The 144,179-nt window shown below is 41.7% G+C and overlaps 2 pseudogenes; both read right to left on the bottom strand.

The window, feature by feature from the left end:
• Positions 1-36,690: 36,690 nt before the first annotated feature.
• Positions 36,691-36,805, bottom strand: LOC132652649 (small nucleolar RNA SNORA17; annotated as a pseudogene).
• Positions 36,806-37,751: 946 nt separating this feature from the next.
• On the bottom strand, positions 37,752-140,122 carry LOC110542880 (large ribosomal subunit protein eL6-like; annotated as a pseudogene).
• Between the last annotated feature and the right edge of the window lie 4,057 nt (positions 140,123-144,179).

Genomic DNA, 144,179 nt, shown 5'->3' with positions numbered 1-144,179 from the left:
TGCCTGTGGGGAACTGACGGCTTGCCGATGGGTACGGGGGATCCAGGCTACCTAGGGTTGCATCACTTCTCTTCTCTTTTCTCCCTGCAGATCTTGCCATGTTCCTTCGCTGCCACCTTTCCCCTCCACCCTAACCGGAGTCTCAACTGATAGACAAGGTGAACCTTGTGGGTAAGAGAAGACTACTCTTATATTAAAAATGTAAATAGTAAAGTTGGCTGAGCCAAGGAGAGGGATCTGAAAACAGGCAGTGCTCCTCTGTGCTTCTGCTCCAGTCCCCTGCCTTGGCTTCTCTCACTGACGGACTGTAATCTGGGAGTAGAAGATGGAATAAACCATTTCCTCCCCAAGTTGCTTTTGGACGTGTTTATCCACAGTAACAGAAAGCAAACTAGAACGTGTGATAGCAAGCCAGATCACAGGTCTTTTTTTGCCCCCCCCCCCGCCCCCCAGTGACATTCCGCCTCCTAGACTTCTCCTAAGGCATCCACCGTCTTCTATGCAGCACTGAAGGCATGAGCCTAGGGAGCATTTCAGTTCCAAAGTATAAAGGTGACAGAAACAAGAAACTCTAGCCAGTCCACCCAGTCCCAGCTATGCTGCAACCTGTCTCTCTCTGTGTTAGGGAAAATGAGTTGCTTAATCGTTTCCCAGGACTGCACCCACAATAAACCATCCACCTTTCAAGGTGGCTACACTTCCGGAAGCACACTTCCGGAAGCTGCAACATCTCAGCCGGGGACGCTGCTCAGAACCTTGATGCACTTTTTTTTTTTTTACTTTTTAAATTTTATTAGTTACAGTTTATTCACTTTGTATCCCAGCTGCAGCTCCCTCCTCCGTCCCCTCCCAATTCCCTCTCCCTCCCTCTTCTTCTCTGATGCCCCTCCCCCAGTCCAATGATAGTCTATCAGGTCTCCTCTGGATTGGCTTCTTTGTCTTCCTCTGTGGCCTGGCAAGGTTGCTCCCCCTCAGGTGGAGGTGATTCAAGAGCTAGCTCATGAGTTCATGTTAGAGATGGTCCCTGGTCCTATTATTGGGGAACCCTCTTGGATACTAAGCTGCTTTGGGCTACTTCTGTACAGGGGTTTAGGTTATCTCCATGCATGGTCCTTGTTTGGAGCATCTTGTCTCAGAAAAGACCACTGTGCCCAGATTTTTACTCTTTTGACTATTGTTAGGTTCAGTAAACTTCTCTCATCAGGAATAGATCTCAGGAACTGTGCTGGAGAAGGAGAGCAATGGGTGTGACAGGACTGATGGGATGAGCGAAACTGCAAATAAATGTAATGAAATCAAGTGCTTTTATCATGTGTGCAGTTTTATGTGCAGTTCCAGAAAGCCAGTCTCCTAATTCTTAAACGTGTTCAGACAATAGTCTCCTTGCTGGGATAACTACTCTTTCTGGGACAAGTATTTTAAAGAGAACAGCTCCAGCAGTTCACTAAGGAGAGGGTGCTTGCTGTGTGGGAGAGGCCTGGAGCAGGCCAAGGAGAGGGTGCTTGCTGTGTGGGAGGGGCCTGGAGCAGGCCAAGGAGAGGGTGCTTGCTGTGTGGGAGGGGCCTGGAGCAGGCCTGCAGCCTTGAGGAGGACTATGCTAGGCCAAATGCAGCACAGTTTTGCAGGTGTTTTCTTTTCTGCCTCTCAACCATTAGTATAATGTTAATAGTTAATATAACTGTTAATATTATAAGTGCCTTGGGAAGGAACATTAGTTTTATATTCTGGTAGAAGCTTCATTCTTTGCTACGAAGTAAGTTTGAGGCCAGCCTGGGATACATGAAACCTGGTCTGAAAAACAAACAAACAAACAACATCGATTTCCCGAAGCCCTTCAGACCTGTTATTACTTTCATCACAATCAACAGGTGAATCAAGACCCAATCACACAATTACACTCAAATTAAAGCCGGGTCACCATGAAGAGAACTGAGACCCGGAGAGTGGGGCAGCTAGTTAAGGTGTTATAATGTCTGTGTCACTGGGATAAGGCATTAGGACTCTGTGGAGTCTCTGGGACTCCTGAGTTATGACTCTCAGTAAATGAATCTTGGCCTGACTGACTTCGAGTTCTGTCTCTGCAGCCCACAAGGTTTTAAAAGACTAAACATGAATTTATGATAAAGTTGGATCGGTGGATGCTCTTCCTAGATTAAAATAAATTAGGAACTGTGCACCTACAGGATAACTAAAAAGTTTATATTGTGTCGTGATTAAATGCAGATAAAGCAATTTATTTTCCTTTTGTTGTTTAGAATACAATTTGTTGTAAAAGACAATCTTACAATTTATAATCTGTACATTTTATCAAGTATTAGAATTTACCAGGCTTTTATCAAATGAATCAGATATTTAGTAATTCTCTTTTTTTCCTTTTAAGCTTCTTACTGCTTCATAATTCCTGCTCCAGAGTGACCTGTGCCGGGAAGTTGGCCATCTGCCAAGGAGGGACAGAATCATGTGTATTCTGAAGACTCCTACACATGCAGTCTCTTAAAAGTCTATTTCCCGATTGCCTTTGGGGTTGCAATTAAAAATTTATACTCTGTGCTTTGAGCAGATGGACTGACAATTGTCAGAGAAATTCAGAGTCTTCTTCCTGAGTTTTAAACATTTATTTATTGGGTGTGCATATGTGTGTGTCATAGCATACACATGTGTGCTAATGTGTGCAACAGCACGTGTGTGGAGAGTAAAGGACAGTTTGTAAGCATCACCTTTGTCCTTCGCTTTGTGGGTTACAGATTGAACTCAGGTCCTCAGGCTTGTCAGCAAGCACCTTCATTTGCTGAGCCATCCTCTGGCCCCTGAAAGCTGTTTGTAAACTCAGCACTGGAGGCTCTTTGACTGATGTTGAGATGGATAGACTGCATCCCTCTGTGCACAGATACCTTTCTGACTCAGATTCAAACCGCATCCTCATGTGTCTCGCTTCATCAACATTTGAGAAGTATGAACTGTAAATGAAGTGCATTTCTGCTAATGTGTTAATGCAGATTAGTTAGCATATAGACTATTGATTCCAGCTCATAAATTCTTTTGAATTTTTCAAGGATGAAAACAGAAGTTTGCAATGAAATCGTCTTGAATTCACAGAGTATATTTTGTTAGTTCACACTGTTTTTTTTATTTTTCTTTTTTTTACAAAGTGTATACTATATTTTTGAAGAAATTATTAGTTCTTAAAAATAACATTTTTTTTGTCATTCTAAGTATAGTGTATTATAAGTTGTGACTTAACCCATTTAGAGTTCAGTACCTAGAAAGACAGTGAAATTCGGGATAAGAGATACCAATCACTCAGAACATTTATTTCTTAGGGGAATAAGAAGAATTCTTCCACTAAATCATAAATTATCCAAGATGTAGGAAGTGGCAGGGAAGAGGGAGCCTGCCTAGAGCTGAAGAAACTAATTTTCATTCTTTCTAGTGCTGAGCCCCAAAGCCAGGGGGCACAGGTTTTCCTTCCCAGGACTGAGAGCAACAGAATTATTTCCTTAATTTCAGCAACTTTCACTTTTCATACAACTTTATCATATTGGTCTGAATTTTTCTTGTATAAAATAACAACCGTTTAGTCATCTTCCTGCATCAGATAGTGGGAACACAATAGGGAGACATGGGGATTTGGCCCGTGTGTTCATGGTGCTTGTAGCCTGGTGTGCTGGATCCCAGGCAGCCAGGAGTGGGACACACCTGCCTGGGGTGAAAGCACTGTGGTTAGTGATCACAGCTCATCCTGACTTCATGTAGAAAGATGTGGGGACCAAACTGACCCGAAGGAAAGGTAAGCCAGCAGAGAACGAGAGTAAGGGGATCTCCAGAAATGATAAAATTCGAACCCGGAAGCCTAGAATCAAGACTGGCCAGGACTTTCTATAAATTTATATTTATTTTTTAATTTATGTGTAGGTGTGTAAGTATGTGTGTGTGTGTGTGTGTGTGTGTCACATGCATGCAAGTGTCCACAGAGGGTCTTGGGTCCTCTGGAGCTGGAGTTGCTGGCTCTGAGAGAGCTCTAAAAGAGCTCAGATGTGCAGACCCATCTCCTCAGCTCCTGGTACTGGATTTTAAAAAAACCAGTGAATTCCTTCATGGCCAGTGCTGAAGATATTAGGGTAGAGGGGCTTTAAAAATATTCCTGGACAATGAAAAGAGTGGTCAGAAGAGAGGCAGTGGCAGGACCACACCTGCAGGGCTTCTCCAAGACAGAAGGAGAAGCTGTAAGCAGAAGCTGTTAGAGGGGAGGTTAGACAGTAGGAGAAGCTGTTAGAGGGGAGGGCACCTCCGAGGGACCATCAACGGGACACAAAAGTTTATTCATAAAGCCTTTCCTTTGCTGTCCATATAGAACCCTTCTACTGTTTGAGGAAAATTCACACACTCATTATTGTTATTTTAATTTTGTTAGTGGGAGTGTTTCTAAAACTATCATGAGCATAATCACCTTTCCCTGGAACAACCATGTTTGCTAGTTATGGACATTTCACCTGTGTTCCTCTCATAACACTTCAGTCAAATGCAACTTAGGGGAGGAAATAATTTACCCTCTTATACTACCCTGCCCCTGTCTGTCACTGAGGGCTGCCAGGGCAGGAACAAGCAGAACTTAAACATGGAGGAGTGCCCATTTGCTTACTTACTTTTTGCTTTCCTATCCAGGCCAGAACCTCCTGCCTAGGGATGCTGTCACCCCAAAAGGCTGGGTTCTCCAAGCCAGTCCTCCAAGTCATGCCGTCAGGACAATCTGATCTAGGAACTTCCTCAACTGAGGCTTCTCCTCCTAGAACATTTTCACCTGTGTCAGGATTACAGCTAAGACTAATTAGGATACTAATATTGTTCAGTAAAAAGGGAACCCAAAATAGAGCAGAATGACCCAGGGATGACCATGGGTGGCAGAGGCTATGTAGAATTTTGTTGCCTTTAATTCTTGCTGGGTATCATCCTTTAATTATAGAAAATTATTATAATTATTCTGGCATATCCCTTACTCATTTTGAGCTTGAACTGAGTAAAATTGACATTTTTTTCTAACTAAAATCAGCATGTACCTGAGTCTTTCTCACTGTATGTAAGTAAGACCTCACTTGCTCCTGTCATGCTTCTGTTTGAGACAATCACTCCTGTCCCTCAAGCTCGTTTTGCATATTGTCATTTTAGGCACTTGCCGTCTATCTCTGTTCATGTCACTTGAGAATTTAATAAGGTTGCTTACTATATCTTCATCCATCCAGCCACTTTTCTCTGGAGCTACCGAACAGGTTGATAAGAGTAAATTTTTCCTAGCTTTATTTGTTCAGTCAGACACAAATCTGCCCAAGTATATTCCAGACTATATTTTTCTGTGAATTATATAATACTATAAAGAACACAGACAAGCATGATGCTGGATTCAGTTGACATGATTTCTGTGATACTCTGTATATCATCTGGTGTTTCTAAGTCCCTCTAGACTGGTGTCTTGAAATCTCTGATTCTTTGTGTGTTTTGCCCTTTTAGCACTCCATCGAGAACATTCTTGTTAATCCTTTCCCAGCCTCAGCATCATCTCCCCAAGCTTTATGTTCTATACTGGGTGATCTCTCCCCACCGGGAGTGATCCATTCTCCAGGCTTTTCTTAACTCCTCTTGGAGGGCTTTGGAGGCTTACCAGAGTGATGTGTCCCCATCGTGGTACTTTTGTTTACTGAACTGTAATGTGCACAAACCAATTCTACCCATATCTTCCTCTTAACTCGATCTAAATGATAATCTCTTTGTTGAGCAGATGGGACCTCAGCCGTTTTCCCGTCGTTACCTGTGTGGTCAAGGAGGACACACGCCAGCAGTGTGAGGTGTGGGGCAAGCACTCGGCGATGGCCAGCTTTTGGGAGAGGTGGAAAGCTAATGTTCTCCCTTGGTTAACACTTGCCTGCATCTCTTCAGCCCACTCCTCAGGCTCGTCATATTGCGTCTTCAAAAATAAATGCTTAAATATGTGATATCCAGGTATAAGGTATATGAACATTTATTGTTTACCTCATAAAGATCAAATGTTGCACCAAAGACATCCATTTACAGAGATTTGCTTGGGCCACAAGCACACCATAGCCTTTGGATGGCAGAACCCAGAGCCAGACTCCATTGATTTTATGCACAGTGTAGCTTCAATGAAAATAATTCAGCAAACTTTACTTCAGAACAGAGAAAATAGGCACAGTTCTGTTTAACATGTTTTGTAGAATAAGTCCTAGTCATTTACCCACCATATCAGGTATTCTCATGGTGTATCATTGTTAAGAATGTTGTAAAATAGTATATAGACCTTGATTAAAATCACTGTATTTGCATTTCCACACAATTTTTTTCTTTTAGTTAGACACCTGGTTGTCATTAATACTCAATAGACGAAACCTCTGAGAAAAAGGTATCGGTCGGGTCCGATGCTCTTTGGGTGGATGACACCTAAATGAACATCTGTACAAAGTCCCAATTTATTTCTAATATCAGAGATCAGACCTCTACTCTTGCCTGATGCGTCTAAAACAAAAAGGGGGAACTGTAGAGAGCTGCAGAATGCTATGCCTTAAAGATGGAGCTGGTTTCTGCCTTCCACCTTCCCGATGGTGAGTGCTCTCTGTCAGGAACAACTCCACATTTGGCTAAGGCCGAGGATCTGGCTTGCTTCCATGTATGTGGACCTATCTGCATTGCCCCCGTGGCACGCCTGGGTTGGCTACCCAGAGGCTATTTAAGCTGTGGGCTGGCTTTCCCCGGGGTCCGAGGATTGTTCAATGTTCCTGAATAAACTGCATTGAAAAAAAAAAAAAAAAAAAAAAAAAAAAAAAGAGAAGAGAAAATAAAGCAGACCTGGAAAAAAAAAAAAAAAAAAAAAAAAAGAAAGTTCTATTTTAAAAGCATCTACCAAAAAATGATAATTTTGCCTTAAAATAAATTTTAAGCAAAAATCATTTTTTTCATTGTTTCTGTAAGAGTTGGTGCATTTAGTGATTCTTTGCAGTCTTTCCATTAGAGAAGATGGCCCCATGTGAAGGAGATGTTGTGAATGGGAAGACAGGCTGGTGGGTGGCTAAATGTAAGAATAGGGCTGTGTTTATTAAACAACAGATCTGTGATGATTCTCAGTACTACAGTGCATCATGCTGGTAGCATATGAAACCTGAGCATTTATCCAAATCTTCCTGTCTTTGTCATTGTTCTATGGCTGTGAAGAGACACCATGACCATGGCAACTCTTATAAAGGAAAGCCTTTATTTGGGGGCTTGCTTACAGTTTCAGAAGCTTGGTATGTTATCATCATAATGGGAAGCAAGACTGCAGTCCTGGCAGGCATACTGCTGGAGAAGCAATTGAGAGCTACATCCTGATTCATAGGCAGAGAAAAGAGAGAGAAAGGGAGACAGAGACAGAGACAGAGGGAGACAGAAAGACAGAGAGGTAGAGAGAGAAAGAGAGAGAGAGACAGAGAGTGAGTACAGGCCTGGACCTAGCATGAGCTTTTGAAACATCAACGCCCATCCAAAGTGACATATTTCTTTCAATAAGGCCCACCTAATCCTTCTAATCCTTCCAAGTCACCTCCATGGTGACTAACATTCAAACATATGTTCTTATGGGAGCCATTTTCATTCAAATCATCACATATCCTTTTTATCCCAACTAGTACAGGTATGCTGGTTCTAGCTTAGTGAAACTTGAAGCATTACAGCTGTTGCTTCTTTCTGGAAAGAGTTCTCCCTATTACACATCAAAGGGAGAGGCTGTTCCCCTATTAATAACCAAAGAGACAAAGGAGAGAAAACCAGACACCCTAACGGGTTAGCTTCTGCAGTGTTTTAACAAGATACTTGAAAATTACAAAGACTCTTCACAGCTCCTGATGTACTAGTTAGGATTATCATCGCTGTGATGAAACACCATTACCAAAAGCAACCCTTGGGAAAGCAAGGGTTCATTTCACTTACACTTCTAGGTAACAGTCCCTCAATGAGGGAGGTCAGAAGGAACTCAAAACGGCAGGAACCTAGAGGCAGGAGCTGATGCAGAGGCCATGGAGGAGTGCTGCTTACTGGGCTTGCTCCCTATGGCTTGATAATTTTGCTTTCTGATAGAACCAAGAACCACCAGTAGCCAAGGACTAGCACCACCTACAATGGGCTGGGCCCTCCCCTACCAATTACTAATTAAGAAAATGTCCTATAGCCTTGCCCTCCAGCTTGATCTTATGCAGGCATTTTCTCAATTGAAATTTCCTCTTCTCTGAGTACCCCAGCTATGTCAAGTTGACATTTGATTTTAAGGTCTAGGAGTTACAATCAGAGAATTCTGAGGAATTTGTGAAAAGCCAAGCTAACATGGTCTCTAGAGTTTCTTCCAAGATTCGCTGACATCCTGTAGTCACTGAAGTTTCAGAGATGGATTCATTTTAGGTTTAAAAATTTTTAGAAAGTCTTTAGTTTCCTAAACCAGGTCTCTATAGGCAGTTCTTCAATTTTAAGTCACTCCCCTTGTCTTACCTATTCTCTGTGCTGTTGTTGGGGCTCTACTGGGGTTCCATGCAGCTGTCTGGGGCCAATCAGCAGCATTCAAGCCACTGGGTTTGACCTCTGGATTCTTGGCCATTTTCCATCTGCTAAGCTGCTGCCGGTTGTGGAAGACATTGTGGGGCACAGAATTCTTTCTGTCCAATAAGTTACTTTTTGTTTAGAAATTAGCATTCTGGAAACAGAAAGTAGGTGGTGAATATACATATGTGTTGGGTGGGTTCACATAAAAAGATCACCACAGACAGATGAAGTGTCTATGGCCTAATCTCTGGAACCTGAAAACAGGTCACAAAGGAACTAGGGTTCTAGAAAAGATTAAGTCTGAAGACCAAGCAAGTGAAATTAATGTGAGAGCATGCCTCAAACTGCAGTCATTGGATCTCCAGGGGCCTCAGTGGAATGGAAGGCAGAAGTCTGAGCAGCATGGCGTGCGATGTGGACCTGCGTGACTGTCCCTCACATCAGATGAGAAGACCCTCACCAAGAACGCAGGTGGCCTCCAGGAGTTGAGTAAGGTGATGGCTGGGCGCTCTCTCAAAGCTCCCCAGATACCTTGCTTTTAGTCTCCCAACACTTTCAGACTTAAAAAGACGAGGCAGTAGGTTTGTACCCTTTGCAGCCAACAAGTGTGTGTTAACGTTTACACCAAATGCTCATCATCTGCATTCTCTTCCTCTGCCACACTCAGCACTGTGCTCCATTTTGTAATTCTCTGACCACTCAAGCCAGAACATGCTCTTTTGTCATTCCATATGAGGTCATGGGTCTCCAGAATAGGAGAAAGGGAATGAGAAAATCTCAGTTTGAGTGCTTTCTGCATTCAGCAATGGGCAGTAACGTTCTATTTCTGTTATTTTTTAATGTACAGCAGTAGGTCTCTGCCCTCTGAGCTGTAGCCCACTTCCCCTGTCACACGGAGGGCCTCTGTATTCGTCAACAGCAAACAACAGGGGAGGTCTGGGCACTGTTCTTAGCCTTGCCAGTGAATAATTAGAGACAGAAATCCAGTCCTGGTTAGAGGAGGGACAGGTGGACACTCTTAGACCACTGGAAAGAGGGAGAAAAGGGGCGTCACACCAGCCAGCAAACCCTAAATCTAAATAAGCTCCTCAGAGTGGTCTCCCCATATCTGAGGTCCTTTCTGGACCCAGAGGGCTGTAAGGCTTGCTGATACGGGGCTGTTTTCTGGTCGTTACATTCTTCACATGGTGGAGAAGAACTTTGCATCTACTGGTGCTTTCTCACCTGTGCTCTTTTCCTTCATGCATGCATTAAGTTTGAACATGAAATAACTTTTTTATGTACTGGGGTGGGTTGGTAGGAGGGGACTCCCCTTTTCTGAGGAGAAGGGGAAGTGTGAACACAGTGGGAGATTGGAACAGGGAGAAAAAAATTAAAATAATACTTTTTTTCATTTTATTATTTTTTCTTTTTATTAATTAGTTTATTCATTTTGTATCCCAGGTGTAGCTCCCTCCTCCATCCATTCCCAATCCCACCCTCTTTCTCTCTTCTTCTCCCATGCCCCTCCCCAGTCCAATGATAGTCTATCAGGTCTCATCAGGACTGGCTTCTTTGTCTTCCTCTGTGGACTGGTAAGGTGTAGGTGATCAAAGAGCCAGCCCATGAGTTCATGTCAGAGACAGTCCCTGTTCCTATTATTGGGGAATCCTCTTGGACACTGAACTGCCATGGTCTACATCTGTGCAGGGGTTCTAGGTTATCTCCATGCATGGTCTTTGTTTGGAGTATCAGTCTCAGAAAAAAGCCCTGTGCCCAGATTTTTTGGTTTTGCTGTTCTCCTTTTGGAGTTCCTGTTCCCTCTAGGTCTTTCTATTTCCACCTTCTTTCATAAGATCCCTGCACTCTGCAAAAAGTTTGGCTATGAGTCTCAGCATCTGCTTTGATACACTGCTGGGTAGAGTCTTTCAGAGGCCTCTGTGGTAGGCTCCTGTCCTGTTCCCTGTTTTCTCCCTCTTCTGATGTCTACCTTGTTTGCCTTTCTGAATAAAGATTGGGCTTCTTACTAGGGTCCACCTTCTTCCTTAGTTTCCTTAGGTGTACAGGTTTTAGTATGATTATCCTACATTATATGTCTAATATCCACCTATAAGTGAGTATATACCATGTGCGTCTTTCTGTTTCTGGGATACCTCACTCAGGATAATCATTTGTAGATCCCATCATTTGCCTGCAAATTTCATGATTTCCTTGTTTTTAATTGCTGAGTAGTTGTGCATTGTGTAAAAGTTCCACAGTTTCTATATCCATTCCTTAACTGAGGGACATCTGGGTTGTTTCCAGATTCTGGCAATTACAAATAAAGCTGCTATAAACATGGTTGAGCAAATGTCCTTGTATACTCGAGTACCTCAAGATCCAGCTATACCACTCCTACGCATATATCAAAAAATACTTTTAAAATTTTTTTTAAAAAAGGAAAATTTGTTTAAAATTTTTATCTAATTTCCACATGTGATTGCCTTGTTTCTATACTTGGGCACCATTTCTGTTGTTGCCTGATGTGTAATTTCAGCTTCACAGCATGGATCTCATAACCATGCACTAAGTATTTGCTAATTAAAATAAGATTGGCATATACTTACATTAACTCTTCTTCTGAGCTACTGATCTAGTAGCATGTAGTCATATTCATGACCTTGTGGTTGATTATTATAAGGGGAAAAATATTGACACAGGTAAAAAACATTCCTTAATTCTAATATTGAAATTATGTTTACTTATTTGACCTGTATAACAAAAAATAAGAAAAACTCAGTTATATTCTTCATAATTAATACTGAGGTTTCAAACGGTATGAAAATTAATATGTAAATAATTTGGGGAGGAAGTTTTGTCCTTTCTATAGGCTGTCTTCCTATTAAATTTCATAAAGTGCTTATTTTAGTAAAGCATTCTTTTACTCTCTCAGTAACATTTCATGTTTTAAAAATGCTTCACAATATAAGGTGCTTTAAAATGGTCTTTTATTTTGTAAGTTGCTTTGAAAATTAATTTCTTATAATTATATCTCCAGAGCATTTTTTGCTGATATATGACAGGAGTTTTGAGCTTTTCTTGGCTATATTTGCATAATTAAACTTTTTATGTTAGGAATTTATTTTCCATGTATGCTATAGAAATTTTAGAAGGACAATGATATACATACGAAATAGCACAATGTATTTCACTCATTGTAAATGGTCACTATTTACCATCTGTCTTTCCCTTTGCCTCCATTTCCTTCTTATTATTTCACATATAATTGTCTTTGTGAACAATAAATATTTTACCTCACTCTCTGTCATAATTGTAGCTCTTGTTCTGTTTCAGTTATTTGTACTTTGACTAGATTGTGATAAAGTTATTTATTTATTTATTTTTGGTGCTTTGATTGTGAGCCTAGCCTTTAACAGCCAAGCCAGCTCTCTACTCCGTATTTATTTGATTTTGTGAGACAGGTCACTCTAGTGTGAGTTCATTCGTAGTGTTGTTCATGTGTGTTAGAGCTGAGCACTTGGGACTGGGGAGCCTGTCAAGCGTTCATCCCTGGGGAAGGCTGACTTTATGGGGCAGCTTCCTCACCTTATGTAGAAGACATACAACAGCAGACATCCACTCCTCTGGGGTTTGGGATCCTTTCAGTCCCTCCTCCGGGACATTCCTTGAGCCTTAGGTGTGAGGTTGAGGCATTGGTTGGGGTTGGAATCAGGATCAGCTGCTCTCTGCATTTTGACCAGTTGTGAATCTATATGCTGGTCTGTGTCGGGAGCATAAAGAAACTTCTTAATGCACACAAGAGCTACACTTACTTTAGATACACTATCGTGTTTAGAGCATGATTAGAAGTTATACTGGTTTAGGGATGTGGTAGCAGTAGGTTTTCTCCTAGGGCGTGTGGCCTCACGGGCTAAGGGAGTTAGATGTACCGTACTAGACATGAGCTCCTCCTCTGGAGGAGGACTGAAGTCCAGTTTGATGCCTATTGGCTATCAGGATATAAATGCTTCTCTTGCCCCTTTGGGGATATCTTGCCATTCTGGTCCTTGATATTGCTCATAGGAATTACATCTTGGCATGTCTACTGTTTGTTTGTTTCCTTCACTAGCAGCTGGCATAGCTCCTTCTGGTACCGTGAGAGGTTGTCGCCAGTTTTGGACTAACTTAGCTTGACAAGTACTTTATCTAAAGCTTTGCATATGTCATAACAACAAAAGAGAACTAAAGTACAATTATATTTTCTGTCAATTTTATCCGTTCAAGCAATGTCAATAGAAAAACAATAAGTTGAAAATATTTTTGTGTTTTTCAGAATTCTAAGGTCTCTCCTATTCCTGCGCTTAGTGTAGCTCAGTAATTTATACATGTTTGTAGCCATTTCTTTGAGAACACTAAGGGGCATCTTATTTCACTGATTCTAATGCTCAATTTCTCTTGAACTTTATTACATATAGACAAACAGGAAAGAAGAGAACTGCCAACTGAAATATGAATAAAAATATCTTGCTGTTTGGGCCTTTCTGTTTTATGTGTTAAAATTTATTTAAAACTCCTAAGATAAATTTCTTTCTTTCTTTTTTTTTTTTTTTTTTTTTGGTATTTTGAGACAGGCTGGCCTTACATTCACTATGTAGCCACTGAAGACCTTCCATTTCTGATTCTTCTGCAGTCACCCTGTCAGTGCTGGGGCTATAGGTGTGCTCCACCATCCTGATGTGTGCAGTGCTAGGAGCTGGACCCAGAGATTTGTGCACGCTAAGTTAGAACTAGCTCAAGACAGGTTTTTAAAATATTGCTATTTATATATTATTTACATGCATAAAACATGCTTTTCCTAGACTTTCCCTAATGCAGAGCTCCATTTTTCTGAACTTCTGTAAGTCATGCTCTGCGCCCACCATGCCAATGACTGCATCAACCCAGGCAGTGAGTTCAGATGCTGTTGTGGCTGAAACAGCACCAGGCTTCTCTTTACTGCACCCTTCACACCTCAACTACAGGCGAGTGGCTTTGATTCCATCTGAAACTATTTCCACTGTCTGTTTATCTGTCTGCTTTCCTGTGGTTCATTCCCCCAGTCATTCTTTGCGTCTGTCACCCAAGACTTTCATGTGGATGACTACACATTCCTCAGAGTGGTGACTCCATGCCCCCTTTTGTCCCTTAGGACCCGGTTTTTACATCTTTTCTAAACATACACCTTTTGACCTTGAGCCTCCGCACAGTATATTACCTCCCAGGTGCCACCTGTCTTTGACTTTGCCACTTCCAAGCCTCGCAATCCTGACGTCAGCACAGCAGTCTCACCCTGGGCTGTCAGTATAAATGTCATTGTTCACAGACAGCTTCCCCACCACTCTCCTAACTTGTTCCCTGCTCTTGTTATTCTTCAGTTCCAAGTATATTCACTCCAAGAATAGATGGGAGTGAATTGGTGGCATTTCTCATCCTGTTCATGCCTTCAGCCAGCTTCTTACTGTCTTATGTCACCACGACTATTAACTGGACATTGCCATCATCCCTTCAGGGTCTCTCCAGCCTCACCAGGGTCTGCTTAGTGTGGTTTGTTCCAACTTAGGTGCTTGGCACTAAAATTTTCAGAATGACAGAACACACAAATTATCCTATGATCCCCCATACAGATTTGTTTCATTGTCCTTGGTCAATAAATATCCATGGAGTTTGAAAAATTGCAGTTTATGTCACTTGCCTTCTGAACCCAGTTTCTTCCCTCCCATACACTGGGGAGTGAGGAGCTGCATGTGGCTCCCAAGTGTCTGAGAAGGATACTCCAGGCTGTGACACTAACACGTCAGTTGAAAGCATATTTCCATCTCAAAGCGTATCTTTCTGAGCTGATTAGGTGAGAGCTGTGACATGACAGAGATTTCACAGGGCACAACAGATCTTGTCTTGAATCATCTTGTCTTGAATCAGGGGAGATCTTTAGAGTTGTCAGTGACAAGCTGGCCCAGGAATACTGAGGACTGTAAGTGTGGGGCTTACATGGGGTTTGAGGCTTTGCAACACACAGGAGCCTGTTATCTGCTCTGAGAAGCTGAATCATTTCCAGGGTGTCTTAAATCAGCCAGGTATTAGGGAAGATAGAATAGAGATTTATTAGCATAGCTTCAAGGGGTGAAAGGGTGTTGGATAGCAATATTCCTTTGAACTGATATATTCTATTTTGGAGGGAGGCTCCTTAAGAGTTAAGAAGTAAACAAAGCTTACGGGGCTCAGGAAATAAACAAAATTTATACTGATCAGGAAGTAAAAGCTCACAAATTCCTGAAATTTGCAAGTCTCAAAAGGCTCAATTTGAATAGGAAACTCTCTGACCTGTCAAGTTGTTGGCAAGTTCTTCAGGATGTTCCTGGGATGCAGCTCCTTAGATGCATCACCCATGCTGGGTGTTGGAATCGGTTTCATTCTGTGATTCATCATTACCAAAAGCAACCTGGAGAGGAAATGTTCTATTTGGCTTCTACTTCTACTTCACAGTTATTCATGGAGAGAAGTCAGGGCAGGAATGAGAGGTGTGGAGCAATGCAGAGGCCTTGGAGGAGCGCTGCTTGCTGACTTTCTCAGGCTGCTTTCCCACATCAATCATTAATCAATTCAATGTCCTGTGGACTTCCCTCCTGGACAATATGATGGATGATGCAGGAAATTTCTTAATTGATGTCCCTTCTTAGATTACTTTAACTTATGTCAAGATGACAATATCCCGGCCAGCACATAGGACTATGCTTTTTGGTGATACAGCTGTCTTTGGGTCATCCATAGCCATGTCAGTAGCCCCAATAAACTCACCAGCTCACTAAGCTAGGCTTCAATGGGCTTGTTCCTTCGGTCTGTCGTTAGTACCCTATCTGTGGTGAATAGATGTTTGTTCAGATCTCCCTACAGAAAGTCACACCACCATGGCAGCAGCTGTTAGAAAAAGGTCACCTGGAAACCATGACAGGAAATCCATGAAGCTGAGTAGGCCAGCCGTAAGTAAGAAGGCCTTTCTCCCCTCTATCCATTTCCCAGACTCTTCCGAACATCTTTCTGAGCACATATCCGTCAGTGTGTAATAAAAGCTGACAGGTGGTTAATACAGAGTGTGACATGCTTCTGGCAGGTCTCCTTAATGAAAAGACTTTCCACGGTGCAGCCTAGCTGCTGTGCCTGTACAAAGCAGTTGTTGCTTAACCTGGAGATCGCGAAGGCTGCGGGGTCTGTCATGTAGAGTGTGCACGGTAGATTGGCTCAGGATCAAGGTGAACTAAATTCATACAGGAGCAGTCACTCACAGTGCCCTGAGCTGGTTTCTTTCCTCCTCAGGAGGTAGGCCCTGGAGACCGAGACTGTCAGGTCCACACATTGAGATGTCTTTGCTATGTTACAGATGAGTCACTGTGGGGCCTTCTGTGTCTGGGAAGCAGGGCCTGATGGGAGACAAGAGGGAAGACTGATGTGGGAGTAACAGACCCCTGGGGCCATGGCTGTCAGAGGGAGGAATTAGGCTCCCATGGGTACTTTGCTAATACTGTCTCCTGTATTCTTCCTGGATCCACACTTGTATGCAAGTGAGGTCATGCACCTCCCATGCTCAGGGGCTATTTTCTTCCCTCACTGATGCTCCTATTAAAACTGTTTTCTTAAAAAAAAAACTAGAGTCCTTTACCAGGGTCTAACCTGGTGAGTCTGCCTGTGACAATCCTCTCCTCCCTCCATGAACCTCCCTTAAACCCCCAAATCGAGCCTGGAGTCCCGTCTGCCCAAGAATTAAGGCCAACAATTAACAAGTGGGATTTCATAAAGTAAAATACTTCACAGCTAAAGAAATAGTCAATTTGATGAAGAGGAGTATTACAAAATGGGGGAGACTCAATGCCAGCTATCATCTGACAGAGGATTAACATATAGAGCATACAACAAACAAAAAAACAAAGTTAAAAAAAATGACTGATTCAAAAAATTACCCTGAACAGAATGAGTCCTCAAATGAAAAAAAAAAAAAAAAAAAAAAAAAAAAAAAAAAAAAAAAAAAAGAAAGAAAGAAAAAACTGGCTAAGAAATACCTCAAAAATTATTCATCATCCCTAGAAATTACAGAAATGAAAAGCAAGATTTTTATTTTACTCCAGTCTGAATGGCAAAAAAATGACCAAACAACCAATCACAACTGCTGGAAGGGATGTGAGGAAGTCAGAACCTTTATTCACTGTTGGTGGAATTGCAATCTGCTTCAGCTACTCTGGAAATCAGTGTAGAGGATTCTCATACAACTCAGGTATATTCCTAAAGTACACTCTGTCCACCAGATGCTTGCTCAGATGTACTAAGTGACAAACTTTTCACAATAGCCAGTAAATGTAAACAACCTGAAAGGCCTTCAGCTGGTCAAATAATGACAATGTGGGACGAATACACTACAGAATACTATGGAACAAGAGGATGGAAGGATCACAGGTTCTTTCTCCTCTGAGGCTCCAAATCTTCAGATGTGAGTAAATATCTTGGAGTGTCAAGTAAAAAGCGACCACCATCTGTGTGGTTTTTTTGGGGGAGAGCAATAGAGCATGATGTAGATATGGGAAGATTGGAGTAACCAACTAGGGCGGAGAGAAAGGAAAATAAAAGGAGGGAGGAGGGTTAAATAACAGTGAGAATGTCTGAACAAGCCTCAAGAATTAGATACACACATAAACAAATACCCACAATGCATGTAAGTTGGCCTAGAAATATACATATATAGTTGAAATAAAAATTTCTCAGGTGAGGTCTTAGTGCTCTTTCCAAGAGCCGTTGATCTAACAAAAATTCTGACACCAGACAAGAGAATTCCTCTTTTGAGTTGTTGAGAATTATTTAAGTGACTCCCCAAATATTGTAGGCTATTATTACCCCATGTTGCTCCCGCAGAGGTCCAAGTCAAGTCCCTATTGATGAAAACACCATGCCCTTTCAGATATGAGGCTCAGAGGCTTCTGCCATGGAGCTGAGCTGAGGGACTTGTCCATGAGGACTAGCTTTTATGGTACCAGAGTTTCCATAAAAGCTTCCAAAGGAGGTAAATACTGAACAGTCCTACTCAGTGATGAGCCTACCTATGAACCACATGAATGAGCAGCATGGCATGATAACTCCAATAGTGACACACAAACCTTAGAAGTGACCGTCAGCCTTCTTATTGGACTTACGGTCCACTCAACAGGAGGGATGCCATGCCTGGTACTGGAAACCTAGGCAACCACTCGGTGCTTGTGAACTAATGCAGCCATTATCTTGCCTAATCTTTAACTGGTGTTCAAATATTGTCTTTATCCACAATAAGTATAGTCTTAACCCTTCATAACTTCTCTTCGCAATAGAAAGGTCATTACAGAAAACCACAACCAACAAAAATGAAGAGTTGAGAGCCTAGTCCCAAGGGTTACAGCTGCAAAACAGCTATGCACCTAAAGCCTAGAAGTCATTGCAGAAGAGGAGACTGAGAGGTTGTAAGAGCCAGAGGATTAGAAAGTTTGCTGTAAAGCCATGTTCCCTAGCGGCATCAAAAGTATTACCCATAATTTCCCTAACATGACTGCCTAAACATGAGCTGAACAAGGGTAGCAACTACAGACATGCTAATTTGGGTGAGGGAAAGCCCAGGAGGCCTCAACCCTGTGCATAAACCATGGGAGGCTAAGGGCTCCTGAGACAGGGTGGAAAGAGCACACCGGCTGGGTATGTAATGCCAAGCAGTCAGCTCTGAAGAGTCATAGAAATGACATCATATAAACTGAACGAGTCATGTTTGTATATTTAGGAATATATACACATACATGAATGTAACAATAATAACAAAGAAGTCTTGAATTTGAAAGAGAGAAAGAAGGGGTAAATGGAAGGATTTGGAGGGAGACAAAAGAAGGGCAAAATGATAAAATTATTCTCAAAAAGTAAAGTAAATAATTTGAGAAGAAAATAATCTAATGTTTTACGTATAACACTAGATTATTATACTATTATATTATTATAGCATTGTTATGTATTATTATATTATTATATCACTAGATTATGTTATTATATTATTATTATGGTATTTGATTAGATGCCAAATAAAGGTGCCAATGGAGTCGGTCATTTGCCATGCTACTCTCTAGGCTTATTTTTCTTTTATGAAATGACCCATTTTTTAAAATTCTTTATTAATTATACTTTATTCACTTTGTATCCCCCCTGTGGTTCCCTCCCTTCTCCCATCCCAATCCTTCCCTTCCTCCACCCTCTGCATTCATGCCTCTCCCCAAGTCCACTGGTAGGGGAGGTCTTCTTTTCCTTCCTTCTGATCCTAGTCTCATCAGGAGTGGCTGCATTGTCTTCTTCTGTGGCCTAGTAATGCTTCTTCCCCCTCAGGGGGAGGTAATTAAAGAGCAGGCCAATCAGTTCATGTCAGAGACAGTTTCTGTTCCTCTTACAATGGAACCCACTTGGATACTGAACTGCCATGGGCTACATCTGTGCAGGGGTCCTAGATTATCTCCATGCATAGTCCTTGGTTGGAGTATGAGTCTCAGGGAAGACCCATGTGCTCAGATTTTTTGGTTCTGTTGCTTTCCTTGTGGAGTTCCTGTCCTCTCCAGATCTTACTATTTCCCACTTCTTTCCTAAGATTCCCTGCACTCTGCTCAAAGGTTGCCCATAATTCTCAGCATCTGTATTGACAGTCTGCAGGGCAGAGCCTTTCAGAGGTCCTCTGTGTCAGGCTCCTGACTTGTTCCCTCCTTTCCCTCTCCTCAGATGTCCATCCCCTCTGCCCTTCTGGATAGGAGTTGAGCATTTTAGCAAGAGTCCTCCCTCTTGATTATTCTCTCTAGGTGTACAGACTTCAGCAGGTTCATCCCATATTATATGTCTATATGAGTGAGTATATACCATGTGTGTCTCTCTGCCTCTGGGATAGCCCACTCAGGATGAACCTCTCCAAATTCCACCATTTACCCACAAACTTCATGATTTCCTTGCTTTTTATTGCTGAGTAATATTCCATTGTGTAGATGTACCACAATTTCTGTACCCATTCCTCCACTGAGGTGCATCTGGGCTGTTTCCAGCTTCTGGCTATTACAAATAAGGCTGCTACAAACATCATTGAGCAAATGTCCTTATTGTGTACTTGAGCCTCTTTTGGGTATATGCTTAGGAGTGGTATAGCTTGATCTTGAGGAAGCGCTATTCATAGTTGTCTGAGAAAGCACCAGATTGATTTCCAGAGTGGTTGTACGAGTTTACATTCCCACCAGCAATGGAGGAGGGTTTCCCTTTCTCCACAGCCTCTCCAGCATGTGTTGTCTCTTGAGTTTTTGATCTTAGCCATTCTGATGGGTGTAAGGTGAAATCTTAGGGTCATTTTGATTTGCATTTCCCTGATGACTAAGGACGTTGAACATTTCTTTAAATGTTTCTCTGTCATTTGATATTCATCTATTAAAAATTCTCTGTTTAGGTCTGTACTCCATTTTTTAATTGGATTACTTGATTTTTTGCTGTTTAACTTCTTTAGTTCTTTATATATCCTGTATATTAGTCCTCTGTCAGATATAGGGTTGGTGAAGATCCTTTCCCAATCTGTAGGCTGTCATCTTGTTCTGAGGATAGTGTTCTTTGCTTTACAGAAGCTTTTCAGTTTCATTTATTGATTATTGTTCTTAGAGCCTGTGCTGTTGGTGTTCTGTTCAAGAAATTGTCTCCTGTGCCAATGAGTTCAAGGCTCTTCCCCACTTTTTCTTCTAAGCGGTTTAGTGTGTCTGGTTTTATATTGAGGTCCTTGATCCACTTGGACTTTAGTTTTGTGCAGGGTGATAAGTATGGATCTATTTTCATTTTTCTACATGTAGACATCCAGTTAGATCAGCACCATTTGCTGAAGATGCTGTCTTTTTTCCATTGAATGGTTTTGGTATCTTTGTCAAAAATCAGGTGTCCATAGTGTGTGGATTTGTGTTGGTGTTCCATTCAATTCCATTGATCCACCAGTCTGTTTCTATGCCAGTACCATGCAGTTTTTAGTACTGTTGCTCTATAGTACAGCTTGAGATCAGGGATGGAGACACCTCCTGAAAATCTTTTACTATAGAGGATCTTTTATTTTTTAATGCTTTATCTTTCTTTACTGTGAGGTTTTTAAGTGTGTCAGTTGCCTTGCCTCTGTTAATTACATGTGGTTGTTAACTGTGACTTTGTCTTTTCACTTCTGGTCTCTGTTGATGAAAAGTCATTCTGAGTTAAGATGGGTGAATTTATCACTTTTTTTAGGGTTGGTGCTTTTAGTGTGGTAAGGGGATCTGGGGCTACAATCATTCTCTTTCCTGTTTTCTTCTGACATTTTACCGTTTTTCTATTTCTAATGACGTCTTTAATCATCTGGCCTTGACTTTCATGTCTGGCATGGAGAGATTGGTTTTACGTTGCTTCCCAGAGAGATAACCAATGTCTTCTGTACCCATGGGTCAGGTGGCTCCTTCCCTACCCGAAGTCATGCACATCATTTATTTAAATTCACAAACATTATGACAGCGATTTCTTTTGTGCACGTGTATAGGTGGCACAGTGTGTGCACATCTGTGTGCGTGCATGTGTGTGAATTAGAGGACCACCTACAGGGGCTGGTCCTCGTCTGTACCATGTGGGTCCCAGGGCTCCCTCAGGAAGTCATGTCAGTGGCAAGTGGCTGTACCCTCTGAGCCATCCTGCTGTCTCCAAATTAGCTATTTAGTAACAGTTGGCAAGGCAGTCTGATCTCCCTCCAGTTTTACTTTTCAATGGAATATTGAGATGTTTGATTTATACTTTTGTATAAATCATAAGATTTTTTCTATTCAATATGTGGGTTTGTTTTTTCCACCAAATTTTGAGTTATAGAGTTGGGAAACTGTGTCTTCTTTTTATTTATATCCTTTAAAACACTGTGTGCTTATTAAGTAAACAGTAAATTGTGTTCAGCTGAATTTATAATACCCCTGATACTGAAGGGAACAATAATGCTGAAATACTTTTCCATGGGACCCCCTTCAGAGATAATAGTTCCACATTTCTGTTTTTCTGATATGGTATGTCTTTTGCTATTTATCTCATGTTATGCAGTGTTGTTCAGGAGGATTGCAGAGCTAAGATGTGATAAAGCACCCAAGAGTTTGTTCTTGTTTACTTTAGCCACAAATTAATTCCAAGTATAGTTTTACAGGTGTTGAGCTAATATTAAAAAGGTGCTAGTATGGAGAAGCCAGCTATAACCAGCCAAGTTTCAAGTGGCCTGATCTAGGGGAGTAGAATTGTGAGGGAGACATAAAAAGGCTGGTGGAAGCAAGACAGGACTGTTGGGTTTCTTCATCAGCTCAGGGACAAGCATGAGGGAGGAAGTGAGCCTTCCCACTCGAGCCTGGAGAAACTGAAAAGCCATTTTCCAAGGTGTGAAACCTTGGAAGAGAAAACATGGGGGAATGTTTGGGCTTTCATGTTCCAGCTAAAGGTAACGCTGAGTCTTCGGAGTGAAAGTCTGGGTAGTGTCTAGTGGACAGAACTGTGCTGAACTCCTGTTCTGACACCCCACTCTCAAGCCCCAGTCTTCAGCCTCCCACACTGGTTCCTGATTTGCCTCACACTGCACTCAGCTTTCTTTCTGTCTGAGCAGAATGTGTGCTTGCTGCTTCACATTACTCTGGGAGCACCCAGATTCTCTGGAAGTCTCCCCAGGGTGGCTCACTTCTCAGCTGTCTTTTCCTCAGAAGGCTCTCTCTGCTCCCTGGCCTGGAATCCAAGCCCTTTGCTCAGCTTAATCATATCAGTTGCCTGCTTCTCTACAGCTTTGTGAATATATGAATTGCCTTCCCTCGAGTGCTTGCTGCTTTGTTCCATGTCTTCTATGGTCAATGAAAGCAGTTGCCATGTGACTGGCTTGTGGCAGGGTCTCCAGCGTTTAGCAGAGAGCTTGACATACAGCTAGTCTTTCCTGAGCATTTGCTGAGTCAATAAAGGAACAATAAGTGAACAAGGCACCACAGGCACGGGGCTGCAGGTGTGTGTTTTCACTGTGTTCGTATCACCGTCCTCTGAAAAGCTTTTAGCAAGAATCTAGGAGTTTCAGGTGTTTATCTGTAATGTGGATTTGCACACACACACTGACCTAATATAATACTTGAGGAATGGGAAGCCTTTGGTGTATATTTACCACCGTGTTGGAGACTGGATGTTGAACTTAAGGCCTTATACGTTTTAGCCAATCACCCAGCTCCAAATTTGGTAGTTGTTAAGTTTTATTCCATCATTGCACCTGGCTCAGATGTTAGTTGGTTATTCTACACTGGGTAGATACACGATATGTGCATCCTGTGAGGTCAAGAGCGCAACACTGAGACACACAGCGAAGTCTGAGATTCCTCCTGATCAAGAGGGATTTTTCACTATGTGCTGCTGTGTGCTAAAGATTTTGGACTCCATTTCCGTTTCTTCACCTTCATATCCTAGAACTCATTCACTGATTCCTTAAGTTAAAAAACAGGACTAAACACCCTATCATTTTCCAGGGGTGACATTACAGAAGGAAATGCAGTGGAGAAACAAAATGTCTGTGAAGAATGCAACCTTCTCCAGACTTGGAGTTGTTACACCACAGAGCAGGGTGTCTTTATTTAAAACCTAAACATGCCTTTAGTAAGAACAGATAACTAGAGACCATTGTCTTCTTTTTAATACCAGACTGGTCACTCTCCAGCCTAGGGGTAGTGTTTAAATCCATGTGCAGCACCTTCAAAAATATGTGGCACTAAAAGTAGCTCCGCTCTTGCAGGATGAGTAATCCATGCTTCCTTTCTGAAGGCAGGCAGATCCGTCTTCACTGCAGGGATGCACATGATTTGATCAAATGCACTCCCCATCCCCTCCACTCTAGTCCTTATCCCCCAACTACTTTTTCCTCCATTTTCACATGCTCCGTCTTTTGAAATGCCCATATACTCCATTAACTTTGTACGGGTATTGGAGCATGGGTAGTCTCTCGGGGAATGCATTCTTGACGAAAACTGACTAACCCATGTCTGCTCATGAACTTCATGACATTCTCCTCCCAACCTCCGGACTAGGACTTTGGCTGGTTTGATCTTGTGAGGATCTCCTGCATGAAGACACAACCACTGTGAGTTCAGGATTCACGTGTGAAATGGCCCTGGCATGTGTGGTAAATGCTGTCTTACTACAGACACCCAGTATCTCTGGCTCCTGCAATCCTTCTGTGCTTTCTTCTGCAATGATTCCCCAAGCCTTGGGTGGCAGTGGTGGTGGGGACATGCAATATGGATGGATGTGCAATGTGAAGCTGAGTATTCCGCAGCCTCTCATTGTCTTCGTGTTGACCAGCTGTGAGTCTCTGTCTTAATCAGCATCTACTCTAAACGTTTGTCTGGTGAGGGCGGAAAGACACACTGGTCTGTGGATGTACAGAGAAACGTAGGGGCAGTTTATGCATATGACCTTTTCTCAGGGTAACAGGCTCTCTCAGCTTCTCAGCCCAGAATTTTCACCGCTTATTGATATCAGGCACGAGTTCTGTCTTTTTGTAGTGTGTCAGGGGCCTTGTAGGAGGACCAGCAAATGGCTCTAGAACTCATGGCCCACCACTTAGTAGAACCACAATGGGTGTGACTCAGTGTTGCAGAGCCCCAAGAACTACGTGTCCTGAAGACTTCACACAGTTGTGGAGCACAACTCTGATTGTTGTCCTTGAGGTCACAACATTCCTCATAATGTATGAGAACATACATTATGTTGTGTGAGAACTCTAAGGGGCTTCCAGCCCCTCACTGGGCAGTGTCACTGTCACAATAACAGTGCTTGGTCTCATTCAGGCATTGCTTCTGGAGCAGAGTAATGACTCAGCCACCACCCTTGACAAGAACCTACAGATGTAGATTGTCAGCAATTGCCACTACTCTTAGAAAGAATTTGGGAAAGTAGATTGTTTAGCAAGGTTAGGTAAGGATGTTTTTGCTAGTGGCTCTGATGCAGAAAATTTAAGGGAACAGTTTGAAGGTCAGGAAAGTACACTCTTACTAGTAAAGCCAGGGACTTTTTGAAGTTGGCAAGCAAAAACAATGGCCCAGATTAGCACTAGTTGACATGACTCTCTCACTGAAACTGGGCTTCAAGGTGATTAAATTCTGGTACCCATTTTTGCCTTCAGCTTCTTGATAAGATTTAATAAAAATTATTAATGAGTAGATGAATACCTTGAGGATTTAAAGTAGAAATGGCTGATTGTTTTCTATATAAAAGTTTAGATTAGAGAATCTTTTAAGATTTTTATAAGATTACCTTTTAAGATAATTGATCCTTTCTTTGTAACCACAAATTGCACCCTGCCAGAAAAGAAAAGTTGGCTGAGAAATTACATTGCTTGCTCACATTGTTAATCTATAACAAGTTGCTTAGTTACAAATGTCTGTGGGTTCTTAGTTACAAATGTATATGGAAATAGTTTTTTCATATTTTTACCCATAATACATAAAACATTTGATCATGTAAGGGTATTGGGGAACATGTTTTTCTTATATGTACTCATTGCAATCATTTACTTAAAGAAAAATAGAATGTAACCACATTGTGATTTCCGTGTTGCTTGAAAAATTTTGCAGGGATATACAAACTGTGGGAGAAATAATAAAGTTGTTGGACCTCTCTCTTCAGAGTTTGTTCCATCTAACAAATGTATACATGTATATGTGTATGTACTTAGAGTAGCAGGGTGTTCGAATATTTCCAACCACCAAGATGTGTGTGTGTGTGTGTGTTTAAGGTTGAGATGGAACACATTTCCATCCACCCAACGTGTGACTATGTGTATATGTATGTATGTGTGTAGGTATGTTTGTATATGTGTATGTGAAAAGTAAGAGAAGCTTGAAAGAAGCTTGTTCGATCACACCTGTTGGAGTCTGTCTGACTTCATCATCAAGTGTAAGTATGCATGTGTACGTGCATATGTATGTGTGGGTGCGTGTGTGTGTGTGCGTGTGTGTGTGTGTATGTGTGTGGTCTTTTTTTTTCTTCTCCTTCCTTTCTTTTGTAGAAGCTTTGCCACTAACAGTGGAAAGCCCAGTCAACAGCCCTAGCCTACACTTACCATAATAGATGTAAACCCACACCAGGAAGATATCAGCACTGGATGATGTCAGCAATTTACTCCTGGTTTCTCACAGTGGAATCCAGGGTTGGTTTCAGTTCCGGCCTGGAAAGTTGCCCTCAGAAAAAGTCTGTTGGGTGACCAATCAGCCTCAGTTTCTAAACCCCAACTCAGTTTCCTCTGTTGATGTCCAAGCTGGTCTTTGATGAGAGTGCACTTTAAAAGCAATCAGAAGGTGACTGGCAAATCACATAACAATCACATCATAATTTATATCAGGCCAGTTGTTATTGTAGCTCACAAATTTTACAGCTGCATAAAACTTTCTCCTCTTGTCTCATGGATAGAAACTTCTAGCACCATAGGCACCGACAAATGGGTGATAAAAACATGGAGCTTCCATACAATGGATTATTACACAGTTTTAAAGGAAAATGAAAGTCATGGGTGCAAGGATGGAGCTGGGAATAATCATCCGCAGGGAGGTGACCCAGACATGGAACGCCCAACACTAGAGCTGTCTCTCAGATGTCTGTGCAAGCTTTGACTCTTCACATGTGTGTGTTTAAACTGGAGTGCCTATAGCCACCAGGAAAGTAACCAGGGCTACGGAGTGGATCTCAAGGGATGTGGGTAGAGGGCAGGTGGTATGAAAGATGGAGAGGAGAATAATGGAACAGGCAAGGTTATATAGGGTGAGGGATGGGAGAGCAGTGTAGAGCGGTGAGGATAGGGAGCAAATAACTAGTGCAAAAGACCCTTGAAAACGCCACCTAGAACCTTGCTACTGTCTAAACAAAGCCACCAAGAAACCTACCATTATATATATTATACATGTATGTTATATATACATGCAGAAGGTGGTTAATTGGAGCTGCCCTGTGATAGGAGAAGCTCCTCCCACATACCTCAAGCTACTAACTAAAAAGGTCAACCCTTTTATAGCACACTCTTTTCCTGTTGTTGGTTGGTAAAGTTCTGTATATCTTCCCAAATGTTACAGGCTAGTGCCACTTATTGCCATTGCTCTCATTTACTTTCCAGAACTGGGTGGTAAAATCCCATTGCTGAAAACACTACATACTTGAGTCCTGGGACATGGAGAACTCACGCCAGTACTCACCTGGAAACTTCATCTCTATTTGGTTTTATTTACTCTTACTTTATAATGTATGTGATATATGTGTGTGTTTTGTATGTACATGTGCTACAGATACACAAGCATATGTGAAGGCCAGGGATTGACATTGAGTGTCCTACTTCATACCTCACTTGCCACCCTATTTTTGAGATGAGGTCTCTCACTTGACCCAATTGGATTAAATTAGAATGCCATTTGGTATTCAGCATCTCACTTGTCATTTCTGGCTGTCCTGATTGGCTGCACTGGCTGTCCAGTGTCCTGGGATCTGACTACTACCTGTACCACTATATGGTCTGGATCTATGGAACTGTGTGACAAGTCCTGGTATTGGGTGTTGGAACTCAGCTCCCAAGCACTTTACCACTGATCCTTCTCCCTAGCTCCCAGCAGTGATAATTTCTGAAGTGAGTTTGCACTTGTTACTATGAACTCAGATTTACATGGCTCATTTACAAGGAAATTGAAATAGCTTCCCCTCATGAATATGTTTTCCTCCTGGTGTTTTGCACACCTTGTGCATGAAAAAGATTCAGTCCTGATGACACAATACTAAACCATTTCATGGCAAAGGAACACTTACAAGAAGTCCCCATGGAAGGCTAGTGTGGTAAACATGTGCCTACTCTATTTTTAAAGGAGAACAGGCAGAATGACTAAGTGGGAGCTGCCTGGATCAAGACATATATTATACACCGAAGGGCTCCAAATGCTTCACATACTTTCCCAGTGTTTCTGTGTCCCTCGATATCAGGCACATTCTAGGCAGTTTTTACTAGCAAATTAAATGTCAACAGCAAGGCCTGGCGTGTTCTTGGGAAGAGAGTGGGGATGGTGCGTCATCTTCTTGGGAAACATTAAAAAGACAAAGACCGGCTTCCCGATAAAGGCTGTGTCCTAGTGTATATGCTGTGCCTAGGAACCAGTCCAGTCACCAGCGAGATCAGATTTAGTCATGAGTGTGCCAGACACTCCTTACATTGCTATGCTCTATGACAGAGCAGGACACAGTCCTGCTTTCTTTGGTGAAAATAAGCATGAAGGAATAAACCATGATGTGTTATGGAATACCTGGGACTTGGTGTGCATGCCAAACAGAAGAGAGGCTTTCTCCCCCCCCCCCCTCTCTATCTATCTATGTATCTATGTATGTATCTATCTATCTGTCTGTCTGTCTGTCTATCTATCTATCTATCTATTTTGAGGCTAAAATTTTGGCATGAATTTCTAGACATACACATATGTCAGGACTTAAAGATCACTTAAAATAAAGGAAATGGACTGAATACAGTTTTGTCATGCTTTTACAAGCATACCTCTTTTGAGGATAGGAGAGCTCATTAGACTGAAGAAGTAAATGAACTTACAGGTCGAGAATGTAGGAACTATGAAGGTCCACAGCCTCCCTCCCCAGGTTATAAACTAGCAATCAACCCATTTTGGATCTTCTGAGAATTGTCAGAGGGATCTCTAGGAACATGACTGTTATGAGTTGTCATCCATACGGAGGTGAATCTGTTAGTGTGTTGGAGTCACCCATGCTCCAGTGACAGGTCACCCATGCCCTTGTAAGTAACTGAAAGAAACTCACTGATTCACTAAGACAGACTTGAGTGGAATAATTTCTTTGGCCTGTGGTCAGTGGTGTATCTGGGGTGAAGAGGGATTTTTTCATGTCTCCCTAGGAAAAGTCACAACATCACAAATGCTAACTGGGGTCTACTTGGAGGATGTGAGGTGTGTCTAATGTGGTTCCTGCAATCTAGCCTATGGTTGAACTTCAGAGACACCCTCCTGAGCTGGACCATGGAACACAATGCTGCTGCGAGATGCTCGGGTCCTACCAAGAAAGTAGACCAAGTAGAGGCTCCCTGTTTCAACTAGGGCAATGGCAATGAAGTAAAACACTTTCTATGTCAAGATAACCATTTGGAAAAACCATTCTCCAATAAAATGTCACTCAGAGAAAGGATTCCTTTACTGATAAAGCCTCTGCTCTGGAAAGGCAGAACTTTGTCTGTGATGAGATCATCTTTAGCCCCTAATGCATAAGAAGAAAGAATGTCATAAACTACAACCTTATCCTGACAGGTATCATGAAAGTTTTATAATAGAGGTTCAGAACAGTTGGTCCAACTTTCTGCAATCTCAGGAGGCACCAGCCAGCTAAAGTTTGTTAGTCTGGCATGTGTGACATCAAAGCTGACACACAAATAATAAAAATTAAAGTACTAGCCATCTGTCACCATAACAAAATACCTTAGAGTGACCCTGGAAGGAAGGAGGCTTATTTGGAACACAGTTTTAAGAGTTTAAAGGCATGGAATTTGCATCAGTGTGGTACTGGTGAAGGCCCCAGAGAAGAGCAGCAGGAGCAGACTTCAGGATGAGTAGTCAGTCACAGCTCCACCCAGGGGACAGAAGGGTCAGCTATTCTCCTTTTACCACAATTCTCTTATGAAAAGCTCAAGGGGAACTCTCCCAGGCCCTAAGGAACTAAGAACCACAGTTCTCAGGAGGGATCCAACACTCCCTAGCACTTCACTCTTCAAACTCAGAGAGCCTTGAAATGCCAGGTGGTGACACACACCCTTTATCCCTGCGTTAAGGAGGCAGACACAGGCGGATCTCTGAGTTCATGACCAGCTTGGTCTACAGTGAGTTCCAAGACAGCCAGGACTGGTACAAAAAACAGGACTGTGTCTCAAACAAAACAAAACGAAACAAAAAAACCAGATAAACACAAAGCGAACAGAGAACCTTTTGGAGACACTAACTGCATGCCAACTATAGCAACCCTTTATACCACGCATGCTCGATTACGTTTTCAAAGATGATCTGAGGATGATATGGGTGGAGCAGCATTCCCTGCTTCTGAGAGGATGGCAAGCTGTGGGGCTCACTCTGGAATGTGAACCGATGTGACAAATAATGCATTTGGTAGGGATTTTGATTGTTCTTGTGCAGTTTGGTTGGGGCTTTGAGCTTCTGTGAAGAGTTTGGCTGAGTTACCCATCACTTCCTACTTCTGGAACTCAGCTCACCACACCCACAGAACGTATCTGAACCTGCCTTGTACCATGACTGTGACCTCAAGCCACAATGAGTGGCAAGTGAATATATGTGGTGGTAATCCATGAGATTTGAGAGCTGCTTGTTTTGGCAGGGAATGCTGGGCAACATGCTTGGATCATTTTTGCTGTGGAGCAGTTTCCTCTAAGATTAAAACCTTCCATTTTGGGGGGAAGCTGCTTCTTGCACAGGGTATTAAAAGGGAGGTGAAATAATAAGGTATTTTAAGATAAGATGCTCTCTGGGAAGGGTGTCCTAAGGAGGGAGCCTGTTAAGACACAGGATGCTTATAGGAAGGTAAAACATCAGGCTTTCCAAGGGCAAGTAAAACGTAAAATATCCCATTCTGCAGGGAAGCTTCTTACACACAGGAAATGAAAAACTCAGAATAGCTTCAGGAAGTGGCTGAAATGAGTTAGATTCACCAGGCCCCTCCTTCCCCAGGTATATGTAGTGTTAGGGATTGCTGGGAGACACTGACCACAAACGCTGCTGGGGAGGGCTAAGAATCCTCTGAGCTCCCAGAAGAGGCTCAGGTCAACTCCACCATCGACAAAGGACTTTCCCCAACATGCTGAGTGGCCCTCAAACTGTGGAGTATGCTCCATGTTTTCAGCTTTTGTGAACTGTTACCCATACTGGGGAGGACTTTTGGTGATGCAGCTGTTTTGAGTCACTTCTCTTCTGTAAGTAACTCTTCACCCACATCCCCGTAAGTAGCCACCATCAAGCTCATTGGCACACCAGGCGGAACTTTGGTGATGTCCCTAATTCGGTCTGTCTTTGATTCCCCATTGGGATGAGCAGATGTTTTGTTCACATCTTTCCGGGTACAGTATCATATAACAATCTTCTATAAAGATGCTTTGAAATGAATGAGTATAATTCTGGAAAAATTTACACTGGTCAATTTTGTGAAAAGTAAAGACAGCAAGAACATCTCAAGCTTAAAACCATACAGAAGGTGCTTTCTTTCATTTGTTGATGGAAAAAAGTCTTAATTTTCTTAGTATTATGCCACAAGACAGAGTACAATGACAATTCAGGAAGCTCAGAAAAACAGACCTTAAGCAAAATCAACTAGTTTTCTAATTATTATGGATTTTCTTTTCTGCTGATCAGTTATGTTAATTTTTAATATGGACAATGTGGTATCATTTAAAAATGAGAGTATAGAAAGCATAATTGGGAGGTAACCATGTAAAAGGTTTATATTCTCTTAGATGCTGGGTGAGTCATGTCCCACTGAAAATAAAATGGAATCCGAGGAGGCAGAAACACTCAACATTCCTGACATGTGGCTGGTTGAAAGCGCTTATCAAGCAGTCTGTGCCCAAATGCTGCTAGTCATTCTCTAACTCAAAGTGCACTAATGAGTGGAAACCAGCATGGCCGTGTTTGATCTGCCTTGAAGTTTGAGGATGGAAAGAGTTAAGATGAATTAGGAACAGTGGAAAAGCTTATCATGTATCACCCATTGTTAACTCTTCTCAAAAAAAGACATAAAACAATTTCTCAACAGAAACAATGATGTGTGTTGTAGACCTTTAGGTGTGCAAACTCAACAGCTTGTGCTATGACAATACTCTTTCTCTCGACATATTGCAATGACGCTGCTATAAAAACTCCAACATAAACTGATATATGTGTGCACGTGTGCATACACACATGCACTATATCATCTAAAGTCATCCACTAATTCACAGTTAGATAGCCTTCTTATTTCAATGTTCACTTGACAAAGATAGATATGTTTTACATGAGTGGGTACAAGTGACAGAAGAACAGAAGTCTCTCTAGCCTTTATAAGCTTATAGTCAGTGTACACATAGAATTTGCCTAACATAGAATTTGCAGAAACCTTAGCAATCTTAGAAGTCGGACACCTCTATATATTAAATAAAATCTCTTAGGCTCAAATAAGGATTTAATATCATATATGCAACTAAACACGGAACCCTGATTTTGTGTTCTCATTAACACTGTTTGTTGCTCCTCCTGCCAAAGGTCCAGCCCATGAATGAGGATAGGGGATCCAAGCCTAGTGGGTGAGAGGTGCCTGAGTCACTGCAAAGACACCAGAAATCAGGTGAATGTAATAGTGGTCTCTGGGCAGGTTCCCCACAGTCAGGCCATGAGCCCTCTGCCTGACTACTGCCATCTCACTGGCAGACATTGCCACAGGCCATGAGCCCCAATGCTCTGAAGGTCTAAGAGGGGGTCTAGGTACCTGTACAGCTTACAATAAGTTTGGGAAACCCTTGAATCAGTGTTTAGATGCATGGAGTTGGATATAGAGAAATCAACAGGCTGGCCTGTGCGACCTTTGAAGTTGCCTTAACTATTTAACTTGGCAGAACAGACCAGTTTTTGCTTGTACAGCTATTAAAGGTTTTCTTAAGGCTTTCCCCTTTAAAAATCCTTCCCACAACACACCCCATTCTCATGGCAAGTATCATCTCAGACTTAGCTAACAGCTAATCAATAAATCCTTTAATTATAATTAGATTAAATCCATGGTCTTTTCTCAGGGGTCACAAACTCTCTTTGAAAATGATGTACATGGGGTGTGTTTACTGCAGTAATGGAAAGCAGAGTAGCACACAGAGCTTGATAGAGTTGTGTCCTCACACAAACGAGATGAAGACACAGCCAACATGGCCAGGTTCCCCTTTGAAATTTTCTGTTGTTTTGTTTTATTTTGTTTTGGTTTTGGTTAGGAATATCCCTGGAAGACTCCATCTAATTTCTGCTACTGTTGCAGCACATTTTAAAATCATTTGTAGGTGGACAAAAATATATTTTAGCTGATGGAACAAAAATTAATTGAGTTCCACCTTCAATCAGATGGGCCTTTTGATGCTTTTTTTTTTTTTTATCCTTGTGCCTTCTTTGTGAATGTGACTTGACAGTGAATAGGAGACTTCCAAACTCCTCAAAACTTAGCCATTATTCTCTCCTACTGCAGGCATCTAAGGTGTGACCTTAGCCTCAGTCTTTACTGTAATCCATCATTAGCAATTGTATTTAGTTCTGGGCAACTGAGGTGCCATGGAAAACAAATTGTCACTGTTCCTTTGGCATCCTTTCCCTTTAGGCTGTGCACTGAGAGTGACCAGGCTTGTCCCTTTCTCTCTGCAGTATAGAGTGCTGTTATCAGAAGAGGGTAGTGATTATCAGAAGTACTAGTTGTTTGGTAATGTTTTCCCCAAACAATCTTCATCTTTCTTAATTTAATAGTCTCAATTTCCTTTATGTAGTCTTATTACTTATTATTGGTATGTTTCTAGCATTTGGGTTGGTAGAATATCTGCATGCCTCCTGAGGCTTTGTGGTTTCTCTTTTCAGATGTTTTTGCTTCTGTTTGAAACTAGCATCTTGTAAAGACGTAAACAAAGACACATTTTTCCCTTGTGAAGTTATGAGGAGAAACAACCCCCCTTTCCTCACAGTTTTTACTTTAAAAAAACATGCATGTAGAAGCTCTTTCTCTGATTCTCAGAAATAAAAAAATATTTTTAAAAAAGATTAAGGTCAAATAAACTTTAATAAAGAGATTCCTCCCTCCCTTGGTATTGGGAGCTTCTTTGAAAGTTCATCATTAAAAGAACAAGGACCCCATCACCCATTCTTTGAAGAGCTAAGGCAACTGTCATGCCAGAACGACTTCTCTCCATAAAGACAGAACACCATTTTTCCCGATGTAAAACAACAAATGCACATGCTCACTCTAGCTGCTAGCTGACTGGATGAATTCTCTTTCACCGGGGGATCCCTGGAGTCCTTTTCCTGAGACCTAGTAACTGTTTGTTTGGGGACAGATTTGGAATAGACTGAAATTTCCTTCTGTCTACATCGTTGCTCAGAAGATACAATGCACATCACTTTTATTTTAATGCTGATTTTGTAATAAAGTGCTTTCTTCCTTCCTATCTTCCTGTGATGGTTTTCTGGGTTGAAAAGGAGATTCTGATTTGGGTTGTATTCCATATATGTATATGCAGACCATAGCCTATTGCAACAGTGTGGCTGTCATCTACTTATTTCTTGCAGAGATACTGTTCTTACAACTAATTGAAGATTGAAAAAAAATTATACCACTATTATGCAACCGAGGAAACTGAGGCAAGAAGACATGGGGTAGTGACCGAAGCTGCTCAGCGCAGCTCTCTGTGCCAGGACTCTAAATCTCTACCTGCTCCCGCTGCCCTGCTCTGTTTCCCAGTACAGCATCTCTTTCTTGAGTCTTCGGTGTCCACCTCAAGGCTGATGGTGCAGGTGCTGGAAGGAAACTGGATCCCTAAGAGCCTAAGAGACACTGGCATTTGGGGAAGGTTGTCACTGAAGCTCCAGAGGTGTAAGTTGGGAGCTTCTTGAATAGTGATAATAGCTAGAGGTTGAGGGATGGGTGAGAGGATCATGGCTGGATACATACCCGGTCCTTAAACAAACAAATAGTAGTATTTCTCATGTACTGTTGAGTAAGACACTATTAGCTCCGATTTAAATAGGGAAGACTTGGCGTATCTGTGTGAAGTTTGCTCTAGAACAACATGTAGCAGCTAATGCACGTGCTTCTGACTCTGTTTTAAAAAGAGCAGTGACATTTCTCGCCTGTGTGAGAAAATTCTATTAGCATTAGTTTGCAAGGCTATACTCAAGCTATTTCCTTATGGGGCCTTGTTAAGTATTCTCAGCACTCACTCTGGGCGATGGAGGCTTCTGCAGCAGAGGTTCCCCGTGATGCAGCCAATACACGGTAGGTAGGGAGGCACACTGGGCGCTTCCCCTCCTGGTGCTGGCTTCCAGGGAGTTGTTTCTAGGAGGCTGGCCCTAGAGCAGTGCTCTGGAATCAGCAGCGCAGATGCACTGTGCCTCGGCTCACTCATCAGGGGATGGTCTTGGGGCGATTAAAAACTGTACTGCAGAAGTTCATGAGGAAGGCATTGCAGTTTTGGAGAGGGTTGGTGATTCAGATAAGCAGACTAGAGCAAGAGAGAAGGGATACATTTTGGCATGCCTTTTCTTAACTACTTTATTGGTTCTTTGTGAATTTCACACCATGCACACCAATCTCACCCATCTCCCGCTCCCCTTGTACCCGCCCTGCACTCTTGCAAGCTCCCTCCAAACATAGAAGAGAATCTTGTTGTGGAAGCCTCATAGTGTGTTCCGCAGTGCACCCTTTTGTCCACACTTCTTTGCTTGCAAATGTTCATTGTGGTGACTCATTGTCTGGTGTGAAGCCTTTGGCTTCTGCTACTCTATTGAGATTATTGGAACCTCACTGGGACTCCCCTTAGATATCCTCTTGTTTCTCTGTGTCATGGAGATCCTGTGGTTTTAGCACTGGCTTCTTCATGCACTCCAGAAGTTCATTTATGGTGTAGATGTTGGGGTGGGCCAATTCAAAGCCCTGGATCTGAGCCCGAGGGCTATCTGAGCTGGTCAGCCCACCATCTCTTCCACTCTCATGCCCTTGGGGCCAGCAAACAAGCAATCTCTATTACTTGGGCCAGGTTTACTCTGCAGGTGAGGTGCAGGGTCTGCTCTCTGTAGAAGGTGAGGGGCATGTAGGCTCTGCTCTAGCAGGTGAGGGGCGTGGCCAGCTCTCCTGCTTTGATGTCCTCAGGGCCAGCTCTTCTACCTGCTGCAAGTGACAAGGGGTGGGAGGAGTCATCTCTTTCCAACCCATGTCATCACACAAAGAATTGGTGGGGCCAACTCTCCCATGCTCATGCCCTTGGGGCCAGCTCAGCTGAGCTTCTGCCACTAGGGTCAGCTCTACTGTGCTGCCCAGATGAGGTGCAGGATTGGCTCTCCTGGATGTTGCAGCTGGCGAAGGACAGGCCCAGGTCTCCTGCTCTCATAATTCCAGGGTCAGGTCTTCTACCTGCTGCAGGTGGTGAAAGTGTGTGTGTGGGGGGATATCTCTCCCTAGTCTACATTACCACACTAGAAATTCGTGGTAAGGCCAGGTCTCCAACGCTCGTATCCTTAGGTGCTGACTCTACCCTGTATGTTCAGGGCCTGCTCTCCAGAGTACTGCAGCTGGCTAGGAGCAGAGCCAGCTCTCTTCTTCTCATTCCCCCAGGGATTACTTTCCCAGGATGCCCAGGTGAGGGGCAGGGCCAGTTCTTCACAGCCTTTCCACTCTAATATGTCCCTTGGTGGCAGCGTAGGCCAGGGACATCTGCCTGGATTTTGGTGGTAATCTACCCTGTTACTTCTGGACACAGACCCAGACATGGTCCCCACAGCAGCATAGGCCAGAACCTCAACATGGTCCCGGTAACATCACCAGCTACTCACATCAGGCTGTTCTCCACTAACTTCAAGTCTCCATTTCTGCCTCTCTTCATTGTGCCCACATCCTTCTGTTTCTCTTCAATTTCTCTACCACTTAATTACTCCTCTTAAGAGTATCTGGGGTTTTCTAAGGAGTGGTCTCAGGAGTGCTGTGCTCTGCTCATGAATTATGGCACTAGGCAGGAATCATCTTGGGCATGGTCTGCCTTTCCACAGGCTTTCTATCCAGGCCCCATGGAACCAGTCTGATGGTCATTTTGGGCTTGCTCCTTGCCCAGCCACCTGAGAGGCCCCACACAAGGGTTATTTGTCTCTGGCTCACTCCAGTCCAGAGCTCTAAGTCTCAGGCTGGGTTATTCTAGTCTCTGGCTTGCTCCTGGTCCTGCGAGCTGTTGGGGTCTGCGTGACCAGGGCTTGTGGTCATCTGAGGCTGCCTTCCTGCCTGAATCTCCTGGTGGTTGTCTCAGGGAATGTTAGGCTACTGATCATTCAGATGCTGATAGCTCAGAACACTGAGCTTAGGCATAGCCTCTCTCCCCTCTATGTGACACAGCAACCATGCCTGCAACACTTGCAAGGACAGGGACATTTTATTTGCCCTGTAGAATGGAAATATGAGGAAAGTGATGAAAACACACAGATGAGTAAGCCTGTGCTGGAGGTCATGACACTGGATGTTGAATTCAGGAAGAGAATTACCAGTACAAAGAGGAAGGACAGAGCAAGTAAACAACAATTGCAAATAATGGGTATGAGAGATGGGCATGAGAGAACCCCCAAAAAAAACAAACAAACAAGCAAACAAACAAACAAAAAAAGTCACCTGCAAGTTGTTGCTGCTGCCGCTGCTCCTGTTGCTGTTTTCTGCCTCCCCCAGTGCTTGCCTCTCTGGGGTAATAAATCCTCTTTGTGCTGAGAATTTAGTGTCTGGGTGTGTCCTCTACTGACTGAGAGGGCTGTTTCCTCTGACAAATTCAACGTGTTTCTTTGGTGCATGTACAGACTAAAACTTCAAACAACCACATCACACATACTTTTGAAAACAGTGTTTCCATGTTTGTTTTAGATTTTGGCCCCCCACATAAAATGTTATATAAATAGCTAAAGTATTTCACTGTCGAATGAAAACACTACATACAATATCCTCACTGAGTTCCAGCTACCCTTCCTCCCAGCTGTATTTAGCCTACTTAGTCTTCTTTCTATGAGAGGTCTATAATATTTCTACAGTCCCTCTTGTTCAAGATACTCTATTTGTGACCATGAGCTAATGTAATAACAAAAAAAAACCCCTTGGTATTTGCTGATTTAAGATTCTAGGGACAAGATTGTAAAGTCAAAATCCCCAGTGGAATATGAAACAAAATAAGACATTCAAATGTGAAGAGGACTGAGACACAGTGTTTGCAGCTTTGTACCCATGAAAGCAAAGCCCAGCAGCAGAGATGGGTTTATTTTCTCTTCTTTGAATCCATCTAATAAAATAGACTCACGATTTGCATGAGGAGGAAGAACAAACAGTAGCTGTCCTTAATGGTAGTTGCTCAGGATGTTGTGGAGATTGCCGATAATTCCACAGGCGCAGAGTGAAGGCAACGTCACATCCTTGGAGTGGAAAGGCACACTTCAGGATCAGCTGGGGTTCTACTTCTCTGTCAGATTTGACTGAGATTTTTTAACTACTTCATATCTTTCTTAAAACTCTGCTTAGGATGAGAGATTTTTAATTCCATGAGTGGATGATGTATGGATGTCCTCAGAAATTTTATTTAGGAGAGATACCAAGGTTCTCACTGATTAAGAGTTTTCTTCCTTAGATATTCACACTTTTATTCCTGGTGTTAGCTCCACAGTTGTTTACTGACCACTTGCAAGATTATGTTGACAAAAAGTAAAAGTTTAGCTTGACACTTCATCTAATTTGGGAATGTGTTATACTTACCCTGCATCTATATGTGTAATTTTGGTAGAGATTTGGGAATGATTCATTACTTGGGTATTGATTTAGTTCCATAAGTGAATAATACAATGGTCCCACTATCTCAGGATCACCCTAAAGACTAAGATTGTCTCTTGCTTTTGCTTTTGTGACTTCTAGGAAATTCCTCAGTTGGATTCTCTCACATTACAGAACCTTGGAAAAGCTCTAAGGGAACAAACTATCCTGTCAGTCTCTTCTTTTCTGAGAACATACATGCTTTACTGTTATGCCCAGTTCATGAAACCACCAAAGACCACCAGGAATCAACTCCACTGCAAATACATGAGGGTTTATTCTATACATGCTTGAGCCAGGGGTCACAAAAACTTCCTGTGGAAGCAGGGAAGAAATGCTGCCCTGCAGTTTAGGGGAACAAGGTTTTTAAAAGGAAAAAAAAAATCACAAGTGGGGGATTGCATGCCATGGTGTTACATGATTGGGTGATTGACTTTTGAAATAATTGGTTTACTTTAGGCACCAAGACCACAAACAGTTCTGACCTGGCCATCTGGGCCACTTTCCTAGCAACTGTATCTCTAATGGGCAGGGAAAGAATGCAGTAAGGCTGGTTCTTCCCCTGCAGGCAGCTGGACATGTCTCTACCTGGCTGGCCTTCGTTTAGGCTTGTGCTTTAAACTTTAATCCAATACCCCAAATTCTTTGTTCTCCTACTTTCAGTCTTTTCTTTCCTGAGAACACACATGCTTTATGTGATTGTAAGAATCCAGAAACATAATACCCCTTTCTATTACCTATTTATAAATTGATAAAGAAGTCCTTATTAAAAAGCACAGATTAAATGTCACAATAAATCATGAATAAGACCCAGAAGGTTAACTCAGGAAAAGCTTATTCATGGAGTGGGGCTGTGTATGCAGAAACTGGTGTTCTATGTTCTAAGAGACCTGGGCACCTATCACCCATGGATTTTCAACCCCCAGGCCATCTGCTGAACTGTCTAACTTTATTTAAGATGAAAACAGAGTGGATGGTTATTGTGGGAGTTTTGGGTCAACTATAGGAGAGTTGAGTCATTACATTATCTTACTCTCTTCTTCAAACACTTCCATTGCTAAATTCGTCTGCAAGGCTGAGGTGTGTAGATGATATAGGAGAAGGGGGATGACTTTATATATGCACACAAGTACCTGCTGTGGTCTACTTTCTCAGACACCAAACACAACCTTCTGTCTTATAACCTCCACAGAATGCACTCCTACTTCCCAGCAAATATTAGACTAGACTTCAAACAGTTACAGCAAGAATGTTGCAGGTTGCTTGGGTCTGCGCCAGCTGTTTCCAGGTGCTTGATAGTTTATTCAATGATTAAGTAAAAATTCTCACAAGTGGCAAAGATAGCAAGGAAATTTTCTTCAAAGAGTAATCATAGTGCAGTTTATAATGGAGTACATTGCTAGGAATGGCAGTGGGCCATATGTGTGAAAGGTCTCAGGGGTCCCCACTATTGCTTGAGATTTTCTTTTATGGAATTCAAGAGAAGGAGGAATTTTGCTATTAGAGGTATGGTGTATGTAGTTTTCTATTTTGCCTGACAGCTTGTTGAATGATTATTTATCTACTATGCATTTTCCATCCTGTTCTGTACCTGATCTTAGTCATGTGCCTGTTTGGTTATGTGTAGGTGTGACATGGCAAACAGTTTACTTGGAGACAGCATTTTGCATCACTGTGCATGACTGTCCAGATTGTCAGTCATGTACCTGAACTAAGTGAAATGTTACTGGGTAGGAATTTAGTTTGAGAGCTATTAGGGGGAGAACAAACTTACCTTATTGTCCAGGGCGAGGTGTACATGTAGGGTGATGGAGGCAGAAGTGCTGTTACTAATAGGTGGCTAGGTGCCCTGTTTGCAGAGAGGTATGTGTGCGTACAATGTGCACAGGTGAGGACCTCAGGTTGCCAAATGCATTATCACAAGAAGAACATGTGTACAGCCCAAGCCAACTGGAGTCTCAGGTTGCTCGGGTATCCTTTATGCTTGCCAGGATTACCACAGCTATCATTTTTTAGATGACAGAGCCTTCTCTTCCATCTCAGTCCTACAGTGGGAGGCAGGAGATGGCATAACTGAGACAAAAATCTTATTCAGAAGATGGAAATTCAGAAATCTCTACCAATAACGTGTCCAAGACCTTCTGCTCTCTATGTAGAAGAAGGCTGCCTTACCTCTTCATTCCTGTCCTTTGTCACTCCCCACAGACACACATTCTCCCTTAAGATCATACAAAATCTGCAGTCAGCTTCCTTCTCATTAATCTGGGGTCCCTTACCTTGTTTTAGTATAAAACATCCAGAAGCAAAGGCTTTGGATGTTTACACTGAGATAATTTGCTTTTCTGAAAAGCTTCACCTGACCCTTGTGGCAAACTAAACAAATAAATGTTTCAGGGAATAGATACTTTTAAATCATTTGGAACTTTACACAATGTATATGTATTTAAAATATCACATGGTACTCATGAATGCATAGAACTTTTACTAGATCTCAAAACTAACCATGAAGTCATGAATCTGAAAAAGGGAATGGTAGGGTTGAGGGGAAATTGGTAGGATTGTGGGGTTTGGAGAGACAGGGCTGGGGAGAAAGAATAATTAGAACTCATTATAGATGTGTGAAATTGCCAAATGGAAAATTGATGAAAAAGTAAATGTAATCATACTACAGAGTGACAATGTGTTTATTATTCCATTGTTAACAGTATTTGCTTAAAGTTGAGTAGTTTTCTTGCTTCTTTATTTCTTGTTAGAGAGGCATGAGTTGAGATCTGCAGACAGTTTGTTTACAGATGTCATCATGGAGTTTGGTGTTTGTGGTATATTCCTTGGTGACACAACTCGCCATGATTTGGCAGGTTGAGTTCGTTTAAAATGATAGGCTTTGGTGACACTCTATTTGACCTTTGCTACCAAGTCAGGATACTATTATCTGATATTGAGGCTGCATTCTGCACAGAGCTTGGAGGACTCCTTCTTTGATTTCTGAGGGAAATCTTTGCTGGTGTTTGTTTCATTGTTGAGTGTCCAGCTGATCTCAGGGGACACTGGTCATTTCAACACTGACCTCTTCCACACCTCCTGAGGGATCTTGGTCCTCGAGGACTAGGTCACACCATTGCAGCAAGTGGGCCTGGAGAAGCCATCAAGAGCTTTCTTAAAACCACCCAGGGCATCAGGAACCTTGTGATTGTCCCATCCCCAACGACCTCAGAATTCCTACTGTCTCTGTTTCCAGGATAAAGGATACTGAAGGAGGATTGTATGAGCTGGGTACAGAAATGGCCTCATAGGACCACAATATCATCAGGACAAAAATTGTATCTACATGTCCAGATGATGTGAATACACACTGATCTCTGTCACTGAGGCAAAAAAAAAAAAAAAAGTTCAGAATTGGCAGTATGTGATCTTATCCCCTGTTTGTAGCTTGTCTGTACACAGGAACAGGGAATTCAATTCACTTATGTTGAGGATTCAGAAACAGGAAGTAAACAGTTACTGGGCAACTTCCTTGAAGATTTTCTTTAGAAACACATAAAAACAAGCGTGAGTTGCCTCCCTCTGCTGATGGCCCCATGCCAACCCTTTTGTGAGTCTCAGAAAAGGAGATATGGAGTCTTAACAAGGAGGCCCAGAGCGGGTAGGCTGATCTTTCTCAAGAGTCTGCAAAACACACATTAACGCGTCCCGGGATTCTTCTCTCCTGCAGGGTGGTGGGCAAGTCTTCTCTCTTCATCCTGTTCATTATTCTTTAAAAATAGCTGCGGCATGGTGGAAAGGACAGGCTCTCACCTCCAGCGTAGCTGCAATCCCTGGTGGGGGCAGATGCAGGGCCTGATGGCCATGTGCTGCCTGTCGGTAGAGGTCTGGTTGCACAGGCAGGAAGCTTCTGCCACACTGGACAAAAACTCACAGCAGACTCTCATGATTCAGCGTTCTGGTGCAGTTTGCCAAGTCCTGAAACAGAAGGGAACAATCTTCATTTCCCCAGAGACACTGAGGGAAGGATGAGCCTCTTCATGGTCAGTTTCTAAGTACACTGATCAACTGTCCACGTAGTTTAGGTGAAGAAATAAAAAATATTTATTATGCATTTGTTTATTAATATAGAGACTGTATGTTACATGTGTTTACGTTGTACTACTTATACATGGCATAAGCGAAAAGGCATAAACACTTGATGTACACAGAACTTGGATGAACTTGAGATAAAGTATGCAGAGGTAGAAGAGCCAGTCTCAAAAGGACAGTCGCCTCACAGTGTCGGTCAGGCAACAGTCATGGGATAGTGCAGACACAGAGATGGAGGATAAAGTAGTAACTGCAAGGGAAAGAAAGGTAGCAGGAAGGTGGGCAGTGTGGCTTTCACTGTCTAACAGGGGGGCACATTGGAGACAAGCGGGCTTCTGGGAGGTGGTAGTATTCACACAATGCATGCACAAGTGCACACACACACAGCCATGTATGAATTGTAAACTCTACGTAATCTTTATTGATTGTAGCAGTGTCAGGGTTGCTGTGCCACATTCATGTGAGAATTCACAGCCTGGAGGCTGAGGGACTTCTCTGTATATTTATGCACAATTCCAATGAGCCTCTTTAGCCATCGGGGAGATGCAAATCAAAATTACCTTGTGATTTTATCTAACACCTGTCATAATAACTAAATCAACAACACAAGTGACAGCTCGTGCTCAGGAGGATGTGGATAAAGTAAGGGGAGCACTCCTTTAATTGCCAGTGGGACTATAAACTTGTACACCCCTGTGGAATTCAGTGCTGTGTTCCACAGGAAGAGAGAAATTGATCCTACCACAGAGACACTTGCTCAACCATGTTCATTGCTGCCCTATTCACAACAGTCAGAAATTGGAAGGAACCTAGATTTCCTTTCACAGAAGAATGGTTAAAAAATAATGTGGTAGATTTGAACAATTGAATATTATTTACCATTTAAAAAAATTGAAATGTTCAGGTAAATGCATAGAACCAGAAAAAAAAATCATCCTGAGTGAGGTAACTGAGACCCAGTAAGACAAATATGGTATGCATTTGCATATATGTGGAAACTAGCTCTTAAGCCAAGGATCGCCAAGCTACAATCCATAGAACCAGAGAGGTCAGGTATAGAGTGAGGGGCTATGGAGTGACAGAAAGGTCTCCCTAGGAGAGGGAAATAGAATATATATTTATAGATGGATTGAGGGGCTGGAATTAGAGGATCAAGTATAAAGAGACAAGGGATACAAAGGAGGAAGTATGGGCAAAAACAGATGAAAGTGGTGGCCATTTGAGGAGCAGCATGGAAACATAATATAGTAGAAGCTTCCTAAAATATATGCATATATACAGAAACCACAAAATAATGAGGCACACGGAGTCCCAGCTGGCCATCTCGTCACCAAATGATACTTCCAGTATAGGGACTGGGTTACATCTAATTAAGTTATAGGCCAAATGGGTCCCAAGGGACTCTCCAAATAACCCAGGTTGTTGCCAAGGCTGTTCTCCACAAACTGACAGCAAGGCCTCACTGCTGCAGACAGCACCTACACAACTCAGTGAGCATGAAGAAGTAGATCTCCCTATGTTCCAGTTCCACAGTTCCAGTGTCTTTGGTACAGGAAGGTACCCTGCAGGCTACCAAACTGAAATGCAAACACCAAGCCATCCACAAAACCTTTGATTTACAACAGTGTCTTGCATGCTGGTTCAATTGTGGCAGAAAGCCAGCAGCAACAAACAACCAACATCCAAGGCCCCGTCCATGAGAGGGGACCCATACCCAGCACTTTTTGGGTGACAGAGGCCTGAGGCTACATATTCCAGGGATTCAGACCAATTATTATTGGTCTGTTGGTATAGTTTTCTTGTGGAATTTATACAATTTACCCTTGTTCATTCGAATGTTGAGTTCTCTACCCCACTATCTGGTTTCAATTAGGACACTGCATTGTGATGTTTATCCTAAGCATCACCTATCTCAAGTTTGTGTAAACATGCCACCATTTGTTCTCTGTAAATTCAATAAAACAGGAGTCAAGGCTGCACAATAGAGACATCCTGGTCTGGAGGGGAGGAGAAAGAAGAGAGTGGGAGGAGTCAGGGAACAGAGATCAGAAGGGGAGGACTAGGAACCAGGAGGAGACATGAACCTGACCCAAGATATGACTAAAAGCAAGTATAATGGAGAAAAGCTGAAGGGGAGGAAACTATGCGGGCTTGGAGGTTTAGGATGGAGTAACTATTGCCCAGCATTGTGCTCCAGGTTAATCAAATAAATCCCAGTCTCTGTGTGGTGATTTGGGTATACAACTGGTTTAGGAATAACTACTGTTTAACTGAAAGATAAATTGTTGTAGGTGGCGATTAATATTTACTATTAATATATCTTTTAGTAAAGCTGCTGTTAATCCTAAGCAGCTGTATAACCAAATCACCACACAGAGACTATGATTTATTTAGTTAACCTAGAACACAATGCTGGGCAATAGTTACTCCATCCTAAACCTCCAAGCCTTCATAATTTCCTAACATTTAGATTCACCCATTATACTTGCTGTATCTTAAGTCCAGTCCATCTCTCCATGTGGTTCCAAGACCTCTCCTCCTGCCTGCTCTCTCCTCCCAGCTTTCTGCTTCCTCCTCAGCCTCCCATTCCTTCCTCTCCTCTGGCTCCTCCTCTCTCCTGCCTACTCCTTCCTCTCCATTGCTCAACATTGTGGCTGGTTGTTTTACTTTCTCATGTTTACACAAAGTTGAGACAGGTGATGCTTAGAAAAAGTATCACAATGCAATGTCCAGATTGAAACCAGAGAGTGGGGGAGAGAAATCAGCATTTGAATGAATAAGGGCAAGGTGTATACATTTCAAAAGAGCATTATACCAACAATAAATCAATATTAAACTTTAACCTCCAACAACACTGGTCTAAAAACAATGTATCAATAGAATGACTCCTAATGACATTCTGCCTTAGTCATAGAGCAGCCATATTCAGCAAACTTTTACCTTGACCCAGATGGAAACAAATACAGAGACCCATAACCAGACATTCTGCAGAGAATGAGGGTCCTGCAGTACTCAGTCCTAAATGGGATTCCCTCATTGAATCTCCACCGCCAGGGCTCAGGGAATGCTGCAAAACACGAAGCAGACAGAGTAAGAAAGCAGTAAGAGCCAGAAGGGATGGAGGAAAATCAATGTGATCACTGCACACATGAACTCACAGAGACTTGGGCAGTATGCACTGGGCCCGCCCGGGTGTGCTCCAGATGGGGTCCTAGAGCTGAAAGAATTGGGCAGATGCCTCCATCCCAAGGAGAAACACTCTCCTTTTCTGGAGATCGATTATTCACTTGGGAATGCAAATTTAGTGAGACTCTCTTCCCCAAGAGAGTCTCACTGTGTGCCCAGCAGTAGATGGTCTACAGAAAACAACCTCAAGGGCATTTTTGGAGGTAAACATCTCATAATGTGTCAGGGCTTTTCTTTTGATTTTTAAAATTACCTTTTCATTACATTTCTGTTTTAATTACATATTTCTCTCTCTCTTTTTTTTTTTACCCTCTTTTAAGGTCTTTGGGTATAAATTATGGCTTTCTATTTAGTGTTTTTATGGCTTCCTGAGAATGTAAACAAGTAGGTCTCTGTGTCTATATATTTTTCTTGTGTACTTTCTTATGTTTTTTTTTTTTCTTCTGTTTGTTTTGTTCTATTCTGATGTTTTAGTTTTGGTTTTATTATTATATCATATCATATTATGTCATAATATAATTTATCCCTTAAAAGCCTGTTTGCTTTCTATTGAGAGACAGAAAGGGAGTGGATCTGAGTTGGACAGGAAGAAGGGAGGAACTGAGAGAACTAGAGGGAGGAGAAACTGTAATCTGTATATATTATGTGAGGAAAAAATCTTTCTTCAATTAAATGAAAAAAAAAACATAAATAAAAACCTAATAAATAAAAAACCCCCAAATAATGGCTTCTTTTGTGACCATTGTGTACTTTAAAGAAGATACAAATGAATGGAAAAACATTTCACAAGTAAGTAAAATGAAGACCTGTGGGATATTTCCTTACTTTTGCTAATTTATCCAGCATTTGTGGCCACCATGATAATCATTAGAAACTTAGACTGAAAGCTGTCCACAGGAAAAGTGCACAGACGCTCTCCTACATCCTACTCTAGTTTTCAAACCCTATTCTCATTCTTTTTAGTCCAAAAATTTGGAATATGAAGTAAGCAGTAAGCTTTTAATTTCCTTGTTTAGAAATACCTTTCCCCCAGAATCTCCCAGGGCTCCCTGTGGGAGTAAGGCTACTGTTGTTCTGTTGTTGGTGTCTGACCTTCAGTGAGCTCTAAGTACTTGAACTCTGCATGGATTTTTCTCTTTCTGGACCTCTTGACTGCTGCTCTAAGAGGCTTGTGTGATGGTGGAGATGTTCAGTCACGGGAGGTTTGGTGCTGAAAGCTTTAAAATGTACTCCATGCACAAAAACACTTCGATGGCTTTCATAAAGCAAGCTTTCTCATACCTGAAATGACCTCCATCGCTGACTCATCTCACCTCCCTTCTTTCCAGCTATTAGGCTGCTGATGTCATATCTCAGAGTCCACATGTCTAGACAGAACCTAGCGTTTATTCTCCACCACTCTCTGCACTTTGTGTCAGAAAATGCCACTACTGCTAATGATATTTTTACAACTCAAAGTTTTATAATTTATTTTTTTATTAATTACAACTTATTCACTTTGTATCCCAGAGGTAGTGCCCCTTTCCCCTTCCAATCCCACCCCCTCCTCCTTTTCCTCCTATGCCCCTCTCCAAGTCCACTGATAGGGGAGGTCCTCCTCCCCTTCCATCTGACTCTAGCTTATCAGGTTCTCATCAGGACTGTCTGCATTGTCTTCCTCTGTGGCCTGGTAAGGCTGTTCCCTCCTCAGGGGGAGGTGATCAAAGAGCCAGCCACTGAGTTCATGTCAGAGACAGTCCTTGTTCCCCTTACTAGGGAGCCCACTTGGACACTGTGCTGTCATGGGCTACATCTGAGCAGGGGTTCTAGGTTATCTCTATGCATGGTTGTTGGTTGGAATATCAGTTTCAGAAAAGACTCCTGGGCCCAGAGTTTTTGGTTCTGTTGCTCTCCTTGTGGAGCTCCTGTCCCCTCCAGATTTAAACTTGTACAACCACTTTGGAAATCAATCTGGTGCTTTCTCAGATAATTAGGTATTGTGCTTCCTCAAGATCCAGCTATTCCACTCCTAGGCATATATCCAAAATATGCTCAAGTATACAACAACGACATTTGTTCAACCATGTTCACAGCAGCTATATTTGCAATAGCCAGAATCTGGAAACAACCCAGATTCCTCAAATGAGGAATGGATGCAGAAATTGTGGTATATTTAAACAATGGAATACTATTCAGTAATTAAAAACAAAGTAATCATGAAATTTGCAGGCAAATGGTGGGAACTAGAAAGGATCATCCTGGGTGAGGTATCCGAGAAGCAGAAAGACACACTTATGTACTCACTTATAAGTGGATACTAGATCTTTAAGATAGGATAAATATACTAAAATCTGTACTATTCAAATCTTAAAGTTTAAGTTTCTTTCATGCAACACATTCAAGCTCCAATAAATCCCGTTAGATTTACGTTCAAGACATTTCCTTCATCCCTCTTACCATACTATCTCTATAGCAAATAAGTCAGTTCAAGACATGGTCATCTATCAGAAGAAATTTACAGATTTTTCTGCTATGGGTGGAATGTATCGCCTGCCTCAAAGACCTAAACTGCCCATGTTGAAGTCTCAACATCCATTGCCTCAGAAAGTGGTAGGTAGTATTTAAAGGCAAGCACTATAAAAAGGGGACTGAAAGAAAGAGAAAAGTAAAGAAAGAAAAAGATATGAAAGGAAAGGAAACAGAAATGGAAGGAAAGGGAAGGGAATGGAAGGGAAGGAAAGGATAGGAAAGGAAAAGGAAGGGAAGGAAATGGAAGGGAAGGAAAGGATAGGAAAGGAAAAGAAAAGGAAGGGAAGGGAAAAGAAGGATGGAAAGGGAAGGGAAAGGAAGAAAGAGGAAGGGATGGGAAGAGAAAGAAGGAAAGGGAAGGAAAGGAGGAGAAGGGAAGGGAGGAAAAGGGAAGGGAAAGAAGGGGAAGGAAAAGAAAGGGAAGGGAAGAGAAGGAAGGGGAAGGGAAGAGAGAAAGGGGAAAGGAAGGGAGGAAGGGGAAGGGAAGGGAGGAAAAGGGAAGGGAAAGAAGGGGAAGAAAAAGAAAGGGAAGGGAAGGGACTGCTGTTAGGAATGGTGGAGGAGAAAGTTTTTTATCAACATGTGAGAGAGAGCATAGGTAGAGGCAAGGACATCTGGGAGAGTTCGGAATGGACAGGACCAGACTGCACTATGCCATGGGAAGAGAGAGAGGAGGTGAGGGAGAGGGAAGAGCATGGAACCAGGTACAGGAATCCCAAAGGTGCCAAGAGAGAAGGTAACCAAAATGCCTCGATTAAGTGGACAAGAACAGCCCAGTGCCCTGGGCTAGAGTTTAGGTGGGGTGAATTGTGCCAGCCAGGAGGATCCTATAACAGGTAGGGACTGAGTGTTGCTTGGAGAACCTGGTGACCAAGTCTGCATTGATATGTTAAATATGCCCCTCAGCCATTTGTTCCAGATTTGAAACATAACAGGGACAAATTTGACATGTGGTTGAGAGGGCACTAACCCAATATAACTGGTATCTTAGAAGAAGAGGAAGTTAATATGAAAACAACTGAAGATCCCAGTCAACGCAAGGGCAGAGGTGTCAGAAGAATCCAATCCACCAACATCTTGCCAGCACACAGAACTGACAATACGACTGTGTTGTTTAGGATGTCCAGTCTGTTACTGTGCTGAGGCATCTCTAGCAAACAGCTACACCTATAGCTACCACCTATAAGCCACACTGGTAGGAACTGGAAAGTGTTCTTTCTAGACCTCATGTGTTCATGCTTTTTTGGAGTTTGTCAAGCTGTGTTTCCATCATCCCATTCAGCAGCCAGACCTGCTAAGCAAGGTGTAAGTCGTCCAATCACATGCCGTACTCCTGCTTCCTTTTCTCACTCTTGTCCTCCACACTTTAGAAAACCAACCTTCATGAAAAGTTTGGTCTATTCTAAATATGCCTGTACAGAGGAACCTCTATTTCCCTTTATTACACTTGGAAAAAAAAATCCTAATTACTTTCCATGGGTTTCAGGAGACCGAGAACGCTCACGCTGGGATGGTTCTGTGACTCCCGGGAGAACCACTCGCTCCTCCACTCGGCATGCTGAGCTCCAGGCTCTGAGATGCTCCTGGAGCATCTGGAACCATGCCCAGCCTGGTCTGTGAATGAGGGACACCTCTAAACCTCATACTTGCTTGTCCTCCATGTTAAATTTTCTGCTCCAAGACTTTTACCCTTACCATGGCTGTCACTACTTATTCTTCCACTATTAAACAATTGGATGATTATCTTGCTATTTCTATTCCCAAGTCCAGTTTTTGAAGAAATATCTGATCCATAAAGGATCTTCTATGACATGTTCATTGTAGATTTCTGAATTCTTAAAACATGGAAAATGCATGAATTTAAAAGCTGTAGGCCTGTATTTCCCAGGGACTTTAGACATATGTCAGATTTTCTGAACATTTTTGGATGGAAGTAGCCTTGTTTTATGGAAGTTTGGTTAACTGGTTGGTGGCAAACTGTTCAGCAGCATCATGACATTCTTGTAAACAAGTAAGATTGGCTCCTATTTGTCTTATTTTAACATGTTCCATCACGAACTCGCAATGACACCTGTTCACTGACATATTCTGTTAATCACCCTGAGTGTGTGTAGGAATTTAAGCACAACCTGTCTTACAAGGACATCGAAATTAAAGGTAGGAAGATTGTCCACCCCACTGGCTAGGAGGAACAAGCACCCGCTGGACTACGGATTGGGAGGTGGCTGAGCTGAGGAACAGAAACTCGAAGCAAATACTGGCACCTTCAAATTTGTGTGCTCACGTTTTGGATCAATATAAATTTTCTCAAATTAGAGGGCACATTTCTTCAGAAAGAAAAGTGAAGAAAAGTGGGTGGGAGCCTCTCTCGTATGCATATTTGCTTGCCTTTTAAAGAAGTAAACATCACTTCATGTTGATGAAACACTATTTCCTTCTCATGACTGACTATGGAAACAATTCTCTAGCATGGAGGGGAACCTCAGGAATTACTGAAGCTCAAAACTGGTGTTACATAATCCTCCAAGACCTCCCCCTGCTGCAGAGTTCAGAAATAGCAGCACATGGGGGTGGGTGGTGAGGCTGTCTAATAGCTGCAGAGGAAACTGATTCACATTCATTTCTGTTTTACCGAGTTTTCTTGGGGGAGAAGTGTTAGCTGACAACATCACAATGTAAAGGCTTAATTTTATTCTGTACTTCAAGGCCCTGCTTGTGTACTGCAGACATGGAGCTTTGAGAGAACATGTGTGGTGAGCCCCCGGGAGCCTTCCTGCCTTTCCTCTGGCGGAGCCTTGTGGGCTGGACTTGGCTGTAGCCTTTGCAGGCACTTCACTTCCATTTCTCTTCCACTTTCTCTTCATTGTTTCAATGATTTGCTTGTGTATATGTAGAGTCATGTCTTGTGGGCTTGTTTATTTATACTGAATATCTACAAACCTGGGATGCTATGGACCAGAAAATTGCCAGGGAAGATTAACTCACCATCAGTACGATGATGGAGTCTGAACGTGTGTAGGAGAGAAATGCGCATGCGTATGGGTATTCACACTAGAATTTACATACAGGCCAGTGCCATCTTAGTGCAGGAACACACACATGTATGTACATTCATAGTAGAACTTCCTCACAGCCCAGTGATTACCCATACTAGATGTCTGTGTTCTGTAGCCCACACGGACCTGCAGGCTCCTGAAGGTTCCTTCTTTTTGTTACATAAGTAATTTTTATATTATTTTTGTTTTACTTTGTGTGTGTATGAATGCTATGTGTGTGGGAGGCTTACACAAATGAAGAGAGGGCATTGGTTTGAGCCCTAGAGATGAAATCTCAGGCACCTGTAAGCCATCTTGAGTGCTGAAACCAGATGAAGATAGTTTGCATGAGCACTGAGCACGTAACACTAAGCCATCCCTCTAGTGCCTGTGAAAAGTCTTAATAGTGAAAGGAACTTTCAAGGAAATAGCATTAAAAACCCTTAGTTTATGATGTGCAGCTGTTAACAATACTAGCAAAAGTTATAAATGAAGAAACTCTGAGAACCAAGAAATTATAGGCCCAAAGCAGCAAATCTGTTAATGCTCTTGTCTGCAGAAATAGTGATGTTTCATGTATGCTCTGGAGTCCTGAGCATTTGTCCACAAGAGCGTTGAGCTGTTGCAGTGATTTTCCCACAGACTGAAGCTTGTGCTCACAGGGCCAAGAGACACTAACTCAGTTCTTGATTTGTCTTCATATATGTCTTGCTTCCATGAGTCATTTTATTTTCTACAAGGTTGAAACTATGCCTCATGTTTGTTTTTTGTTTTTGTTTTTCCTTTTTTTAACCTTGAATTGTTTCCTGCTGTTTCTTAGATTATTTGAGGTGAGTTTTGTTCCCGATCGTCTTTGTAACAACTGAATATTTAGTTTTATGCAGAAATGAAAAAGTCAAAAGCGTGACTTGTAATCCTTTTCTTTCCCAATTGTTGTCCTGTGTGGAAGTTCCTTTCAGTTCATTTTTCTTTGCTCTGAAGCACCAGTCAGGTTGGTTTGTAACTTGATTTTATTCTTTAGACATCCTCTTTATTTTCTAGGGTTTAATTAATTTAAAAATGCATAACAAGTTCATTACTTTTTTGAGAATTTTATACATACAATGTACTTTGGTCAAATTCTCCCCGACTCTTCTCCCTAACCCCTCCCAGATTCCCCTCTGTTCCCACCTCTCACCAATTTCATATCCTTAGTTTTCTGTTTTTGAATAACCCATAGAGTCCAATTAGTGTTGGTAATATGTCTGTGGGATTGAGCCACTCACCCAGGCACAGACAATCGGATTTATATTGAACTTATTAAGAGTCCCCCATGATTACAAGGTAGAGTTTGCTCAAATCGATATGAAGCACTTAGAAAAGTTTTGGAAATGGGGTTCAAAAGGGAATTCATTTAGCAAACATTTCTGAGTGAATAATCCTCATGATTTCTGCAGTTTCCAACGTTTTTAGATCCTGGGTAATTTGGCTTCTTCAGCTGCCTCTGCATCCCTGCACCTGCTTCGGGGAACAGTAGAGACTTCACTTTTATTTCACCCCAATTTTCCCAATTTGTCATCATCCTTAGTCTCTAGAGTGTATTGGGCCATTACATGACATGTGACAAAAGAAACGTGAAAGGCTAGTCAAAGGCAGCAAAAAGTTATTTAATCATTGACTGGCTTTTCATTCTGACATCTGAGCAGAGCCAAAGAAAATCACTAACGGATTGCATGTAACCTGGAAGGATTAGGAGAATAATTGTCTTTTCCATCGAGTCTTTTGTTGCTTTTGTGCTTCTGGTCTTACTAGAATACATTTTTTCTATGTGCGATTTTCAGAAGTGGTGAGGGACAGGACAATGGTGGGAAACTCAGCTGATAATCATCCTTTGATAAAGGAGCGCTTTTGCTCGCTTGAGCTGGGAGAATGAACAGGTTTTATAAAGCCTGGATCATTTGATACCTTGAAATTTCTGTTTCACCTTAATATTCCTTTTTCAACTTCTGGAGAAAGTTTAAAGTTCTGCTAGTACCTACTTAAAGTGAGAATGAAATAAAACAAAGAGTCACCGAGTGTAATCATTAGGTTCATAGAAACTTTAGTGTTATCTTAAAATTCAGCTTCCATAATCAGTATGCAAAATCTGATACAGGGTAGAGAGTCTCTAAAAATGCAAATGGGAATTCTCGTATTTCATTTTAAAACATGGCTCCTAATGTTCACTCCTTAACCCTATTTTTATTGGGCATCTATATCATTTTAGGCAGGGTCTGGGCAGCAGGGACACAATGGAAAAGAAATGAAGCCTGGTTCCCACTCAATGTTACATAGCATTGAAGTGGACCAAGGGTAGACTGGAGCTTTGTGTATCCAGGCGGGAGACGCTATTAAAACCAGTCTCTCTCTGGGGACATATATTATGGGAGGGTTAGATGATGAGGGTCAAAGGAGGAACTGAAGAAGTAAGGATAGAATATGTCCTGTGGGAGGAGTGAGACTCTTAGAGGATGTGAGGGTCAAAGGAGAAGAGGCCCAGTAAGGAATGGGCAGAGCCATCCTCGCCCTGTGTCCAGGCTGTGTAGCCCGAGGCACTGGGGGACGTGAGCCTGAGCAAGGAGAAGCAGAGCTATGACGCGCATTGCCTGAAGGGAGCTGTTCAGTCTAAGTATAAATTGTGTCCCCTTGTTCCTCACTGGGGGTGTGGCTCCAGGAAGTGGTAGAATGTTCAGGAGGTAGAGCCTTGCTGGTGGCAGTGGGCACTAGAAGAGGTTTTACAGCCCAGCCTCACTTGCTGTCCACTTGCTGCTGTCTGACTGCAGATCCAGGGTCCATCAGCTCATTTCTCTGCCCTGCAGGACTCCCCTGCCACAACAGCTTTTATTCCTTTTTTTAAAGTATAAATCAGAATGATATGATTCCTACCACCCTTTAAGGTGGTTTCTTGTTGCACACTTGGTCATACAAATGAGGAAAGTGGTTAATATAAAAGCCAAAGTTAGGTTTTATATAAGGGATGGTATTGTCACATGAAAGACTGCTGAGTTGGGAAAATACCGTAGAGGTTAGGAACAGCTGAGGAGAGAGGTATGATGTGAAGGATAAGGAATGAGCAGTAGAGGGAGGTTAGCAAATTTAAAAAGGTGGGGCTGGCAAGACGGCTCAGTATTTTTTTTTTTTCAATGCAGTTTATTCAGGAACCTTGAACAATCATCTGACCCTGGGGAAAGCCAGCCCACAGCTTAAATAGCCTCTGGGTAGCCAACCCCAGCATGCCATGTGGGCAATGCAGATAGGTCCACATACACGGAAGCAAGCCAGATCCTCAGCCTTAGCCAAATGTGGAGTTTTGTGACAGAGAGCACTTACCATCGGGAAGGTGGAAGGCAGAAACCAGCTCCATCTTTAAGGCGCGGCATTCCGCAGCTCTCTACAGTTCCCCCTTTTTGTTTTAGACGCATCAGGCAAGAGTAGAGGTCTGATCTCTGATATTAGAAAGAAATTGGGACTTTGTACCAATGTTCATTTAGGTGTCATCCACCCAAAGAGCATCAGACCCGTCTGATACCTTTTTCTCAGAGGCAGGACCTGGGGCTTCAACCCGCATGTAATCAGACATGCTCTTCTCTGGGTCCAAAGTGGCTGACCCTGAGTGCAGTGCTTAGCCTCGCATCCTGAGCATAACATTTTAGCTTTTTATGGTATCCAACCATGCTTGGGGAGAAAGTCCTGCTTCAATGGCTGTAAAGGCCTGAATGATCATGGCTGCATTTTAAAGGTGCTTGATACTGAGGCTGCCGGCCTCAGTTCGAGCATGAGGACCGACATGGAGAAGGAAAGAGCCATGTCCTGCAAGTTGTCCTCTGACCTCCACAAGCACACAGCGTTACTCCTGGGCACACACACATGCATGCAGATACATAGACACACATTCACACAATAATAACATTATCACAAAAGTAGAAACAGAGAAGGCAGTTTCACTTGATTTTGTTCACAGAGTGGAGGAGTGGGAAGGCCACAACTTACTAGTGTGTTAGAGCTGTGGAGGATGGGCTGTGGCTGGCAAATGCCAAATGTTTAGGTATGTCAAGCTAGAGAGCTGGCTTTGGGTACACAGACAACAAATAGCTGCATGAGTGTGATGCCCAGGGAAAACTGGGCCAGATAAAAATTCAGCATTCACCAGCATTTATGGCTGTTCAGTAGCTCGTTGACACTTTATGGGACAAATCACACTTTTTCTATGATAATGCTCTTTCATCATCTTATTTAAAGGAAGTCCTTTCTGGAATAATTTTTATTATAGAAAAAGAAACGTAAAAGTAAATATTGGGATCTATAAATGCATATAAACGCACTTTCTCACTACACTTATGATTGGTCACAGACATCACTGTTTCCTCTCCAGGTACTACCAGTTATGAGAGATTCTATGTTGTGAGAGAGTTAACCAAAGGCCAACAACCTGGGAAGTCAGACAGAAGAATAAAAGATCTAAATCCCTTTCCTTGAAGTCGCCATCTACTGCCAACAACCCTGGGATGGCACTTCATTACAGCCACCTGCAGCTCAGCAGCTTTGCCTGTGAGGTTTCAGGTTTACAAGATGCTCTGCAACACAGCTAACTTTTATATTTATTACATTCCTTACATTTATTACAGCTCATTCACTTTGTATTTTGGCTGTGGCCCCCTCCCTCATGCCCTCCCAACCCCACCCTTCCTCCCTCTTTTCCTCCCATGCCCCTCCCCCAGTCCACTGATAGGAGAGGTCCTTCTCCCCTTCCATCTGATTCTAGTCTATCAGGTCTTATCAGCACTGGCTGCATTGTCCTCCTCTGTGGCCTGGTAAGGCTGTTCCCCATTCAGGGGGAGGTGATCAAAGAGCTAGCCACTGAGTTCATGTCAGAGACAGTCCCTGTTCCCCTTACTAGGGAACCCTCTTGGAGACTGAGCTGCCATGGGTTACATCTGTGCAGGGGTTCTAGGTTAGATTCACCTGAGCATGACAGCTGGAATCAGTGACTTAGTCCCTTTCCCCTGCCTACAAGCCAGCCAGCACAGAAAAATTGTCACACCCTCTGATGCTGGGTTTGTTTACACACTGGCTGATATCAGCCTGTGCCTTCCATTCCAGCTGAAGCTCCACACCTTCCTAGCCTTTTCCTGAGCCATGCTGTCTTTATTTATTAAAACTCCACTTACAGCATGAGTTTTGGTGGGGTGCCTATGCCTTTGCTCACACTTGCTTTCTTGTAAGACACCTTTTAAAGTCTTATCTGGGTAATGTCTGCTAAGGAATCAGTATTTGTATCACTCTAAAGCCCATATGCTGACATCTTAAACCTATATGGTATTATATCTGGAGGGGACTCACTTAGCTTTAGATGGGCTCAAAATTTGCACCCTCCTAATGCAACTACTTTCTTTATAAACCAGGAGAATCCAAGGCTACTCTGGTCTTCCCTCTGAAGACACAGCCAGCCAGGAGCAAGATCCTTCCCAAAACCATGCTTTCAGATTTGGAGCCTGTGGGAAGCAGATACCAAAACAAACAAACAAACAAACAAACAAAAAAAGAAAAGAAAACAAAGCAAAAAAACCCCACAAAACATAAGGAAAAACTCGAGATGTTCCAATTAATTTCTATTCCTATGTCCTCCTTTTTATCATTGAAGTTACATGTACACATACAGCAACGTTCTTTGATAGACTCGCCTTCTTTACTACCTCCTAAAGGTCCCCTATAACTTCCACAGCTTTTCTTCCCAACTTCATGCACACTTTTTATTTTTGTTTTTGATTTTGAAGACTCATTGAATCCCCTGAGTTCTGTCTGTGCTCATGCGTGAGGGGGCTATGTAATGGGGCACAGGGAGTGTTCTAGTCAGTGTTTTCTAAAGGTCCAGCTGATAGAATTCATTTTACTGGCCCAACAGCAGCTGTCCCGTGGCAGGAAGGCTGGGAATGCAAGAGTTGTCCAGCCCGCAAGGCCAGCTGTCTCAGCAGTCGGTAAAGCCTGGTAGCTCTGGGGTGCCCTGTAGAAGTACTGCTGTTCATTCTGCACTTGGACCTGAAGAAGTCTGATTCAATTCCAGAAGCAACAGGATGGAGTAACTCGCCAGAGAGGGTGAGGGCAAGTCGGCAAAAAGCTAAGTTTCCTCCTTCCATGTCCCTTCATGTGGACTGACACCAGTAAGTGGGCTCAGATTCAGGTCACACTTTCTGCTTCAAATACTTGGATTAATAAAATTCTTCACATGAGTGACCACATCTTAGGCTTTAATTGATTCCAGAGGTAATCAAGATGATACCCAAGATTAGCCATCTCGGGACCACCTCCCTGAAGAAACTGATTTTCTCTCCTCCAGCAGCCATCAATTGCAGATAAATTCTGGGCTCAGGGTGAGACGTCATGAGCCCCTCCCATAAGGTTGCGAGGAGTTCAGCTTGCTGGATCTTGGGCAGATGTTGTGCATACAGGCACAGCCATTGTGCACTTACACACGTGGCAGAGCTGGTGATTATTCGGCTGAAGGCGTCACCACCAGCTCTCAGTCTTTCCATCCCCTTTTCATTTGTGCAGAGAGGCTGTGATATAACTCCACCATAGAGAGGCGCCTACCCCACACAGCCTCTAACCTCCTGCGGGGTGACCAGTTGTAGCTCTCTGTTTTAATCACCATTTGCTGTAAAGGAAGCTTCTTCAATGAGCATAGAGAGATGCATTAGTGTAAAGATAAGGGCGTGCTGTCCCCTCTAAGGACAGGGTGCTGGAAAGCCTTCTTATGCTTCTCTTCCTCCAGGAAACCTCTCTCTCTGTCCTCTGTCTCTTGGTGTCTCTGTCTCTCTGTCTCTCTTTCTCCTCTTTTTCTCTCTCAAAGTTTCATGTGGCTGTGTATCCCAGGATGGCTTTGATTTTGCTACATAGTCTCAGATGACCTTGAACTTTTGATTCTCCTGCCTCAACCTTCCCTGTGCTAGAGTTGTAGGCATACACCACCACACCTACTTTTATGGGGTGCTGAGAATTGAACTCAGGACTTTATGATTGTCAGATAAGCACTTAACTACAGAACTACGTCTTCAGTTAGGAACACACACTTCCTAAATTGCAGCATTCTCCTTATAACTGCTCGTGCTGATAGTCCTGTGCTTCGGAGCCAATGTCTGACACTATACATTTCTAAAGGGCCAAGTGGCAAGAGCCCTCTCAATTCTCAGTCATATTTTCCTCTTAGAGAAAAATTCTCACAAGCAAAGAAATCCTTTACTACAGAAAATAATGATCTGCCCACGCACCACTGCACCATAATGGTCTCAGCTCTCCTCTGTGGCCCATGAAGATCGCTCTCATGGCTTTATGGTGTCATCCATCTGAGGCAAGCAGAGACCCTACTTAATTCTTCCTTTGTTCAGAAGACAAATCAGTGTGAGCCAGGTGGAAGTGGATTAAGGTAGAAATAATAATGATTTCAATATATGTTCATAAATATCAGAGGTTGGCCTTCAGGATAGAGCCTTCCAAATCAGAGAGTATTAGTGTAATGATTCTATAAAGCCCCACTGAACTTGCATTAGGAGTTATCAATTTCCCTTTCTCTCTGGGATAGAAAAATGTGCAGAGCTTTGGGGGCTTCTTCATAGCCTGATGGAAAAGCTACAGGTGAGACATAGCTGGTCTGAAACCAGCGGAGGCTGAAGTCTGCAGGCTAGAGTTCTTGTCTGAGAGCGTCCATACTGGGTGGAGATTTCATCACTCTCATGAAACTTTAACCTGTTTTTGATGAAGGTCATACATTTTCATTTTGCACGGAAATATACATATTATGTAGTCCTGAAATAAGCTTTTAATTTTTAACTTTATTTATTCTGTATGCTCGTGTGAGAGCTGGCGTCATGTGTACGCCACTGTGTGTGTGTGGAGTTTAGAGGTCAGTTGTGGGAATCAGTTACCACCTTCTACCACGCTGTTCCTGAACTGAACTGAAGCCAGCAGGCTTGGTAGCAAGTGCCCAATGCCGAGTGTCTCACCAGCTCTTCTGACCAGAGCTTTAATATCTTCCACATGCTATTTGTTGGCTATCAAAATATGAACTATAAATTATATTTAACAGATTTTATGGAGACCCAGATAATACATATAATAATGATAAGAGATTTTTCAAGTGGAAAGGTGTGTGTGTGTGTGTGTGTGTGTGTGTGTGTGTGTGGAGATTTAATGGGAACCCAGAAGGTAGAAGTCAAAGGTTTTGCTTTGCTAAGTACATCTAAAATGCATCACATAGTTCCCCCAGCAAAAACTATCTGACCCTGAATCGATAGTGTCATTTCCAAGAATCTTTCCCTCCAGTTTCCACCCACCACCTGTTTTCTGAACAATGAAGAGGTAAGGAATGACACGTGGCTCAGATGCTTAGGTGATGATGAAGCAAATAATTCCTTGATTGACATTTATTAAGGGAAAAAGTCAATGTAGCTTTCTGCATATGATACAGGTGTGTTAAAATTAAAATAGTATCTGTCAAGACAAACCTGGCTCTGAAAAGCCAGACTTCTGTTTTGGATGCACACCTGCTAACAATATGATGAGATTTCTAACACTCCTCAAAACGTTGTTGTCCTTCCTGTGTGTGCCGGGTATCTGTGTGTGTACTGGCACAGCACAAGATGAAATCTTGTGAGAGTGTACAGAGCATATGCAGTGTTCTACATGTCATTTTCCTCTCCCAAAATATGTATGAGATGTGTTGACACCCGATGAAGTGGAGAATCTTGTAGAACAAGGTCCATACGGTGAAGTCAGATTTGCATATGTGGTAGCTGGATTCAGCAAATGCTTATGGATCATCACTTAGAGAATGGGCATCAGTGTGGATATTTTATGAGATATGAGTGTGTTATTATTTCTTCCTCAGAAGGGAAAGATATGAGGCTAGAGGGAGAAGGGTATATTCCTACTCCAATCATGGCCTGGGGAAGTTGGGACTTTTTATGTTTTAGTCCTGGTTCAAAGAGAAGTGTCAGTAATAGACAGATCTCTGGGCCGTAGAGGGAACTGCAGAATCTTCTTGGCTCATCTCATTGCAGAGATGTGTTAGTAACCTCTAACCATCAGTCAGGTGATCTTCCAGGACTTCAACATCCTCTGAATGAGATTCCAAGGAATAAGAGAATGGGTGACTTAGCCATGTTTCCTAGTGTAGACAAATGCCCCCCTGTTGGGCGCTACCTGGTGCCAGTGGAGAATGCAGTGGGTGCGGTGTCTTTGGGCTTCTATGGCAGTGCTGATCCAGGAATGCTGCGCAGTTAGTGAGCACCTGGTGGTCCTTGGTACACAGTCAAGGCCTTTCCCATAGCTTTTTTCCTGGTCTACTCTTGCTTCCAGCACAGATGGCCCACTGAATTGTGGAGAATTTCCCCAGGATTAGTATCCATGTTCTTCCAAGAGGCCTTGTTCTGCATTTTTCTCCCAAGCTCAAGTTTCTTAAGTAGAGTTAAAGAAACATTTCCTTTTCCAGAATTGTTTTTTTTTTTCCTAGCCTTTCCACAGTCTGAACCTCAAACGTCATTCTGTAGCTCAGCACCATCCATCAGAAGCACAACGCAAACTGTAAGTATGTCATCAGAAAATTCTAGTGACACATCAAGGAAGTTAGGAAGAAATTAAATAAATGTAGTAAGTTATTTTGTTTAACCTAATGTCCCTCAAAGTACCATTTCAAATATTGTTTGAGTTTGGTTACAGTGGGTTTATATGAGAAGAGTTTGTTACAAAATTGAAACAAGAGAATGTGTAGTAAATGTCCCTCATGTTCTACTACATACTGGAAGCTATTGATCTAACTTCCTGGGCTTGGCTCCAGGCTTCTCCTTGGTTTTTGTACCTTTTGTCCCTGAGTTACACTAAATCTGCCAGCATTTTACCGTTCTGGGGTGGGAGAGGCAGGAAGACTCTGAAAATGAATGTACATACAATTTAAAAAATTATCTAACAGCTACCATAGCACTCTATGGATTCTTCCACAAAAGGAAAAGTGTGCAAATACTCTTACAAGTGATGAAAAACTACAACCAAAAATTAAACACACTTTTAAAAAATTATCATTTATTATAATTTATTCAATTTGTATCCCAGCTGTGGCCCCCTCCCTCATCTCCTCCCAATCCCACCTTCCCTCCTTCTTCTCCCCCCATGCCCTTCCCCTAGTCCACTGATAGGGGAGGTCCTCCTCTCTTTCTATTTAACCCTAATCTATCAGGTCTCATCAGGACTGGCTGCATCATCTTCCTCTGTGGCATGGCAAGGCTGCACTCCCTGGGGGTAGGTGATCAGAGAGTCAGCCACTGAGTTCATACCAGAGAAAGCCCCTGCTCCCCTTACTAGAGATCCCATTTAGAGACTGAGTCTATGAGCTACATCTGAGCCAGGGTTTTAGGTGTTCTCCATGCATGCTCTTTGGTTGAGGTATCAGTCTCTGCAAGGCTGCCAGGGCTCAGTTTTATTGGCTCTGTTGGTCTGCTTTTGGAGTTTCTGTCCCCTCTAGGTCTTTCTATCTCCCCCTTCTTTCATTAGATTCCCTGCACTCTGCCCAAAGTTTTCTATGCATCTCAGCCGCTGCTTTGATACCTCTATCAGTAGAGTCTTTCAGAGGCCCTCTGTAGTAGGTTCCTGTCCTGTTCCCCGTCTTCTCCTACTTCTGATGTCTATCCTGTTTGCCTTTCTGAATGAAGATTGAGTATCTTCCTAGGTTCTTCCTTGTTGTTTAACTCCTTTAGGACTATAGATTTTAGTGTGATTATCCTATATTATTTGATTAATATTCACTTATGAGTGAGTACATACCATGTGTGTCTTTCTGCTTCTGGGTCACCACCATCATTGCTGAGAGTGTTAAAGAACCTAAGTATTAGTGTGTAAGAGTGGAGAAAATGGGCTGTACCAAGACAAAGATCTGTTCAGGATCAGGCTGGGATCTCACGCAGAACAGTGTCAGGAGAGTCCACTTAGTCCTTCCAAGAAGGCCTTCCAGGACCAAAGCAGGATTAAGTAGGCACTCTAAGCAGAACATTAAAAGTTGAGAAAGACCTAAGCAGATACTATGAAAATTTGGTTCCTACCAGCAAGCATATTGCCTTAAGGAAGAATGGACTCTTTCAAGTACAGTATAGAGGAATTCAGCTTTCAGTTTCACAGCGCATAAATTTTAACTAAATCTAGGGTAGCGATGGGATTGGCATTCAGTTGCTAAAGGTGAACCACAAAAACAGGGAGCGCAGCACATGATGTTCTTTCTGTGGTCTGTGCAGAGCCTGTCCTCACCGTGGACTGTGCCGTCTTCCCACCTCTCTGCACACGCTGAGCGCAGCAACAGACTCACGCAAAAGGATTAATGTCTAAGTTGATGAAAAGAATTGTGGTGTGGGCTTTGAGTTAAAGTCAAGCAATACTGCTGCAATATTACTTCTTTACAGAATTATGCATCCCTGTCCATATAGTCATGAAGTGTCCATCTCCTTGAAATAAACTCCTTTTTTTCAAGTTAAAAAATCATCTAACCTTATTAAAGCTCTAGAATGTATAGAAATTGAAAGAAATAAGGGTCATACCAATAATATTTTAAGATAATGTACTGCACTTTATGCCTAGTTTGTATAAATCATTTTAGAATAAAATCTGAATGTTATGCTTTGAAAATAATATTTTTAAATGAGATGATTAAACTATGCATGAAGAGTTTATTGCATTGGTTGAATTAATCCTCTTAAATTGTTCTATTGTGGGCATTGGCCAACCGTGTTCAAAACCACAAGGTAAGAGGAAACGATTACAGAGAATGTTGTCATGACGCCATTTATACTTTGAAGTAAAAATTGTGTGTTTTGTGAATTTGTCTCTGGCTATGCGGAAGCAGGCAAGGAAAGGTTGATGATGCAGAATTGCTGGGTAACCTTGCTATTGATGTGGATATCATCCAAACAGCATCACGGAGAAAGGTCTTCCAGGCAGTCTGCAGCATGAAGACTCCAGAGTGAAGTCACACTGAGCACGGCAGTGCTGTGTAATGGAAAATTACCAGCAGTCCATATTATTGTGAATGAATTGTGAACTGAGGCAGAAGGAATGGCCACTGGGAGGGGTGAATCTGTCAGGGTTGTCCACCTTCTGAAGTGATACTGTCTTATATTATTCTGATATTTAAAGCATGTTTAATAATTCTCTTCATCTTCATATCTGAAGACCATATAAATATCTGTCACCTGCATGTAAGAATCAGTAAAACACTTTTACTCTAATGTGATGAAAATATAGAAGACTTATTTTCAAGAAAATGATGGTTTCACTGTGTACATATTTTATATGTCCTTATTAATAACATGATAATAAAACAATAAGAATCTTAAATTGGAAATCAGTGAATTGACAGGGTCAGCTCCATAAACAGTCAATCGAGATATGTTTTCTTAATGACTCATGCCAGGACAATATTGCTGTGGTCCAATTAAAAATTTCTGAAATAAACAACACTTTGTTTTTTTCCCCAGAAAATAAAAGTGTGATGTAAACACATCCTTGGAAACATCAGTATGCGTTAGGATTTTACAGAAGGTACTTTTTTTTTATCATGCGCAGAGCATGTATGATACTTGCCGTGACTCACTACTTGATATCTCTGGCCTTGCTGCTAATTGCATGGACTCACCTCATAACTATGGCAGGAAATCACACATGAAAGAGCATCCAGAACCTCTGGTGACAACCACTGATGTGGAGCATGAGTAAGATCGCCAGAGAAAGAGTCATCAGAGCTGAGCAGACAGCTAATTTCTGAGCACCACCGACTGGGTTCCGAGATCTGATTCACGGCTTCCACAATTGTCACTGGCAATACTGTAGAGCTCAAGTGAGGATGCTACAACAGGGGCAAGCAAAGCACTTGGACAACTTTGAGGAGGTAAAGCAGTAAGAAAGTGGTTGGATAGAGAGAGGAGAAGAGAGAGACACAGCCAGAGACCCGGATCCCTGCCCCCTGCTCTTGGAAACTGAGAAAGTGTCCAGAATATAAACACAGAGGGCAGGTGAGCACTCTAGCTCTGGGTCATTTCAAGTGCAGATACCCATCAATAAATGTGGGAGAGGGAGGTGGTAATTAGACATACTCATATGAGTCCATGTATGTCTATTTATTGTGTGCATAGATAACACACATGTTATATTTGCAACATGTTTATAAATGTATCATGTGTATGCATGTACATATTTACATGCGTGCAAATACATATTATGTATACATGCACATAAATGACTACATTTGCCAGTGTAAATCTGAAATTCAGCTGAAGATCAACACACATGAAGTCAGCAGCCCAAGATGAAATCAATGAGCATCTTCCTGTGAGAGCATGTTGCATTGGCTAATCAGAAGATGGGTGCAGATTTGGAGGATGAAGGTACCTAAGGGGAATTAAGGGAAGAAAGGCACTAAACAATGAAAACTATGTTGCCAGTGGACACAAAGCCAACAGTGTCAGACACAAGAGAAAGTCTATTTGATATAATGCACACATATTCACGTACACAAAAGCAAGACTTGTGAGGGACAGTTTTCCACAAAGAATACCCTTTACACAGATCTTTATGAAGGCAAGTAAGGAAAGATTTATAGATAGTTTATTAAAGAAATCATGGTATAAATATATCTATTTGTTTGCATTTCTATGTGCTCATAAATATGTTATCAGAAATGGGAGTTTATGTGAATGGTTAAGTTTGCACCTTCAAAGCATAGTACAGTTATACCGTACTGACTAATATTTATGAGTTTGAAAGCAACTTATTAGCATCTTTTCTCTATGCATTGTAATAATTTAATATTTATAAGAAATTCATTAATCTTTCATTGTTGTCGTTCAACTCATTTGGATAACCAGGAGAGGGAGTGAGAGCTCACACCTCGTTGCCATGCAAACCGCACTAGAAACTATTTTTCCTAATGAGTGCCGCTGATTCTTCTGCAAGCACATGCCTAGGGTGAAGGGCACAAAGTCAGTCTAGAGAATTTTACTTGGCCCTTTTATGGTTATAACTATGTAAAGGCTAATATCATCACCTCATTTTTCAGAAGGAGCATCAGATGACTGGGGAATTAAATGGTTTGTACAGTTCCCAGGAAAGGCAACACATTGCCAGCCCCTCATTGGTCCTCATGGTGCTGGACAGAGCCCGAATGAACTGGACTCAGGGCGTGTGTAAGCAGAATAGAAGAGACAAGGTGTTTGTATCCAGATCACACAAGCTTTTTCCTTGTCAACAGGGTTTCCTGCTATGGAGAAATGTCATGTTCACAGAAATCAGTTTGGAAATTTAGTGACATTTTATTAGCACTAAGACTCATATCTTTGTCTTAATTCATCATGATGCATATCATCTAGACTAGATCTTAAGTTCTTCCCTGAAGGGAAATAGATTCATCTGTGAAACCTGATAACTTGAAAAGCATTGAAGACTGTGTCAAGGCAATGTACTTGACACTCAAAGTGGTACCCATTCTGACAGGTCCTTTCTGGGACAAAACCTCAGACAGCTATTGAATCATGCGGACACTGAAGACTTACTTCAGCTGTGCCCCATTTTCAGAAGAAATTAATAAAAATATTAATAAAACAAGGGTTATTTTATCTTATAGTTAATATTTAAACCTCATAAAGTTTTCTGAAAGTTTTATGTTCTTGAATAAATCCATACTTGCAACTAAAACCTTAGCCTTCAGAGTTTAGTCTCTGAGTACAAACAAAAATCTCCAAACCATCATGTGAACAACAAAAGTGGGTTCCATCGTCTTGACCAGAACAAACTGGCCCTGCATTACGAGACCTGGCCACGAGGGGTCACGGGCAGAAGAGGCAGACAGATGCAGGATGACACAGAGTGGACTCCGTAGTTGCATTACGAGACCTGGCCACGAGGGGTCACGGGCAGAAGAGGCAGACAGATGCAGGATGACACAGAGTGGACTCCGTAGGACCACTGCGTGATGAAAGCGAGGCTCTGGTCAGCAACAAAACCAAACAGAACCCAATAAATGAAGGCAGAAGCGCATAAAGTCTGACGGACAGACTCTCTCTTTCCTCCAAAGCAGAAGGAACTGACTTTATCATAAGGCAGACTTCTGGAACCTGACTTTAGATGCAAGGCTCAGTCATCCAGGCATTGTCTTTACTCATGTTTGCTGAGGAACTGCGCAGACAACATCAGCCTGAGTTACTTGTAATAAGCTTTGCATTCATCATTATGCTATTTGACCCTAGTAACTGCTCAAATACAGGCTTATGCAGCAAAATGTCAGATGCACAAAACTAGCACAATATGAACTTTTTCTGAGCTCTTAGGATTTTGCTCTTTACTCCCCCTGTCTTGGAATGACCACTTGGAAAGTCCCTAGATTGAAGTTTCACATACAGCATAGTGCTTGTGAGATGATGTTTAAGATGTGATAGTATGTCACTTGTGCATATATTATTAAAAGGCCACAATTGTTACATCAATCATTTACGTATCATACAGCAAAATTTCCTACCTGCTCTGCTTAACCATGAAGTAAATTTTACTTGTGTATAACAGGTGGTTAGCAATGAAAATAAAACAACAGAGTTTAGGCAGTTATTTTACTGTCTTTAAAGCATGTTCCCTTCATGCAAATACCCAAGTACAACCTGCACTAGCAGCATAGCTCATAGGGAGCCGGTCTGCTGGGAATTCTAACAGCCAACACAATTATCCCACAGATCCCATGACAAGAGAAAAACCTGTGTGGAGCATTTTGAAGCTGAAAGTTCTCTTGTAGGATTGCTAGGAGTGGGGGAGGGGTGTCCTCCACCCACTTGCTCATTGGAGTCTGTCTACCTCAGCAAGATGGTGTTTAGATGTTGGGCTAATTAGTTAGATGAGGTCAAGTGGTTGTGGCTCTATCTCTCATTTCTTGCCGTTTTTTCTCTCTCCCATTTCTTCCCAAGCTCTCTCTCTCTTTGTTTCTCTTTTTGTTTTTTTTTTTTCCTTTTTATATTTTTAATATTAGGTACAGTTTGTTAACTTTGTATCCCTACTGTATTTTGCTCCCTCTTTCCCTCCCAATCTTACCCTCCCTCCCTCATCTCCTCCCTGCCATTTTCCAAGTCCACTGATAGGGGAGAACCTCCTCCCCTTTCATCTGATACTGGTTTATCAGGTATCTTCAGGACTGGCTGCAATGTCCGTCTGGAGGCATCTCCACCCCTGATCTCAAGCTATACTACAGAGCAATGGTAATAAAAACTACATGGTATTGGCGTAAAAATAGAATAGTGTATCAATGGAACCGAATAGAAGACCCAAAAATAAACCCACACACCTCTGGATACTTGATTTTTGACAAAGAAGCCAAAACCATTCAGTGGAAAAAAAGACAGCATCTTCAACAAATGGTGCTGGTCCAACTGGATGTCTACATGCAGAAAAATGAAAACAGATCTATACTTATCACCCTGCACAAAACTAAAGTCCAAGTGGATCAAAGATCTCAACATAAAACCAGATACACTAAATCGGTTAGAAGAAAAAGTGGGTAAGACTTTGGAACTCATTGGCACAGGAGACAACTTCCTGAACAGAATACCAAGAGCACAGGCTCTAAGAGCAACAATCGATAAATGGGGCCTCACGAAACTGAAAAGCTTCTGTAAAGCAAAGGACACTGTCATTAGAACAAAACGACAGCCTACAGACTGGGAAAGGATCTCTCTTTGTTTCTATTTCTTTTCCCTCACTCTTTGTCTCTCTCTCTCTCCATTTTGTCTCTACTCTTTCTGACCACCCTGCATCTCTTCATTATCTGTTTTCTATCATCTCACTCCTTTCCTCTATCCTCCCTCTCATCTCAGATTCATGGAAGAGAGGCCATGTGAGGACACAGGAAAGCCTTTACATTAATCCAGGAGAAGCTGCTTTAGAATCAAACCCTGAGGGCCTCCAGCCTTGGATTTGCAGCTTCAGGAGTGGTTACTGTCCTGCCCACTCTGTGCTCTTTTGTTATGGCAGCACAAGATGACAATTAAAACAGGTTAATTTCTAATCTTCCCATTTTTGAAACAATTTTCCAAAAATGTCATTCATCTTTAATAGAGTTTAAATATTTTTCTTTGAATAGGAGTCACATTGCCATACTGATGTGGATGGTCTAGAATGAAGCAATGCATGCCTTCCAACAAACAGGATGTTAAAAATAAGATCAAAGTGGCCTGAGAAACTTCATTTAAACTTGTCTTACAGGCAATGTTAAACAGGTCCAGGGCTGTGAAGGCCTAAGGAGAATGACAGATGCAACAGGGAATACAGAACTCCAGATGGCTATGAGGAAATAATGCAATTCCATCTTCCTGGTAAGTGTGATGTGTGCTAATGTCCAGTTCCCTGCCAGAGGCCTTAATTATGGTGAGAGTAAATCAAGGCAACTCTCTCATCACCTTCCAATGGAAATGCCGACATTTGAATAGACAAGGCTATAAAAGTCACGGCTTATTACGCAGTGATCATCAAGGTCAGGGCCCCTCCCTGCTCTGAGGATCTTTGCCCAGCAGCGAGGCTAGTGATGACCCTTGGTGGCCGGTGGCTGCTCTCATCATCCTTTCCTGGCATTTCAATGCTTCCCTCACAAACGACTCTCAGTCAATATGTGACTACCACAAGGCATCTGGACATTTGGAGTGTCCTGCTGCCTACATTTGTGACATCACACCAGTGTTTCGAATCAGGCATGTCCCTTATGACTCAAGAGGAAGAAGTGGAACAGTACAGCACGGCCCTGAATTGCTGTCCACTGTATCTGGCCTATTAAGCACACAGCATCCCACAGGCACTAACTCATTGACCTTGTCCAACTGCTGGCCTAGCTGCAAGCTGCTGAGTTCTCTAAAGCGTCTGCTTGCCCTTCACGTTCAGATGGTCAAGTTTAGTGGAGGCTGCAGAAGCAGATATCCATCCTCTGGGCTGTGTGCGTGTGCGTGCGTGTGCGTGTGCGTGCGCGTGTGTGTGCGTGTGTGCGCGTGTGTGTTCCTGTGTGTGCGTGTGTGCGCATGTGTGTTCCTGTGTGTGTGTGTGCGTGCGTGTGTGTGTGCGTGTGTGCGCGTGTGTGTTCCTGTGTGTGCGTGTGTGCGCATGTGTGTTCCTGTGTGTGTGTGTGCGTGCGTGTGTGTGTGTGTGTGTGTGCGTGTGTGTGTGTGTGCGTGTGTGCATGTGTGTGTTCCTGTGTGTGTGTGTGCGTGCGTGTGTGTGTGTGTGTGTGTGCGTGTGTGTGTGTGTGTGCGTGTGTGCATGTGTGTGTTCCTGTGTGTGTGTGTGCGTGCGTGCGTGCGTGCGTGCGTGCGTGTGTGTGTGTGTGCATTTGTGACACTGCACACATGTGAGGGTATAAGTTGGTTCTCTTCTCCCATCAGGTGAATCCTGGGAATTAAACCAAGGTTTTGAGAATTGGAAGGCCTTATCCACTGAACCACCTCATTAGCCCTGTTCTTAGTTTTGAGATAGTTTTCCTGCTTTGTAAAGAAAGCAAACAGACTAAGAGAAGACAATGTCAGGAGGTTCCTATTAAAGAACATTTCCCTCCAAGCCTCCCCTACAGCGCGGTTCAGAACTATATAGTTGGGAGAAACATATTCCAACGCACATCCCGGGTTACTCAGCCCTTGCACCCCATAAAGCTAACCTGGTGCAGCAGACACAATCATGGAACTGTCTTCTCTTACTTGTTACACTTGACTTTGGAATCTCTCAGTATCTGTGTGTTCTATGCTTCAGTCTGCGCAGAGTCCTTTTAGTTGTTCCTGAGTTTCTCATTAAATTTACACTAACAAGTCTGAGGCCATGGCATACAAAAGCTATTCATCTATAAGAGAGAAAAGGACAATGGAATGCGTCTCTCAGAGGGAAAAGGATGGTCTGTACTTCTGCTTTACCAGTAGGACTGATAAGCAGCCATCAGAATCCTGTTTGATAGGTCTGTCTATTAGGAAATTGTAGTCCGGTGAACAGATGGATCAGTGTGCAGAGATTTTACATGAACTCCATCTCAGGCTTCCTTGGAGTGCACCTGACATCCACGTGGCCAGTACTGGATATAACTATGTTTCCATGGATGGAAGTTGGGACCTGCCTAGAGGAAGAAGATCGGTATGTGCTGAAGTACATTCTTCCCAGACCCCTTCCTGTTACAGCTCTTCTTGGCTGCTGTGTGTTAAACAGTTCAGCAGCACACACCTGTCATGATGGCTCAACACAGCTGAGAACCACATGCTAGAAGGCTACTACGAACTATGTTCTGTGATTCATCAAGTTTAAGGTTGCAAGAATGGCTGTCTGAGAGCACAGAGGGATATGATACGGGAGGTGGCTTTGTAAGGTCCCTGGATGGCTTTCATTTGTGCATCCCGAGTTTCAACTAACGAAGTGATGCATACATAAAGTGAGACATGTGGAGGTTTATTGGGACATACAGAGGATTTTAGAAAAATACTAAGTTAGAAAAATAAAATTTTTGAAATGGTTTCATAAAAATAATAAAGTAGATTCCTAGTTAGGAGAAGCAAACCTTTTTTTTTTAAGTTTAGAATTGTGGTTAATCCTTCTAATTTGTCTGTTGAAATTTATGTTTTAAAACTTTTGTTTTATATACCACAGGCAAACCAAGGAGACCAACACCAGAAGGCCTGCTAACGCTCCCATGCCAGCCCATTCCTTCAGATGATTCATGGCTGCAGCAATCCATGATGATAATCCTGTGGCTAGTCCTGCGTCCACTCTGGTAGAATTTACCGTGACAATGGCCACTCTCAGCTGCTCCATCGTAGTATCGAATTCTACAGTCCAATTACCTAAAATATAGCTAGACAATTGTTTAGACAGATTTGCAACACGGGAAAAATTCTCATGTTGTATGCTAGTGACTCAAAGTCCAGCATACTTTCATTGACAGCCAAGTTGAGTGATTTGCCATAGGGTATCAATTTGCTCCTGCACAAGGTCAATCCTCTGATTGAACACCATCAAGCCTCCTTTTAGTTAAGCATTAATTTCTTTTTGTACATCTAAGGCATGAGCTACATTGGCTAAAAGATTATTCGGGGTCTGAGCAGTCTGCACAGTATGACTCCTAGCGAATGCCGTGGTGGTAGCTCCAACAGCCGCCAATGAGATGGTATATATGCAAGATTAGAGTCTCACAACAGCATAATGCAGCCATGACCATTCAGGCCTTTACAGCCATTGAAGCAGGACAGTCTCCCCAAGCATGGTTGGCTACCATAAAAAGCTAAAATGTTACGTTCAGGATGCGAGGCTAAGCACTGCACTCAGGGTCAGCCGCTTTCGACCCAGAGAAGAGCATGTCTGATTGCATGCGGGTTGATGCCCCAGGTCCCGCCTCTGAGAAAAAGGTATCGGTCGGGTCTGATGCTCTTTGGGTGGATGACACCTAAATGAACATCAGTACAAAGTCCCAATTTATTTGTAATATCAGAGATCAGACCTCTACTCTTGCCTGATGCATCTAAAACAAAAAGGGGGAACTGCAGAGAGCTGCTGTAATGCTGCGCCTTAAAGATGGAGCTGGTTTCCTCCTTCTACCTTCCCGATGGTGAGTGCTCTCTGTCACGAACAACTCCACATTTGGCTAAGGCCAAGGATCTGGTTTGCTTCCATGTATGTGGACCTATCTGCATTGCCCACATGGCATGCTGGGGTTGGCTACCCAGAGGCTATTTAAGCTGTGGGCTGGCTTTCCCCAGGGTCAGATGATTGTTCAAGGTTCCTGAATAAACTGCATTGAAAAAAATAAAAAAAATAAAATAAAATAAAGAATTAAGAAAAAAAAAAACTTTTGGTTTAATCACGCTGTACCAAAAGGTGTTCTTCCCTTTTAAAATTTATTTTGTTTTGAATAGTCACTTTTATCCTGTTTCTTTCTTTTCCCCAACCCAGATTTCTTCTGGGCCATCAGGAGCAGAAGCTGCAGTGGTAATGACAGAAGGTGATGGGTGAAATGCCAGCCCTAATTAGAGCCTTGATTGCTCTGTAATAAAAAGCCCTGCATTTGATTTGGATGGTTCTGAGTTGTCAGGTGGAATGAATCAACAGAGTCTGCACGCCCATTTCAAAATGTGAGGAATGTGAACGTGCATTATTTATATTGTATTTCATGGCTATAATTAATTATGTGTCTGTGGAAATGATGTCCCCAAAGACAGCTGACTTTATGTTCAATCTGTATGTGCATTTGTAAAACTAATTTGTTCTCATTAAAATTTTTAAGGATTTATTTGCGCTAAACTCATGAGGCTTTTCTTGGTTTGAAGCTCACAAAATACAAAGCAAAAGTCTAATTTGGGGTTTTTACTGGTAAATTCCTCAGTGCCTACAGCATTGTACTGGATATTATTGTACTGCACATGGTCGTGCTACAGAGATAGAGAAGAGATCTGGTTTGCCTCTGAAGAGCTTGGTAACTTGTTTGGCGCACATAGTCATGCTGTAGAGATAGAGAAGAGATCTGGTTTTCCTCAGAAGAGCTTGGTAACTTGTTTGGAAGCTGGGAGCACAATGCAGATGAGCACGGAGTATCTGAACTTATGCTACTTGTTAAAGAAAAGAAAAGAAAACAAAACAAAACAGCAAAGTCTGTTCCATGAAGTATCAAACTCTAGGATGTTGACAAAGTTTGCTTGTTAATCTAGGTAAAGTTTTAAGATATTTTACTTGGGTTCTTTTTCCAAGATGCTCACTATTGCTTCCTTTTTTTTTCTGTACAATATTTACCAAACACATAAGTATTACACTACAAAAATCATATGCATTCAGTGTCATTGTTTGTCAGTGCAGGCCATGGGCTATCTCCATATAAGCAAACAAATGAGCTGCAACAGTAAAAATAGTTTGTTGTCTCAAGTTCATTATAAATTCCTGCACTGTAGTTAGATAGAATTGTGATCTTCATAGTGATAACTACCAATTACAATTATATAATTATCATTTTCATCTTTTCATATGATAATAAAGTCCCAGGTTCTCATAGTTGTGCCATAATTCATAGAAAGTTCAACATCCTGTTTCCATAGATGTGTGAGCCATATATCCAGTATTAAAGCAGTGAATGTTTAGAGCATGTATACATTTGAAATAGAATTGCCTTTCAAAGAGAGTTATTTTCCTCTTTTGTTAGCATTCTTTTGTAGATACGCAACATGATGATGTTGGTAAGAGTAGCTAATTTGTTTTATTTTACCCAATTTCAGAGATCACTACCCTCAGCAAGATGAAGCAATTATTTCTCTCTTTATTTGGTGTTTTTAGAGACCATTAAGCTTATTTTGTCTGTGTTGTAAAACAAAGCAATTTTCTCTTCAAGGTGTTACTGAGCCTCAAGAACCGGATTTTCATTAGAATGGATCCGATTCTCTGAGGAGTCACGCACACTTCAGCAAGCCTGGCTCTACCTAGAGCCTGGTCAAGAACCTGGAGAGCAGGCCAGGAAGGATGTCTCAGAAGCTGAGGATTTTTACAGAGCCTCTGCTCATTGCCTTAATAATTGTACTAACTTACTTCTAGGTTTCAACATAGAGAAATGTAAATGAAGCAGAGAGAGGAAAGCAGGATGCCATGACAGATGGTCTCATTGTGTGTTTCCATTAGCAAACTGGCCACAACCATATTAAACTAGGTTGTCCATAGGGTACAGACAGATGGGGGGTTGGTTGTAGGATACTTGAGAAGCTACAGCAAAGGGAAAGAACTTTCATGTAATCTTCACAAAAGACATAAGGATTAGATATCTCCTAGAAAGAAAGAAGAAACCAGGAAGTAAGGGCATCATAGAAAGACCACAACATTGACTACAGTAGAGACACTTGTATTAGATTTGTAAAATGGACATCAGTGTTGATTCTTGCCAGTGGTACCAAAGGGGAGACATAGAGGTGAAGGAAGAAGCATTCCGGTGAGGCATATTTGCAGTCTAAACAATTGTGGTTGCCGAATCTGAGGTGAAAGGGTTAGAAGCCTGGGTTACAGAGGAAGTTTCTGGGCAGCTACGTAGCTAGACTGTTTTGAAGAAGCCAGCAGGAGGAAGAGAAGGGGAAGAGGAGGTGGGGACAGATGATGTCAGTGACATGGGAAGTGGGGGTTAGACACAGCAAATAATGACAATCTAATGTGGTCTTTCAGAAAATTGCTCCAACTGTGTTTATATTAAATGGTAATTGAGAATTGTCAGTGTCCTCCTCTGTGTTCTCTGGCTCAATGTGCAAGGTCCTGGTGGAATTTTGACTCCATCATTTGTTGTTGTTGTTGTTACTCGAACGCACAGTGTGATGTTAACAATCGTTGCTTCCCCCTCACTCTTTCTGAGACCTGTGAAGATTCCGTACTTCAGAACTGCTGGCCTGTCCTAGCTTACCTATCTCTATTTACTAAGCAATGTAGCTTTCTATTTATTTTTTATTTAAACTATTTTTAAAGATGTCTTTTATTTTTGTTTTATGTGTGAAGGTGTTTGGCAGCAGGTAGCTCTACATACCACATGTGTGCAGGAACCATGGTACCTAGAAGCAGGTGTCAGATCCTCTGGAAACTGAGTTACAGACAGTTGGGAACTGCCTTGTGGGGACTGGGGAAAGAACCCAGGTCCTCTGGAAGGAAGCCAGTACTCTGAACCACTGAGCCATCTCTCTATCCCACAACTACTTCTATACAAGGAATTGTTTCTCTAGTTCATATTTTCAGTAAGTCCATTTTTCTTTTGCGAAGTCAATGTTTGTGGGCTACAAATACAAAATATCCCATTGACAAAGCCCTTTAGAGAGGGGTAGTCTACGCCACATCCTTCTCTGCCGCCCCATCCGTGTCACGTGCCTGCTCAGCTGGATCACACTCTGTATTCACTTTGCGTTAACTCCAATCTCTCTTCCAACCCCTCTAAGGACTCCTATTCCAAGCCTTGGATAACAAGAATGATAGGAAGACTTAAGTGTAAGAGATTTTGTCTTACACAGTGGTGGCTTGAGTAACCACCTGCAGCATGTGAAGCACCACTTACACAAATCCCTTTCCAGTTCTGCGGTCAGTGAAGCCAAGCTTGGAATCTCCAAATCAAACACCCAAGGAGGGCTTGCGCTCTGGATGTTGGCACACTCCAGGTATCAGTCTTTGTGAACGCTGGCTCACCATACTCTGTAGCCCGTTAGCTGGCTACGGATCCCCATCTCATCCATCTCTGCTGTCCATGTCTTCATTCTTATAACTTTTCTCAGAATCTCCACTGTGTCTCACTCTAATGTATTCTATGGGCTCCGTTCTATAACATTACTTTCATAAAATTATACCTCAAGTATGTTTGGTTTTGAGAGAAGTTTTAGCTTCCTTGCAAAAGTGAGTATTGAGTCATTCTAATTACAAATGTATGCAATGTTCCCAGTAAAAGGAATGGGACAATTGTGCTGACCTAAGTAACTGTGTAAACGGATGGTGTCAATCATTCTTAAGGCAAAAGAAACTGCACAAAAATGCTGTCTGCTGATAACAGTGCCTCCCCAAGGCAGTGTGGGTTAAGCTTTCAGATGTCACTGTGCTTCTGTGACTGGAACTAAATAATTTAGTCAATTAAAGAAGGATGGTGAGAGTCAGACTTCTTACTGTTGTAGCCTACATCAGCAGAGTAACAGACTCGAGTGATTTGTGTGGTAATAAATTAAACCTGGAAGTACAAATATGAACATGTAGTTAGCCCATTGTAGGGTGTGTGCATGTCTATATGTGTGCAAATAAAACTGCATGTATCCTTTTGCTCTCTCGACTCAGAAGACCTAGCATCAGTGAGCCCATGTGTCCAACTGACTGTAAGTACTCACCTAATTCTGCATCCAGAACCACTGGATGCACTGTCAAAATGACTGCTTTCAGTATTGGACAAAGAATTTGTAAGGTAAGTTGGAACATCTTGTATTTAGTAAGACACTCGTTCTAAGAACAATGCTATGTGGGTAGGTCAGAGGGACACACACACAGCATCTGAGGATGATTACAATAGGAAGTCTGTACAGAAAACTCCATGGTGTTAGACTTCAAACCAGAGCGCAAAATAGGTGATGTTATAAATGATTGAATAAGGAGGACAAACAATGTCCCCTAAAGGAGATTTATAAATAGTTTAAACAGAAACTGCTCTCAAAAAGAAAGAGGATCGGTCTTCAGTCTCTGACTTGGGCATTGCACTTCCTGAAAAGTGCAGAATAGGATGGACAGGGGTCATTAATAGCTGTGCAGTGAACAGGGCACTGCCTAAATGAGAGACACAGTGAAAATCAGAATATAAGGTGGACGCTGTGTACAATTCAAAACATGTTAGGAAATTCAGCTATGAAGGAAGAAGAGGCAGGGTTCAGTTAGAGTGCTTGCTGGGCAGTTGTGAACACTGGAGCACATGTCCTCAGCACCCACTGTTTGGGAGACAGAAGCACAGGATCCCCACTGCTCAGTCAGTCCAGCAAACCACTGAACTCCACCTCCAGTGAGAGATCCTGTCTCAGCAAGACGTTAGCGAGAGACATACTGGCAGTGACACATGGTCCTCACATGCATGTACACACATGCATACATACCTCTCCCACATGCACATGAGGACACACAGGTCATATGCACGGGACCATGTGGAATGACCATGAGTATTGATAAAATCTAATACTCATGTTTCATAATGATTCAGGAATTGAGAAGTATTTCAATTTATAAGGAAGATTTAAAAAAACCCTACATCTAAAATTATGTTTAATAATGGAAATCAGAAAAAAATGAACTAAGATGCAAAAAGGACAAGGTGGCTAAAAGAGATTAATGTCTATTTATGTAGAACACTCCAAGGATTTTATAGAAAATAAAATCCTACAGCTAATGAAGGAATTCAGAAAGGCTGAAGGATACAAGGTCAAGAAACAAACATCAACCACATTTCTGTATCCCGGTAATGAATATACAAACAATAAAAAGCAAAGGCACAATTGTACTTGGCAACCACCAAAGAAAGTCAAACATGGAAGGATTTTCTAGCAATAAGTACAAGTACGTGTGATGGAAATTATAGGAATTGAAAGAATTTAAGCAACATCTTAATAAATTGAGAGATACATTGTTTTTACATATCGGATGACTCAACAGATTTGTACATTTTTTTCTTCAATGTGATCAACACTGACTGATGGAATAATGCCCAGAGAAACCTCACACAAAATGTGATCCAATAAGTTTCGAGAAAGTAAAATCGTAATTCTGTTCATCCAGGATGTGTGTTTTTCCGCATCTTAAGCTGAAGCAATTGATGTTCATAGGAAGAAATGAACCCAAACCAAAAGCCAACAGGAAAAAAAAAATTGAAGGGGATCATGAAAGTAAAATATGATACTGTGAAACTTTTAGATAAAGGCATACAAATCTAGAGGATCTAAGGTTAAACCAAAAACTTCTAGATTTGAAACCGAAGAAAAATTGGCAAAGCGATAGTTGACTAGCTGGATATCTTTTTTTTTTCTCCTTTTTTGTTATTTTCATTTATTACAATTTATTCACTTAGTATCCCAGCTGTGGCACCCACCCACATTCGTTCCCAACCCCCCTCCCTCCTTCATCTCCTCCTATGCCCCTCCCCTAGTCCACTGATAGGGGAGGTCCTCCTCCCCTTCCATCTGACCCTAGCCTATCAGGTCTCATCAGGACTGGCTGCATTGTCTTCCTCTGTGGACTGGTAAGGCTGCAACCCCCAGGTAAGGTGATCGATCAGAGAGCCAGCCACTGAGTTCATGCCAAAGAAAGCCCCTGTTCCCCTTACTAGAGATCCCACTTGGAGATTGAGTCTATGGGCTACACCTGAGCCAGGGTGTTAGGTCCTCTTCATTTGGGGCTCTGTTGGTCTCCTTTTGGAGCTTCTGTCCCCTCCAGGTCTTTACAATTTCCCCCTTCTTTCATAAGATTCCCTGCACTCTGCTCTTAAGTTTGGCTATGAGGCTCAGCTTCTGCTTGATCAGTAGAGTCTTTCAGAGGCCCTCTGTGGTAGGCTCCTGTCCTGTTTCCTGTTTTTACCTTCCAATGTCTATCACATTTGTCCTTCTGAATGAGGATTGAGCATCTTCCCTAGGGCCTTCTTTGTTGTTTAGCTTCTTTAGGAGTATAGAATTAAGTATGTTTATCCTATACTATTTCAACCCAAATTTTTAAATTTTATTTTATTTATATATTTATTTATGATAATTTATTCACTTTGTATCCTCCCCTTCTACCCAACCCTAGCCTATCAGGTCTCATCAAGTCTGGCTGCATCCTCCTTCTCTGTGTCCTGACAAGGCTGTTCTCACCAGGAGGATATCTCAAGTTAAAGTATTTTGATGCCTATTCATATAAATAGAAAAAAAGTGATTACAGATAAGAAAATATAGTACCTCACGCCTTTTAAAGCACTAATTTGCGTCTTCTCTCTCTCTCTCTCTCTCTCTCTCTCTCTCTCTCTCTCTCTGTTAATTTGGGTCTTAACATGTGGTCTGTTTTAGAGAGGAGTCCCTGATGTGCTTAGTGCAATGTGTGTTCTTGGGTGTTTAGATGGAATCTCGTGCAGATGTCTATTTACTATTTATTCTATGATTTTTTTAAATCTCAGTGTTTCTTTATTACCATTTTGTACATCTAATCTATGTAATAATGAATGTGTAATACAAATGTTACTCACTATTGCTTTGTTTGAAAATCCATTAGTAATTGATGTGTAAAATTGAGCCTGTATTTGGTGCAAATCTGTTTAGAAGTATGATTTCCTCTTGAAGGATTGTGCCCATGACTGGTATGAAGTGAACTTCTCTGTATCTTCTGATAAGAATTCACCTGAAGCTTATCTTTTTTGATGTTAGAATAACAACTCCATTTTCTTGGACTGATTTTTTTTTCCAATCCCTTCACCATAGGATAGTGTTTCTCTGGCAGTAAAGTGTGTTTTTTGGAGGAAGCAAAAAGAATTCCGTTTTCTATTGCAGTCTGATAGTCTGCGTCTTTTGATGAATGTTCTGAGACAATTGATATCTAGAGTTGTTATTAGAAAGTGTGTTGTTTTGTTAGTTTTGTAGTATTTGGTACTTTCATAGGCTTTTGTGTGTGTGTGTGTGTGTGTGTGTGTGTGTGTGTGTGTGTAAAGAATGCATGGCTTTTATTTTTCCCTCCTATGTCTGCTGAATACTTAATCATTCTCTTCAAACTTAAATATTTCTCTACACAACTTGTTGATCATGCTTTCTTTTCCTCCATTTTATCATGGAAAGTTATGTAACTTTCAATTATGATAGTTTTGCTGGGTACATTAGACTGGGTTGGTAACTGTGACTTTTCAGAGTTTGAAAGATATTATTCCAAGTCTTTCTTGTTTTCATGGTTTAGATTGAAAAGTAAGGATTTATTTTTTGGGGGCCTTATTTCTATGTTACTTGACTGTTCTATTTTGCAGCTTCTAATATACTTTGTTTGTTCTGTACAGTTAGTCCTTTAATTTTTTCTTCTGTGAGAATTGTCCATCTGAAAGTACTTCTCTTTCCCAACTTGAAGAATTCTATTCAATGATTTTCTTAAAGATATTTTCTTTGCTTCTTGCATGATTTTTTTCTTTTTAGTCCTTTCATGGTGATTGATAATTCTTGCATGTTACATTATTAATTGTTTTAAATTAATCATTGACCTTGGCTGAGGAATCCACCTCCCCTGTTTTGTCCTCATACTCTATATTGATCTTCTACATGACCCTGTCTATGGTTGAGGCTTTCCACTGAACTTTTCATTTGACCTACTTCATGTTTCATATATGTAAGAATTTCAGTTTGGGTTCTCATCATATTTCTAACTCTTTTTAATTAATTTATGTATTTATTCACTTTACATCCCAATCATAGCTCCCTGCCTCCTCTACTCCCAGTCTCAGTCCCCCCTTCCCTCCCCCTTCCCCCATTCCCTTAGAAAAAGGAAGCCCCTCCAACCTACCCATCCTAGCACATCAAGTCACATCAAGTTGCATCAAGATTGAGTGCATTCTCTTCCATGGTGGCCTGACAAGGCAACCCCACCAGGGGGAAATGATTGAAAAGCATGCAACAGAGTCCTAGTCAGGGACAGCCTCTTACAGCTCCCCTTATAGGGAACCCACATGAAGACCAAGGTGCCCATCAAATACTTGTGTGTAGGGGGCTTTTCCAATTATTTATTAAATTTTATTTTAATTTAATTTTGCAGATTATCTTTCTTATTTTATTCAACTATCTGTGTTCTCATGAAAAATGTTATGGTCCTCTGTGAGTTATTTTAACCATATTTATAATTATTATTTTGAATTCTTCATCTATAATTTATTCACAGAAACTTGGAAATATAAAATATTCTGGATATCTAAAACCATTCTGAAGAATGAGAACACTAATGGAGGCATCATCGTTTCTGATTTCATGTTAAAGTGCAGAGTAAGCTATTAGTAGTAAAAACAGCATGGTGCTAGGACATTGATAAACAAACTAGAGTTGAGGACTCCAGTATAACTCATCACACCTACAGTCATCTGAGTTTTAATAAATATGTCAAAATATGCGCTGGAGAAAACACAACATCTTTAACAAATGGCCTTGAAAAACCTAGATATCTCCAGGTAAAATAATGAGACTAGAACTTCTCTCTCATTCTGCACACAAGTCAATTACTTGCTGTCACTGTTTGACCTTGAACTGTAAGCTGCTAGAAGAGTCAGGAGTATAGTGCATGGTACAATACAGGCTTGACAGAGATTTGTATCTATTGGAGCAATAGTGTTAAGACTATTTATGGGGGTAACTAAATGCTTTCTTGATTAGAGTTTAGGACTTCCCTACAGGAAGGAATTTATGTGAGCCTGTTACTGTAATCGTGGTAAAACCCCATGGCTAGGGAAATCATATGGCTAGGCTTTATTGGATAACTTCTGAGATTTTCTAATTGGTAATGCTTTAAAACAATTTTCAAATATTTATGTTGACATGTATTGATTTGTACTGCTCCCTACCTGGTGTGTATATGAGTGCTTTGTTATGGGTAAGGCATCTGATCCTAGGGAACCCTGTGGCAGGGGTGATGGGAGGAGTGGAAGAGTTGTACAATGGAGAGGAGTGCTGTGATGTGCTGTCCTCTGGCTATGATATGGGTGTTGTACATACAAATTCACAGATGGTGAGGTTAGGTTTCCAGCACCTGCACGGGATTAAGATAGTCAAAAGGAGGAAGCTGATTCTGAGGCCTCATCCTTAACTATGGAGCCCATGGCAGCTGATGGCTGGTTAGGGACAGAGCCATGTTTTTAAGAGTATGGCCAATGATAGGTTCTGCATTCCCATTGTGTGACCACATACTAGTGCCTAGTGGGCAACACTAATTGGACTCACTGAATAAATATATAGACAAATATATTGTAAAAGAAGGACATGAAGTTGAGTGGGCGATGTAGTGAGAAGTACTGAAGGAAGTTGGGGAGTAGAGACTGGGATAGATGTTATCAAGATGCATTAACAAATATGTAAAATTTTCATAGAATGATTAAAAGTGAATGATTAAAAGGCTGGTTCCCTTCTACTCTTCTGGATATGTAGAGAGGCTATCCTGCTTTTTGTTCTTCAGCATGTGTTATTACTCATTCGGTGCTCTCAGGATACAGAAAGGGTCTCACCACACACAACAGCTTCTACATCATGCTAATTCTGCTGCTGCAAAATCCAATAATTTTAAATTATTTATAATTTTTTAAATGGACTCCCTTTTGCATCCAAATCAGCAGAATATCACTGTTCTGTCTGGAGCTGGTGTTTGAAATCACCAATCTAAGCCATGACCACAGCCATTGTACAAACAGCTGAACTGGGCTTGGCAAAGGAGGGTGTGAACGTCATTAATTTCCTCAGCACAATGCTGAGTCTGCTTTCTCTTCTCTCTGGAATAACTTGGCAGTTTGTCCTTGGAGATCTCTCCAGTCTTTGTAAAGCTTTTGTGACTCTCACACACCATTACTGAACATCATGAAAATTCTAGTAGGCTTATTTGCCCAAATTCTGGTTTTTGTGTCCAATTGTGTGGGTATGAAGTCAATAAAAATAAAGGCTTTCAATGTTTTTATTCCAATCCATCTCAATAACTTTATTATATTAGCAATACTTTGTGTTCCCAACGTATACACACACACACACACACACACACTAATTTCATAAGGATCTCAGGAAAATATGTCACTTATTCTTGGTACAATTGTCAGGTAGATATTTTTGTCCTCTGTTTATTAGTATGGGAGTGGAAATTCTGAGTAATTACCATGCTGGTGAGAAAGAGAGCATGACTTGAATTTCAGGTCCTCTGATGCCAACTGAAATGCCCTTCTTTTGACTTTGGCATTTGCCCGCCCGAGTGAACAAAGCCTTCTTCAGTGAAGAGGTTGCTGCAGCCCTCAGGACCTCCATTTAGGTGGGTGAAAGCCCTTATAGCCTTCATTAGGTGGACATCAGCCTCAGGGCTGCAGTTCATAGCCTCTGCTCCCACTCGAGCCTCAGTTTAAGCAGCCTGGGCCTGGGTGCTTGAGTGCTTCACTCATAGAGGCCACCGCCTCCTCACTCCTTACTTCTCTATAGGCCACTGCCTCTTCACTCCTTACTTCTCTATTGGAGTCTGGAGCTGGAAAGCACCGTTTTAATCTGCTGTCTAAGATAGTGACCACTCGGGTAAGGACTAAAAGATATAATTGGTCCCAAGCCCAGGAGAACCCTGCATAGAGCTAAACAACAAGGAAGACCCTAGGGAAGATGCTCAGTCCTCATTCAGAAGGGCAAAGGCTATGGACAGCAGAAGCAGGAGACAGGGAACAGGACAGGAGCCAGACACAGAGGCCTCTGAAAGACTATGCAGCGGGGTATGGAAGCACATGATGAGACTCAGAGCCAAACTTTGTGCAGAGTGCAGGGAATATTATGAAAGAAGGGGGAGACAGAAAGACCTGTAGGGAACAGGAGCCCCACAGGAGAGCAACAGACCAAAAATAAAAAATAAAAAAATTAAAATAAAAAAAATAAAAACAAAACAAAACAAAAAACCCTGAGCCCTGGTGCCCTGCAGAGACTGATATCCCAAACAAGGACCATGCATGGAGAAGACCTAAAACCCTGGCTCAGATGTTGCTCATAGACTCAGTCCCGAAGTGGGCTTCCTAGTAAGGGGAACAGGGAATGTCTCTGACATGAACTCAGTGTCTGGCTCCTTGATCACCTCCCTCTGGGAGGTGCAGCCTTGCCAGGCCACAGAGGAAGATAATGCAGCTAGTCCTGATGAGACCTGATAAGCTAGGGTCAGATAGAAGGGGAGGAGGACCTCCCCTATCAGTGGAACTAGGGAGGGGCATGGGAGGAGATGAAGGAGGGAGGGGGTTGGGAGGGAATGTGGGTGGGTGCCACATCCGGGATACTAAGTGAATAAATTGTAATAAATAATAAATTAATTTTTTAAAGTAAAAAAAATAAAAAATAAAAATTTAAATAGTTAAAAATAAAAATAAAAAAGACCCCTGCACAGGCTTGCTTAGTGAAAGGACAAGTGGTTCCACAGGGCCTGGAACCTTGAGAGGAGAATGAGGTATTTGTTTTGAAGCATCCTCAAAGGTACTCTCTTGCTTTCTAGCTAGACAACTTGCTTAGAATTCCCACTTCCAGACTAGTAAATGAAGGATAAAAATATCTGCCTAGCTAATTTATTAAAAATAAGTGACATTTGGTGGAAAAACACAAAGTACAACTGCTCTCAAAACTGCCTGTGAAATGGTGGTGCTTTTGCACTTGTTTACTTGTTTATATTCTGCCTCTTTGTTCTTGATATACTTAAACTTGTTCCTGGGAATCCGGTATGTATCTACTAACAATGCCATTCTCCAGAGGAAGGGCCAGTCATTCTCCTTTGCTTAGGAGCCACATCCATCTCATGAGCATGTTAGTAACAACTGAAATGGTAGTTTGTACTTATCTACAACCAGGTATGTGTTATGTGGATTCTGTTTAAGTGAGAAAAATCCAGAGAGTTCTAGGAAGTACAATATTGGAGTGTTTCTCCCTTACTGTGTTGTCAACAAGGGAATTGTGCTTTCACTCCCTAGGTGTCTGTCATGCAGCCCTTCTCTAAATGTGTACATTTATTCACTTTGCATCCCGGTTGTAGCTCCCTCCCCCATATCCTCCAGGTACCCCTTCCTGTCTCTTCCACCTCTTCCCTAGTCCACTGAAATAGGGGAGGTCCTCCTCCCCTGCCATCTGACCCCAGCCTATCAACTCTCATCAGGACTGCCTGGATCCTCTACCTCTAATCGGCCACCTCACCGTGGAGGAGTGATCAAAGAGCAGGCAACTGAATTCATGTCAGAGGCTGCCCCGCTCCCCTTACTAGGACATCCCCGTGGAGACTGCACGGAGATGGACCACATCTGAGCAGGGAGTTCAGGCTCTCTCCATGCGTGGTCCTTGGTTGGTGCATCATTCTCTGCAGGACCGCACGAGCCCAGATTTGTTTGTTTGTTTGTTTGTTTTATTGGTCTCCTTGTGGAGTTCCTATCTCCTCCAAGTTCTTCTCTCCCACTTCTTTCATAACATTCCCTGCACTCAGCCCAAAGTTTAGCTGGGAGTCTCAGCATCTGCTTCAATCCCCTGCTGGGTGGAGTCTATCAGAGGACATCTATGTTAGGCTCCAGTCCTGTTCCCTTTCTTCCACCACTTATGGTGTCTATTCTATTTGCCCTTCTCAATCAGATTTGTGCATTCTCCATAGGTTCCTCCTTGTGGTTTAGCTTCTTTAGGTCTGTAGATTGTAGTGTGGTTGTATTATATGGCTAATATCCACATATAACTCAGTACATATATCTTGCATGTCTTTCTGCTTCAGGAGGATCTTTTCTAGTTCAATCCATTTGCCTGCAAATATCATGATTTCCTTGTTTTTAATAGTTGAGTAGTTTATTGTGTAAATGCACCACAATATCTGTACCCATTCTTCAGTTGAGGGGCATCTAGGTTGTTTCCAGACTCTGGCTATTACAAAAAAAGCTGCTATGAACATAGTTGAGCAAATGTCCTTGTTGTATGCTGGAATATCTTTCAGGTATATGCCCAGGAGTGACATAGCTGGGTCTTGAGGTATGGCTATTCCCAGTTTTCTGAGAAAGCACCAGATTGATTTCCAAAGTGGTTTGTACAAGTTTGTGCTGCCACTAGCAGTGGAGGAGGGTTCCCATTTCTCCAATCCTCTCCAGCAAGTGTTGTCACCTGAGTTTTTGGTCTTAGCCATTCTGACTGGTATAGGATGGAATCTCAGAGTCATTTTGATTTGCATTTCCCTGATGACCGAGGACATTGATCATTTCTTTTTTTTTATTTTTATATTAATTACAGTTTATTCACTTTGTATCCCAGCTGTAGTCCCTTCCCTCATTCCCTCCCAATCCCACCCTCTATCCCTCATCTCCTCCTATGCCCCTCTCCAAGTCCACTGATAGGGGAGGTCCTCCTCCCCTTCCCTCTGACCCCAGCCTATCAGGTCTCATCAGGACTGTCTGCATTTTCTTCCTCTGTGGCCTGGTAAGGCTGCTCCCCTCCCCTCTCAGGGAGATGTGATCAAAGAGCCAGACACTGAGTTCATATCAGAGACAGTCCCTGTTCCCATTAATAGGGAACCCACTTGGACACTGAGCTGCCATGGGCTACATCTGTGCAGGGGTTCTAGGTTATCTCCATGCATGGTCCTTGGTTGGAATATCAGTCTCAGTAAAGAGCCCTTTGCCCAGATTTTTTTGGTTTTGTTGCTCTCCTTGTAGAGCTCCTGTCCCCTCCAGGTCTTTCTATCCCCCAGCCCTTCTTTCATAAGATTCCCTGTACTATGCCCAAAGTTCGGCTATGAACCGCAGCATATGCTTTGATACACTGCTGGGCAGAGTCTTCCAGAGGCCCTCTGTGGTAGGTTTATGTCCTGTTCCCTGTTTAGTCCTTCTTCTGATGTCTGTTCCGTTTGCCTTTCTGAGTGAGATTTAATTATTTTACCCAGGATCCTCCTTCTTGCTTAGCTTCTTTTGGTGTACAGTTTTCAGTATGTTTGTCTTATATGTGTAATATCCACTCATAAGTGAATATATACCATATGTGCCTTTCTGCTTCTGGAATACCTCACTCAAGATGATCTTCTCTAGTTCCCACCATTTGCCTGCAAAGTATATGATTTCCTTGTTTTTAATTGCTGAGTAGTATTCTATTGTGTAAATGTACCACAATTTCAAGAAGTTAAAAAGCAAAAAATCAAGTAATCCAATTTAAAAATGGGGTACAGAGCTAAACAGAGAATTCTCAATAGAGGAATATTGAAACACTTTAAAGAAATGCTCTATGTTCTTAGTCATCAGGGAAATGCAAATCAAAACGACCCTGAAATTTCAACTTAGACCTATCAGAATGGCTAAGATCAAAAACTGAAGTGAAAATACATGCTGGAGAGGATGTGGAGAAAGGGAAACCCTCCTCCATTGCTGGTGGGAATGTAAACTTTTACAACCGCTTTGGAAACCAATCTGGTGTTTTCTTCTACAATTAGGAATAGCGCTTCCTCAAGATCCAGCAATACCACTTCTAGGCATATATCCAAAATATGCTCAAGTACACAACAAGGACATTTGCTCAACCATGTTTGTAGCAGCTTTATTCGTAATGGTGTTGAACTTTTCTTTAAAAGTTTCTCTACCTTTTGATATTCCTCTGTTGAGAATTCTCTGTTTAGTTCTGTACCCCATTTTTAATTGGATTACTTGGTGTGTTGGTATTTAATTTCTTGAGTTATATATATATATATATATATACATATATATATATATATATATATATATATATATATATATATGTCTTAGATATTAGCCTTCTGACAGATGTTGATGAAGATCTTTTCCCAGTCTGTAGGCTGTCATTTTGTTCTGTTGACAGTGTGCTTTGCTTAATAGAAGCTTTTCAGTTTCATGAAATCTTATTTATTTATTAATTGTTGATCTTAGAGCCTGAGTTGTTGGTGTTATCTTCAGGTAGTATATCCAGTACCAATGAGTTCAAGGCTCTTCCTCACTTTTTCTTCTCACAGATTTAGTGTGTCTGGTTTTATGTTGAGGTCTTTGATCCACTTAGACTTTAGTTTAGTGCAGGGTACACATAGATCTATCTGCATTTTCTACATGTAGACATCGAATTAAACAAGCACCATTTCTTGAAGATGCTATATTTTTTTCATGGTATGCTTTTTTTTTTCTCCTTTGTCAAAAATAAAGTGCCTGTAGGGTTTTTATTTCTGGGTCTTCAACTTGATTCCATTGATTCACCAGTCTGCCTCTATGCCAGTACCATGTAGTTCTTATTACTGTTGTTCTATAGTACAGCTTGATATCAGGGATAGAGATACCTCCAGAAAATCTTTTATTGTACAGGATTGTTTTAGATATTCTGGATTTTTTTCTCCATATTGTTGTATTTAAGATTTACTATTAATTATCTTTTAGTAATGCTGCTGTTAGTCTTAAACAGCTGTACACCCAAATCACCACACACAGACTGGGATTTATTTAATTAATCTAGAACACAATGCTGGGCAATGGCTAGCCCATCCTAAACCTCCAAGCCCTCACAGTTTCCTAACATTTAGATTTCCCACATTATACTTGCTTTTAGTGAAATCTTAGGTCCAGTTCATTCTCCACGTCATTCAAAGACCTCTGCTCCTGCTTCTGCTCTTCCAGCCTCTTCTGCCCTTCTCTCCTCCTCTGCCTCCCACCTTCATCTCCTCTGGCTCTCTTCCTGCTTCCTTTCCCTTGCTCAACATTGTGGCTGTTTGCTTTATTTTGGCATGTTTACACAAAGTTGAGACAGGTGATGCTTAGAATAAATATCACAATGCAATGTCCAGACTGAAACCAGAGAGTGGGGGAGAGAAATCAGCATTTGAATGAACAAGGGTAAAGTGTATACATTCCAAAAGAACATTATACCAACACCATATGAATCTGAGACTTGTTCTTTCAAGGATTTTAAAGAATTGTGCAGGTATTTTAATGGGGATTGCATTGAGTCTAGATTGCTTTAGCTAAGATGGCCATTTATTCTATCTTTATTTTACTGATCCATGAGCATACTGCTAAATCCATGGAATAAATGTGTGAAAATAAACAGCAGACAAGCATACTGAACCTTTAGTATATGTTTACAGAGCATGAGGAAAGTCATGCTTAAGTGAAGGTCTAATGAGAGAGAGATGTCTGTGGAGTTCTGTTTGATGACGTTTGTTCTGATGTGGCATCAGGACACATTAACCCTTTTCTGCTGTGCTATCGTCCTCATACCTTTGGGGCTTGCTTTCTGAAATCATTTCTGGTTTTGTGTTCATGTTTGCGTTGGAGGCTCCTGACTTGCCTGTAGTTGAGCGTGGCTGTGTCAGCAGTATATGCTTATATTGGCTGTGTTAGTGCAATCTCATTTTTTATTGATGGGAATGTTTTGTGGAAGATGCATTTGAGCATTCAGTGTTACATAAGGTGTAAAGTATCTGGACAAGAGGAAACGCTTGTCCACATCTCAGCTTTCTTTCATTCTTGATAGTAAAACTTGTTAAGCAGTAACTACATTTTAAGACTTACTGCTCTAATTTTTATTTCCTTGCCTATTGCTATGCTGTCTTGACCTGTTAACTTTCATATCCTTGAATTTTTGATACATGTGAATTCATAATATTAATGATGAAATATTAATTTTTTCTGGTAGGCACTGCAGTAGATTTGAGGCGAGTATGAAGAAGCCCATGAGGAAAGCATGGAATAAAATTTCAGGTAGGATGGCTAATCAATAACAAGAGCTAAGCCCATGAAAGTAGGCTATGGGCTAAGGTGGTGACACTTCATATGCATTATTGCGTATATCAGAGGGGAATGAAAGAAACAGCTCCAAGTAGAATTTTAAATATAGCCCATTACCATGGCCACAAGTAACATATAGTCAATCAGGCTTAATGCAGTTATTTCAAAACATTTCATTATTCTTATGTTACAGTACATCTTTAAATGCATTTTCAGGCATGATTTCATTTCTTATCAGGCCAGTTTAATGATCCTAATATGATATGGAATAATATTAGGCTGTAGACACTCAAAGAAAATGCACTTCCTTGTAATTTGATTTCGTGTCCTATAACTTGGTTAGAGGCAGACATGAAGGAGGCAGTTATCGTGGGGAGCAAGCAGGAAGTCTGGAAGGGTTGGCCTCGGCTTCGCGTTTCATTGATCCTCAGGTCTCCTCTCTTGAGTAGTGACAAACTGATCTCTTCCCACAGTTTTGATCAGAACACAAACGATGCAAATGCCTGATTTTAAATTTAGTGTCAATTTACTCCCGTCTGTTGCTTGTTAGTGTGTAGTCATTTGACTGTAAATGAATTTATTAAATTAATAAATTAAGAAAATCAACTCCTCTACCAGCCATCTACACAGTCAGGCTGCACTTCAGCCCCTTTCCGTGCGAACCCCAACTCCTTCCCTTCCAGGGTGTTCTGGCACCGCCCATGCCAGCTCCAGCCACGTTGAACGCCTCTGGGCGCCACGTACCTCCTTATCCCAGCTCCACTTCATCCCCTGAGCTGTATTGTGGACTGGGTCTGAAAGGGCCTCCTAAGAGAACACTCTGTTACTGTGCTGTGTGGTGCTTTATAAGTGCCAGAAACTTCAGAGAGAGGCCTTGATGGAGGTAATAGTTCATCGGGACACGCAGGGGTGGGGGCGTGTCGTGTCTGCTGCCCCTCCCTGTCTCCTCCTTGAGTGCCTTGAGCTGAGTGATTCTGATTCCTCCTCTGCTCTTCCCGTGATGGTGCTCCTGCTCACAGCAACGGAGTAAGCTAACCTCGGAAACCGGTGCCGGTGCCGGAACAAATCTTTCTCCTGCTTAAGTCCTCCTCTGCGTTGAGCAGCATAACCTGGCTGCTTTGCTGTCCAATTCCTTTTCCTCCGTGGTTCCACTTAGACCCTGCCTGCTGAAACATTCCTCCAGCATCCTGTAGGTGAAGTCTGTCCCCACCCCATCCCCACGGTTGATCCACAGGTTTTAATTGCTTCCGCATCTGGGATTGTGGGGTCCAAAGCGTTGGTTATGCAGCCTGTCTTGGAGTTACTATTGCTGTAATTCAGCATCGTGACCGGAGCAGGGGGAGGAAAGGGCTGGTCTGGCTTATGCTTTCACATCACAGTCCGTCACTGGGGGAAGCCAGGGCAGGAACCTGGAGGCAGGAGCTGAAGGCCGTGGAGGGCGCTGCTTACCGCCTTCTTCTCCATGGCTTGTTCAGCCTGCTTCCTTAGAGAACCCATGATCACCAGGCCAGGGATGGCACCACCCCACCAATCAGTCAATGTGGAAATGCCCTAAAGACTTGTCTGTGGCCTGATATTATCGAGGCGTTTCCCTAACTGAGGTTTCTTACACTTTGACGACTCCAGCTTGTGTCAAGCTGACACAAATCTAGCTAGCTCACAAATAGTCTCTCCCTGACATGCACAGTCCTAAAGACTGAGAGTTTAGATCTTTCTGTCATGGCTGCTGACGAGTCTCCCATAGCACTTGGTTGGTGTGCCTCATGCACCGGCAAAGCACTCCGCATGTGCACAAAGTCTCACGTGCGTGGAAACTACCTGCCTGTGGTCATATATTGCGACTGCCAAAGCACTGTTCACACAATGGAAGTTTTACTATATTTTTTGTGTACATGTTCCTGAGCATGAGCGTACATGTGTATCCATGTGGAGGCCATGCTTTGGCACCGAGGGTCATTTTTTTTTAATTTTTTATTAATTACACTTTATTCATTCTGCATCCCCCCATAAGCCCCTCCCTCCTCCCCTCCCGATCCCACCTTCCTTCCCTTTCTGCATGCATGCCACTCCCCATGTCCACTGATAGGGGAGGTTCTCCTCTCCTTTCTGATCTTAGTCTATCAGTTCTCATCAAAAGTGGCTGCATTGTCCTCTACTGTGGCCTGGTGAGGCTGCTCCCCCCTCAGGGGGAGGTGATCAAAGAGCAGGCCAATCAGATTATGTCAGAGGCAGTCCCGAGGGTCATTCTTTGCTTTTGTTTTCTTCTTATGTTTTCAGTTATGGTCTCTTCTTGAACCTGGGGATTTTTCTGTTCAGCCAGACTGCTTGGTCAGCGACCCTTAGGGAAATGCCTGTCTCCCTCTCCTCCCCGCTTCCTGCTGCTCTGGGACCACAGTTATGTGCTGTCTGCCACATGTGAATTTTACATAGGTGACTGGGATCCAACTCAGGTCCTCATGCTTCGGAGGCAAGTGCTTCGCTTAGTGAGTCACCCCCAGCCCTAGACTATATTTTTAGTTTTACTTTACTAAGACTTTCAGAAAAGACAAATGACATCATAATTTAGATTCAAAGGTGGATGTTTCAAGTGGGAAAGAGCCTGCAATGTCTGAGAATAGCTCCACTGACAGCTTAGTTGCCTGTCACGGAGCTGCTTGAATATCAGCCCTAAGCATTGACAGACCAGCATTTCCATTTACTGATTTTAACATATTTTTGAAATAAACACAGCTTAACCTTCCCTGTCTTCACTGTTGCCATAGAATTCTGAATTCACAGTGTGTCCTAGAAACTGACAGTGAGACAATGTTTGAGTGACAGCAGACATACACATTTCAGCTCTGAAGCACAGGGCCATGTGACAAGTCAAGGGTGCCTATGAGAGATAACTTATTTTTGTAAGCATGTCAGTAGTGGATTTTGAAATAACACATCGAATTGTAGAGCATGTTCACAAATGTACACAAGCCCATTTAGACTCTCCCGGTGTACCTCATATGTAGTTATATGTCAGCTCACTGCTGACTCAAATCATAGAGAGCACTGGAGCATTTAGAGAACTCCCTCAACGTTTATGTCTTATGTTTTCTCATCAGTATAGTCAAGTCTGCGACAAACTTTGGCACAAATATGTCTGGTGCCCCTGAAGTCTAAGCAGCATGAAAGTATTTAGAGTGCTTCGGAGAATCAAATATGTTCAGTATTAGATCAGCACACTATCAGTCTCCTCCATGAATCTTGCAGTTTCAGCCCCAGGAACCTAGTTTTTCAGTGTTTTGTCCCACTCACTCATCGACAACCTAAGATCTGGATTATGAATTTGCTTCTTACATAGTTTTCCGTGCTCTATCACCTTTTGGCAAATTATGGTGACAAATTATCATTAGTAATATTCCGTACATTAAAGTTCTATTTTAAGACACGTAACCTATCAACAATTGCCTTAACTGTCTAAGTTGTCATCTGTGTGTAACATTTACTTAGAGGGAAACACAATGGAATAGCGAATGAGGGAAAGCCATCTGCTGTGCGGATAATGTAAACCAGCCCTCCTCTAGGCCCTGGCATCCCAGCCACACTGCTCCAGAAGGCTTTCCCACACCTCCTACGCCCTTTCACCTGCATGGACTCAACCCTTCTGGTATCAATGAAGATTCCAATGACCTGTAAAGTCATTTTTTTTTTTTTTTTTACAAATTATTCATCTCCAAATTTTTGGTATGTCTAGTTTCTTCCTAACTTTTCAAAACAGGAGATGACAAGAAAAATGGAAAGATAAAAGGATGCATGGGATATGAAAGCAGAAAGGCTACTGGGAGCAGCTGTGTCTAGTGCAAGAGGATTTAAACAAGGAGAGAAGAGCAAGGGGAAAGAATGTGAAGGAGGAGAGTTGAGAGGGCAAAGGAAGAGAGAGGAATGGGAAACAGAGGACGAGAAACAACTAAAGGAAACGTTGCTTGAAAGGTACAATAAAACCTAATTTTTAAAAATTCTAATACAACTTTTAATTTTTAAAAATACAGACCATTGTTTTTTAATTTATTTCTTCAGTGATTTAGTATATGTACATACTATATTCTTATTATTCTCTCCCTCTACCCTTTCTTCTCTCCCATTATCATCATCCCTTCTTCCTCCTCACTCATTCTGCTTTCTGGTTTTGTTTTGTGACAAAAATGTTATGCTTGAAAAATATTTTGGATATAGTTCAGTTAACTTGTTTTTACAGGGTATAAGGATCTACATTAAACTTGTTGCTTGGACTTTTTATTCTCGATAAATATGTCCAGAAGTACAGAGTTTTATAGCATGCGTTTTTCTGGAGTATTCTTTTTGGTGAATACACATCCACTGATCTCATATTGTTATAATTTTGAGAAGCGGTAACGCAGGAGTTAACAACATGTGACCTGGGTCCAGGTGGCCTATCATTGGCTGTATGATGTTGGCCAAGCTGTTGAACTCTTATGTTTGGCTCAGTTTGCAGAACTATGAGTGGAAATAATGTCACAGCAATAACTTCCATGCTAGAAGCATTGACAGACTCAATGGACTTAGGACATCACTTACACACAAAAATCAACGGTTTTCCAATAGTATTTTTGTGTAAACATTTCCAACATTTTTATAAAATTTAGCATATTTACATAAAAATCAAACTCAAAACAATATTATAAAGTATGCAACTAATACAAAATTTAAAAGCAAAGCTATTGTATAAGCACTAAGTGACATACAGCCTGGATTTTTTTATTCACTCCTGCCATAAGCAATTCACTTTCCACAGTTCAGTGATAAGCTGTTTCCTTTAGGTTGCAATAAACCATTTGGGTTCACTAGGTGTTGATGAATTATTGGTGCTCAGCAGATGCTTGAGGTTTAGGGAGCAGTTCTGATGGAACCTTGCATACCAAATGGATTTTTACACCCTGAAAAAGGTAGGGCAGGTCGTACTCAGCCCATTTGCTGAGAATTGCAGCCAGCATCCGCAGTATCTTTACTGAGTCCTGAGAAGTTCCTAGGATTCTACAGTTTTCTTGAAGGGTGGTGTCAATTTGGGGCTTTTGTGGTTGCGAACAGAACATTCCCTGAGTAGTTTAACCTGCGTATGCATTGCCTCCAACCTTGTCTATGTTCTGGGTATTGTGGATTCAGAGCAGGGCAGTCGTTCAACATAACTCTTTGGGAAACGTGGTAATTTCTTTCTAGCCCCTGCCACAGCCTCATGTCTATGAAGCTTTCATCTTAAAGAGACAGATAGCACACCAAGAAGAAGGAGGACATCTTTTATTCCTTTTGTGGATGGTTTATAAACAAGGGCAAATGTTCTTTTCATCCATCATAAGACCTTTTGGGTGGGATTGGCCAACTGCCCTTGCTAGAGGCCATGAGGGAGAGTGACTGTTGTCCTTCTTCTTGTTGATGTTTGCTGCTGGGGGTTGAAGCATAAGTAACAAAGGGGATCTACTTCATGGGTGATTAACACTATGCATCCTTTAGTACTAGACAGAAGAACAAACTTTAACACACATAAAGTCAGAAATAATAAAACAAATGGACAACAGCTTTTCTGTAATCAGCACCTCACAAATGGTTTCACAAGTAGTATTTCATTTGTATTGCTTAACTGAAATGCAAATGTCTGATTTCAGTAAACTTTATAAAATTTACATTTCAGGGTAGAAAGTTGCTATATCATTGTGAACTAGATAAACCAGAAGTTGAACTATTTTTAGGCTGTTCATAGCCACCTCAAGGTGTTCTACAAAACTTTTGACTTGGATCACTGAACACACTGCGTCCTTCTCAATGAAGTCTTATCCTCTGGCCTCAAAGTGTAAAATTCCCAGTTGTTTCCAACATCTCTGCACATTCTGTTGCCTGTATTTAACTCCGTAACTGTGCTTCATTAGAGTATATGGATAATGTTCAGTGCTGTCACATCTTATTAAGAGCTACGATGTTCCTCCAGACTTAAAGTTTGGATTTGGTGGCTAGCTACATCTCCTTGAATCAGCACTCATTTCTGTCATTACCATCCCTGGCAGTTTCTCTTTTTCACAACAGCAAGTGTACTGACTGTTGCCATCAGCGGCCCCAGTGAGCTCCTCAGCAAACATCACCACTCAAGCTCCTGCCTACATCAGGCTCCTCAGGTTCAAATCTCATCCTGCCTGATCAGGAGCGCATGCCGGGCAAAGTGGAGGTGCTACCAGGAAGTCACTCACTCTTTGACTTTGTTCTTTGTTGTTTCTCCATTTTCTTTTTAAGAGTGTTTAGTGGAGAAGTCTGGTGTGGTTCTGATTGGTCTACCTTTATATGTTACTTGGCCTTTTTCTCTTGCTGCCTTTAATAGCTTGTTGTTGTTGTTATTATTATTCTATAGGTTTAGTGTTTTGACTATGATGTGATGTGAAGAGTTTCTTTTCTGTTCTAGTCTATTTGGTGTTCTGTGGGCCTCTTCTATGATTATAAACATCTCTTTCTTTAAGTTGGGAAAATTTTCTTCCATGATTTTCTTGAAAATATTTTCTGGACCTTGGAGCCTGGAATCTTCTTTTTCATCAATTCCTATTATTCTCAGATTTCATCTTTTCATGATGTCCTTGATTTTTTGGATGTTTTGTGTTTGGGACTTTTCTGATTTTACTTTTCCTTTGAGAGAAGTCTCAATTTCAGCAAGTGTATCTTCAGCACCTGAGATTCTCTCTTCCATCTCTTGTATTTTATTGGTGATGCTTACCTTTGTGGTTCCTGATGTTTTCTAAGTTCTCCAGCTCCAGGGTTTTCTCTGTTTGTGTTTGTGATTCTAATTCTGTTTTCATTCTTTGCACCATTTCCTTCATCTGTTTGAATGTGGATTCCTGTCTTTCTACAATGGCTTCTATTTTTTTGTTCGTTTCCTCTCTGTATGCCTCTAATTGTGCCTCTATTTGTTTGGCTATATTTGTCTGTATTTCTCTGAGACATTTATTCATTTCCTTTTTATTTGTATCCAATAACTGGAGAAGCATAGCTTTAAAGCCATTTTCTTGTATTTCCAATGAATTGGAGTATCCATTTATTTTGGGGTTTGCTGGTGGAGCCATGATATCCTGATTTTTGTTGGGTGTGTCCTTTTGCCAACCTCTGGTCATCTTCTTATCTATAACCTTCACTGTTTGTTCCTAGAGTCTGTACTTCAGATTGGGTCCATCTTTCTCTGGTGTCTGAAGAATTCTTCAGGAAAATGGGAGAGGTCCACTGGTTTGAGAGTGTGCGTTGGTGTTTCAGCTGTACCTACAGGAGGAAGAGCTGCTGGAACAGAATCACAATCGCAGGGAAGCAAGCATGCATGTGTGTATGGAAGTGTGTCTTGAAGGGGAGAGTGCTAAAGAGTGTAGATGCTTGGAATGTGGGGGTGCAGGCATAGAGGTGGTGCAGATGCTAGTGCTTGTCATGGGCATAGTTTGCGGGTAAAATGTATCTGTGCCAATTTCCTGAATACTTCAGTGGGTTACAGTCCTGTTGCACCGATGTTCTGGTATTCAGATCTGTCTGGACTCCAGGAGTTGTTTGCCTTGACCTCACTGGTAGACCTGCAGAGCAGGTACTTTAATGGGCAAAATGACAATAGACTGGGGAAGGATCTTCACCAACCCTTTATCTGACAGAGGACTAATATCCAGAATATGTAAAGAACTAAAGGAGTTAAAAAGCAACAAATCAAGTAATCCAATTAAAAAAATAGGATACAGAGCTAAACAGAGAATTCTCTGCAGAGGAATATCGAATGGCAGAGAAACACTCCAAGAAATGCTCAATGTCCTTAGTCATCAGGGAGATGCAAATCAAAACAACCCTGAGATTTTACCTTACACCTATCAGAATGCTTAAGGTCAAAAACTCATACATCCTGGAGAGGAAGTAGAGAAAGGGGAACCCTCCTCCATTGCTGGTGGGAATGTAAACTTGTACAACCACTTTGGAAATCAATCTAGTGCTTTCTCAGAAAATTAGGAGTAGCGCTTCCTCAAGACCTAGTTATCCTAGGCATATAGGCGTATAGGACCTACCACTCCCAGGCATATATCCAAAATATGCTCAAGTACACAACAAGGACATTTGTTCAACCATGTCTGTAGCATCTTTATCCATAATAGCTAGAATCTAGAAACAACCCAGATGTTCCTCAGCAGAGGAATTGATACAGAAATTATGGTACATTTACACAATGGAATACTACTCAGCAATTAAAAACAAGGAAATCATGAAATTTGCAGACAAATGGTGGTATCTAGAAAAGGTCATCCAGAGTGAGGTATCCCAGGAAGAGAAAGACACACACAGTATATACTCACTTATAAGTAGATACAAGACATATAATATAGGATAAACCTACAAAAATCTGTACACTTAAAGAAGCTGAGCTAGAAGGCTAAGATGATCAGTCCTCACTCAGAAAGGCAAACAGGACAGACATTTGAAGATTGAGAAAAGAGGAAACAGGACAGTAGCCTACCAGGTAGGGCCTCTGAAAGACTCTACCCAGCATTGTATCAAAGCAGATACTAAGACAACTAAACAAACTTTGGGCAGAGGGCAGGGAATCCTATTAAAGAAGGGAGAGGTAGTAAGACCTGGAAAGGACAGGTGCTCTCCAAGGAGAGTAACAGATTCAAAATATCAGGGCACAGGGATCTTTTCTGAGACTGATACTCCAACCAAGGACCATTCATGGAGATAACCTAGAACCCCTGCACAGATGTAGCCATAGCAGCTCAATATCTAAGTGGGTTCCCTAGTAAGGGAATAGGGACTGTCTCTGATATGAACTCAGTGGCTGGCTCTTTGTTTACCTCCCCTGATGGGGGAGCAGCCTTGCCAGGCCACAGAGGAGGACAATGCAGCCAGTGCTGATGAGACCGAATAAGCTAGGGTCAGATGGGAGGGAGGAGGATCTCCCTTATCAGTGGACTTGGAGAAGGGCAAGGGAGGAGAAGAGGGAGTCAGGGCAGGATTGTGAAGGAATGAGGGAGGGGGCTACAGCTGGGATACAAAGCGAATAAACTAATTAATTAAAAAATGAAAATTTAATTAAATAAATAGTGTTCAGGTTTTAAGATTTCTGTCCTGCATTGATTTGCCTCCTGATAATAGGAAGTAAGGGTGATAATGGTAGTAGTGGTAACACTTACAACAGTGTTCACAGGAGGCAGAGTTGTTAGGGCAGATGGACTGTCCTCTTGCTAAAGGTCTGTGAGTATTAACAAAGTGTTTCACCTTTCTTTTATTTTCCTATAGGTGGAGTGTGTGTGTGTGTGTGTGTGTGTGTGTGTCTGAGTGTGTGTGTATGCGTGATGTCCTGCATAGGCGTATATGTCTGAATACTTGTTATCTAGCAGTGTGGGACAGTTGTGGAACCCCTGGGAGGCTGGACTTTGCTGGGAGCAGCTTCTCACTAGTGAGATGCATGCTAGGGTTTGGTTCCTTGCTCTGTTTTCTCATGTGTGAATGACATGTGAGCAGCCAGTTCTGTGCTCTGGCCACCACACCTTCCCTGCACCTTGCTGTGTCTTATCCTCTCTAGTGAACTCTACCTCTCTGGAACTGTAAACCAAAATGAATCCTGACTGATACAGTGTGTGTGTGTGTGTGTGTGTGTGTGTGTGTGTGTGTGGTGTTTCACTCTGTGTATCAAGTCTAGGGCCTTATATATAACTAGTCAAACATTTCATCATTGAGTTTTACTGCCAGTGTAGATGCTAACTCTTAAAAATTGTGTAATTTACTTCAAAAAGCACCACTCTGCTCTTGAAAAGAGAGCAGTGATGGCTCCTGTATAAAATAGAGGGGCCATGGAGGGACCTAAGGGGGTGAGAAGAATTGCAAGGAGATCTGAGAGGTTCTAAAGAGAGGAATGGGAAGGGGAGTAATGTAATTCTATTTTAATTTCAAATGTCTTAAAATATCCTAAATCTTTCTATAAACTCCCCTTTCCTCTTACCTTTGACTATCAAGCTGTAGGAGAAGCTGGCTGCTCATTGACATATTTAAAAGTGCATGTTGGAAAATGCCATCCAGAAGCGTTATGTGCTTTGTGCCCATAAACTGCAAATCAATTAAGACATTTAAAGCAAGGGAAAAGAAAGGCTGAGAAAGTGCTGACAGAGTGAGTCACAGACTTGTTCACCTGCTGCATTTACATCACAGAGGAACAAGTGGTGTCAGTGTTAGTTCACATTCAGGATTTTAATAAACCCAGAAGTGAACAATCAGTCTTTACATGCGCACCACTAATACAGTTCCTATATTTCTATGGCTTAAAATTTCTATTAATTTCCTCATGACCAAAATTTCTTAAATTTATTGTAACTCCATCCTTACCAGCATGTATTTGTTACCAGTGTTAGAGGAATGCTCTTAAGAAACTTTAAATTCTATAAGAAAGAAATCTCAGAAGAAATTAAAAATATACTCACAGATCTTAATACATCAAGTAGAAAGGGCTTATTCTAAGAAGCTGGCATGAGTCCTCACCAGATGCTGAAACACCAGCCTCCTTCTCTATCAGTCAGCTCACCATGGTGAAAGGAAGAAATTTGATGTTCCCTGCCCGAGTACTGTTATTTGTGAATAAGTAGCCTCAATATTCAGTTTTTTAGAGAGCTCTGTGCTTACGTGCCATGACAAACTGATTGGATGCTGGTGGACTGAAAATGCCCTTCAGAGAATCATGGGGAGTGGTACTGTTAGGAGGGGTGTCCTTGTTGGAGAAGGTGAGATCTTAGAGAAAGTGTATCCCTGGGAGGGTTCATGTGCTCAAGCCAGAGTAGTGTCACTCTCTCTCTTCCTGCTCCCGCTGTTCCAGATGTAGAACCTTGGGCTCCTTCTGAAGCACCAGGTCTGCCTGCATGCCACAATGCTTCCTGCCTTAATGATAATGGACTACACTTCTGAACTGTAAGCCAGCCCCAATTAAATGTTTTCCTTTGTAACTGTTGATGGTCATGGCGATTTTTCACAGCAATAGAAATCCTAACAGACAGATGTAGAGGATCATTAAACATTCCAGATGTTTCTTCACATTCATGAGGCTTAGTGACAAGTCTTCTACTGCTACAAGTGTCCTTCTGGCCCCTTGGATCCAAATAAAGGTGTGACTGCTGCTAAGTTGACAGGGTCATGTTAACAGTTGCATCTAAATGCAAAGATGAGTCTGAGTACTTGTGAATCCAAGGAACAACAGAGAAATACTTACACAATCGTCTCAGTGCCTGGACACTTCAACACAAGAGGGTGAAACTTTGAGCGTTATTTCTATGAGGAGCATTGTGAAAAGCTGCAATAAAGCTAAAGGACAGCTAAAGATACCCTTTATTGAAAACAACAATAAAAATCAATCCAAGTACATCAATACAAGCTGTGGACCTGGAAAGACTTCACCAATCATGGGCTTTAGTAATGTCACCTACAACCATGATGACTACAAATGGTGGTGCAAACATAGAATGAGTACCACAGTTAGGGTTTTTCCCTTGCTGCTATAAGATGCAATGATTAAAAGCGAAGGCAAACTGGGAAAGAAACAGGGTTTATTATTTCAGCTTACCGTTTGTGGTCTATCAACCAGGGATAGACCTCACGTCAGGAACCTGTATGTGGAAACTGATGAGGAGGATGCAGAGAAGAGTTGCTTGCTGGCTCCTTAAGGTTAGCTTAGCCTGTTTTCTTAGATATCCCAGGACCATCTGCCCGGAAGGGGCACCCTCCACACTGGGCTTGGTCCTCCCACATCAATTGCTAATTAAGAAAAGGTATCACAGGTTTGCTCATAGGCAATCTTGTAGGCATTTTCTCACCTGAGGTTTCTTCTTCCCGAAAGAATTTAGCTTGTGTCAGGTTGACATAAAACTAGCCAGCACAGTATCTCACTGTATGCTCTCTATGCAAGGAAACCCTGTTGGCTGTACATAAACCCTTGGGGTCACATCCCTCTCCCTTATCCACGCTGTCTAAACAATTCCCTCCTGAGGAATGGGATGTGGTGGGAAGACATGTTGACTTCTGGGTGGGGTCAGAAAGGACCTACGACTTTGACCTAGTTCACTTGAAACACCAGGAAGACTTTGCTAGAGTAATTCACTTTGTTGTTAGTGTGCCTAGCTAGGATGAGCAGACATTTGTTCACATCTCCCCTGGGAAAGTCATACAACAGCCCTTTATCCTGCAGCTCAGCAAGAGCCTGTGGAAGACAAATCATCTTTAAAGGAGAGATTACTAATTTATTGCACAAATCAACATGTGGAACTAAATATTGACTTGAATGCTTTCTTCAGCAATGAAAAATTAATTTATTGAGGTTTTAGGGCTCCAAAGAGTAAATTAAATGTGTGAATGAAAATTGAAATTTCCATTAAATTGGGAACTTTATTTTTTCGGGGACTTGTACTGACAGTGAATAATTTGGGATAAATGATCTAAAGCTGTGCTCCTTTCTGAATTACCTTAACATAATCTGTGTTTTAATCGAGTGTCATCCTGTGAATTTATGGGGCTTATGGATACCTCCTGAGGCTGCTGTGTACCAACCAAGTTCCTGCCATACAGCTACTTTGTGTTCATTATTTCTGTGTTTATGACTTTTCATCTGTACAGTCAGCATTATGTCAGAAAAGAGGAAACTAAACTTGAATCAGCAAAGAAGTTCTCATTCGAGAGAAGACAGGGTGCAGCAGGCTGGAGTGTTTGCTCAGCAGCTGAGAACCCTCGTTCCTTTAAAGGCTGGGCTCTATACCTAGCACCTATGTGTTGGCTCACACTATCTGTAACTCCATCCCTGGGTGTTCTCTCACCCTCTTTTCAACTCCACAGATATTAGGTGCACATTGTTATACTTAGTTGAAACATTATACACATAAAATAATACTTTTAAAGGAGGTTATGTAAAAGAAGAGAGAATAAGGTCTTGACATCTGGGCCACGGGGGAGGAAAGTGAATAAATTATAATCCCATAAGCAGATTGCAAATGCATATAGTTATCTTTAAAAAAGGGTTTATTTACATGTTCAGTTTTGAATGGTGAAAGTCTCAGAAAATATGTATATATTTTTTTGAGTTTTCTCCAGTCAATGCCTCATTGAGCCCAGATGTAAAATTACTCAAAAGTTAGTCAGCAGTGAACCCAACGGGCAGGAGTGGTCGGACTTTGCTGCTGCCAAGGCGTGTACAAGCTCCCTGCAATGTACTTACTCCATGAGAGGCGAAATGTTCACGTCACTTTATCCATGTAACCGGAAGATACTGTGTGAACTTACCACGGGAGCTTCTGAGTGTCTGTGAACCAGCATGATCTTGGGAGGAGCCAATATATTTGATCTTTCACCAAGCCTCCCTTTAGATCAAAAAGGTTGAATTAACAAAGGATGACCACAACACTACAATTTTTTTTTCTAAAATGGATAGATTCTTCTGAAAAATATACAGTATATATTTTTGAAAAATATTTAACATATTTATTTTTGAATGTTTAGAGGAATAAATCCTTGTTATTTTCGGCTCCTTATCATCACAACTCCTCAAGATAAGGAAGGGAACTTCCTTCCTTCTGTACATAAATGTTTTATTTCACACCAGTGGCAAGAGTGACAATGCTCACAGTCACACTGGGGTTTCATATTTGCACACTTAGTCTCTTGGTTTTTCTATACAAAATGTTATGGTACAGACAACACAACCCCAAGTGAATCAACGGACTGTCATAAGAAGGTAGAAGGGAATCGGTCTTAATTGCTTGCCTAGAGCACTCCTGTGGAACTATGAATCCTCTGCCGGGTGACCCAAGTTCTAACTTCAATATTGCTTAAGAAAATCTCTTTTATTTTCCTTTTTTCCACCTTGGTAGGTTATCCAATTCCAAGCTATAAGCTTTGAACACATATACTTACAATCAAAACTAAATGTACTGAGCAGGCTATATTCACACACACACACACACACACACACACACACACACACACACTAATAATGATTGAAGAAGAAATCATGATATTGAGAGGGAGGGAGGCTAACAAAAAAAAAAAAGAAAGAAATTGAGAGGGAGGGAGGCATGGAAGAAGTTGGCGGAAAAGAGAGAGTGAGAATATGTAAAAACAATACTTGTGGATACAATTCTCAAAAAATTATAAAAGGAATGGATCTTTTGATTTGATTGTCATTTTTTACCATATATTTATGAGAATTGTAGATGTTATTCTTGTCATTGGTTTCAGTCATTTGAGAGCAATTTTGTTTGTTGATAAAATGAAGCTATTTACTTTCCTATGACTAATATTTCCACTGGTAGTTTCAGTGTTGCATGTGAACTCTTTATTGCTCTGATATGTGGAATTTTAGTTTTGTGGTCTGTTACTTAATAGTTTGACATTTTCAAAGATGTAACAATTGTGTAATTTGAAGGGGAGTCATTTTAGGGGCTTTATTTTTTTTATTAATTACAATTTATTCACTTTGTATCCCTCCTGTAGTTCCCTCCCTCCTCCCCTGCCAATCCCACCCTCCCTTCTCCTTCTCCACCCATGTTCCTCCCCAAGTCCACTGATAGGGGAGGTCCTCCTCTCCTTTCTTCTGACCCTAGCCTATCAGGTCACATCAGGAGTGGCTGCATTGTCTTCCTCTGTGGCCTGGTAAGGCTGCTCCCCCTTCAGGGGGAGGTGATCAAAGAGCAGGCCAGTCAGTTCATGTCAGAGGCAGTTAAAAAAGGAAACATAGACAAAATAGTCACAAAAAATGAGCCAAACTCCATGCTGTGTCTTAAACTCCTCAAACGCCTTTACTGGTGGGTGAGTACTAGCGCCTATTATTTACGTCTTAACCTGACTTGAAGACGACGCAGTTTGTCTGACCCTTCAGTCTACCAGTTTGATTAAATAGCATGTCCTTAATGTTTGTTAGACAATTTCTACATGCAGGCATATTTTGTATTCTATGCCACAATATCATTGAATTTCGACAAACAATGCAATGATAGCTATAACATGGAAGGAAAGGGGCCTGTAGAGGTTAGAGGGAGCTCTGATAGTTAATCTTAGCCGTCAAGATAATAGAGCTTGAATGAACTGAGAGAGACCTCTCTGTGGATATGTATGGGTATTTCCTAGAAGGAAATCCCGAGTCATCATATTTGGTACTTTCTGTGATGATGCAGACATAAGGTTGTTTGAGGAAAAGTTGTGTCTTTTTGAGTGTTCACCTTCTTGTATTGCTCTTAATTGTATCTACCATGTTATTATAACTGCTGGTACCTCATTTCTGGCGGAACACATGAAATTTGGCCAGTGTTGACTGTGGGCTTTTTATTGCACTTAATTTGACCACAAGCTAAAAATCCGTACACAACTGATGCATGCTGTACTGGACAGGGTTTGAGTCGTGGCTGGCAGGTAAAGTGGTTGTAAAAGTCATAATGAGGCAGTAACAGGAAACAACCAAATTGGTGAAGACCTGACTTAGCCATGGGAAATAGGAATGCACTTGGGAGGATTTCCTAACAGGATCATTACAGAAAAGAAAAGGGACAGTAAACATTTTGTGTGATCAGGTATGAAGTTTCACCAAGACTGAAGAAAGTCCTAAGTTGGACACATGGATGACTATGGATCTTTGAGGGGAAAACCTAAGGAAAATCTTCAGAGAATAGATTACTAACGTGTCACATAGTTAAAATCAGAGCATTGTCATCACCAAGGCTAAATGACTAAGAATGGATGATGTGTTATGAATGACATGAACCAAGGATAAGTGAGATTGGCCATTTTTATATCAGAGGCAACTGGATACCTAGTTTCATTTTTAAGTATTAAACTCTGTGGGTTGTACTGGACAGGAAACATACTATTAATGAAGGCAGAGATCAAACTCAAACTTCAATCCTAGAATCTACTGAGAATCAATCAGTCTGTCATCTAAACAGCTCTCAAAGCAACATGTACATTACATCACTGTCAGAAATATACTAAATATTCATCATAAGGGCCCAAGGTCTTTTTTCCTCCATCATAAAGGAGAATTGGATTCTTTGTTCTTTCAACAGATAACACCATTTGAACCTATATACTTGGTTTCTGATGTTTGTCTGAAAACCTTCAGAGGAAACTTGCCTTTTCCTCAGGATCATGAAGTCTTTGGAGATGTGAGGAAATGGCACTCAGGCTAGAATCAGTTAGATTCTCTCGACAAATTCTCTACTGTGACTGCAAGTCAAATCCTCTTTTTATTTTAATTATTTTTATTTTTATTAATTACAGTTTATTCACTTTGTAGCCCCCCTTTACCTCCCTCTTCTGACCCTAGTCTATCAGGTCTCATCAGGAGTAGCTGCATTATCTTCTTCTATGGCCTGGTAAGGCTGCTCCCCCTTCAGGGGGAGGTGATCAAAGAGCCAGCCATTGAGTTCATATCAGAGACAGTTCCTGTCCCTATTACGATGGAGGCCACTTGGATACCGAACTGCCATAGGCTACCTCTGTGCAGGCCTTTCAGAGGCCCTCTGTTGTAGGCTACTGTCCTGTTCCCTGTTTTTCCCTCCTCCATTGTCCATCCTCTTTGCCTTTTTGAATGAGGATTGAGCATCTTAGCCAGAGTCCTCCTTCCTGATTAGCTTCCTTAGGATAGCATCTTTAACAAATAGTGCTGGTCTAACTGGATGTCTACATGTAGAAAAATGCAAATAGATCCATGCTTATTGCCCTGCACAAAACTAAAGTCCAAGTGGATCAAAGACCTCAATATAAAACCAGACACACTAAACCACTTAGAAGAAAAGGTGGGGAAGAGCCTTGAACTCACTGGCACAGGAGACAACTTCCTGAACAGAACACCAACAGCACAGGCTCTAAGAGCAACAATCAATAAGTGGGACCTCATGAAACTGAAAAGCTTCTGTAAAGCAAGGACACTGTCATCAAAACAAACCCTCTTAAGACATGTTAACATTCTGTAGTAATGGATGGTGGATTCTCCTTAACATCCTTGAACTCAGTGGATTCAGGTCTCCTGTAGGATCTGGGAATAGATTTCTCATTTGAGGACATTTACATGCCTTCCTCCTAGCCCTCTGAGGGCGTTTATAAAGAACTGGTAATTAATGAACAGATGAATGAACAGGCACATGTAGAATATCTGTAACTAGATACCAAGATGGAATTCCTAACTCTCCTCCCAAAGGAAGAACTGAGCCCCTGCTTAGAGACAGAGATGGAGACTTACTCTAAGAGTTAACTCCCTGGATTGGTGCCATTGGATAAGTTTCCCTTAAAGTCCTACAAGGTGTCCTTGTGACTGTATTGCTTAAAGAAAAAAACTTATCCTTTTGGATGTGTTGTTTGTGCTGTCATTGTGATTGACAGAAGGAAAGAAAAGAATCAAATATGGTGGGAAAGGTTAATAATCATTAGTCAAATTGGAACAATAATTGAAGAATTACCAATCCTTAGCATTCAGATTGTCATCTTTAAGTATCACTTCCCAGTTAAGGGAGGTGAATTCTTAGAAAAATGACTCATTTCCAATCTAGAGTTGAAAGGAACAAAGTGAGCCTGGGACAGAAGAGTGAGTCATTCCGTGTCTCAAGAGGAAAGGAATGAAGTGAGTCCGGAATTGGCTATTATTCCAGAAAATCGGGCATATTCCAAAACCATGCTGAGAGCTGGTCTGTTCAGAGTGCTGCAGAGGAGTGAAGGATACCAGCCATGCCCTCACCTTTGTAGCTGCCCCTCAACACAACCACAGAGCTGCTTAATGAGCTTTGGTTTTTCCTTGTGGTATGATTCCCTGAGACAAATGAGGAAGAATGACAGAGGAGAATGTCGTTTTCTGCAATCCCTGAGCCTACCTAAAGCCTTTCAGTGCTAGCTTTTAAAAAAGCAAAACAAATCTCCTGGGTATCCTGGGTCATCGACTTGACACAGCCAAAAGTCATCTGAAAGAAGAAACCACGACTGAGTAATTATCTAGATCATGGTGGTTTGTGGGCATGTCAGTGGGAGATCATCTTCATTATTAATTGATGTAGGCTGTGTTATTCCACAGTCAGGTGGTCCTGACCCATATAAAAAAAGCTAAAGAGATTGAGCCTTTGAGCAATCCAAAAAGCAAGCCGACCAACAATGTCCCTCTATAGGTTCTATTTTGAGCTCTTGCTTATGTTCCTCCCTTGATTCCCTCAGTGATGAATTGTGACCTGGAAGTGTAAGGCAAAGAGACACTTCCTTTCCCAAGAAGGATTTGGTCACAGTATTTCTTTACAGCAACAAGGTAAAACAAGAACAACCAAATGTGCTGTGTTCTCAAGTAATATTAAAAAATAAAAATAAAAAGATTTACAGCATCTACGAAGCACTTTCCCTCAAAGAATCAAACCTGTGTGTTCTAGCCAGGGTTTCTATTGCTGCAAGGAAACACCATGAGCAAAAGCATTTTGAGGAGGAAAGGGTTTATCTGTCTCATACTTCCTTATTGTAGTCCATTATGGAAGCTTCCAGAATAGGAAGTTAAACAGTCTGGGAACTAGTCAGGAACTGATGCAGAGGCCTGGAGGGGTGCTGCTTACTTCTGATGGCTTGCTCAGTCTGCTTTGTTATAGAACTCGGGACCATCAGCCCAGGGGTGGCAGCACCCAAATGTCCTGGGCTTTCCCCTATCAATCTTAATTAAGAAAATACACCACAGCTGAATCTTATGGAGGCATTTTCTCAATTGAGGTTCCTTCCTTTCAGGTAACTCTAGCTGTGTCAAGTTGTCATAAAGCTATCTAGCAAAATGAGTTTATCACTTGACTATACTAATTTGTGAATTTACAGGAAATAAAAAAAGAGAATATGTTAGATAACAGAATCCAGGCTAGAGGAGCACCTATTAAACAACAGCAACAAATTTGGTTTATCCAGTAAACAAACTATAAGCAATAACAGAAGAAAATAAAACACTATAAAGAGAATGGTAAAATAAACATCTCAATAATGAACTTGGGAGCCCTGAAGCAATGGCTTAGCAGTTAAGAGAAATGATTGCTCTTCAGGAGGACCAGGATTTTATTCCCAGCAACTATGATGGCTAATAGTGACCTGTAACTCCAGCTCAGGGTGTCTGATGCCCTTTTCTGATCTCCATGGGCACCAGGCATGGACGCAAAGGACAGAAATACATACAGGTAACAACACCTTGTCCTGCTTACAAGATATGCTGGGGCAAAGGTGGTGCAGACATGTGAGAGTGGCCTGCCAGTGATGGTCTAGCCTGAGGCCCTTGCCATGAGAGGGAGTCCAGGCCTGACACTGCCTGGAGGGGCAGGAACCAGAGGCTGGATAGCCCAGAGACCAAAGATAGAACCAAACACAGCAGGAAAAAAAAGACAATGAAATGATACTCTACTATGTTCATAGATTGGTGCCTACACAGTCATCATCAGGGAAGCTTCATCAGCAGCTCAGCTGCAGAGACACACAGGCAAACATTAGGAAGCCAGCAGAAGAGGGGGAGGAAAGATTGCACTGGCCTGAGGGCTCAAAGACTCCACAAGAAAACAGCCCACAGAATCAACTAACCGAGGCTCATGTTGGCTCACAGAGACTGAAGCAACAATCATGGGTCTGACTGCATATATGTTGGATTATGTAGCTTGGTGTTCTTGGGGGACCCCTAACAGTTCAAGTGGGGATATTTCTGACTTCTTTGTCCATTCTTGGGACCCTTTTCCTCCTACTGGATTGCCTTGTCCAGCCTTGATATTAGGGTTTGTGCCCAGTCTTATTATATCATTTTATGCTATTTTCCGTTAATATATCTGGAAGGCCTGATCTTCTCTAAAGAGAAAGAGAAGAATGGATCTGAGGGAAATAGGAGATGAGGAGGGGCTGGAAGAAGTGAAGGAAGGGGAAACTGGTCAGAAGGTAATGCAAAGGAGAAGAATAAATTAAAAAAAATAAATGTGGTTTTATTATCATATTCCTATAGCAGCATTGTTCATATGATTTGTAAATTAGGTATAGAGCCCCCCTGTCCTGCCCAATCAGTCTGTTTCTCCAGATAAATTATAAGGTGGCTGTCTAGCTGCATTCTTATCACTCAGGAGTGCCCTCTTGGCCCTTTCCCAGACAGCACTGGCATACTTCTGTCCTCCTGAAATGTACAATCTCCAGACTGTAGTGGTTATCAGTTCCTCACTTTTGTTTATACTTTCATCTCTACATACTGATGATAACATTTGATTGTTTCGACAACAACAACAAAAAAATTAAAATGAACCTTGTAAAAATATCCATCAGCAGGAGAAATCACTAACCAAATCCAGGTACATCCACCAAATGAAAACCCACCCAGTACCAGAATTATAAAGTACAGCCACTTAAAAAGTATGTGTTGCATGGTCTTGTTCAATTCTTTCTTGAGCCCTCTCTGAGCTACAGTGGCTACACAACTGATAAAAAGACACGATGAATAAACTGAATCTCAAGGGGGAACACATGGAAGGCTGGAGGGAAGCAGGAGAAGGGGCTAAGGATACAATTTTAACCTCAAAATATTGTAGTAGGACAGTTCTTGATGGGAAAAGCAGAACAGATTGGGTGTGCTTCGTTAACAGAATTATACTCATCAACACTCCGTTCTGCTCAGCCGCCCAAAGGTCTAGAAGGCCATACTGTCTAGAGCAATCAGTCCATCATGTGGTTGAAGAAGGAGCTCAGGTTAGCTGTCAATTGACTGTATAAATCTTTACTTATGTCTGTTGAACAAAAGTTATTTTTCAGAATTATTTTATTTTGTTTCCTACTATCTATGCAGTATATAAAACTACCCTCTTATGTTTTGTTAAGGTATGTGATGGTGAGGATGAGACCCTGGGCCCCACAAATTCTAGGCAAGCACTCTGCCACTGAATTGGAATTCCAGCTCCTTTTTTTTCCTTTAGCTGCATTTTCTTGCCACTTCAGCACTAATATTGATTTTTGTTCATGTCCTTTTGCCAATAATGCAAAAATGATTTAACTTAAAACCTCTTTTAATTTTCATATGTTTGATTTGCTTTTTGTTTATTTTCACTTGGCCAACTTTGTCTAATTCCAAAAATCCTTGGATGGGAGATCATGAACTCTTGCTATCTTCTCTATCCCTTAGTAATCACAAACATTTTCACAGAGAACATTGGTTTTATATTTTCACCGCCTTGAAAATTGATACCTCCATAATTCACGCTTAATAAACAGTGCTGATTTCCTCAGAATTGCCTGGCTTTCCTTCTGTCTTCTCTGGTTGGCCTGCCCTATTCTTCCCTGAAAAAGTCATTTCAACTATTGTAAACATTATTCCAAATGCCAACTCTCCCTGTTCTGCCCCACGTCTGAGGCAGCATTGGCACTCACTACTTAATGATGAAAATGGGAACTCTTAGGTAGGCACCCCAGCACCTGTCTTGCATCTATGTTTCGTACAGCGTTTGCCACCCTCATACCATTTCCTCTCCCCTGTCCCCTTCTGCTTATGCTCCCTGTAAACCAGTACATCTAAGGACTGCTCCCCATGCTTTCTCAGTCAATTTCCTACTGTGAATTTCTTCTACTGTTTAACTTTTCTCTCTGCTTAGTCCTCCCATGGATATTTAAATATATTTTATTCCCTCCCAGTTAAAAAATAGAAAGGAGGTTTTTCCTATATTATATGTCTATATGAGTGAGTATATATCGTGTGCATCTTTCTGCTTCTGGGATAACTCACTCGGGATGATCTTTTCCAGATCCCACCACTTACCTACAAATTTCATGATTTCCTTGTTTTTTTTATTGTTGAGTAATATTCCATTGTGTAGATATACCACAATTTGTGCATCCATTCCTCCACTGAGGAGCATCTGGGCTGTTTCCAGCTTCTGGCTATTACAAATAAGGCTGCTACAAACATGGTTGAACAAATGTCCTTACTGTGTACTAGAGATTCTTTTGGGTATATGCCTAGGAGTGGTATGGCTGGATCTTGAGGAAGCACTATTCCTAGTTGTCTGAGAAAGCGCCAGAGTGCTTTCCAGAGTGGTTGTACAAGTTTACATTCCCACCAGCAGTGGAGGAAGGTTCCCCTTTCTCCACAACCTCTCCAGCATGTGTTGTCTCTTGAGTTTTTGATCTTAGCCATTTTGATGGGTGTAAGGTGAAATCTTAGAGTTGTTTTGATTTACATTTCCCTGATGGCTAATGAGGTTGAGCATTTCTTAAAGTGTTTCTCTGCCATTTGATATTCCTCTATTGAGAATTCTCTTTTTAGCTCTGTACTCCATTTTTAAAACTGGATTACTTGATTTTTTGCTGCTTAACTTCTTTAGTTCTTTATATATCCTGTATATTAGTCCTCTGTCAGATATAGGGTTGTTGAATATCCTTTATAGGATAAACCTACTAAAAATCTGTACACCTAAAGAAATTAATCAAGAGGGAGGACTCTTGCTAAAATCCTCAATTCCTATCCAGAAAGGCAAAGAGGATGGACATCAGAAGAAGGAGAAAAGAGGGAACAAGTCAGGAGCCTGACACAGAGGACCTCTGAAAGGCTCTGCCCTGCAGACTATCAATGCAGATGCTGAGACTTATGGGCAACCGTTGGGCAGAGTGCAGGGAATCTTATGAAAGAAGTGGGAAACAGTAAGATCTGGAGAGGACAGAAACTCCACAAGGAGAGCAACAGAACCAAAAATTCTGAGCACAGGGGTCTTTCCTGAGACTGATACTCCAACCAAGGACTATGCATGGAGATAACCTAAGACCCCTGCACAGATGTAGCCCATAGCAGTTCAGTATCCAAGTGGGTTCCATTGTAATAGGAACAGGGACTGTCTCTGACATGAACTGATTGGCCTGCTCTTTAATTACCTCTCCCTGAGGGAGAAGCCGCATTACCAGGCCACAGAAGAAGACAATGCAGCCACTCCTGATGAGACTTAATTGACCAGGATCAGAAGGAAGGAAAAGACCTCCCCTAATCAGTGGACTTGGGGAGGGGCATGCATGCAGAGGGTGGAGGAAGGGAGGGATTGGGATGGGAGGAGGGAGGGAACCACAGAGGGAATACAAAGTGAATAAAGTGTAATTAATAAAGAATAAAAAAATAGAAAAGAACAAGAATAACTTTCAAGGCTTTATTAGACCCTGTTGTCTCTCCACATCTCATAGTAGCCAAGACTTGTGTAAAGGCTAGCTGTGTGTCTTAGCTCATTGTCCTCCCTTTTAATGCATTCCTCAGAGCCAATTAACACGGCAAAACCCACTTTAAATGTGGCCAATGCCATTCCATGTCTGTGGTCAGAATGAGATATAAAGGAGCACAGCCAAGGGCATTCATTGCTCTCTCCTTTCTGACTGTGGTACAATGTGAGCAATTAGCTTCTGCTCCTGTTGCCATGACTTTCCCATCACGATACCTCAAACTTGTGAACCAAAATAAAGCCTTCCTCTCTTTTGTTGCATATTTTGTCACATCAGCTAGAAAACTAATAAAAACAGAATGAACATCTCCTGTGGAGATTCTTCCCTTGAGCTCAGAGGGTGGCGGTGGTATTTCTGATGTATAACATGTAACTCCCGGAAACATTTGGAAGCTTTTCTAGCCCAATGTTCTGAGAGTACACATATCTTTCTTCAGAAGCTGAAATAAGTGCAAGAATTTCTCTGTACACTTTCACAACTTCCTTTTTTTATCATCTCACCAGGTTAATGAGTTCAAAATCACTTGTCTTAGATTCAATACTTAATTATAGTGAACAGAGAATGCCTACAAAAGTAGAAATTGCCTTTTTTTCTGTTAAATCAGAAATACCTTAATTTCTCTTTACTTCATGGAGAAACTGGCTGAGTTGATTCCATTTCAGTTTACTCAAACACGTTTTACAATACTCAGAACGGTACATTATAGCTAGCAAATAACAGTCAGTAAAGACTGCATTTTTAGCATCTATTAATGTGGCAAATATTTCAATATTTGATTCCTTCCTTTAGACACCTACTGCTGTCAGCAGGTACATCAACTTCACCTTTTCTAGCAGAAAAAATGGTTGGAAAAAATCAGCTTTGGGACATTTACATAGACATCTTGAGAAATTACTAAAAGTAAAAGCCGTTCCTTTGCTTTGAAAGAATAGCTAGGATGCAAAAGCAAAACAGGTTAAGTGGTCTGAAAACTGAACCAGTAAACACTTGAGTGTGAATGGAAGGAAAGATGGGAAGGAAAACCCATAAAACAAAACTTGATTACACAATTCAGTGTGAGCATGAGCTTACCAAGATGTATGAAAATAAAATGACATTAGTTGAACTGAAACATATACTTGAGCATTAGCCATCATTAAAATCATGTATCCAATACCCTGTATCTCAATTTCTCTAATTAAAAAAAAATTGTTGATCATGTGTCTGCTTGAAGATGTTTTGTAACTGCAGTACTTTGAACTTGCAGTCTATCATTGTTAAAAGTCTGCAGTCTTTTCAATCAAATAGTCAGACTTGGCTCCCCTGGAGTTTGGTGCCTTTACATGTTTATAGCATTCTGGTACGAGCCAGCTTTCCCATGGAGTCTTTCTGAACACTCCGTGCAGCTGATAGCAACAGTGTAGGCATAAATAACAAATGACAAAGCAAAGGCTTGATGGTGTAGTTGAAGGCTTTCCTTAGCCATTTGTCCTGTGAGATATAGCTCGTGACAATGACATGTTGGTCATTCTGTTCTGGGTTCTGCTTTCCACATTATAGTTTGTGTTACATTTTTAACCCATTCTACAATTTTGCAAATCCTTAATTTTTTATTGACTCTGAAAGATGATATTTAGAATGTTCGGTTTCTATGGCAGACACAGAGAAATCAAAAGGCTGATATGGGAGCATCCATTGCCCAAGATTTCTAGCTTGTCCCAAGGATACCTAGGAATCTTTAGGAATAGGGGATATGGAACATGAAACAAACGGTCACCTTCTATAAGCAGGCAAGACTTGCAATGGAAGGATGGGGAAACCAACCCAGCCACAAGACTTTTTACCCACAAATTTCTGTGATTATAAGAGGTGCAGGGATAAAGAGGGATCAGAAAGTGAGAGAATGGCCAACCAATGACTGGCTCAACTTGAGTCTCATGCCATGAGAAAGAGCCCATCCCTGACACTAGTAATATTCTGCTATGCTTGCAGACAGGGGGCTAGCATAACTGTCCTCTGAGTAGTTTTACCCAGAAACTGATGAAAACAGATGCAGGAACCCATAGTCAGACATTAGGTGACGCTCAGGTGAAGTTCCTTCAATCCTTCTCCTCCCCCACCCCCGAAAGAGGAGGAAGAAGGATTGAAGGAGCCAGACAGATCAAGGATACCATAAGAAAACCTATAGAATCAACAAACGTGGTCCTATAGGGGTTCACAGAGACTGAATCATTAAGTAGAGAGCATGCACCAGAGGGTCTAGGCCCCCGACACATATGTAACATGTGCAGCTTGGTCCTCATGTGGGCCGCCTAACAGCAGGAGCAGGGGCTGTCTCTGACGCTGTTGCCCGCCTTTGGGTCCCTTTGTCCAGCCTCAATGGAATAAGATGTGTCTAGTCCTGCTACAGCGTCACATGCCAAGGCGGCTGACATCCACCATGGTTGGCCTCTGCTTTTCTGAGGGAAAAGGAGGAGTCACAGGGGAGGGAAGCAGAGAGGGAGGTACTGAGAGGACAGGAGGGATGGGAGGCTCTGATCCAGATGTAAAGTGAATAAATTATTAATTAATGAAAAAAAGAGAGGCTGAAATGGTCCTATCTTTCAGCTTAGCTTTTTCATGGGTCCCTGCTCATAGGTCAGTATTTTACAAATTTTCAGTTTAAAAATCTATTTAATAAAAAAGTTATATTTTGCTGATTGGATCTTCTTAGAAACCAAATACATTAAGCTTTTACATGCGTATAAGGTTCACCTGCGTTTTTCTTGCTCAATGAATGTTTAGCATCTGTTTGTTTCCTAACAAAATAGTAGTCATTTTATACTTTCTTAGTCTTTGGTGGAGTCTGGGTCTGAAGTATTTCATGGGCATTTTGCCTATTAGAGAACAGTCATCTAAATGTATGTGCCAGGATACTTTTAAAGAGAAATGCTTTCAAAAGCTGTACATTTTTTCAAGTTTCCTTTTAAAATTGAAAGTTAAGTGTACAAGATACTTTTTTTTTTTTTGCACATGAAATTGCACAAACTAAACACAGCAGTAGCAGTCATTTCAGTAAGGATGAGAGAGGATGGGAAACCTTCATGCTTCTAGTAGGTGTGTGAGTCCCTGCAAACTTTCTGAGAGCAATTAATCAGCAGTCTTTTACCCTTGACTCAGCTTTTCCACATTTTGGAACTGTCCTGGGGCCTCAATTCATTCAAATGCAATAAAAGTAGTTATAATGACATGGCAGGGTTTTCTACTGCAACATCAGAAATGATGTAGGTGTTCACAGCCGTGAAGCCATAGCACCATTATCCAGCAAGCCTGGGCTAACGTGAGACAGAACGCAGTTCCTGCCTTGGTGTGATGTTTCCAGAATCCAGGTGGGCAGGAAGGGAAGCGGAGGAACAGCAAAGCCTGCTGCTGTTCATGCTTTGCCAGCAGATGAGTACTCAGCCTGAGCGGATGCTGGGAACTGCTTCCTTGACCTGCCATTATTTCCTTTATGTGACTATATTTTAAATTTTCCTGCAAGTATGCATTGTCTGTTGAACATAAACTTACATACATCTGTATTTTCTTGCCATTTCTCTTAGCTCCTTTGTCTCTTTTATAGTTTTATTTCTACTTTTTGTTGTATATACATAAATGATATTATGTGTTAAATCTAGGAACCACAAATACATAATGTTCATCTTTCTGAAAATTCTTTAATTCACTCAGTGTATTTCCAGTTGTATCAATTTTTGTTCAAATGACATGATTTTATTCTTTATAGCTGAAAAATCCACAATAAATACATGTTTTTGAAGAAAAAAAATGTTAGCTAAATAACTAATTTCAAGTAATACTATCATAATAGCATGTTTATGAGGTAAAAGATGGAAATCCTGTCTACTTCTCTTGGCTCTTCCCAATTCCCCTCTTGGTAAATGACATTCTGCCAGCCAATCTGGATAATGAGAGCATTCACAATACCTTACTTTCTCTCTTACTATGATTATCACAGAGGAAACAGCTCATTGACTACTTTTGCTCTTATATCTGCAGAAGGTGTGAAAGAGGAGAGCAGCGAAAACAGACTCTAATACTAGAAGAAAACAGGAACCTGCTAGCAAATTAGCTTTTCTTTATATTTGTTAGTAAAAGACTAATACTAAATTAAATACTTTGTGCAATTCATTTGGGATAAGAAGGACAGGAACATATCCCATGTTTGTCTTTCTCCTTCTGGGATATTTCACTCAGAATGATCTTTTCTAGATCCCACCATTTGCCTGCAAATTTCATGATTTCCTCCTTTTTGATTGCTGAGTAGTATTCCATTGTATAAAAATACCACAATTTCTGTACCCATTCCAGCGTTGATGGACATCTGGGTTGTTTCCAGGTTCTGGCTATTACAAATAGAGCTGCTATGAACATGATTGAGCAAGTGTCCTTTTTGTGTACTTGAACAAACTTTGGGTATATACCTAGCAGTGGTATAGCTGGGTCTGGAGGAAGCACTATTCCTATTTGTCTTAGAAAGCGCCAGATAGCTTTCCAGAGTGGTTGTACCAGTTTACATTCCCACCAGCAGTGGAGGAGGGTTCCCCTTTCTCCACATCCTCTCCAGCATGTGTTATCACTTGAGTTTTTCATCTTGGCCATTCTGATGGGTGTAAGGTGATATCTCAGGGTCGTTTTGATTTGCATTTCCCTGATGGCTAATGAGGATGAGCATTTCTTTAAGTGTTTTTCTGCCATTCGATATTCCTCTGTCGAGAATTCTCTGTTTAGCTCTGTTCCCCATTTTTTAATTGGATTACTTGGTTTGCTGCTTTTCAGCTTCTTTAGTTCTTTGTATATACTGGATATTAGTCCTCTGTCAGATAAAGGGTTAGTGAAGATTCTTTCCCAATATACTCACTTATATAGATCTATAAGATATGATAAACATAATGAAATCTATACACCTAAAAAAGATAATCAATTGAGTGGACATGGGGTAAGATGATCAATCCTCATTTAGAAAGACAGATGGGATGTGCATTGAACGTATGACAGGAGTCTACTGAGCGCATCTGAAAGACTCTAACTAGCAGTGTTTTCAAAGCAAAGACTCATGACCAAACCTTTGGCAGAGTACAGGGAATCATAAGAAAGAAGGGGAGTTAGTCTGATGGGGAAAGGATAGGAGCTCCACAAGGACCAAATATATCTTGGCACAGGGTCTTTTCTGAGACTGACATTCAACCAAGGACCATGTATGGATATAACCTAGAACCTCCACTCAGATGTAGCCTGTGGCAGCTCAGTAACCAATTGGTTTCCCAAAGTGAGGGGAACAGGGACTATTTCTAACAGGAACTCAATGACTGGCTCTTTGGTCTCCCCACCCCCGAAGGGAGGAGCAGTCCTGTTAGGCCACAGAGGAGGGCTTTGCAGCCAGTCCTGAAGATACCTGATAAAACAGGATCAGATGAATGGGGAGGAGGTCCCCCCTATCAGTGGACTTGGAAAGGGGCACGATGGAGATGAGGGAGGGAGGGAGGGACTGGGAGGGAATGAGGGATCGGGACATGGCTGGGATACAGAGTTAATAAAATGTAACTGATAAAAATAAATAAAAAAAAAAAAAAAGAAGGACAGGAACAACAGCCCACAATTGCTAAAACTTCAGGAAGAAAAACATCTCAGCAAGGTCATGGCTGATAAAGGCTTTTTCTCATCTAGTGGCTGCAAATGCTGAAAGAGCTATTTGAGTAACAAATCTTTACCCTTTCACTGTGTTTAAATTTCATTAAATTATGGAAAATCATTTTTAGTCCTGGCATCAAACTTGCTGATTCATGTTTTGGCTTATTTTGAACAGTATGTGAGGTTTTTCTTTAACTAGACTGTCTCAGTAACATTGGAAGGATATTTCTTTTAGGTAATTTACTTTAACATTTCATCCAGGTTTTCTATTCCCAAACATCGTAAGTACAAAAAGCATTCGCTCTGACTGATTCTTAGTTCTGAGGCCAGAAGAGGCCTGTTTCCACTCCATTCTTTGAGATATTTCTAGAATGTCGAACAGTCTATGTTCTTCATTGTCCATGGCATCCACTGAATTAATTTCCAACAATAGTTGAACCATTCTTTAAATGCCTTTTAGAGCACTTCAGCAAAGTTAAGCTTTCTATATTTAGGGAAACTATTTGCACAGCTAATTGCAGATGGGGGGTGGCTGCTGCTCTTGCAAAACAAAAGCTAGATTCAGCATGTCTTCTCCCAGGCACGCACTTAAGAACGTCAGTGCCCTGATACAGAGATCACCGTGAAGGAAACATCATTGATTCCTCATTGCGGTAACGTCTGTGCAGTCGGAGTCCCGGGAAGACCAGTCAGTGCGCTGTCCCCAGAGAGCACTCACTGCCATGCGTCCCAACTCCAGCTGTCTACAGCCTCTACACTGTGGCTCCAATCTTCAGGTTCACAGCTCTCTAGCTGAGCATAAATTCTTATTGACCTTAACTAAAATAACTTACCTGTTCAGAAAGCTGTTCAGACATTTGCCCATCTGCGTCCTAACTTGCTGCTTGAGTTTGGCAGCATCTTTCAGCTGGGAAACTCAGATGAAACTCAGTCGTGCTGACAGTAGACTGAGCTGAAAACCTGTGTAAAGAATCCAGTCAGAAACTACCAATGAATTATGTATTTCTAAACTAAGCACATATTTTATTTTGCTTGGATAATTTAAATTATTATAATATCAAATGTATTTTTTACAAATTATTCTAGTTATACATTAATGAAAAAATAATTATGTTCTCATTAGACTTAGCCATACTGCTTGCTTTTCTGAAAAGGTGAACCCAAAGATCCCAATGTTCAAAAAGAGCAATAAGAAAATAAATGACTCAGAAGCCTGCTCACAGCCTTGTTGTGAAACTCAGACAGTATAAGCTTCCGTAACATAATTCTACACCTTAATTATAATGGCAGCTTAATCAGTTCTGCTCATCATTTATTGATTTGTTCTCTCCCTTGACAGAATATTAGCTAATCAGTTGGAAACATTATTTCTTCAGTTATGGTTTCCTTATTCTTATAGCATCTATTCCTTTCTTTGTTCCCCTTCAATCTTATGCATTTAAATATCATGTTATTAGGTACCTACTTGGTTCTTTTTGGCAACTGTTTCACTGTGTTTGTAAAAGTGGGTCTGATCTTACTGAAAAAAGCCATTGCAAATTTTCATCATTCATATAAAAAAAATGTGACATTGTAGTCCCTGAGAATTGTCCTTATGCAGAAAGGGAAAAAGAAACCAGGAAAAATAAATTATATTTCAAATAAATTCAGCAGCACAATATTTGAGATGGCATGTCTATAGTTTCTTTAGTAGAGCAGAGGCACAAACGATTGAATGATAAGCAAGAGTGAAGGTGCCGGAGAACAGGATCTGGCTATGAGCAAGGCTCTGAGCCTGCTTGCCTTTGCTCCTTAGAAACTTTCCAACGTCTTCTAAGCTCAGGATAATCGAGTTTGACTTGCAAAAGGCATCTATTGCTCCTCCATAGTCTCAAGGAGGGAATGATAGTGGTATGAATCAAACACTCAAAAGTCACAATAGAAACATGAATCTTAATTTTGTGTTCCATGACTCCCACTGGGCTCCAGGGGTATCCGCTCTTTACTGTAACTGTGTTAAGATTAATCCTGAATGTTTTAATACTTTTTTTTAATGAAAAAGTATCAGAAACATGAACCAATAAGCCATTGAATGTGTAGAAATATATACAAATGTATAAAAGCATAAATCACAGTAATTTGCTGATAAAATTGAACACAAGATGTTGTTTTCTGACCTCTTTGTGTTAGAAAACAATACCACCACTGTTAATAGGACAGAGCAGCAGCCCACAGATTGGGAAAAGATCTTCACCAACCCTACATCTAACAAAGGGTTAATAAAAAATATATAAAGAACTCAAGAAATGAAACACCAACAAACCAAATAACCCAATTAAAAATTAGGTACAAATCTAAAGAGAAAATTCTCAGCAGAGGACTCTTTAATGGCCAAAAGCACATAAAGAAATGTTCAATGTCCTTAGTCACCAGGGAAATGCAAATCAAAACAACTCTGAGATTCCATCTTACACCAGTCAAAATGACTAAGATAAAAATTTCAAGTGACAGATCATGCTGGCGAGGATGTGGAGAAAAGGGAACACTCCTCCATTGCTGGTGGGAGTGCAAACTTGTACAGCCACTTTGGGAATCAATCTGGCGCTTTCTCAGAAAACTGGGAATAGCCCTACCTCAAGATCCAGCTATACCACTCCTGGGCATAAACCCAAAAGATGCTCCACTATGCCACAAGAACACTGGCCCAACCATGTTCATAGTAGCTTTATTCATAATAATAGATGCCCCTCAACCAAAGAATGGATAAAGAAACTGTGGTATATTTACACAATGGAATGCTACTCAGCTATTAAAAACAAAGATATCATGCAATTTGTAGGCAAATGAATTGAATTAGAAAAGATCATCCTGTTTGAGATAATCCAGACCCAAAAAGACAGGCATGGTATGTACTCACTTATAAGTGGACATTAGCCATAAAGTATAGGATAGACATAACTTAATACACAGATCCAAAGAAACTAAGTAACAAGGAGAGCCCAAGGAAAGGTGCTTGAATCTCACTCAGAGGATGAAATGAAATACATGTCAGGAGAGAATGGGGGGAGGGAAGTTGGGCAGATAGGGGCCTGAGGGAAAACAGTAATAGGGAATGAGGTGTGGGGAGATCATCAGGGGTGTAGTGTAGTGGTGGGGAGGATTTGGAGAGAGAACACAAATTGATGTGGGAGGGGGCATCGCTGGGACAGTGAAGGCTCCTGGGAGTCTGTGGGGATGACCATACCTGAAACTCCTAGCAGTGGAGAAGTCTGCTAGGAGTCTCAGATAGGGTGATATGTAGCCTGAAGTCACCACCTCCTATTGCCAGGAGGAACTCCCATTGAATAGACGGAGACACCCACCCACCCATAAAACCTTTGACCCACAATTTGTCTTGCCTACAAGAATGTAGAGATAAAGATGGAGCAGAGATTGAGAGAATGGCAAATCAATGACTGGCCCAAATTGATACCTACCCCATGGGAGAGAGCCAATTCCTGACACTACTGGTAATATTCTACTATGCTTGCAGACAGGAGTCTAGCATAACTGTCTTCTGAGAGGCTTCATCCAACAGCTTCAGATTCAGAGACCCACAGCCAAGCAATGGTTCGAGTTTGGGAAATTATGTAAAAGAATAGGGGGAAGGATTGAGGGAGCTGGAGGGGTCAGGGACTCCGCAGGCAGTCCGACAGAATCAATTAACTTGGACCCCATGGTGGTTCACAGAGACTGAACCACCAGGCAAAGAGCATGCATGGGCTAGATCTAGGTCCCCTACACAACTGTAGCAGATGTGCAGCTTGTTCAACATGTGGGTCACCTAACAACAGGAATAGAGGCTGTCTCTGGTGCTTTTAAACTCTGGGCCCCTTTCACCTAGCTGGGCTGCCCTGTCAGGCCTAAATGGGAAAAGATGTGCTTAGTCCTGCTGGGACTTGATGCATCAAGGTGGGCTGTTGGCCCTTGAGGACCTTCCCTTCTCTGAGAAGAAAGAGGGAAGAATAGGGAAGGGAGGTGAGGCTGGAACTGATAGGAGAGGAGGGTGTGGGCTGGTATCAGGCTCTAATTCATTTAAATAATAAATAAATAAATAAATAAATAAATAAGTCGGATCCAAGATGGCAGCAACCAGAGTGCACCGTATGTATCTGAGAGACAGAGGATCTAAAACTCCAAAATTCCTGAGTGGAGGGGAAGCTGAAGCCAGAACATCGACACTGAAGCTTCCTTGGCCAGAGGGGACAACACATGAACTGAGACCATTTAGATCCAGGTCACCCACGGACTTCTCTGGGGACCGAGTGGTAAACATTCAGCCCCCTGCACTTGCTCTTGTCAGGCCTCCCTCCTCCTCCACTCATAACACAGAAGCCCCTGCTTGGGGACTGAGACAGCAGAGGTGGGCCTCCTAGTTCCTCAGTGGCAGCTGCCAGCTGTACCAGCATTCCAGATCCCGGATCTAGCACCAGCCTTGTGGGTTCCAGGTCCGCTAGCAGGTGTATGGCCTCACAGGGCCTCCCAGCCAGTGGCCACCCAGTCCCTCAGTGGCGCACACCCAGGTCTTTGGGCTCCCTAGGACTTCCCATCAGGCATCTGTACCGGCTTCTCAGTTCTGCTAGTATGACTGGACTCCCAGTGAACTACTTTAACAGCCTAAGTTCTGTGGCTGCAGTACCACTAAGATGACTACACCCGCATTTGCCCCAGCAGGCCCAATTCTGAGAGTAGAGAACAGGGGAAACCCCTGTGCTTTCTGATTAGACCTGCTAGAGAGTGGGTGTGCCCTCAAGTGAGTACCTGCAGAGGCCTAGATCCAGGGTCCCTATATGCTAACAGCCAGACATCAGATCTCTCTCCCAGCCATACACCCACTGAGGGCAACATAGGGATTCTTGGGACAGTGTCCTCAACATTGAAGCCCCTGTTCTGCGGGTCTACCAGTCAAGTCCAGGCAAACAACTCCTGGAGCCCAGATAGAGCTGAATACCAATGGCTGGGCTCACTTAGGTATTCAGAGAATCTGCACATGCTCATTACCCACTAGAAGAGAGCTAGCGCCTGCAACCCCTCCTATGCCTACACCAACTCCTATCCCACATTCCAGGCATCTACACTCTCTAGCACCCTGCCCTCTAAGGCACACTTCCATGCACACGCACACACAAGCTCACCCACATTTGTATTTCTGTGCCAGCTGACCTGCCTCCCTTAGGTACAGCTGAAACACCAACACACACTCTCAGACCTGAGTACCACTGAGCTGAAGAATACTCATTGCCCTGAAGAATACTCCAGACACCAGAGAAAGATGGACCCAGTCTGGAGTACAGACTCCAGGAACAAAGAGTCATGGTTACAGATAAGCAGATGGCCAGAGGTCAGCGAAAGAACACATTCAAGAAAAATCAGGACATTATGGCTTCACCAGCAACCCCCCAAATCAATGGATACACCAACTCATTGGAAACACAGGAAAATGACTTTAAAGTTATGCTTCTCCAGCTATTAGAGACACATAAAGAGGAAACAAACAACTATCTCAGAGAAATAGCCACACAAATGGAGGCACAGATAGGGGTAAAATTAGTGTCAAGTAGAAAGGAAAAACAAAAAATTGAGACCATCATAGAAAGACAGGAATCCACATTCAATCAGATGAAGGAAATGGTGCAAGGCATAAAAACAGTATTAGAATCAATAAAGAAAACATGAACAGAGTAAACCCTGGAGCTGGAGAACTTAGAGAAAAGATCAGGAACCACAAAGGTAAGCATCACCAATAGAATACAAGAGATGGAAGAGAGAATCTCTGGTGCTGAAGATACACTTGTAGAAATTGATACAAGAAAATAAAGAAAAAGTAAAATCAGAAAAGTCCCAAACACAAAACATCCAAGAAATCAAGGAAACCGTGAAAAGACAAAAATCTAAGAATAATAGGAATTGATGAAAAAAGGAAGATTCCAGGCTTCAAGTTCTGGAAAATATTTTCGAGAAAATCATAGAAGAAAATTTTCCCAACTTAAAGAATGAGATGTCCATAAACATACAAGAGGCCTACAGAACACCAAATAGACTAGACCAGAAAAGAAACTCATATCACATCATAGTCAAAACACTAAATCTACAGAACAAAGAAAACATGTTAAAAGCAGCAAGGGAAGAGGCCAAGTAACTTATAAAGGAACTATGAACTATCAGAATCACACCAGACTTCTCAACATGAAAGCCAGAAGGGCCTGGGCAGATGTCATGCAGACTTTAAGGGACCACAGATGTCAACCCAGACAACTATACCCAGCAAAGCTTTCAATCAACATTGATAAACAAAATACTCCATGACAAAACTAAATTTATACAATATCTACACCACAATGGAGACCTACAGAAAATACTTGAAACAAAATTCCAATCCAATGAAAAAAACTACATCCAAGAAAACATAGGAAACAGATAAACTTCACAACAAAAAAATTAAAGGAAAACAAGCAGTGAATCACAGTAATACCACCAACTCCATAATGAAAGGAAATAATGTTCACTGGTCACTATTATCTATCAACATCAATGGAGTCAACTCTCCAATAAAAAGACACAGACTAACAGAATTGTTGCGAAGCAGGATCCAACATTCGGCTGCATCTAAAAAACAAACCTCTGCAAAAAATATAAACACTACCTCAGAGTAAAGAGCTGGAAAAAAGTTTTTCAAGCAAATGGACCCAGAAAACAAGCTGGGGTAGCTATCCTAATATCTAATAAGATAGACTTTCAACCAAAATTAATCAAAAATGATGAGGAGGGACACTTCATTCTCATCAAAGGAAAAATCCACCAGGAAGATGTCAAAATTCAAAACATCTATAGCCCAAATACAAGAGCACCTACATTTGTAAACAAAACATTATTAAAGCTGAAATCACACATCATTCCCAACACCTAAATAGTGAGAGACTTCAACGCTCCACTCTCACCAAGGTTACAGATCATTCAGACAGAAGCTAAACAGAGAAATAAGGGCACTTACAGAGGTCCTAAATCAAATGGACCTAATAGATGTCTACAGAACTTTTCACCTAAATTCAAAAGAGTATACCTTTTTTTGAGCACCTCATGGAACCTTCTCCAAAGTAGACCATATAGTTGGTCACAAAGAAAGCCTCAACAGATACAAGAAGATTGAAATAATCCCTTGTATCCTATCTGACCACCATGGACTAAAGCTGGACCTCAACAACAGAAATAGCAAAAAGCCTATACACACATGGAAAATGAAACACTCGCTACTCAATGACAGCTGGATTAGGGAAGAAATAAAGAAAAACATAAAGACTTCCTAGAATTCAATGAAAATGAAGGCATAACATACCCAAACTTATGGGACATGATGAAAGTAGTGCTAGGAGAAAAATTCATAGCACTAAGTGCCTTCATACAAACATCTTATACAAACAACATAATGGCTCACCTGAAAGCCTTAGAAAAAAAGAAGCAGTCAACCAAAGAGGAGTAGACGGCTGGAAATATTCAAGCTCAGGGCAGAAATTAATAAATTAGAAACAAATAAAACAATTCAAAGAATCAATGAAACCAAGAGCTGGTTCTTTGAGAAAATCAACAAGACAGATAAACTAACTAAAAGGCAGAGAGAAACTATCCAAATCAGCCAAATCAGAAACAAAAAGGGGACATAACAACAGACACTGAGGAAATCCAAAAAAATTATTAGGTCTTACTACAAAAGCCTATATACTAAAATATGAAAATATAAATTTAAATGGACAATTTTCTTGATAGATTCCATTTACCAAAATTAAATCAAGACCAGGTAAATAGATTGAATAATCCTATATGCCCCAAGGAAATAGAAGCAGGCATCAAAAGTCTCCCTTTCAAAAAAAGCCCAGGGCCAAGATGGTTTCAGCACAGAATTCTACCAGACCTTCAAAGAAGTGCTAATTCCAATTATCTTCAAACTTTTCCACAAAATAGAAATAGAAGGAACTTTACCAAACTCATTCTATGAAGCCACAGTCACCCCGATACCTAAACTACACAAAGACCCAACAACAAAAAAAAGAACTTCAGACCTATCTCTGTTTATAAATATGGATGCAAAATTGCTCAGAAAAATACTTGAAAACTGAATGAAAGAACAAACAAATGATATCTTCCACCATGACCACGTAGGCTTCATCACAGGCATGCAGCGGTGGTTCAATATATGGAAATCCATCAATGTAATCCACCATATAAACAAACTGAAGGAGAAAAACCACATGATCATCTTAGATCCCAAGAAAGCATTTGACAAAATCCAATACCCATTCATGTTTAGTCTTAGAGAGATCAGGGATACAAGGCACATATCTAAACATAGTAAAGGCGATAAACAACAAGCCTATAGCCAACATCAAACTTAATGGAGAGAAACTTAAATCAATCCCACTGAAATCAGGGATAAGGCAAGGCTGCCCACTGTCTCTATATCTCTTCAACATAGTACTTGAAGTCCTAGCTATAGCAATAAGACAACTAAAGAAGATCAAGGGGATACAAATCGGAAAGAAAGAAGTCAAAGTATCACTATTTGCAGATGCTATGATAGCTTACCTGAACAACCTCAAAAATTCAACCAGAGAACCCCTTCAGCTTATAAACACTTTCAGCAAATTGGCTAGAATCACAATTAACTAAAAAAAAAAAAATCAGAAGCCCTCCTGTATACCAAAGACAAAAGGGCTGAGAAAGAAATAATGGAAACAACACCCTTCACAATAGCCACTAATAACATAAAGTACCTTGGTGAGACTCTAACCAAGCAAGTGAAAGACCTGCTCAAAAAAAAACTTCAAGTCTCTGAAAAAAGAAATTGAAGAAGATATCAGAAGATGGAAAGATCTCCTGTGCTCATGGATTGGTAGGATTAACATAGTGAAAATGGCCATCCTGCCAAAAGCAATCTACATATTCAATGCCATTCTCATCAAAATACCAACACAATTCTTTACAGACCTTTAAAGAACAATTGTCAACTTCATATGGAAAAACAAAAAACCCAGATTTGCCAAAATGATCCTGTACAACAACAGATTGTCTGGAGGTATCTCCATCCTTGATCTCAAGGTGTACTACAGAGCAATAGTAATAAAAACTGCATGGTGCTGGCATAGAAACAAAATGGTGGATCAATGAAATCAAACAGAAGACCCAGAAAAAAACCGACACAGCTATGGATACTTGATCTTTGACAAAGAAGCCAAAACCATACAATGGAAAAAAGATAGCATCTTCAACAAATGGTGCTGGTCTAACTGGATGTCTACATGCAGAAAAATACAAATCGACCTATATTTATCACCCTGCACAAAACTAAAGTTCAAGTGGATCAAAGACTTCAACATAAAACCAGAGAGACTAAATCTCTTAGAAAAATTGGAAATCAATCTGGTGTTTTCTCAGACAATTAGGAATAGTGGTTCCTCAAGACCCAGCTATACCACTCATAGGCACATATCCAAAATATGCTCAAGTACACAAAAAGAACATTTGTCCAACCATCTTTGGAGTAGCTTTATTCGTAATAGCCAGAACCTGGAAACAACCGAGATGTCCCTCAACAGAGGAATGGATACAGAAATTGTGGTACATTTGCACAATGTACTACTCAGCAATTAAAAACAAGGAAATCATGAAATTTGCAGGCAAATGCTGGGATCTAGAAAAGATCATCCTGAATGAAATATCCCAGAAGCAGAAAGACACACACGGTATATACTCACTTATAAGTGGATACTAGACCTATAATGTAGGAGAAACATACTAAAATCTGTACACTTAAAGAAGCTCAGACAGAAGTAGGACCCTGGGTAAGATGATCAATCCTCACTCAGAAAGACAAATAGGATGAACATTGGAAGGAGGGGAAAACAGGAAACAGGACAGTAGCCTAAAACAGAGGGCCTTTGAAAGACTCTATCCAACACTGTATCAAAGCAGATGCTGAGACTCATAACCAGGCTTTGGGCAGAGTGCAGGGAATCTTATGAAAGAAGGGGGAGATAATGGGAGAGGACAGGAACTCCATAAGCAAAAAATCTGGGCCCAGGGGTCTTTTTTGAGACTGATACTCCAACCAAGAACCATTTATGGATATAACCTAGAACTCCTGCTCAGATATAGACCATGGCAGCTCAGTCTCCAAGTGTTTCCCTAGTAAGGGGAACAGGGACTTTCTCTCACAGGAACTCATTAGCCAGCTCTTTTGCTACCCACCCCATCCCCCGAGGAGGGAGCAACCTTGCCAGGCCACAGAAGAGAACAATGCAGCCAGTCCTGATGAGACGGAATAAGCTAGAGTCAGATGGAAGGGGAGGAGGACCTCCCCTATCAGTGGACTTGGAGAGGGGCATAGGAGGAGATGAGAGAGGGAGGGTGGGATTGGGAGGAAATGAGGAAGGGAGTTAGAGCCAACTTGGCATTTACATTATGATAGAGAGTAGAGACTTCAGAATACTTGCACATTACTATCTCTTATCCTGTGTTTAAAAAGTGTGTTAGCGTGTGCATGAGTGTGTGTGTGAGTGAATGTTATATATGCAGGCCATATCATACTTGTGGAGCTCCAAGAACAACCTTGAATGTCAATCATCACCTTCCATATTGTCTGAAACAAGGGCTCTTGTTTCGCTGGTTCATTGACCAGGCAGGCTGGCCAGAAGCGCTGGGATCACAAGCATGTGCTCTATCCATATCTGGCTTTAAATGAGGTCTTGATATTTGATCTTGGATTTTTCACACCAAAAGGGGAAGTGCTCTAACCATGGAGCAACCTGTCCAGCTCCAAGTTATTTTCTTGGAGTGCTCTGCATTTTCTTGATCGAAATTCTATGCCTTCGGTGCACCTTTTTCAGCATGGCATTCTTAGGTGGGTTTTTATGGCAATATTTACTGGGAGATTATAGGTAAGAATCCAGGAGAAGGTATAGGTGTAAGTATTGCCCTGGGATGTGGCCTGAAAGTTTTTTTAGTTCTACAAACTAGGACAAGTAAAAGAATAAATGACTGCCAGAAAGGAATAAAAGCAGTTTCTAAACATGTTTATCAAATCAGATAAATTCACATAAAAACGTGACCTTTTCCTATTAACAGATGGGCAAGAGTAAAATGACTGATGTAGCCTACTGTTTAGTGAGGCTGTGAGGAAACAAACCAACGCTCTCGAAACCAATGGGAATTTCCTGGAGGGTAGTTACACATTACCGTATAAACAGGTTTTAAAAAAGGCAAAAACCAACGAAGGAGAGTGGGAAGAGCTGATCTACTCAGTCCTTGCCAAGGCAAGGTTGCCGGCACCATCACATTGTGTTCTCCAGAAACGGAAGCCAGAATCTGTGGTGCAAAGGCAGGGCTCCCAGCTGCCCGGGTTGGAGGCTCTTGGCTGGGGAAGCTATAGATGAGCTAGCTACATATGCAAAATCCTTTGTGATTGAATCACTTATGTTGCATATTTTACTTTTTCTCATCAAAGTTCCCTACACTGTAAGCAAGGACAAAAATAGGAAACCTATCACTAATTAGACTCTGGGCATTATGGATGATGGGTGGATATTATTTCTCTTCTTGGAGATGCTGCTTGTATAATGTGACTTATAGATGGTGGCCTAGCTTCCTGGTGGACAAAAACTTGTGCGTGTGAGGGAGATGCCATAGGTATCGGGGTGGATTTTAGCTGTAGTAGCATGTAGTCTGGCTAGTGTCTATATATCTGGATATCGTTTAAACCTTCTGAGGGGGATATTTAAGTGCTTATTATCTGAGAAAACATGAAAGGTGAAAATATAATTACTTTCAATCCGCGTGCAAAATCCTGCAAATTGGTAGCAGACACACGAGGCAGTGGGCCCAGTTTTTACAGAAACACAGGCGTACCTCTGAAAGCAGTGTGACAGATGGAGAGGCCTTTCCGTGAACAAAGCACAAAGATGCTGCTTATGCAAACTGCCATACTGTGTGAGGTTTCAGAACCCATCCTGGCCATCCCCAGGGTGTCTCTCCACCAGGAGACCACCTTCGGGTAAGGGTATCAGCTGCTGTGGCAGAGAAGCCTGCAGCTCCATCCCAGGGGAATCTGAAATAGCACACTCCTACTTACCTTCCTCACTGTGATTAGGGGTCTAGGAAGCTTGGGAATCACATTTCACAGAAGAGACAATGGAGAACACAGCTAACAGGGAGCAGAACCAGCCCTCTGCAAACGCAAACACTTCTCTCTTCTTCAAGAGATCCTTTGTTCAAACAAATGTGCACATTTATATTTAATAACATGTTTAGTATGAGATTTTCAAAGACCTTTTATTAGTGTACTATGATTGAGATGGTCACTTCAGCAAGCCCTTTTTCCCTTTGTTTGAAGGTGAGTTTTACCACACCTTAGTTTAAAAAATATGTCCACATCATACACACACACAACTATCTTCATTGCATGTGAAAAAAAAATTGGTGTGTTTTCTTTCCATTCTATTTCTCTACCTTTCCTCTATTATTTTATTTTATGTTAAAAGAAGAAAAAGAAAAAAAGCCTCGGATTTCTATTACTAGGTTCAAATTATTGCTTACTTTTTAGAAACATAACATATATTAAGATAAGATTCATCATGGAAAGTGAGTTTGCTTTAAAGCTCTGAGGAACACTCAGACGAAAAGTGAAAGCTGCTTCATTCCGCAATGCTAAAGACCCTGAGACGGCAGCTTCCTGGTAGCCAAGGTGCTGCCTCAGCTGAAGATGGCTAATTCTGGGAGCAAGCCTTTTCTTAAAGAAAAAAAATATCCCTGATGTTTTAGAAGGAAAAACACCCTCCATTTGTTCACATCAAGAAAATTCCAATCACCTTGAAAATGACACTTTCCATATCATGGTCAATTCCACTTTAATTCTAAAATTGAAATGAAATTCTCTATAAAGTGTGCTGTTGCTTAGTTATTTGATCTGCAGTAATGTGGCTTTTACCTCCATTTATTAGAGATTACAGCTTCTTGGTTAATGGCTACTATACCTATCATCTTTGCAATTTAAGCATTTACAGGGACAGTAAGTGCTAAGTGCTGATAGCAGATTAAAGTGTTTGCATGTAAGTCATCAGCAGAGATGAAGTGCCTTAGAGTAAGGGACAAAGACTGAATGGAAGCAGGAAATGCTAGAGACACTCACCTGAAGCCTTTGCACAGTTACAGAGCCCTTCCTGGCAGCAGGTGTCTAGAACAGGGCGAATTTCTCCCATGAGCTACAAGCTCTTACACCTGTTACTATGGAAAATGAAGAGCATTTCTATATGGGGAAATACAATGCATGATTTCATGATTTATTCAGTTTACATCCCAATCCTACCCCTTCCCTCCCTCCCTCTTCCCCCATCCTTCCCTATTCCTCAGATAAGAGGAGCCTCTCCCCCGCAACCCCACCCCCAGCTCATTAAGACCCATCAGGACTGAGCAAGTTCTCTTCCCTTGTGGTCTGGTGAAACAGCCTGGCCAGTGTGGAGTGATCAGAAAGCAGGCAACAAAGTCCATGTCATAGATAGCCCCCTCTCCCCTTACTAGGAAACCCAGATGAAGCCTGAGCTGTCCATCAGCTACACCTGTGTAGAGGCCCTAGGTTCAATCAATGCATGGTCGTTGGTTGGTGCTTCAATCTCTGCAAGCCCCCATGGGCCCTGGTTAGTTGGCTCTGTTAGTCTTCTTGTGGAGCTCCTGTCACCTCCAGGTCTTAACACTGAATAATCCTCTTATTTCTGAGACAAATACTAGTTGCATTAATCTCCTATTGTATTATGCTAATTTGTGAATATTTAATTAGAGTAATTTGTGCATATAATTAAAAACAGTTACATATGAGTTCTAAGTTGATGCCTCACTGAATGAGTTTGTAAATATGCTTTTCCTTTATAAGTCCTATGGGTTGAGTGTTTGTGTTTCTTTCAGAATCATATGTTGAAGGCCTACCCTCCAGAGTGGCTGAAGTAAGGAAGGGGCCATGAAATCGGGCCATAGGCTAGTGTTCATGAAAAGTAAGAGAGTGAACAAGGACAACAAAATACACACGCTAAAGTGGGCTGGGGGGGGCACCAGAGTGCTTCAGCCCTACACAAGGAGCTATAGGCAACTAAGGAACACTGGTAGAAATAGCTGTTCTCAATGTTCAGCCCTAGAAACACACAAGTAACACTGTACAGACTGAGCATGCTGTAATTTTGTATTTGAGAAAATATATACATATACATATATGCAAGCAAGAACAATTAAAGAAAAAAGAAGCAATGAATTTAAAAGGGAACAATGAGGGGTTTACAGAAGGGTTTGGAGGGAAGAAAGCAAATGGAAAAATTTTATAATTGTAATCTTTAAAACATAAGAGAAATAGTTAATCATTAAAAATAATAAAGCATTAAACTCCCATCTTCCCCTTTCGTCCTTCCCTCTTCCTCACCTATTTCTTCTCTCCCTCCTTTCTCTTCTTTGCTCTCTCCCCATCTCTTCCCCTTTCTATCTCCCTCTCCTCCCTCTCTCCCACTTTACCTCTGTCTCCCATCTTCCTTCCTCTACTCTCTCTTTTTAGTCTCTCAATCTTGGTCTCCTCTGTCCTTTCTCTACCAAACACTGACACTCGAGGAAAGGCCACGTGAAGACCTAGTGAGCAGGAAGCCTACTTTACCACAGAGGGAAAGCACAGCAGAAGCTAAACTACCCAGAACTTGGCTCCTCTTCCTTCTGACTGAGAACTCGGCTTCTTCGGCCTCCACTGCCCATAGTGCATGTATGTTGTAATGGCAGCTGAAGACAAGGTAATGTGTTCCAAACAATTTCAATAGCTGAGGTTTTCGTTGCTGTTTTCCTTTAAAGTCTGGGTAGAACTTCTGGGAAAATCATTAAGTTTGTAAGGGTAATTTGTAAATTGAAAATTATGTTCTCTATTTTATGATAATTGGTCTAACCGAGTTTTCTAACTTGAGGAAATTTTTTAAAACATGTATTCTAGAGAATCATCAATTTATTTTTTCTATTTTGTAAGAAACTACTAAAAAAACTTTAAAAAATAGTCGTTTTTCATCTTGCTTCTGACTTTTCACATAATCACAAACATTCACTTTTTATTCGCTCTTTCTAATATGAGTTAATAATTTTAAACAGTCTCCCAGCTGTATAATTCTACTACTTTAGCATGTAGTCTTCACTCTATTTTAATGTAACAGAATTTAATGAATATTCATGACATGTTCTGTATTCTCGCTACAGGCAATAGAGGCTTTGGGTGCCCCAATAATTCCAGGCAAGGGCAGATGGGGGTCTGCAGGGCATCCACAGAGCCAGACTTTCTTGTCTTGGGACAAGGGACTGGAGCAGGGACATGAGTTTGTGAGATCAACAGCTCCTCTGGCCCATGTTAGGTCGTTTACAGGACACCTGCCTTTTCCAGCGTGCGCATAGGCCAGGCCGTCCTTGCACATGTGCTGTTCCTTACATTTGGCCGTGGGCGAGTCTTTTCCTTAGCCCTTGGTGTCCTTCCCCGATGCCCTTCCGTTTACTCCTCAGAGGACTCGGCATTCTCTGAACTGCAGGACTACGCAGCATTAACTGCACTGCCCATTACTCTAAACTCTGCCTCCCATCCGGACATTTAAAATCCAATAATTATTTTACAGTGTTTTCAAATGTGACCATCGATTCTACAGGGATGATAACACATCAGCCATGAGTATCCATGAGTGTGGATTATTTGCTTTCTGCCATCTAGAATGAGATGTGGCTTCCAGGCCTGCTACATGTCAAATGATGCACAGACTTCTCGACCGGTATAAAACGCTGCACACTTAGAAAAAATTAGCCAGGACACTCAAACAGTTCATGTTTCTCGTTATCTTCTTGTGCTATGCTTATTTTTGAGGTGTTTGGTTCAAAAACTGCTTTCCAATGACAAATAAAAGTGAGTCCAACCTTGTGTGCATATGTTTGCAGGGAAACTAGGAGAAGTGGCAAGCGGCACCTCCCTCCTCGGCACGTGCACCTGGGGCAAATCACGTCTGCCTGCTGTACACTGTAGAGACAGGGAACCACTCCTGCTCCTGCAGGACTGCTTTTCGAGGGGTCCAGACGGTGAGAGGAGGATGGGTGATTGTCCTGATCCTCTGCCTCCGGTGGCAATGCAGTAAGAGTTCCATGTCTCCAACAGCCCCATGTCCCAGAGCAGGGCGCCTTCTGGCTTGTTAGGTCCAGTAGACTTTGTTGCGCTGCAGCGCGGTTGTCTCTCACGCTTGTCTGCCTGGCATCAGCGTGCTTTCCCTAGCACACTCATTTGTTGATGTGGAGAAAATGAATTCAGTGTTTCTCCAGGGCCCTGACAAATGCAGAGCCCTGATCTTCAAGTGAGGCCTTAGAGACCTGACCCGTGTCAGGCCCAGGCGGGACGCGGGGTGGGTGCTGCTCTCAGCTCTGCCCCCGTCTTCCCTTCCTCTGGTTTATTTTGTTTAGTGTGTGTGTGTGTGTGTGTGTGTGTGTGCATGCGTGCATGTGTGTGCGTGTTGGCATGTGTGGGAGTGCCTTCAGAGGCCAGAAGAAGGTGTTGGATCCCCTGGAACGGGAGTTACAAGTTGCTATGTGCTGCCTGACGTGGGTGCTGGGAACGGAACTCCAGTCTCCTAGAAGAGCAGCCAGTGAGGCTGAGCTCCTACCTGCTCAGCCGTATCTCCAGCCGAGGTGTACCTGAGGTGGTGATGGTGGTTGAGACAGGGTCTCACTGCATAGCCCTGGTTGACCTGGAACTCACAATGTAGACCACACTGGCCTCAGGTTCATAGGTGAAACTGGGTGTTGATATCCAGGAATCCAGATAATGGGATTCAAAGGTAGATCTACTGCAAACACATAGCATGATGTCCAAAGTGAACTGTTAGTTTGCAGTTTGTGCAATTCCCTCACTGCTGTGTGCCCATTAAATGTCTACAGCCAGTAGCTGTAATTAGGAAGTCAAAAGGCAAGAGCTTCTATCTTCCCTGGGGAACTACTCTCAGAATGAAGGAAGGATGGAAAACCCAGCATTGGGGGCGTGTAGCCACTCTACAGAGTCAGATTCCCGTCACTAAGGAGAGAGAGGAGCAAAGGCATGCCTGCCTCCCAGGGTTTGTTAGTGGGTGTGACATGACGTGCAATCACTGGAAGAGCTTTCACTCTCTGATGGAGAACTGCTGAGCCATTCACTGTGCCCTCCTGCCCTCACCATGTCAGGGTTTACTCCTGAGCCTGTGTGTCTCCCCTTCTTCCTCACACGGCTTCCTAACCTTATTAACCCTTTTCCCATCTGGGATTTCTTCCTTTGTTTCTTAGTTTTAAACCTTAGCTTTTAGCACAAAGCTTAATTACAGGTCTCCGGTCTGCAGGGTAGAGAGCCAAGCCGGAGCTCACAGAGCTGCAAGCATGACTAGGCTCTCAGTGAACTGCTCTCCAGTTTACTTTTGGATTGCGTTTCTTCAGGCTTTGGGTATTTGCTGTTCTGTTCCACCTTATTTGTCTTCCAGCACCAAGAAGGCCTGCTCAGAAGGCTTTGGCTCTTCCTTATGGCTGATTAAAATGTGGCTGCTGCACACCCATGCCCACTCCCATATCTACATTCCAGGTGGGGAAAGGCACCTCTCCACTTAGGCATTTCTTTAGCCAAAGAGACAAGAGTTTTCTCATAACTAACTTGAAGCACACATTTGCTTACATCTCCATCATTACCTCACACTGCAAGAGAGAACTGGAAAACAGATATCTTGCCTAGAGGTGGATGCATCATCCCCCAAACAAGCAGCAATGATGAGTGAGGAAAAAGAAGAAGCATGTCTTGGGTAGACAGACAGCCTACAGTGCCGTACCTTAGAGCCCCTGACAGGAAGTGACCGCGGAGTCTTTGATCAAAGTCAGCGGCTAGAGCTTACCAGCACTGCGCTGTCTACATTTCTCTGTCTTCCCCTATGACATCAGGATAAAGAAGGGAGAGTACTTTTGTTTTAAATTGGAACTCTCTTTCAGGTCTACATTCTCTCTGACACCTCTATTCGCTCTTTACAGTTTCAATTTCAATTTCTTTTGACTTTATTTTCAATAAGGAATCTGACCAAACTATTCCCTGATCTCCAAGGTTGAGTCCTGACTTCCAGCACAGCATGGGATAGAGATTCCTAATCCTTCTTGCCCTCTCCCCTTCTTGCTGCTGCATCTGAAGTGTGACTTTCTGAGCACCTTCCCAGTGCCAGCTTCCCCATGCAGAGTCCATTCCTCTTGTCTGCCTAGGATCTTCAACGCAACACTCAATAGACAATGTGAGGTCTTTTTCCTAAGAACTCTTTCTCAGTTCTGCAAATGCCTCTTAGGAAACCATGTCACCTCCCCTTGATCTCACCATAGCTCTTCTTTGTTTTCTAGTAGCACTGAAAAAAATCAGAGGAGCTTAGCCTTCATTTTACAATAGAAACCAAAAGAAACTAAGCAAGAAGGAGAACTCTGGGTAAGATGCTCAATCCTCACTCAGAAAGGCAAATGGGATAGATGTAGGAAAAGGGAGAAAACAGGGAACAGGCCAGGAGCCTACCACAGAGGGCCTCTGAAAGACTCTGCCCAGCAGGGTGTCAAAGCAGATGCTGAGACTCATAGCCAAACTTTGGGCAGAGTGCAGGGAATCTTATGAAAGAAGAGGGAGAGGAAAGTCCCAGAGGGAACAGCAGCTCTACAAGGAGAGCAACAGAACCAAAAAATCTAGGCACAGGGGTCTTGTCTGAGACTGATACTCCAACCAAGGACCATGCATGGAGATAACCTAGAACCCCTGCACAGGGGTAGGCCATGGCAGCTCAGTCTCCAAGTAGGTTCCCTAATAAGGGGAACAGGGACTGTCTCTGACATGAACTCAGTGGCTGGCTCTTTGATCACCTCCCCCTGAGAGGGGAGCAGCCTTACCAGGCCACAGAGGAAGACAATGCAGCCACTCCTAATGAGACTTGATAGACTAAGATGAGAAGAAAGGAGAGGAGGATCTCCCTTTTCAGTGGACTGGGAGAGGGGCAAGGAAGAAGAAAAGGAGAGGGCAGGGTTGGGAGGGGATGAGGGAGGGGGCTAAAGTTGGGACACAAAGTGAATGAATTGAATTAAGTAAATAATAATAATAATAATAATAATAATAAGAAGAAGAAGAAGAAGAAATAAGTTAGCAATGCGCTTGCACCATGGCAAGAATTCAAGCATGGAATTAAAGTGAGTAATCTCTGGCTATGTGTAGGGTGGGTGATTGTGAGAGTCACATTATATGTATGCTTCTCTCTTTCTTTTTGTCTGTTTCTTTCTCTCTTCTACTCTCTCATTTCTTGCCCCTCTCCCCTTTCACACACACACACCACAGACTGACCCTGGCAACACAGCACAGAGGTCATCTCATTCTTCTATTTGTGAATTTCAAGTTTCCATTCTCATGACAGTTTTATTTCATTTATGAGTTTTAAAACTGAACTTTTATTTTTACCCAGCATAGATGAAAGAAATGATCTTCCCTCTATTTGCCACTTTGATAAGGTTTGGCTTCTTAGATATGTTCAGGAAGGCAAACATGCAGAAGCATGTGGGCAGTCGCATGGCAGTGGGTGGCTACTGCCATGGGGTGCCAGGAAGTTTCAGGCTTATTAAAAAGCCTGGAGATATGCTCGGTTCCAAAAGCCAAAGCCTTCATTTTCTTTGCTGCTTAAATTTTCGGAGTTGAAGATATTTTCTATTTAAAATGACAGGAGCCTTCTGCTCCAATATGCCCAAGTTAGGGGAGAAAATAAGAAAATTAAAAAAAATATTGCAAAAGTTCACCTTAATGCTTCCTTCGTGTAGAGAAAAGTGGTTCTAACTAAATCGATCAGTCGCTTTGATTCTGAAAAAACACTTGTTTTTGCTTTTCTCATTTTGGTAACACATCAAAATATCAGACTCTGTTCAATAGGTGGGGGAAAAGTATGTTGTTGGCACAAAAAAAAATTGACAGAGCTACAGAAGTGGAGAGGAATGGCACCTTCTTTCCAAGGGTCTCTAAGAACTAGTCGCCCATGGCGAGTTCAGTGAAGAAGAAAATCTAGTTCAAGCACTGTCTGCAGAGGTGAGTTCAGCAAGACTGTGAGAAAGCCTGCACTGTATCTTTGGGGAATGTCAGTAGAGGTTCTGGTAATTTCTTCTCCCTTGTCCTCCAGACATCCCAACATTACCTAACAGTCGGTCTTGCCAGCATTTCACGGTTTCTTTTAATACTTGCCCAAGCCGCACTGAAGGCACTCTGTTCTCAAATCTCCTGGTTAAATCCCATTAACTGCTCCTCAAAGTTCCATCCACAAATTTCTTTCTCTAGTCCAATGAATTCTTGAGGATTTGATATGCATATTTCTAATTCTTTCCTGTAAGCCATGCTGTTTTTGAGTTCTGAGCTACCTGGCCTCCATCTTCACAATGCCTTACCCTCTGCCATCTCTCACTATTAAACCAGAAACTCCTGAAGACACCACAGCAATATTTTTTCATTTTCACATGCTTGCTACCTGTGTTATGGAGGGGTACCTGTAGAGAAATTTTAATCCAGTAACATGGCTGCTCTGGCACAAGAATCACATCCAAAGACCTAGGTCTGTGTGAGCTAATTGGAATACAGACCTTACTATACATCTTCAGTTCCTCTAGATGGAATACACACTCTCAATCCCTCTATTTGAAACAAGACATCAGACACACCTTTAATCCCTCTGGCTGGAAGGTTTGCGCACGAGTTTTTGTTTGTTTTTTTAAACAAGGGAAACTGTTTGCTTAGGCTGTTAGCAATTGAGAACACCAGTTTGTGAGGACACATCCCGTTTGTCAGTGAGAACTAAGACAGAAGCGGCCATGCAGCTGAGGAACAGCTTTGGTCTTCGGCAGAATCTTCAAGTCCACAGTTTTCTGATCAGCCTTGCGCTGATCTGTATTATTGTATTTCCTGCCCTCTGAAAGGCTCTACCCAGCAGTGTATCAAAGCAGATGCTGAGACTCATAACCAAACTTAGGGCAGAGTGCAGGGAAACTTATGGAAGAAGGGGAAAATAGTAAGACCTGGAGGGAACAGGAGCTTCACAAGGAGAGCAACAGAACCAAAAATTCTGGGCACAGGTGTCTTGTCTGAGACCAATACTCCAACTAAGGACCATTCATGGATATAACCTGGAACCCCTGCACAGATGTAGTCCATGGCAGCTCAGGCTCCAAGTGAGTTCCCTGGTAAGGGGAGTAGGGACTATCTCTGACATGAACTCAGTGGCTGGCTCTCTGATCACTCCCTGAAGTGGGAGTAGCCTTACCAGGCCACAAAGGAAGACAATGCGGTCAGTTCTGATGAGACCTGATAGGCTAGGGTCAGAAGGAAGGAGAGGAGGTTCTCCCCTATCAGTGGACTTGGAGAGGGGCATGGGAAAAGATGAGAGAGGGAGGGTGATATTGAAAGGGAATGAGGGAGGGGGCTACAGCTGGGATACAAAGTGAATAAACTGTAATTATTATAAAAATAAAAAATATAAAAGATCTCACACCCCTGGTGCCTGGATTCACCCAGCAGCTGCTTCTTGAAGTAAGCGTCACTCAGGTGTTTGGGGAGTTTAACCTTGTTATCAACTTTTATAGAGGAGCCAAAAACAAACTTCTGGTGTGCTCTGTGCAGAGGAACTGTGTGAGGGCAAGAGGTCCAGTGACAAGTAGTAGCCACTGCCCAGCTGCTTCAGGAAAACCTCTCTCTTGCCCTGTGGCAGCAGGTGAGGATGGGCAGGACAGTCCCAGGAGTCACTGATGGACTTGTCGAGGCTCAGCAGCTTCCAAGGAGGCATGTCTTCAGTAGGCTAACACCTCAGCAGTTTTCGCAGCTTCTCTACCCAGGTACCAGTGACTGTTTTTGTGACAGTAGCAAGGACCTTCTCTTTTTTCTTCTTTTCAACTTTGAACTTTGAAACTGAGTATTTCCCTTTGTGCAAGGCCTTTCTGGAATATACAGCAGATTGGAAGTACCTGCCAATTTCTCTAACCAGGACAGGATTTCGGCTGCAATGGGGGCTTCCCTGTCTAGGGCTTTTTAACCTTAGGGTCACCCCTTTTTGGCCGTTCCAGGAGCCGGGGCACCAGTGGCAGCACCAGCAGCACTACCAGCCTTCTTCTCCTTTGCCTCAGGCCTCTCAGCTTTTTCACCAGCCATCTTGCAAGATTGGAGAGAGCTTGTATATACGTTTAATCCCAAACAATGACGTCTAATTGACGAGTCAGAAAAAGATTTGACAGAATGAGTCAGGAATAGGGTATGCCAAACTCTCACAAGAACAGATAAGAAACAGAACCTATCTAAGAGAGTCATAGAGAGCAGGGAGTTCATGAAGACAGTGCAGTAGAGTTCAGGAGCACAATACAATTTGGTGAAATCACTTGAGTGTAGCTGAGTTCATACAGTTCAGTTTGTAGAGTTCAGAAGTTATTCCAAACAGAGTAATTCACGGAGGAGCAGAGGGCAGCCAGTTTGAGTCAGTCAGCTTGGAGAGAAGTTTGAGCCAGAGCAGCTAAGTTGAACCAGCCAGCCAGAGTTCAGAAAAGAACTTGACGGGGTGAGCTTATTCAGCAGTTTAAATACTGAGGCTGAAAACATTCTATGCCTACATCAGCAGATGGAGGCTGGAAGCTGAAGCTTTCAGAGTCTGGGCTTGCAGAAGATTAGATTGTATGGAAGCTACAAGTTCCCAGGCCTAGGAATACTTAGATAAGAATGCTCTGGACTCAGCCCAACCCATGTATCTGTACAGCTTGGGTATGGCTCTCATCTCATACCATCATGTGAGGAAATAAAATTTACAGTGCTCAAAAATTATTAAAGAATTAACAATCATGTGTGAGAGAATTATTATAACTTGGAAAAAATCATTTTAACATAAAATATTTACTTCAGTAAAGACTTAGCTATTGTTGCTGCCCAAGTTAAAATAATTTGTGCTAGTGAATGTAATGATCTTGGGTGGTACAGGCCAAATTTCCAAAATTCTTCACAGAAAACATGTATATAACCTGTCTTCCAAATTATGCCAATATATTAAAAGTGCCAGAGGCCTTTTTTGACCTCAAAATGTCACATGAGCTACCACACAGATATTATTAAGGTCCAGAATGTTCTTAAGGAATTGCTCAAATTAACTTTTCCTAATAAAGAAGAATCACTATTTAAAAGAAATTGCAGGAACCTGGAATTATTTTCTATAATTATAGAACTCTACAGGAGATTTCTGTAAAGTCAGGCCAAATATGTCATGCATTTTGTATTTGCAAAGATTTTCTTTTGACCTTAAATCTGCATGTTCAGAGTTGCCACTTGCTAGCTGATTTTTGGAAGACAACTGAATTCTCTAGAAAGTGAAGTCCACCCTTGCATGCTATCGATGTGGAGTATTGAAAAGGGTTAATTTCATTATTTTTTGTGGGTGAATAAAATTCCATTGTGTATATATACCACATTTTTATTTTTGGAAAGAGAAAGAGAAAATTATATTTTAAATGTAATGTTGTCAATTGTATTTCTGATGATAACCATCATGGCTAGGGTGTGATGGAATTTCAAGTCATTTTAATTTTATTTTCCTAATGGGCAAGAATATGTGTTACTCACTTATTTATATTCTCCTAAGGGTTGTGTGATCAGATACTTTTGTGAGGGTGTCATGCATGAGTACTCTACAGTCATTTATGTCATTCTCCACAGAGCTTTTTCGATGCCCCCCACTTCCTCTCAAATTGATGACCTTTTCTTTTATTATTGTTGATTTACATAAAATCAGCTCTGTCCGTGTAGAATGTAGTTTTGTTCCTATGCACATGTGTTTAGAGCTGACATGTGGAATTATATAACCTGTCAGGGACTTGTCTCTGGAGAAGGCTAATGCTCCCATGAGCTGCTTAGACCTCCTCCTTTAGGTGTGCGGCCTTGTGAGAGTTCCTCATTCTGTGTTGTCTTGTCAAATCAAGTAGTCTTGATGCTTTATTAGCCTGTTTTTTTTTAAAGTATATTTTGGGGTTCTTTATATATTCTAGATATTAAATCCCTGCCTGAAACTGGCGAAGACTTTCTTACATTCTGTGAGCTTTCTGTTGTTCCCTCTGCTGACAGTTTTCCTTCCTATACAGGAGATTCTGTTTGTCAGGTAATCCCATTAGTCAACTTTTGAGCTATTTTCAATGGCATCAGAGTCCATTTCAGAAGGTTCTTGCCAAAGTGTATATCTTAATTTGCCCCGACTATGTTTTTCTCTAACACTTTCAGCGTTTAAATGAAGACTTTGATTTTTTTTTTTCAACATGAAGTGATAGCAATGAATTTACTGTCCTTTCTCTTCAATCACACTTGGACATACAGCTCTATCAGCACTATCTGATGAAGCCCTTACCATTTTACATTTGGAATAGTTGGTCACTGTAGCTATGTGGGCTGGTACCTGGACCCTCTACTCAGTTCTTGTCCCTTTTGTGATCTATCTGCGGTGTCAGTAACATGATGACTTAGCTGGATCTTTAGTATAATTTAAGGACATATGTTTAGAGTCTTTGAGCAGTATTCTTTCTGTTTGTGTTTCAGGTGTTTGTTTTTTCCGATTGTATGAATTTTGGGACTTTGGTTTTAGAAAGAATATAACTGGAATTTTGTAGGAATTACAATTATTATGTAGATTAGTCATAGTAATATATCTGTTGTCACAAAGTTAATTCTGCCAATATAGAAGCATAGATGATAGATATTTCAATTGTCTGTTATCATATTCAATTTTATTTTTAGTATCTTAAAATTTTCATTGTAGAAGCCATCCGCATTCTTGGGTAAGTTTACTCCTACGGGCTTTTAAAAGAATTTTGATAGGACATTTTCTCCGATTCCTTTCCTGACAAGTTAATGATTGATATACAGAAAAGCTGTTGATTTTTTTGTGTCCTCCAACTTCTCTGCAGTATCCTTCAGATCTAAAAGTGTTCTGGTGCCATATATAGTATGTTTCAAATATAACATCATGTCATCTGGAAATGGGAATAATCTCACTTCTTTCTTTCTGAATCATATCCCTTTATTTCTTTCTCTTTTCTTGTTTCTCTAGATAAGAATTTGAGCACTAAATTGAGTAAACAAGAGAGGTCAGGTGCTTTGGTCTTTTTCCAGATTTTACAGGAAATGTTTTCAGAGTTTTACCATTTAGTATAACCTTGGCTCTGTGTTTGTAAAACACAGCCTTTGTTACACTGAATGAGAGTGCTTCTATTCCTAAAGTCTTTATGCTTTTACCATGAAGGTACACAGAACTTTCCCAAATCCTTTTCTCTGTCTATTGAGATCCTCAAGTGCTTTCTGTCAGCTTCTATACTTATGTGGATCCCTGGCCTGAGAGCAAATAGGTTGCAATATACGATTTTCTTAATATGTTTTTATTCAGTTTGCAAACATTTTGTTGAGAACTTTTACACAACTGTTCATCAGAAAACTTGGTCTATAATTTTTTCTTTCTGTTGTGTCCTTATGCAGAATTGGAACCAGTGTAGTTCTGGTTTTATACAGTGAATTTGGTATCACCACTTGCCTTTACGTTTGGTGGAATGGTTTGAGAAGTGTTGGTGTTACATTTTTTTAAAGTATAGTAGTGAGTCCTGGGCTCTTCTTTTTGGGGAGACTTACTCATTGTTTCATTCTTTTTGCATATTTTGAGCCTAGTTAAGTTACTGGATTTGATTTTTCTAGATCATGTGATCTCAATCATTTGTCTATTTCTTTTGGATTTTCAGCTTTGGGGAGTAGAGATTTTCAAATATTCCTGACGACCTTCTCATTTTCACTGGCGTGTCCTTGGAACCTGTAAGTTTGAGTAATTTCCATTACCTTGCACTTTCCTTTCTTAATTAAAGTTTTTATATTAATACAGTTTATTCATTTTTGTATCCCAGCTGTAGCTTCCTCTCTCATTCTTTCCCAATCCCGCCCCCTGTATCTCATCTCCTCCCATGCCCCTCTCCAAGTCCACTGATAGGGGAGGTCCTCCTCCCCCTCCCTCTGACCCTGGCCTATCAGGTCTCATCAGGACTGGCTGCACTGTCTTCCTCTGTGACCTAGTAAGGCTGTTTCCCCCTCAGTGGGAGGTGATCAAAGAGCCAGCCACTGGGTTCATGTCAGAGACAGTCCCTGTTCCCCTTAATAGGGAATCCCACTTGGATACTGAGCTGCCATGGGCTACTTCTGTGCA

Source organism: Meriones unguiculatus, chromosome 2, assembly GCF_030254825.1.
Source record: "Meriones unguiculatus strain TT.TT164.6M chromosome 2, Bangor_MerUng_6.1, whole genome shotgun sequence".
In the NCBI taxonomy this organism is placed as follows: domain Eukaryota; kingdom Metazoa; phylum Chordata; class Mammalia; order Rodentia; family Muridae; genus Meriones; species Meriones unguiculatus.
The sequence above is the reverse complement of the archived record's forward strand: the minus strand, read 5'-3'. Positions and strand labels throughout refer to the sequence as shown.